This window comes from Nelumbo nucifera, chromosome 5, assembly GCF_055504915.1.
Source record: "Nelumbo nucifera cultivar China Antique chromosome 5, China Antique-T2T, whole genome shotgun sequence".
NCBI lineage: Eukaryota > Viridiplantae > Streptophyta > Magnoliopsida > Proteales > Nelumbonaceae > Nelumbo > Nelumbo nucifera.
The window spans coordinates 64,135,647-64,276,993 of record NC_142653.1 but is presented as its reverse complement, the minus strand read 5'-3'; the positions used below and the strand labels follow the sequence as shown (position 1 = coordinate 64,276,993).

General features: G+C 34.0%; 3 pseudogenes across 1 annotated transcript; 2 read left to right on the top strand and 1 right to left on the bottom strand.

The window, feature by feature from the left end:
* Nucleotides 1-76,166: 76,166 nt before the first annotated feature.
* On the bottom strand, nt 76,167-122,370 carry LOC104587665 (ubiquitin C-terminal hydrolase 12-like; annotated as a pseudogene). Its single transcript, XR_016076209.1, has 16 exons — nt 122,176-122,370; nt 121,839-121,902; nt 121,486-121,636; nt 121,228-121,384; nt 120,442-120,707; nt 120,119-120,337; nt 119,920-120,028; nt 119,709-119,824; nt 118,053-118,151; nt 110,969-111,078; nt 110,719-110,793; nt 93,807-93,885; nt 93,518-93,664; nt 93,343-93,423; nt 93,141-93,260; nt 76,167-81,561 (listed from the first exon to the last, which is right to left on the bottom strand). The product of XR_016076209.1 is annotated as a ubiquitin C-terminal hydrolase 12-like (transcript).
* Nucleotides 95,599-96,866, top strand: LOC148791697 (small ribosomal subunit protein eS19x pseudogene; annotated as a pseudogene).
* Nucleotides 109,590-110,715, top strand: LOC148791696 (small ribosomal subunit protein eS19x pseudogene; annotated as a pseudogene).
* Nucleotides 122,371-141,347: the final 18,977 nt, after the last annotated feature.

The following is a 141,347-nucleotide window of genomic DNA, read 5'->3' as shown; positions in this document are numbered from 1 at the left end:
ATGAATATTTGTCCTCTATTAGTTCTCTATTGGGTAAAAACCAACCTGGTGGAGTCTGTGGATGAGACACTGATCCTGAACATTACAGGAGTTGGTCCATGAGGGTTCCCTATGTTTCATTGATCTCGACTTGTTCAACACTTGATTGTTCTAAACATGTTCACCACATAGTTTGGCTAAGGCAAACAACATCAGGGAAAGAAAGTTGGATGCGAGCGTGAATTCACATCCAGTTAGTCTTCTTGGCTCTATGTTCCCTGCTCTCCCAGGCCATTTGAACGACCATCACCAATCTTGTTGTTCTTTCCCTTGGCCCTTTACTCCCAATCTTTTCTTCTCTCTTTTGCCCTTCCATCTCCCTTTATTCTCCTTTACTTTCTTCTAAAGTTCATCATGGATCTTTCCATGCTACAAAATGGAGAAAATCTCATTTCAATTGAAGCTAAAACCTTTCCCTCCATCATATCTCTGACCCTAGTGACTCAATCTTTCAATGAGGGAGAGTAGTAGAGAAAAGTGTGAAAGAGACGTAATTACATGACATTCAGATTTTCTGCTCACAGGCATCTGATCTAATACATCTCCAAAACTATGGGATAAGTTCCTTGGAATCTTGGACAGAATAAGCATTTTTTATGGTAAAGAAAAATTCATTAAAACAAAATGAAGACACAAAAATAGGTTGTAAGGAATTACCCACAAAGGACAAGATAACCAACAAGCATCCTGAACTCCCCAGAGTGGATTAGCTTGAATCGGTTTTACTGGTTCTGTTTGGCACTTATAAGTCTGAGTGAGTGGATTTAGCATATTTTGAGAGATTTAAGTGGTTCGTCTAAATGTAAATGGAGACTTTAGAGGGATGATGTGATTTATGTCCTGTTTGGTCTCTATGATTTTCTATGTTGTTTAAATGGATTTGTTTGGATTGGTCATTGTTTATTTGCTTTGTTTTGGTTTGTGTAGAAAATGTTTCACTTTTTCAAGGAGTTGAGTTGATTTCCCAACTTCACTAAATATGTTTGTTTTGTTTAACTTATAATTGGGAGATTATGCGTCCTGTGGTATATAAGTTATAGTGGGTTTGTTTAATTAAGAATAGTGTGATTAGAGTTGTAATAGGCTCTATTCTTGTGGGATAAATTGATTAAGTCAAGTATTTCTTTGTTTTATTTTAGATTGTTTAGACGGGACTGTTTGGATTGATCAATGTTTATTTGTTTTATTTTCTTACGAGTGGGTCTAGTTATATTTTCTAGAGGAGTTGACTTGATTTCCTACTTTATTTACATATGCCGGGTTCGTTTCTGTTAGTAAGGGGAGTTTGTTTCGCTAATAATCTTTGTTAGTGGGTATTGATTTGATTGATGTTTGATTGGTTTGCCACAGCTTGGTTAGTTTTGGATAATCTGTTGTTGCTTCTACCTAGGTTTTGTTAGACTCAATTTCTCAGGATTTGGAAGAATGGGTTTGATTAATCTCGGCTATATTCGATCTCTACCAGATGATTTTCTCTATGTTGAGTTTGATTCATTTGCATCGGGGTTGGTTGGTTAGAAAGGGAATAATCTCAAATTGTCCTCATCTTGTTTCGTGGGGATTCACTCTTGTTTAGTTTTTGAATTGATAGATTAGGACGATTTGGATAGTTTTGGATTGTTTGGATTGATTTCAGCTAAGGTCTTCTTTGGTGACATCGTTATGGGAAGCTAATATGTAGCTCTGGTTGGATTTTTAAATAAAGTGGATAATTTCTTCCTATGCTTCTGCTTTTTCGGTTAGAGAATGATGGTTTGGGCCGACATGAAATGGTTGTGTTGATTCCAATTTGGGTTGGCCATGTTAGCTTTTGTTAGTGCTCTGTTGTAACAGACTATATTGGGTGGATTGTTTTAAAATGCTGAGAGTGATCGCTGTTTGTAGTTTGGCACTAATAGTTTAATGTGTTTTTCGTTAGGATTTTTGATGACTTTTCTCATTATGAAATTGCCAGTGCTTTCAAAGATTTCGATATGAAATACGAAAACTTCTTTTTTGATCATTAAAACATTAGGTTAGTTGGTTTGGCACATGCACGTTTACATTGCCGGAAATGGATTAGTTGGAATCAGTTCCTATAGGTTCTGTTTGGCACTTACAAGTCTGAGTGAGTGGATTTAGCTTATTTAGAGAGATTTAAAAGGTTCGTCTAAGTGAAAGTGGTGATTTTAGTAGGGTAATATGCTCGGTATTTGTTGGTTGATGTGATTTATATCAAGTCATGTCTCAATTATTCTATATGTTGTTTAAATGGGATTGTTTGGATTGATTGTTTTTTATTTGCTTTGTTTTGATTTGACTAGGATAGATTTCACTTTTTGATGGAGTTGAGTTGATTTCCCAAATTCTCTAAATATGTTGGTTTTGTTTAATTTAGATTTGGGAGAATATTCGGTCCGTGGTATAAGTTATAGTGGGTTTGTTTAATTAACAATACTGTGATTAGAATTTTAATAAGGTCTATTCTTGTGGGTTAAATTGATTAAGTCAAGTTCTTCTTTTGTTTATTTTAGATTGTGTTGACGGGACGGTTTGGATCGATGAACGTTTATTTGTTTAATTTTCCTACGAGTTGGTCTATTTTATTTTGTTGAGGAGTTGACCTGATTTCCTACTTTATTTAGGTACGCCGGGTTCTTTTCTGTTAGTAAGGGGATTTTGTTTTGCCAATATGCTTTGTTAGTGGGTATTGATTTGATTGATGTTTGAATGGTTTGCCACGGCTTGGTTATTTTTGGAAAATCTGTATTTGCTCCTACCTAGGTTTGGCCCAGGATTAGGAAGAATGGGTTTGATTAAATTTAGCTATATTTGATATCTACCAGATGAATTTCTCTATGTTGAGTTTGATTCATTTGCATCAGGGTTTGTTGGTTAGTAAGGGAATAATCTAAAATTGTCTGCATTTTGTTACGTGTGGGCTGACTCTAGTTTAGTTTTTCAATTGATAGATTAGGACGGTTTGGATAGTCTTGGATTGTTTGGATTGATTTCAGCTATGGTTTTCTTTGATGGCATCATTTTGGGAATTTATCGATTAGCTTTGGTTGGACTTTTTAAATATAGTGAATTATTCCTTCCTATGCTTCTGTGTTATCGATTACGGAATGATAGTTTCAGTCGACATGAAATGGTTGTGTTGGTTCCAATTTTGGATGGCCATGTTGGCTTTTGTTAGTGCTCTGTTCTAACAGAATATATTGGATGGATTGTTTAAAGATGCTGGGAGTGATCGTTGTTTGTAGTTTGGCACTAATAGCTTAACATGTTATTTGCTTGGGTTTTTGAAGACTTTTCTGATTATAAATTTGTAACTGCTTTGAAATATTTTTCTATGAAATACAAAAACATCTTTTTTGATCCTTAAAATTTTAGGTTAGTTGGTTTGGCACATGCACTTTGCATCGCCAAAGTGGATTATCTTGAATCGGTTCCTATTGGTTCTGTTTGGCACTTATAAAAATCTGAGTGAGTGGATTTAGCATATTTTGAGAGATTTAAGTGGTTCGTCTAAATGTAAATGGAGACTTTAGGGGGGTGATGTGATTTATGTCCAGTTTGGTCTCTATGATTTTCCACGTTGTTTAAATGGGTTTGTTTGGATTGGTCGTTGTTTATTTGCTTTGTTTTGATTTGATTAGAAGATGTTTCACTTTTTCATGGAGTTGAGCTGATTTCCCAACTTCACTAAATATGTTTGTTTTGTTTAACAAAGAATTGGGATATTATTTGTCTTGTGGTATAAGTTATAGTGGGTTTGTTTAATTAAGAATAGTGTGATTAGAGTTGTAATAGGCTCTATTCTTGTGGGATAAATTGATTAAGTCAAGTTTCTTCTTTGTTTTGTTTTAGATTGTTTAGACGGGACTGTTTGGATTGATCAATGTTTATTTGTTTTATTTTCTTTGGGTCTAGTTATATTTTCTACAGGAGTTGAATTGATTTTCTACTTTACTTAAGTATGCCGGGTTCGTTTCTATTAGTGAGGGGAGTTTGTTTCGCTAATATGCTTTGTTTGTGGGTATTGATTTGATTGATGTTTGATTAGTTTTGCCACAGCTTGAGTGATCGCTGTTTGTAGTTTGGCACTAATAGTTTAATGTGTTTTTCGTTAGGATTTTTGATGACTTTTCTCATTATGAATTTGCCAGTGCTTTGAAATATTTCGATATGAAATACGGAAACTTCTTTTTTTATCATTAAAAGTTTAGGTTAGTTGGTTTGGCACATGTACGTTTACATCGCCAGAAATGGATTACTTGGAATCGGTTCCTATAGGTTCTATTTGGCACTTACAAGTCTGAGTGAGTGGATTTAGCTTATTTAGAGTGATTTAAAAGGTTCATCTAAGTGAAAGTGGTGATTTTAAGGGGTAATATGCTCGGTATTAGTTGGTTGATGTGATTTATATCAAGTCATGTCTCAATTATTTTTTATGTTGTTTAAATGGGATTGTTTGGATTGGTCATTTTTTATTTGCTTTGTTTTGATTTGAGTAGGAAAGATTTCACTTTTTGATGGAGTTGAGTTGATTTCCCAAATTCTCTAAATATGTTGGTTTTGTTAAACTTAGATTTGGGAGAATATCCGGCCCATGGTATAAGTTATAGTGGGTTTATTTAATTAACAATAGTGTGATTAGAATTTTAATAAGCTCTATTCTTGTGGGTTAAATTGATTAAGTCAAGTTTCTTCTTTTGCTTATTTTAGATTGTGTTGACGGGACGGTTTGGATCAATGAACGTTTATATGTTTTATTTTCCTACGAGTTGGTCTATTTTTTTTAGTTGAGGAGTTGACCTGATTTCCTATTTTATTTAGGTATGCCAGGTTGTTTTCTGTTAGTAAGGGGATTTTGTTTAGCTAATATGCTTTGTTAGTGGGTATTCATTTGATTGATGTTTGAATGGTTTGCCACGGCTTGGTTAGTTTTGGAAAATCTGTATTTGCTCCTACCTAGGATTGGCCCAGGATTAGGAAGAATGGGTTTGATTAAGTTTAGCTATATTTGATATCTACCAGATGATTTTCTCTATGTTGAGTTTGATTCATTTGCATAAGGGTTGGTTGGTTAGTAAGCGAATAATCTAAAATAGTCTGCATCTTGTTACAGTTTGGATAGTCTTGGATTGATTGGATTGATTTCAGCTACTGCTTTCTTTTGATGGCATCATTCTGGGAATCTTTCAATTATCTTTGGTTTGAATTTTTAAATAAGGTGAATTATTCCTTCCTATGCTTCTGTTTTATCGGTTACGGAATGATAGTTTTGGCCAACATGAAATGGTTGTTTTGGTTCCAATTTTGGATGGCCATGTTGGCTTTTGTTAGTGCTCTGTTCTAACAGAATATATTGGGTGTATTGTTTAAAGATGTTCGGAGTGATCGTTGTTTGTAGTTTGGCACTAATAGCTTAACGTGTTATTCGTTTGGGTTTTTGATGACTTTTTTGATTATCGAATTGTTAGTGCTTTGAAATATTTCTCTATGAAATACAAAAACATCTTTTTTGATCCTTAAAATTTTAGGTTAGTTGGTTTGGCACATGCACGTTTGCATCGCCAGATTGTATTAGCTTGAATCGGTTCCTATTGGTTCTGTTTGGCACCTATAAGTCTGAGTGAGTGGATTTAACATATTTTGAGAGATTTAAATGGTTCGTCTAAATGTAAATGGAGACTTTAGCGGGGTGATGTGATTTATGTCCAGTTTGGTCTCTCTGATTTTTTACGTTGTTTAAATAGGTTTGTTTGGATTAGTCATTGTTTATTTGCTTTGTTTTGATTTGAGCAGGAAAGGTTTCTCTTTTTCATTGAGTTGAGTTGATTTCCGAACTTCTCAAAATATGTTTGTTTTGTTTCACTTAGAATTGAGAGATTATCCGTCATGTGGTATAAGTTATAGTGGATTTGCTTAATTAAGAATAGTGTGATTAGAGTTGTAATAGGCTCTATTCTTGTGGGATAAATTGATTAAGTCAAGTTTCTTCTTTGTTTTGTTATAGATTGTTTAGACGGGACTGTTTGGATTGATCAATGTTTATTTGTTTTATTTTCCTACGAGTGGGTCTAGTTATATTTTTTAGAGTTGACTTGATTTTCTACTTTAGGGGGGTGATGTGATTTATGCCCAGTTTGGTCTCTATGATTTTTTAGGTTGTTTAAATAGGTTTGTTTGGATTAGTCATTGTTTATTTGCTTTGTTTTGATTTGAGTAGGAAAGGTTTCTCTTTTTCATGGAGTTGAGTTGATTTCCGAACTTCTCTAAATACGTTTGTTTTGTTTAACTTAGAATTGGGAGATTATCCGTCCTGTGGTATAAGTTATAGTTGGTTTGTTTAATTAAGAATAGTGTGATTAGAGTTGTAATAGGCTCTATTCTTGTGGGATAAATTGATTAAGTCAAGTTTCTTCTTTATTTTGTTTTACATTGTTTAGACGAGACTGTTTAGATTGATCAATGTTTATTTGTTTTATTTTCCTACGAGTGGGTCTAGTTATATTTTCTAAACGAGTTGACTTGATTTCTTATTTTATTTACGTATGTCGGGTTCGTTTCTCTTAGTGAGGTGATTTTGTTTTGCTAATATGCTTTGTTAATGGGTATTGATTTGATTGATGTTTGAATGGTTTGCCACAGTTTGGTTAGTTTTGGAAAATCTGTATTTGCTCCTACCTAGGTTTGGCCTAGGATTAGGAAGAATGGGTTTGATTAAGTTTACCTATATTCGATATCTACCAGATGATTTTCTCTATGTTGAGTTTGATTCATTTGCATCAGGGTTTGTTGGTTAGTAAGGGAATAATCTAAAATTGTCCGCATCTTGTTACGTGTGGGATGACTCTAGTTTAGTTTTTCAATTGATAGATTAGGATGGTTTGATAGTCTTGGATTGTTTGGATTGATTTCAGCTACGTTTTTTTTTAATAGCATCATTTTGGGAATCTACCGATTAGATTTTGTGGGACTTTTTAAATAAAGTGAATTATGTGAATTATTCCTTCCTTTGCTTCTGTTTTATCGGTTACGGAATGATAGTTTCAGCCAACATGAAAAGTTTGTTTTTGTTCCAATTTTGGATGGCCATGTTGGCTTTTGTTACTGCTCCGTTCTAACAGAATATATTGGGTGGATTGTTTAAAGATGCTGGGAGTGATCGTTGTTTGTAGTTTGGCACTAATAATAGCTTAACATGTTATTCGTTTGGGTTTTTGAAGAGTTTTCGGATTATCAAATTGTTAGTGCTTTGAAATATTTCTCTATGAAATACAAAAACATCTTTTTTGATCCCTAAAATTTTAGGTTAGTTGGTTTGGCACATGCACGTTTGCATCGCCAGAGTGTATTAGCTTGAATCGGTTGTTGATTCTACCTAGGTTTTGTTAGACTCAGTTTCTCAGGATTTGGAAGAATGGGTTTGATTAATCTCAGCTATATTCGATCTCTACCAGATCATTTTCTCTATGTTGAGTTTAATTCATTTGCATCAGGGTTGGTTGGTTAGAAATGGAATAATCTCAAATTGTCCTCATCTTGTTTCGTGGGGATTCACTCTTGTTTAGTTTTTGAATTGATAGATTAGGACGATTTGGATTGTTTGGATTGATTTCAGCTAAGGTCTTCTTTGGTGGCATCGTTATGGGAAGCTAGTCTGTAGTTCTGGTTGGATTTTTAAATAAAGTGGATAATTTCTTCCTATACTTCTGTTTTATTGGTTAGGGAATGATGGTTTGGGCCGACATGAAATGGTTGTGTTGATTCCAATTTGGGTTGGCCATGTTGGCTTTTGTTAGTGCTCTGTTGTCACAGACTATATTGGATGGATTGTTTTAAAATGCTGAGAGTGATCGCTGTTTGTAGTTTGGCACTAATAGTTTAATGTGTTTTTCGTTAGGATTTTTGATGACTTTTCTCATTATGAATTTGCAAGTACTTTGAAATATTTCGATATGAAATACGGAAACTTCTTTTTTTATCATTAAAAGTTTAGGTTAGTTGGTTTGGCACATGTACGTTTACATCGCCAGAAATGGATTAGTTGGAATCGGTTCCTATAGGTTCTATTTGTCACTTACAAGTCTGAGTGAGTGCATTTAGCTTATTTAGAGTGATTTAAAAGGTTCGTCTAAGTGAAAGTGGTGATTTTAAGGGGTAATATGCTCAGTATTTGTTGGTTGATGTGATTTATATCAAGTCATGTCTCAATTATTCTGTATGTTGTTTAAAAGGGATTGTTTGGATTGGTCGTTTTTTATTTGCTTTGTTTTGATTTGAGTAGGAAAGATTTCACTTTTTGATGGAGTTGAGTTGATTTCCCAAATTCTCTAAATATGTTGGTTTTGTTAAACTTAGATTTGGGAGAATATCCGGCCCGTGGTATAAGTTATAGTGGGTTTGTTTAATTAACAATAGTGTGATTAGAATTTTAATAAGCTCTATTCTTGTGGGTTAAATTGATTAAGTCAAGTTTATTCTTTTGTTTATTTTAGATTGTGTTGACGGGACTGTTTGGATCGATGAACGTTTATATGTTTTATTTTCCTACGAGTTGGTCTATTTTTTTTTTTTTTTTGTTGAGGAGTTGGCCTGATTTCCTATTTTATTTAGGTATGCCGGGTTCTTTTCTGTTAGTAAGGGGATTTTGTTTAGCTAATATGCTTTGTTAGTGGGTATTCATTTGATTGATGTTTGAATGGTTTGCCACGGCTTGGTTAGTTTTGGAAAATCTGTATTTCCTCCTACCTAGGTTTGGCCCAGGATTAGGAAGAATGGGTTTGATTAAGTTTAGCTATATTCGATATCTACCGGATTATTTTATCTATGTTGAGTTTGAATCATTTGCATAAGGGTTGGTTGGTTGGTTGGTTAGTAAGGGAATAATCTAAAATTGTCTGCATCTTGTTACGTATGGATTGACTCTAGTTTAGTTTTTCAATTGATAGATTATGATGGTTTGGATAGTCTTGCATTGTTTGGATTGATTTCAACTACTGTTTTCTTTGATGGCTTCATTCTGGGAATCTATCGATTACCTTTGGTTCGACTTTTTAAATAAAGTGAATTATTCCTTCCTATGCTTCTGTTTTATCGGTTACGGAATGATGGTTTCGGCCGACATGAAATGGTTATGTTGGTTCCAATTTTGGATGGCCATGTTGGCTTTTGTTAGTGCTCTGTTCTAACAGAATATATTGGGTGGATTGTTTAAAGATGCTAGGAATGATCGTTGCTTGTAGTTTAGCACTCATAGCTTAACATGTTATTCGTTTGGGTTTTTGAAGACTTTTTTTATTATTGATGAAGGATGATTTGACCCAACCTATGAAATGGTGACACGTGGACGCCGACTCAGCGTAAGCGATAGCTCAGCATCGTGTTCCGATACGGTTAAGTGATAGGCCCATAAAGCAGCCCGCTACGTGGTAGCGAGGTAAAGGAGGGGCTCACCACAATGCGATCTCCGAGTTCCCCGAGCTACCTCAAGGGATATTCCGAGGCAAACTTTAACTTACAATCTAAGAAAGTTAGCTCGTTCGAGCTCCCGAACAAGGCAAATCATCCGAGGACCAATTCTACTAAGGGTACTTCTGAAGTATTCAAAGTTTGTTACAGAGCAGCTTGCGAACGGGCCGCACAAGCTTCCCTCAGGAAGCTTCTAGTGAATAAGCCATACCTGTCAGACTGGGCCACGTCCCTAACTAACGGCGCAGTCCCTGTCCTTTCCATAGTCTGCGCCCACGTCTCTCAGTAGGCGGAGGCGTGCCTGTCACTTTGGGGATGTGTCACTCGCCCGAGTAAGGAGTACATCCCAACGGCCACCTGCGCAGCCTTGGCAAGTAACGGCTGTGGCAGGGACCCAGTGGCGGTTATGCCCGATCTCACAAGAGCACTCCTATAAGAGCCCCCTAGGGCAGAAGAGAAGGACTCTCTTGAGACCTCTAACCTCAGGAATATAGTGATAAAACGCGACCTCCACTCTTAGCTTCCGTTTCTCTCTTTACTCCCCATACACAGTACTAACTTAAGCATCGGAGTATTCCCATCGGGCTAATCCCCGAGAATCCTTCCTTTCATCTTCCCAGGTGCCAGTCGTTGCTAGCGAGGAGCCAGTCAGTCGCCAGCTAGGAGTGCCCAGATCGCGCCACATCATTTGGCTCCGTCTGTGGGAAACACTTCAAAAGGCCTTCCCCTTTAAATTCTCAGTTACTTCTTCTTCCTTAAACACAACTCAACACTCATGGCTTCCCCTAGCAACGTTGGACAAAGCATAGAAATGGGTAACTCCAGGGAGCAACCCCTGTCTCCTACTGTCTGTATCGGGCAATTCACCGTCCCCCTCTCAGCGGACGGAATTCCCAGATTGAACGTGCCTCTCACAATGGCACCTGTCATCGCCCCACTCCCCGCTACAGTCAGAACAACGTTCACTGAACCCTTGGTTGTGCCCCCAGCGGCCAGCCTGAACCAGCTGGAGGACCTGATGCAGTGCATGAGGGCCATGCAGGCTCAAATGCAACAGTTCTAGCAACTTCAGCTCTATCAGCAGCACGTGCTGCACCAGGTCTCCCAGTACCAGTACCAGCAGCAGTTCCCCCAGCTGCCCCAACCTCAGCTTCAACAGCCTCAACTCCAGCCTCAGCACCTGGCCCCGCAGCAAGCCAGATCTCGCCGCTAGAGCGAGCACTCCGGCCGAGGAGAAGTCCCCCAAAATCCCCCAAAAAACCAGACCTCCCCCCTTGGCAGACGGGAGAGACCGGCTACCCCAATCTCGCCGCGGGTGGACAGGTCAGGGGGACCCCGGCTAGGCAGGTCAACATCGCCTCGATAGTCGAAGTTTGGAACCCCAATCCTCGAAAATCGGTTCAAGATCCTAGCAGCAGACTCTAAGCAGGCCCCTTCTGTCCGCAGCCATCACCAGCAAACCGGGCAGCTCCCAGCGCAAACCATTCTGGACAGCGCGGAGGTGAACAGCACTAACGCCGAGCCAACCAAGAAGCAGAGACGCCGCCACCGAGCTCGCCGATCTGTCACCCACGATTTGCCCGAGCTCATGGGCAAAGAAGAGGTAGGCTTAGCCGAAACCAAGGCTCCCCTCCTCTCGGTTCCGTCCCCCCTGTCCTCCGAACTCTTCGCAGTCCCAATGCCCAAGGATTTCAAGCTTCCCCCTCTTGACAAGTATGACGGGTCATTCGACCCGAATGATCATGTAGACGCCTTTCAGTCACAGATGCACCTGGCGCGAGCCAGTGAGTCATGCATGTGCGTGGCCTTCTCCACTACCTTCAGGGGAGCGGCACGCACGTGGTACCAGAACTTGGTGCCTAAATCGATAAGAAGCTGGGCGCAGTTCGCACAAGCCTTCACGTCCCACTTTCTCACCAGCAAGCGGTGCCCGCGGACTGAAGAAAGCATCTTCAACGTAGTCCAAAGAGAAGGAGAGTCCATCCGAAGTTATATCAAGCGGTTCAATGACGCTTGTATGCAGATACCACACTTGGACCCCACCGTACACCTAGCAGCGGCCAAGAAAGGCATGAAGCACAAGGAGTTCAAGTGGCACATGGTCGTCAACCAACCCACGACCATAACCGAGTTCCTAAAGCTTGCGGATAAGTTCATAGCCACTGAAGAGGAGATCAACCAGAAGGGCGAGGGCGCACCCAAAAAAAGGAAGAGAGAAGGGGAACCTCCCAGTCAAGAGGACACCCGAAGAGAAAAGGAAATAGTCTGGGGTGCAAAGCCGGGTCAGTTGTTCCGGGCTCCTGCACTAGACCGGGCAGACTACACTCCACTGAACGCGAAGTGGGCCGAAATTCTGATGGCAATCAAGGACGCCCCGTACGTGAAGTGGCCACCCCGTCTGAGGGGGAATCCCAATGAAAGAAATAAGAGTTTGTATTGTAGTTTTCACAAGGACCACGGTCACAGTACCGAGAGTTGTAAAAACCTCTGCGACGAGATAGAGGAGCTCATCCGTCGCAGACATTTGAGAAACTTTGTACAAAATAATAATAATAATAATAATAATAATAATAATAATAATAATAATAATAATAATAATAATAATAATAATAATAATAATAACAGTAATAGAACAGGTCGGCAAGGGGAGCACGGTAAAGACGCCCCCGAGTCCAGTAGTAGGCCAGCCGAACAACCGCAGAGGCAGCCTCTAGAGGAGAGGCCAGTTCGGGGGACCATTCACATGATAGTGGGAGGCTCAATCGTTGCAGGTTGTACTTCGGCGACAGCTCAGATGTCGGTTCGTGAGGTCACTCGGGAGGAGCAGAACCCCCCAAAGCGGCCGAGAACGGAAGAGCCAATTTTCTTCACAGAGGACGATGCGCGAGGAGTCCATTACCCCCACGACGATGCACTCGTAATAAAGGTAAGAATCAACGATTTTGAGGTTAGGCGTATACTCGTCGACTCGGGCAGCTCAGCCGACATACTCTTCAAAGCTGCGTTTGACCAGCTCCAGCTGCAGAGAAGCGACCTGAAGCCCGCAGACACTCCTTTGGTAGGCTTCAGCGGAGAAGAAGTCTGACCCCTTGGGAAAATAACAGTACCTGTAGAGATCGGCACTTGGCCTTGCGTGGTCAGGTTCGAACACAACTTCCTAGTGGTAGCGACCCCCTCTCCCTATAACACCATAGTAGGTCGACCCATCACCCACGTCCTACGGGCGGTGGTCTCCACCTACCACTTGGCTATGAAGTTCCCAACAGACTTCGATGTGGGGGTAGCGCGGGGCGACCAGCTCGAGTCCCGCAAGTGCTACGTTGCCGCCCTAAAGGGGAAGACCAAGGTGGCCGATAATCTTGAACTGGAGTGGCCCACGGAGCAAGGCGAAGAATGAGCTGCGCCCATGGAAGAAACAGTCGTGGTCCCGACCTCAACAGCAGACCCAGCTCGGACGCTCCAGATCAGCGTTTCCGTCCAGGAGCCCCTACAATCCGAACTGGTAAGATTTTTATTTCAATACTTAGATATTTTTGCATGGTCTACGGCAGAAATGCCTGGCATAGACCCCGAACTCATAACTCACAAGTTGAACATTGATCCTGTAGTTAGGCCCATTAGACAGAAGAAACACAACCTAGCCTTGGAACGATGGAAAGCGGTCGACGAGGAAGTCGAGAAGCACCTCACAGCGGACTTCATAAGAGAAGTCCAATACCTGAGCTGGGTAGCCAACCCCGTCCTGGTAAAGAAGGCCAGCGGCAAGTGGCGCATGTGCGTCGACTACACCAACCTGAACCGGGCTTGCCCGAAAGACTTCTTCCCACTCCCCCGAATTGACCATTTGGTGGACGCGACCTCAGGGCATGAGTTGCTAAGTTTCTTGGACGTCTATTCGGGCTATAACCAGATCAAGATGGACCCGACAGACGAAGAAAAGACTGCCGTCATCACGGAGTTCAGCCTATACTGCTACAAGGTTATGCCCTTTGGGTTGAAAAACGCAGGAGCAACCTTTCAGAGGCTTGTAAATAAATTGTTTGCGCCGTTAATCGGCAAAAAAGTAGAATGCTATGTGGACGACATGGTTGTCAAAACTCAATTCTCACATGAACTAATACAAGACTTGCATTCTGTTTTTTAAGTTTTGCGTCAGTATAATATGAGATTGAATCCTAACAAGTGTGTGTTCGGTGTAACCTCAGGTAAGTTCCTAGGATACATCGTTAACCGGCGCGGCATTGAAGCCAACCCGGATAAGGTTAAAGCCATCTTGGAGATGAAACCACCCCGGAAACCGAAGGAGGTTCAGAGGTTGAATGACCGCATAGCCGCCCTATGCCGTTTTATGTCTAAGTCGGCGGGCCGCTGCCTGCCGTTCTTCAAGGTAATAAAGAGCAAAGGGTTCGAGTGGACCCAAGATTGCTAGCTCGCGTTCGACGAGCTCAAGGAATACCTTACTAGCATGCCGACCCTAACCCGACCCGATGAGGGTGATGTTTTAGAACTCTACCTCTCGGCAGGCGACGCGGTGGTCAGTTCGGTACTAATAAAGGAAGTAGATCGGGTCCAATGACCCATCTATTATGTTAGTAAAGTATTGCAGGGAGCAGAAACAAGATACCCGGAGATGGAAAAGCTAGCATACGCATTGATAATTGCAGCTCGGAAGCTCCGCCCGTACTTCCAAGCTCATATTGTTATCGTCCTTACCGACAAACCTCTGAGGCAAATATTGCTTAAGCCCGAGGTCTCCAGTCGGTTAACGAAGTGGGCCATTGAGCTCAGCGAGTACGACCTCCAGTACAAGCCGCGAACTGCCATTAAGGCCCAAGCCTTAGCAGATTTCATAGCCGAATGCACATTCAGCTCCGAGGTTCCCAGGCCGGTTGAGCGCGAGGCTCCCACCTCGGGTGAGCTTGAAGCTCCCGGGTCGGTCGAGTCCGAACCCCGCGAAGTAGTAGCCAGTGTGGCACCTCTCCTAGCTCGGCCAACCACGAGCTGGGATGAGGAGCTCTGGATCCTTCACGTAGATGGCTCCTCGAACCAACAGGGCAGCGGTGTTGGAATAGTTCTGCACGGCCCAAGCGACATGAAACTGGAGTATGCGCTACGCTTCGAGTTCGAGGCGTCTAACAATGAAGCAGAGTACAAGGCGTTGATATCCGGACTAGCCTTAGCCAGAGAAGTAAAAGCCAAGCACATCGTTATTTGCAGTGACTCACAGCTCATGGTCAACCGGGTCACGGGTGAGTATGAAGCTCGTGAGCCGACCATGGTCGCCTACTTAGCTAAAGTCAGAGAGGCCCTGCTCAACTTCCAGTCACACTTTATCAGACAGATCCCTAGGTCGGAGAACGCCGAGGCCGATGCCCTTTCCAAGTTAGCCAGCACTAGCGACATCACCACGAGAACTGTATACATAGAGGACCTGTCTCGGCCTAGCATTCTCGGGGGGGCAGAGGAGGTCGCTCCCATCGTTCAAGCAGAGCCGAGCAGGATTGACCCACTCATGAACTTCTTGTTGCACGGGACCCTCCCTACAGAGCACAATGCAGCCAGAAGGGTGCAACGTCAAGCAGCCAAATATGTCATAATAGACGAGCGGCTATACAGGAGATCCTACACGCTCCCCTACCTGCGTTGCTTGCGACTTACCGAAGCTGAACTCATACTCCACGACATTCATGAAGGTCTGTGCGGTGGACACTTGGGGGGTAGGGCCCTCGCCCAAAAAACGCTTCGACAAGGGTATTACTGGCCAACGATGAAGGCAGATGCCATTGAACTTGTTAGAAAATGTGATAAATGCCAGAGACACGCCAATGTTCACCACCAACCCGCTGCCGACCTTAAATACCTCACCAGTCCGTGGCCTTTTGCACAGTGGGGCATTGATCTACTCGAGCCATTCCCGCCAGCAACGGGTGGAAGAAAGTTCTTAGTGGTAGTAGTGGACTATTTTACTAAATGGGTAGAAGCCGAAACCCTCGTAGCAATAACAGCTCGAAACGTCTAAAACTTCTTTTGGAAGACCATCATACGCCGCTTCAGATTACCTCGGGTATTGATCTCCGACAACGGCAAACAGTTCGAGGACATCAAATTTCAAGACTGCTGCCAAGACATGGGGATTCAACAAAACTTTACTTCAGTCGCGCACCCTTAAGCAAATGGTCAGACAGAAGTCACGAACAGAGCCATCCTCCGTGGACTAAAGGCACGGCTGGATCGAGCTAAAGGATTGTGGGCAGATGAACTACCCAATGTTCTATGGGCCTACCAGACCACGGAGAAAATCGCCACGGGAGAAACACCTTTCAATCTCACCAACGGCACCGAAGCAGTGATCTCCGCAGAGATCGAAGTACCTACGTCTGGAAGCATACAGCGACCAAACAAATGAAGATGAGCTACGCACCAACCTTGACCTACTCAATGAAGTGAGGGACCTCGCGTACATTAGGACCGCAACCTACCAGCAGAGAGTAGCTCGGTACTACAACGCTAGGGTCAAGAAGCGGAACCTCCGCGTTGGCGACCTAGCCCTTCGTAAAGTTATGGTACCTGAACCCGGCACTAGCAAACTCGGGTCCAACTGGGAAGGCCCTTACCGAGTGAAACGAGTGCTCGGGGAAGGAACATACGAGCTCGAGACCCTCGAAGGGAAACAAGTACCTCGAGCATGGAATATCGTCAATCTGAGGCAATATTATCTGTAAGAAGCAAGAGAGGACTACGGGTCCCTCCCTAAGCCTAAGGGCCAAAATACCGAGCTAACATGACCTCGGTACAAGAAAACCCCAATCGCCACTTCGGCATGGGAGAATCCAAGAGCGGACTACGGGTCCCTCCCTAAGCCCAAGGGCCAAAACACCGAGCTAAAAAAGACCTCGACGTGAAGAAAGTTGCCTCAATGGCAAAGGCAAAGTACGAAAAATCAAAGGTGTAAGCAGCTCAGGTTTAAACCTTATGAAGCATAGCTCGTTTCGATACATCGATCGAGCTAAGGAATAACCAATCAGTGCTTAGTTCGGATGTACATAGTAATCACTTTGCGGTATGCCGCGGAAACCCTAAACGTGACAGATGGGGAGAATGCCTACCGAAGAGCCCTACTTTGGGTAGGTAATTTCAAAAAAACCCCAAATGATGAGATCGTTTTAGCAAAAATAAAAAGAGTTCATCATACCCAGAAGAAAGGAGAAATTTTTCATTCTTCAAAAAAAAAAAAAACAGCAAACAAACGCAGTGAAAAGAAAATAACAAATGCAGCAACCGAGCTAAGCAGCTCAGGAAAGGTTCAATCATCACAGGGCACAACTGCCTAATAGGAAAAAACTGGTGAAAGACCGGGTTTACGGCACCCGGAAGCCACAGAAGCCTAGAGAAACGCCACCTCAAGGATCCGCCTCCTCATCCTCCGGAGAGTCAGGCTCTTCATCCGCTTGGTCTGCTGTCTCAGGGGACAGACCCTTCATGGTAATGCCGTCGAGGTTAAGTCCGGAGAACTTCTTCCGAACCAGCCACCGGCAAAGCTTGAACCCTGAGCGGTACGAACCCGAGCCATACTCCGCCTGGAGGTCAGGGAACTCTGGGAGTCTTTAAAATCCCATACTGCTTTCTCTCGCTCAGCCTCCACCATCTGGTCAAAGTTTTGGGTCTGATTTAGAAGAGTAGACTCCAGTTCCCGCACCTGTTGCCTGAGGAGCTCCCTCTCTCCCGCCATCCTCGACGATTCCTCCCTGTAGCGTGCGCTCTCTTCAGTAAGCCGAGCGATTTGAGCCTCCTGGTCATGAACGAGCAGCTCCTGAGACTCGCTCCCCTTGCGGGTGTGGTGGAGCTCGCCCCGGATCCAGTTGAGCTCAACCTGGAGCTTCTGGTTGGCTGCACGCTGGTCGAGGGCATCGACGCGATGGATGCGCATTTGGAGAGCCATGGCATGGATGGCAGAGTTTACCTATCAGCGAAAATGAAAGATCAGAAGACCGCGGAAAAGGGCAGAACAAGAGAGAAAAAAGGGGGAAAAAGGCCACTTACCACCATGCAGTGAGCAAAGGCAAACGCGGAGAGACCCCCGGGCTCCATATTTCCCCACTAAGCAATTTCATTGTTGGTGATTGCCTTCCGACTCCTCCGACGAGCTACCAGATAATCATTTACCCCCTCCCAACTCCCCACAGGGAATCGAGGGTAAGGTCGGGGCTGAAGGGGGTTAAAGGGCACCTCCCCCGGCTGAGGGAGCTCGCTTCCCCCAGGGTTGATCCCACTAGTCCCCTCAGGAGGGGGCGTCGGGACCTCGGGTGGAGAAGGCAGGACCGGCTCGGCAGACCCGAACTCAGTGCTTCCCAAAGGAGGAGTCCGGTCAGGGCGCGTCCTCTTCACCTGGCGTCTCTGGCTGCCCGAGAGTAGGCGGCGTGAATCGGCACTAGACATGATGGCTGCCAAAAGACCACAAGATATTAGTCCAGCAGGAAGCAAAATGCACGTGTACACAAGTCACAAGACACTACGCGACCTAAAAGACCGACCTACCCGGGCTCAAGCCTGCCTGCACGAGCTTCTCCTCGACCAAGTAGTCCGAGCAGAGGAAGCCTACCGACGCCCAGGACAACATCGTTTTCCGAATCTTAGGGTTCAGCTCGGCCCCCGGGTCCTGGATAGCACACCTCCAAGAGGTGGGAAAGGGCCACCCCTCGGGGTTACAGACCACAAAGTAGTCCCGCTTCCAGGCGGGAATCTTATTCGGTAGCTCGTATAAGAGCTTGTAGCCGCGACGGGGGGAGAGGTAAAAAAAGCGCCTCTCCGGAGGAACCCCAGGAGCAGCATTCTTTATACAAAGGATAGAGGCGAAAACATCAAGGTCCAAGGGGAGGCAATACTCGTGACATAGGGATATAGTCCCAACCATGTTTCGAACAGCGTTAGGGTGAAGCTGGTCAATGGTGATGTTGAAGTGGTTCAGCACCTCCACTATCAAGGGGTGCAGGGGAAGACGCACGCCAGCCTCGAGCTGTTCCTAGAAAATCACTATGTCATTGGGACCATGCTCCCAAGGAAAGTTGTCAGTAGGGAGGCTGTAAACCAGGTCCCTGGGAAGGCGAAAAGTAGCGGATTAGAGGCCTGAGTCTCTTCGCTGTCATTAAAGAAGGGCCAAAGGTATCGGGCTCCCTCCCTCTAGAAGTGAACGTCATGTCGCCAGAGGCCTCCAGAGCCTCTGGGATATGCTCCCAGGCTCCCCCCGAGCTCGAGGGAGCATCACCATCTTGGCTATCATCCCTGTGGTAGGTATGGCGTGGGTACCTAGACATGGCTGACGGCGATTGGGACTCACCAGAGTAGACGGAATGAAGCGGATTGAGAAACTTGAGTAGACTAAGCGAAGTATGCGACCTCAGAATCCAAAGAAAGATAGCATGGGCGAAGGTAGGGCCGAAGGGGGGGGGGGGGGGGCTCCCCATTTATAGCCCTCGCCCTCTCAAACCGATGGCCCAGATCAAAGCAGATCCAACGGTTCGCAGGCACCCTGACCGCACGCCTTCTAAAAACCGAAGGCGATTGGTGGCACATCTTCCGCGATTAAGGTAGTCACAGCAGCACGACATTCGGAAGTAAAGGCCACCTCAGCACATTTTCGGAACCCAAAAAGTCAGAAAAGTTAGAAGATCTCTTGATTCCCACAAATACATTTATTGAAGACAGTCAATCAAGTTTTGAATTTCGGTCAAATCAGTCCATCGCGCTTCGTAAGCTCCCCGCGCTAAGGCGCCACTCTTAGCCCGAGAAGTGCGGGGCAATTGATGAAGGATGATTTGACCCGACCTATGAAATGGTGACACGTGGACGCCGACTCAGCGTAAGCGACCGCTCAGCATCGTGTTCCGATACGGTTAAGTGATAGGCCCATAAAGCAGCCCGCTACGTGGTAGCGAGGTAAAGGAGGGGCTCGCCACAATGTGAGCTCCGAGTTCCCCGAGCTACCTCAAGGGATATTCTGAGACAAACTTTAACTTACAATCTAAGAAAGCCAGCTCGCCCAAGCTCCCGAACAAGGCAAATCATCCGAGGACCAATTCTACTAAGGGTACTTCTGAAGTATTCAATGTTCGTTATAGAGCAGCTTGCGAACGGGCCGCACAAGCTTCCCTCAGGAAGCTTCTAGTGAATAAGCCGTACCTGTCAGACTGGGCCACGTCCCTAACTGATGGCGCAGTCCCTGTCCTTTCGACAGTCTGCGCCCACGTCTCTAAGTAGGCGGAGGCGTGCCTGTCACTTTGGGGATGTGTCACTCTCCCGAGTAAGGAGTACGTCCCAACGGCCACCTACGTAGCCCTGGCAAGTAACGGGTGTGGCAGGGACCCAGTGGCGGTTATGCCCGATCTAGAAAGAGCACTCCTATAAGAGCCCCCTATGGCAGAAGAGAAGGACTCTCTTAAGACCTCTAACCTAGGGAATATAGTGATAAACTGCGACCTCCACTCTTAGCTTTCGTTTCTCTCTTTACTCCCCATACACAGTACTAACTTAAGCATCGGAGTATTCCCATTGGGCTAGTCCCCGGGAATCCTTCCTTTCATCTTCTCAGGTGCCGGTCGTTGCCAGCGAGGAGCCAGTCAGTCGCCAGCTAGGAGTGCCCGGATCGCGCCACATCAATTATCAAATTGTTAGTGCTTTGAAATATTTCTCTATGAAATACAAAAACATCTTTTTTGATCCTTAAAGTTTTAGGTTAGTTGGTTTGGCACATGCACGTCTGCATCGCCAGAGTGGATTTGCTTGAATCGGTTCTTATTGGTTCTGTTTGGCACCTATAAGTCTGAGTGAGTGGATTTAGCATATTTTGAGAGATTTAAATGGTTCGTCTAAATGTAAATGGGGACTTTAGGGGGGTGATGTGATTTATGTTCAGTTTGGTCTCTATGATTTTTTACGTTGTTTAAATAGGTTTGTTTGGATTAGTCGTTTATTTGCTTTGTTTTGATTTGAGCAGGAAACGTTTCACTTTTTCATGGAGTTGAGTTGATTTTCGAACTTCTCTAAATATGTTTGTTTTGTTTAACTTAGAATTGGGAGATTATCCGTCCTATGGTATAAGTTATAGTGGGTTTGTTTTATTACGAATAGTGTGAGTAGAGTTGTAATAGGCTCTATTCTTGTGGGATAAATTGATTAAGTCAAGTTTCTTCTTTGTTTTGTTATAGATTGTTTAGACGGGACTGTTTGGATTGATCAATGTTTATTTGTTTTATTTTCCTATGAGTGGGTCTAGTTATATTTTATAGAGGAGTTGACTTGATTTTCTACTTTATTTACGTATGCCGGGTTCGTTTCTGTTAGTGAGGATAGTTTGTTTCGCTAATATGCTTTGTTAGTGGGTATTGATTTGATTGATGTTTGACTGGTTTGCCACAACTTGGTTAGTTATGGATAATCTATTGTTGCTTATACCTAGGTTTGGTTAAACTCAGTTTCTCAGGATTTGGAAGAATGGGTTTGATTAATCTCAGCTATATTCGATCTCTACCAGATGATTTTCCCTATGTTGAGTTTGATTCATTTGCATCGGGGTTGGTTGGTTAGAAAGGGAATAATCTCAAATTGTCCTCATCTTGTTTCGTGTGGATCGACTCTTGTTTAGTTTTTGAATTGATAGATTAGGACGGTTTGGATAGTTTTGGATTGTTTGGATTGATTTCAGCTACGGTCTTTTTTGATGGCATCATTTTGGGAAGCTAATCTGTAGCTCTGGTTGGATTTTTTAAATAAAGTGGATAATTTCTTCCTATGCTTCTGTTTTATCGGTTATGGAATGATGGTTTGGGCCGACATGAAATGGTTGTGTTGATTCCAATTTGGGTTGGCCATGTTGGCTTTTGTTAGTGCTCTGTTGTAACAAACTATTGGGTGGATTATTGTAAGATGCTGAGAGTGATCGCTGTTTGTAGTTTGGCACTAATAGTTTAATGTGTTTTTCGTTAGGATTTTTGATGACTTTTCTCACTATGAAATTGCCAGTGCTTTGAAATATTTTGATAAGAAATACGAAAACTTCTTTTTCCATCATTAAAAGTTTAGGTTAGTTGGTTTGGCACATGCATGTTTACATCGCCAGAAATGGATTAGTTGGAATCGGTTCCTATAGGTTTTGTTTGGCACTTACAAGTCTGAGTGAGTGGATTTATCTTATTTAGAGAGATTTAAAAGGTTCATCTAAGTGAAAGTGGTGATTTTAGTGGGGTAATATACTCGGTATTTGTTGGTTGATATGATTTATATCAAGTCATGTCTCAATTATTCTGTATATTGTTTAAATGGGATTGTTTGGATTGGTCATTTTTTATTTTCTTTGTTTTGATTTGAGTAGGAAAGTTTTCACTTTTTGATAGAGTTGAGTTGATTTCCCAAATTCTCTAAATATGTTGGTTTTGCTAAACTTAGATTTGGGAGAATATCCGGCCCGTGGTATAAGTTATAGTGGGTTTGTTTAATTAACAATAGTGTGATTAGAATTTTAATAAGCTCTATTCTTGTGGGTTAAATTGATTAAGTCAAGTTTCTTCTTTTGTTTATTTTAGATTGTGTTGACGGGATGGTTTGGATCGATGAACGTTTATATGTTTTATTTTCCTATGAGTTGGTCTATTTTTTTTTGTTGAGTTGACATGATTTCCTACTTTATTTAGGTATGCCGGGTTTTTTTGTTAGTAAGGTGATTTTGTTTTGCTAATATGCTTTGTTAGTGGGTATTGATTTGATTGAAGTTTGAATGGTTTGCCACAGTTTGGTTAGTTTGGGAAAATCTATATTTGCTCCACCTAGGTTTGGCCCAGGGTTTGGGAGAATGAGTTTGATTATGTTTAGCTATATTCGATATCTACCAGATGGTTTTCTCTATGTTGAGTTTGATTCATTTGCATCAGGATTTGTTGGTTAGTAAGGGAATAATCTAAAATTGTCCGCATCTTGTTTCGTGTGGGTTGACTCTAGTTTAGTTTTTCAATTGATAGATTAGGACGGTTTGGATAGTCTTGGATTGTTTGGATTGATTTCACCTACGGTTTTCTTTGATGGCATCATTCTGGGAATCTATCGTTTAACTTTGGTTGGACTTTTTAAATAAAATGAATTATTCCTTCCTATGCTTTTGTTTTATCGGTTTCGGAATGATAGTTTCGTCCGACATGAAATGGTTGAGTTGGTTCCTATTTGGGATGGCCATGTTGGCTTTTTGTTAGTGCTCTATTCTAACAAAATATATTGGGTGGATTGTTTAAAAATATATTGGCTTTTGTTAGTGCTCGGTTAAGTTAGTAGAGGGAGTTCAGTGTTCTACTAAGTATTGTCAGTCGGTATAGATTTGGTTGATGATTGGTTGGCTGGCAAGGGCTTGGTTAGTTTTCGATAATGTTTTATTGGTTTACTAGTTTTGGCTGGAATTAGATTTTTGGAATTTCATTGAATGGTTTGACTAACATTATCAATAATCAGTGCTTGCCAGATGGCTTTATCTATGTTGAGTGGGTTTCATTTGTATCAGGATCGGTTAGTTTGAAAGTGAGTCTTCAAAAATTGCTTGCATCTAAATTCAGCTTTGTTGTCTTTTTAATTTGGCTTTGTCTTGATAGGTTACGTTTGTTTTGAAAATCATGGGTTATTTTTATTTGATTTCAGCTACGTTTTGCATAGATGATCTTTTTTAGTTAATGTCTCGAGATGCTTGGCGGGATTTGTTAAATTATGTGTATAACTTCTTATTAGGCTTCCGTTATAAATCTGTGTAAGTGGTTTTATCTTATCTAGATATGTTGGGTTCGTCTGAGGTAGAATACTAACTTTAGAATTGTAATACGCTTGATTATTATCGGTTGAGTTGAATTTGTTAGATTTCTGTTTTGAGTTGTTTAGTTTTTTTAAACTGTGGGAATGTTTGATTTGAAAAGGACCGGTTTCCTTTTCTACAGGAGTTGATTTGATTTCCCATTTTCTCTAATTATGATGGGTTTGTTTAATTTAGAATATCGTGATTAGAGTTGTGATAAGCCCATTTCCTAGTGGTTAAATTGATTCTGTCATGCTTTTCCTTTGAATTCTTATAGACTGCTTAGAAGGTATTATTTGGATTGATCCAGGTTTATTGGTTTGTTTGAGTAGGTGTGGGTTTCCTTTTTAAATGAGTTGAGTTGTTTTCCTACTTTATCTTGGTATGTTGGATTCGGTTAAGTTAGTAAAGGGAGTTTGTGTTCTACTAGTATTGTCAGTCGGTATAGATCTGGTTGACGATTGGTTGGTTGGCGAGGGCTTGGTTTGCTTTCGATAATGTTTAATTGGTTCTAATAGGATAGTTAGTTATGTGGAATTTCATTGAATGGTTTGATTAACCTCAGCAATAATCGATGTTTACCAGATGGGTTTAAGAATGTTGAGTTGGTTTCTTTAGTATCTGGATCGGTTAGTTTGAAAGTGAGTCATCAAAAATTGTATTCATCTAATTTCAACTTTGTGGTCTTTAATTTGGCTTTGTCTTAATAGGTTATGTTTGTTTGGAAAATCTTGGGCTGGTTTAATTTGATTTCAGGTACGTTTTGGATAGATGGCCTTATTTAGTTAATGTCTCGATAGGTTTGGCTGGATTTGTTAAATAATGTAGATAACATCTTATTAGGCCTCAGTTATAAGTCCGAGTAAGTGGATTTATCTTATGTAGATATGATGGGTTCATCGTCTAAATTTGAATATTTACTTTAGAGTTGTAATACGCTTGATTCATATCGGTTGAGTTGACTATGTCAGGTTTTTGCTTTGAGTTGTTTAATTTGTTTAAACGGTGGGATTGTTTGGATTGGTCCTTGTTTTTTGGCTTTCGTTTGTTTTGAGTAGGACTGGTTTCATTTTCTAAAGGAGTTGGTTTCATTTCCTATTTTCTCAAAATATGATGTGTTTGTTTAATTTAGAAAATAGTGATTAAAGTTGTGATAAGCCCGGTTCTTTAGGTCAAATTGATTCTGTCAAGCTTTTCCTTTGAATTCTTATAGACCATTTAGAAAGTAATGTTTGGATTGATCCAGGTTTATTGGTTTGTTTAATTAGGTCTGGGTTTCCTTTTTAAATGAGTTGTGTTGTTTACCTACTTTATCAAGGTATGTTGGATTCGGTTAAGTTAGTAAAGGGAGTTTAGTGTTCTTTATAAGGATTGTTAGTGGGCATAGATATGGTTGATGGTTGGTTGGTTTGCGAGGGCTTGGTTAGTTTTCGATAATGTTTTATTGGTTCTACTAGGTTTGGCCTGACTCAGATTTTTGGGATTTCATTGAATGGTTTGACTAACATTAGCAATAATCGGTGCTTGCAAGATGAGTTTATCTATGTTGAGTCGGTTTCATTTGTATCGGGATCGGTTAGTTTGAAACTGAGTCCTCAAAATTTGTATGCATCTAAATTCAGCTTTTGTTGTCTTTTTTTAATTTGGATTTGTCTTGGTAGGTTACGATTGTTTTGAAAATCATGGGTTGTTTTTAGTTGATTTCAGCTACATTTTGCATAGATGGTCTTCTTTAGTTAATGTCTTGAGATGTTTGGCGGGATTTGTTAAATAATGTGGATAACTTCTTACTAGGCTTCTATTATAAGTCTGAGTAAGTGGCTTTATCTTATCTACAAATGATGGGTTCGTCTAAGTTAGAATATTGACTTTAGAGTTGTAATACGCTTGATTCTTATCGGTTGAGTTGAATTTGTTAGATTCCTGCTTTTAGTTGTTTAGTTTTTTTTAAACTATTGGAATTTTTGTATTGATCCTTTTTTCTTTCACTTTCGTTTGATTTGAGTAGGACCGATTTCATTTTCTAAAGGAGTTTATTTGATTTCCCATTTTCTTTATATATGATGGGTTTGTTTAATTTAGAATATCATGATTAGAGTTGTGATAAGCTCGGATCCTATTGGTTAAATTGATTCTGTCATGCTTTTCTTTTGAATTCTTATAGACCGTTTAGAAGGTATTGTTTGGATTGATCCATGTATATTGGTTTGTTTAAGTAGGTAGGTGTGGGTTTCCTTTCTAAATGAGTTGAATTGTTTTCCTAATTTACCTAGGTATGTTCGATTCGGTTAAGTTAGTAAAGGGAGTTCAGTGTTCTACTAAGTATTGTCAGTCGGTATAAATTTGGTTGATGATTGGTTGGTTGGCGAGGGCTTGGTTAATTTTCGATAATGCTTTATTGGTTCTCCTAGGTTTGGCCTGACTCAGATTTTTGTTGTCTCCTCGGTCGGGCTCAACACCACCGAATGGCATCCGGCCATAGGTAAATCTCTCTCTCTATTCAGTCAATCTCACCATTTGATTTTTGTTCTGTACCAAAAAATATGCTCTCTATGCAAATCTCCCTCTTGCATTCTTTGGAGTCTCTCTTGATCTCAGAGGGCATGTAACGCTATTCACGCATTGGTACTTGGTGATCTCTCTCTATCTCTTTTTGTGTGTGTCGGTGGTTGTTTTTAGTTCGGCATAGGGTTTCTCCTCCTCTCGTTTTTTTAGTTTGGTAATTTTTTTAACCCACATTGATTGTGACAGTAGTTAGTCCCATCCCATATCCTATGGACCAAGTACCTTTTATTTAGAATATTTTTGTTAATACAGAGTAGTCATGCATCTTTCATGTTTTCACTCCCTTAGACTTGACAGTTGAATGGTGCAAGGGAGATTTTGGATTTCAACAAGTTGTGAAAGCCTCCTTGCTCTTGCTACTTTGTGCCTTGTATTGAGCCTAGTCCATCATATTCATGTGAGGCAATTAGGTAGATATATTTTGGGTTGCTTTATAACGTGCAATTTTTAAACACATATTTCTCTTATTAAATGCATATTTTTATCAACTCTTGCAGAGTAGTGTGGTTACCTGCTTATTCATACCAATGGTGGACTCAACCAAATGCGGGTTGGGGTTAGTATGATTCTCTTTGTCTTCTATTAACAGGTTCTTTGTTTGGTAGAATCTATTAAAAGGTTTTGTTTTAATCAAAATTCCCATGAACCTGATCTTGCTTATAATCCATTTCTCATTCAAGGGTATTTGTTAGGAAAGTTCGAATGAAAAAGAAATAACTTAGCATGTCATAGTTGTATAAGTTTATCAAAAAGAAAAATTCATGCATTTCCTTTGCGCTATGCCTTTAAAAGCATGAAATGGATAATGTAATGTTTCAATAGATGAGGACTATTTAAGATGTCTAATATTTTTACTTGGTACCACTCTTGTTTGCTATCCAGTGAAGTTTTTCCCTCATTTGGGCAAGACTAACGCTTGTGTCCTTTTTGATGTCTAAATTTAATTATTCTGAAGAAGAGAGCCATGATGTTAGTTGTTGAGGTGCCTTTCAAGACAATAAAGCAGGATAATTATATATCATTGGACTTATTAATGAGAAATTGGAATCTTTGTTATTGATGTTTTGATTTATTGGAATATTTTGGGCTAAATTGTAAGGCTGGTTTTTGGCGATTGAAGCTTTAGATGTATTTGTTTACTCCTATGGGTGTGGGTAAATTAACCCACAAAATTGTAAGCTCAAGTTTCATATAATGCTTAATAACTTACCTTTGCTGATAAATTATTTATCTATCATTGAATAACTCCATTATTTGCTTCTTCATTTGCTCCAATTGAATTTACACTAGTGAATCCATCTACCATTTTGATTTTGCATTTGGTTGCTATCAAAGACTTTTTTTATGACAATTGTGGTTGCTTTCAAAGATTAAAACTCTTGTGATCAGTTAAATAATACTTAATTTGTTTGGTAACCTGCCAATATTTTAACTCAATCATATGATATTCTGCAATATCTTTAGGTTTGGAGAGAGAACATTTTAAAGCCCCAAGTAAGAGGTGCTGCAACTATCGAAATGAGGTCTACCACAAGCAAATTGACCCAAGAATGTTTCAGTAGATGGCTGAGAAAGTACACCCATGTTTCTGTAGTATCTTTTTTTTTTAATTTTTATATGTTTTTATGACACTACTGTTTTTAGTATATAAACTAAATTTTCACCAACTTCAAGTAAAGAGACCAACTTTACTACTTGGAGTATGTAGGAACTTGTGCAAAATAGTAAAATTATGGAATTGGTATCAAAGTTCAAAATAGTAAAAATATTTAATGGATCCCAAGTAAAAAGAGTAAGAACACAGTTTCGAGTCTTGAGAGTAGTGGCCACTTTGTTGTATAGTCCCTTGTGGGTGCTAATTTGGAAATTTCAAATTTTGTATTGGATTCAGATTTAGAAATTCAATAATCAGATTTGAAAGTTCAACAGTCAGAAGAGAAAACAAAAAAAACTGTACAAACACTAAGAAAACAAACAAGCAAACAAATAACTAACGGAACCACGACAACCATGCATCATTTTACTTCCCCTATCTTCCTGCCTCACTCCCAATTCCCAAACAAATAACCCTCCTATCTCCATTATCTTTGATACAAGGTGGGGGCAACTGGCAAGATCATTTTACTTCTGAACTCAGTATTATGACCAGCTATTATCAATGCCATTACAAACCACCGGTATTCTACAATTAAGTATATCATGTGATATCTTTGAGAAGTGATTATTAAAATCTTGATTTAATTTGTGACATAAATATTTGTAAATGCACAGTACTTGAACAGTTGAAACTATCAATCAAAACATCCCCTTCCATCATTAATTTATAGAATCTATTAGTATTTGAAACTAACATGCATCTCTAATTTCTTATAATAAGGGTCCATTTGGTTCACAGTTAAAATCAAAATCAGAATTTGACATAAGAATTGGAATCAATAGGAATGTAATTTCATTACCAAGGAAGGGGATGGAATGGCCATTCCCTCAAATGTGAAAATGCTATTCGACCATAAATGTGAATGGAATTTCAATTCCGCCCAACCAAACAGTTGGAATCAGAATAGCCCATTCTGATTGTGATTCCAAACCCCTATTCCCACAAACCAAACGAGACCTTAGTATATTGTAAAATACGTATTAATACTTTGAACCAAGTTTGGCATGCAACATGCAACACTATTTGTATATATATATCCTCACTACTTTTATTGGGTTATTTGCACTTGTGCCCTTGTTAGTAAAGAGAAAAATGATAAAAATACTTTTAATAAGGGTTATCATGGGCCGGGGTGGGCTCCTTCTGCGCTTAGCACCTGCGATAAGCGTAATAGCCTAAGCCCAGGCCCGGCTTGACTACACCCTTTCATTTTTGGTATGGTAGGACATGTTCATGCTAATAACGTGCAATCAAATAATATTGTGAGAATCACATGTTGTTGAAGAAGTTGATTCCTCTAATCAATACCTAAAGATTATTGATTCCTGCTGATGAGGAAATGATATAGAAATATTGATTCCTCTAACCAAAAAAGCCATTCAAAAAATAGGAGATAGCTATATTTTTTTAATTGTGAATAATATAATGGCTTTTGGTAAGTTGGTAATTGATACATTTTGTCTACCACATGGGATGAGGACAAAGCGCCAATAAATAAACGGAGGGGTATCAGGGATATTGTCAAAAGTCTCTTTTTACTTTTTACCAGAAAAAAGAAATCTGTTTTTACATTTTAATAACATCATTTGGAGGTTCTGCTATTCAAGTTTTTTAATACACAAATTTTGTCTTTTGCGAAAACCCCATGCCATTAGCAAACAACAATATCATAGGATTGCTTGTAATTATATAAATTAGTACCTGATGATATACAATTTCATGTTAAAAGATCATACTCCAAACCCTCTCCAGCCTCTAGGTGGTAGAATCAGTCCATCCCCTATATTTTCTTTCAAACCAAATATTTAGGGGCGTTAGTTTTTAGGATTTTGAGAGGAAAAAGTTGATTAATGGAATTTACAATCTTGGAACCAGAGCCTGTAATTTTATTTTGGAGGTGGAGTGATATTTAAATCCCAAAAATAATTATTTATTTATTATTTTTTTTGTGGGTATGGAGATTCTATTAAGATGGAGGCTCCAACTAACGGTGACCCATGCGGTGCACGGGTTACTGTTTTAAAATATACTTTTTAAAGAAAAATGACGTAACAGTGATTTAATAAAGTTTTGATAAAATACAAGTTAAGAGTAGATTGCTTGGTGAATGGATAAAATATGGGACTAACTTAGATGACTTGAATATAGAATACTCGTTATAATTTAGTAAGTTCAGTAAATACTTTTTAACTTAAAAGCATAACTATATAAGTAATTAGGTGAGAAAATGAGAGAAACAAAAAATTTCCTCAACATGATTCGGCTCTATATGAACTTCAGGCTCATGCTCAAGATGTAGGCCCGAAGTTCAACCTGGACTAAGACTTGCACATAAATATGTTCTATTGATCCCGTTAATAATTTTAATCCAAACTGAGACCTAACCTACTAATAGCCCTAAATATTAGGCTTAGGGAGAGAGATTCAAATAAATAAATGGTTAAATAAATTATTAATTACTTGAATAAATTAGTAAATTAAAAAATAAAAAACTAAAGATAATATTTTACTTAATTTTGTAAAATAAACAAATCACAATTTAATTTAATAAAATAACTAAATACTCATTTATTGTTGGGTGTCGAGTTGGATCAAATAAATAAAAATTTATACATAATAGTCTATCTAATGTATTTAAATATATAAACGAATAATTTAGTTTAGTAAAATAAATAAATAAAGTTTAATTAATTATTGGGACGAGACAGGTACATGCTATACCACACTAGACCTAACTTATTGATAACCCAAAAAATAAGGATCCAAAGAAAGAGAAAAATAAATTATTAATTAATTTATTAAATTAAATAATAAAATCTATATATAATGACTCAATTCATTTAGTAAAATAATAAATAAGTATCCAATCTTTCTAAAACCAAGCCCGGCCCATTAATAACTCAAAATATTAGACTCGGGGAGGGACAAATATAGTGAAATAATTTTTTGATAAAATTTAATCGTTTAGCAAATTAAATAAATACAAATTTTTAACTTACTAAATTAAATATATAAATAAATTGGTGAGGAAATAAGAGAGTAATAAACAATAACACTTTCCTCGCCGGGCTTAACTCAAGAGATAGGTCTAATGGTTGCGTCAGGCTTAAAGTTGGGCTTCAATATATTCTATTGAATAAAGACAAAGTCCAACCCAAACTTGGCACTACCTGTGAACAAGTTTAATCCCAACCTCGTTAACTTGTTAATAAATTATTAATTAATGAAGTCAATTAATTAATTAAATAAATTGAAATCTATGGATAATAATTTATTAATTTTGTAAAATATATAATTGAATGATTTAATTTAATAAAATAAATAAATATCCAAGCAACCTAGACCAATCCCCACCTATTGACAACCCTTAAATATTGGACATCGAGCAGTAAGATAGAGAGGGATATAATTAAATAATCTATTAAATTAAATCAATAAAATCTTCTAACTTTTTAAAATAAGTATCTAAATAATTAGGAAAGAAAAAGAGAAAGTAGTTAGCTCTTTATTAATGGCATCATTGTAAATAGTTACATGTTAGCAACAAATATGGAAGAGAGACTTGTAGAAAATGAGAAAGAGACAAAGAACAAAAATATCCTTATCGCAATCCGAGCTTTATATGATGGTCGGACATAGGCTCAAAATCTAGGATTGATGGTTTGTCTAGGCTTAGACTTGGGCCTTAATAAGTTCTGTTGATATAAAGGCAAAGCCCAAACCTGACGTGGCCCAACCAATGAAAAGGTTTAACCCCAACCAATACCTATCCAATTTAGAAACCTAAATATTTTGCTCGGGTTGGGGGGGAATCTATGGGTTATTAACTACTTGAATAATTTAAGAAATTAAATAAATAAGAACCTATGGATACCAGTTTAGTTAATTTCGTAAAATAATTAATGGTTAATTTGGTTTAGTAAAATAAATAAATAAAATTACATTTATTATTGGGACGGGACATGTACATCCTATCCCACACCTGACTAAACATATTAATTACCCTAAAAATAGTCTCTGGGAGAGAGAGAGAAAAATAATTTGTTAGGAAAATAATTAATTAAATAGTTAATTAAAGAATTCAATAAATTAAGTAAATAGAAATCTATGGATAATAACTTACTTAATTATATAAAATAGATAAATAAAAAATTAACTTTAAAAAAAATCTATAAATAAATATTCACTTGTGATTGGTGCAAAACTAGTCCAAGCTATCCCCAACCAAACTTGCATCATTGACAACCGTAAATATTGGTCCCAGGTTGAATTAAATAAATAAAACTTTATGGAGAATAATTTATTTAATATATTAAAACAAATAAATGAATAATTTAATTTAGTAAAATAAATAAATAAATTTTCAATTATTATTTGGACAAAGACATGTACAGCCTATTCGACACCAGAACTAATCCGTTGTTCATAAATTAAATCATTAATTAGATGAATAATTTAGTAACATACATAAATAAAACCTATGAATAATAATTTACTAACTTTTGGAAAAATAAATAAATATCCAAACAATCTAGATCTAAACCCAATCCATTGACAACCCTAAATATGTAACTTAGGAGGGAGACAGAGATAATTTGTTTATAAACTAAAATAATTAAATAAGTTCAGTAAATATTTTTTAACTTAATAGCATATATAAGTAATTAGGTAACAAAATGAGAGAAACAAAGAATTTCCTCACCATGATTTGGGCTCTATATGAACTTCAAGCTCATGTTCAAGATGTAGGCTCGAAGTTCAACCTGGACTCAGACTTGTGCATAAATATGTTCAATTGATCCGGTTAATAATTTTAATCCAAGCTACGACCTAACCTACTAATAGCCCTAAATATTAGGCTTAGGGAAAGAGGTTCAAATAACTAAATAGTTAAATAAATTATTAAATACTTGAATAAATTAGTAAATTAAAAAATAGAAATCTATGGATAATATTTTACTTAATTTTGTAAAATAAACAAATCAACAATTTAATTTAATAAAATAACTAAGTATTCATTTATTATTGGGTGTCGAGTTGTATCAAATAAATAAAAATTTATACATAATAGTTTATCTAATGTATTTAAATATATAAACGAATAATTTAGTTTAGTAAACAAAAGAATAAAAAAAAATCATTAATTATTGGCACGGGACAGGTACATGCTATACCACACTAGAACTAACTCGTTGATAACCCAAAAAATAAGGATCTAGAGAAAGAGAAAAATAAATTATTAATTAATTTATTAAACTAAATAATAAAATCTATATATAATGACTCAATTCATTTAGTAAAATAATAAATAAATATCCAATCTATCTAAAACCAAGCCCGGCCCATTGATAACCCAAAATATTAGACTCGGGGAGGGAGAGATATAGTGAAATAATTTTTTGATAAAATTAAATCGTTTAGCAAATTAAATAAATAAAAAAATTTAACTTACTAAATTAAATATATAAATAAATTGGTGAGCAAATAAGAGAGTAAAAAGCAATAACACTTTCCTCGTCGGGCACGACTCAAGAGATAGGTCTAATGGTTAGGTCGAGCTTAAAGTTGGGCTTCAATATATTCTATTGAATAAAGACAAAGTCCAACCCAAACTTGGCACTGCTTATAAACAAGTTTAATCCCAACCTCCTTAACTTGTTAATAAATTATTAATTAATGAAGTCAATTAGTTAATTAAATAAATAGAAATCTATGAATAATAATTTTCTTAATTTTGTAAAATATATAATTGAATGATTTAATTTAATAAAATAAATAAATATCCAAGCTACCTAGACCAATCCCCACCTGTTGACAACCCTTAAATATTGGACATCGAACAGTAAGATAGAGAGGGATATAATTAAATAATCTATTAAATTAAATCAATAAAATCTTCTAACTTTTTAAAATAAGTATATAAATAATTAGGAAAGAAAAAGAGAGAGTAGTTAGCTCTTTATTAATGGCATCACTGTAAATAGTTACATGTTAGCAACAACTATGGAAGAGAGACTTCTAGAAAATGAGAAAGAGACAAAGAACAAAAATTTCATTATCGCAATATGAGCTTTATATGATGGTCGGGCACAGGCTCAAAATCTAGGATTGATGGTTGGCCTAGGCTTAGACTTGGGCCATAATAAGTTCTGTTGATATAAAGGCAAAGCACAAACCAGACGTGGCCAAACCAATGAAAAGGTTTAACCCCAACCGAAACTTATCCAATTTATAAAACTAAAAATTTTGCTCGGGTTGGGGGGGCAATCTATGGATTATTAACTACTTGAATAATTTAATAAATTAAATAAATAGGAACCTATGGATACCAAGTTAGTTAATTTTGTAAAATAATTAATGATTAATTTGGTATAGAAAAATAAATAAATAAAATTACATTTATTATTGGGACGGGATTGGTACATCCTACCCCACACCTCACTAAACATATTAATTACCCTAAAAATAGTCTCCGGGAGAGAGAGAAAAAAATAATTTGATAGGAAAATAATTAATTAATTAGTTAATTAAAGAATTCAATAAATTAAGTAAATAGAAATCTATGGATAATAATTTACTTAATTTTGTAAAAAAGAAAAATAAATAATTAAATTTAATAAAAAAATATAAATAAATATTCACTTGTGATTGGTGCAAGACTAGTCAAAGCTATCCCAACCAAACTTGCATCATTGACAACCGTAAATATTGGTCACAGGTTGAATTAAATAAATAAAACTTTATGGAGAATAATTTATTTAATATATTAAAACAAATAAATGAATAATTTAATTTAGTAAAATAAATAAATAAATTTTTAGTTATTATTGGGACAAGACATGTATAGCCTATTCGACACCGGAACTAATCTGTTGTTCATAAATTAAATCATTAATAAGATAAAGAATTTAGTTACGAAAATAAATAAAACCTATGAATAATAATTTACTATTTATTGGAAAAATAAATAAATATCCAAACTATCTAGATCTAAACCCAATCCATTGACAACCCTAAATATGTAACTCAGGAGGGAGAGAGAGAGAGAGAGAGAGAGAGAGAGAGAGAGAGAGAAATAATTTATTTATAAACTAAAATAATTTAGTAAGTTCAGTAAATATTTTTTTAACTTAAAAGCATAACTATAAAAGTAATTAGGTGAGAAAATGAGAGAAACAAAGAATTCTCCCCATGATTAGGTCTCTATATGAACTTCAGGCTCATGCTCAAGATGTAGGCCCGAAGTTCAACCTGGACTCAGGCTTGCCCATAAATATGTTCTATTGATCCCGTTAATAATTTTAATCCAAGCTGAGACCTAACCTACTAATTGCCCTAAATATTAGGCTTAGGGAGAGAGGTTCAAATAACTAAATAGTTAAATAAATTATTAATTACTTGAAAAAATTAGTAAATTAAAAAATAAAAATCTGTGGATAATATTTTACTTAATTATGTAAAATAAACAAATCAACAATTTAATTTAATAAAATAACTAAATAATCATTTATTATTGGGTGTCGGGTTAAATCAAAAAAATAAAAATTTATACATAATAGTTTATCTAATGTATTTAAATATATAAACGAATAATTTAGTTTAATAAAAAAAAGAATAAAAAAATCATTAATTATTGGGACGGGACAGGTACATGCTATACCACACTAGAACTAACACGTTGATAACCCAAAAAATAAAGATCTAGAGAAAGAGAAAAATAAATTATTAATTTATTTATTAAACTAAATAACAAAATCTATATATAATGACTCAATTCATTTAGTAAAATAATAAATAAATATCCAATCTATCTAAAACCAAGCCCGGCCCATTGATAACCCAAAATATTAGACTCGGGGAGGGAGAGATATAGTGAAATAATTTTTTGCTAAAATTAAATCGTTTAGAAAATTAAATAAATAAAAAATTTTAACTTACTAAATTAAATATATAAATAAATTGGTGAGGAAATAAGAGAGTAATAAACAATAACACTTTCCTCGCCGGGCACGACTCAAGAGATAGGTCTAATGGTTGGGTCGGGCTTAAAGTTGGGCTTCAATATATTTATTGAATAAAGATAAAGTCCAACCCAAACATGGCACTACCTGTGAACAAGTTTAATCCCAACCTCCTTAACTTGTTCATAAATTATTAATTAAGAAGTCAATTAGTTAATTAAATAAATTGAAATCTATGGATAATAATTTATTAATTTTGTAAAATATATAATTGAATGATTTAATTTAATAAAATAAATAAATATCCAAACTACCTAGACCAATCCCCACCTGTTGACAACCCTTAAATATTGGACATCAAGTAGTAAGATAGAGAGGGATGTAATTAAATAATCTATTAAATTAAATCAATAAAATCTTCTAACTTTTTAAAATAAATATATATAAATAATTAGGAAAGAAAAAGAGAGAGTAGTTAGCTCTTTATTAATGGCATCACTGTAAATAGTTACATGTTAGCAACAAATATGGAAGAGAGACTTCTAGAAACTCAGAAAGAGACAAAGAACAAAAATTTCATTATCGCAATCCGAGCTTTATATGATGGTCGGGCACAGGCTCAAAATCTAGGATTGATGGTTGGCCTAGGCTTAGACTTGGGCCTTAATAAGTTCTGCTGATATAAAGGCAAAGCCCAAACCAGACGTTACCCAACCAATGAAAAGGTTTAACCCCAACCGAAACTTATCCAATTTATAAAACTAAAAATTTTGCTCGGGTTGGGGGGAATCTATGGATTATTAACTACTTGAATAATTTAATAAATTAAATAAATAGGAACCTATGGATACCAATTTAGTTAATTTTGTAAAATAATTAATGATTAATTTGGTATAGAAAAATAAATAAATAAAATTACATTTATTATTTGGACGGGACAGGTACATCCGATCCCACACCTCACTAAACATATTAATTACCCTAAAAATAGTCTCCGAGAGAGGGGGAGAAAAATAATTTGTTAGGAAAATAATTAGTTAATTAGTTAATTAAAGAATTCAATAAATTAAGTAAATACAAATCTATGGATAATAATTTACTTAATTTTATAAAAAAGAAACATCAATAACTAACTTTAACAAAAAAATATAAATAAATATTCACTTGTGATTGGTGCAAGACTAGTCCAAGCTATGCCCAACCAAACTTGCATCATTGACAACCGTAAATATTGGTCACAGGTTGAATTAAATAAATAAAACTTTATGGACAATAACTTATTTAATATACTAAAACAAATAAATAAGTAATTTAATTTAGTAAAATAAATAAATAAATTTTCAGTTATTATTGGGACAAGACATGTACAGCTTATTCGACACCAGAACTAATCTGTTGTTCATAAATTAAATCATTAATTAGATGAAGAATTTAGTTACGAAAATAAATAAAACCTATGAATAATAAATTACTATATTTTGGAAAAATAAATAAATATCCAAACTATCTAGATCTAAACCCAATCCATTGACAACCCTAAATATGTAACTCATGAGGGAGAGAGAGAGAGAGAGAGAGAGAGAGAGAGAGAAATAATTTCTTTATAAACTAAAATAATTTAGTAAGTTAAATAAATATTTTTTTTTAACTTAAAAGCATAACTATAAATGTAATTAGGTGAGAAAATGAGAGAAACAAAGAATTTCTCGCCATGATTAGGGATATGAACTTCAGGCTCATGCTCAAGATGTAGGCCTGAAATTCAACCTGGACTCAGATTTACCCATAAATATGTTCTATTGATCCCGTTAATAATTCTAATCCAAGTTGAGACCTAACCTACTAATTGCCCTAAATATTAGGCATAGGGAGAGAGGTTCAAATAACTAAATAGTTAAATAAATTATTAATTACTTGAAAAATTTAGTAAATTAAAAAATAAAAATCTATGGATAATATTTTACTTAATTATGTAAAATAAACAAATCAACAATTTAATTTAATAAAATAACTAAATAATCATTTATTATTGGGTGTCGGGTTGTATCAAATAAATAAAAATTTATACATAATAGTTTATCTAATGTATTTAAATATATAAACGAATAATTTAGTTTTAGTAAAACAAAAGAATAAAAAAAATCATTAATTATTGGGACGAGACAGGTACATGCTATACCACACTAGACCTAAGTCGTTGATAACCCAAAAAATAAGGAACCAGTAAAAGAGAAAAATAAAGTATTAATTAATTTATTAAACTAAATAATAAAATCTATATATAATGACTCAATTCATTTAGTAAAATAATAAATAAATATCCAATCTATCTAAAACCAAGCCCGGCCCATTGATAACCCAAAATATTAGACTCGGGGAGGGAGAGATATAGTGAAATAATTTTTTGATAAAATTAAATCGTTTAGCAAATTAAATAAATAAAATTTTTTACCTTACTAAATTAAATATATAAATAAATTGGTGAGGAAATAAGAGAGTAATAAACAATAACACTTTCCTCGTCGGGCTTGACACATGAGATAGGTCTAATGGTTGGGTCGGGCTTAAAGTTGGGCTTCAATATATTCTATTGAATAAAGACGTCCAACCCAAACTTGGCACTACCTGTGAACAAGTTTAATCCCAACCTCGTTAACTTGTTAATAAATTATTAATTAATGAAGTCAATTAATTAATTAAATAAATTGAAATCTATGGATAATAATTTATTAATTTTGTAAAATATATAATTGAATGATTTAATTTAATAAAATAAATAAATATCCAAGCAACCTAGACCAATCCCCACCTATTGACAACCCTTAAATATTGGACATCGAGCAGTAAGATAGAGAGGGATATAATTAAATAATCTATTAAATTAAATCAATAAAATCTTCTAACTTTTTAAAATAAGTATCTAAATAATTAGGAAAGAAAAAGAGAGAGTAGTTAGCTCTTTATTAATGGCATCACTGTAAATAGTTACATGTTAGCAACAACTATGGAAGAGAGACTTCTAGAAAATGAGAAAGAGACAAAGAACAAAAATTTCCTTATCGCAATCCGAGCTTTATAAGATGGTCGGGTACAGGCACAAAATCTAGGATTGATGGTTGGCCTAGGCATAGACTTGGGCCTTAATAAGTTCTGTTGATATAAAGGCAAAGCCCAAACCAGACGTCGCCCAACCAATGAAAAGGTTTAACCCCAACCTACCTATTCAATTTTCAAACCTAAAAATTTTGCTCGGGTTGGGGGGGAATCTATGGATTATTAACTACTTGAATAATTTAATAAATTAAATAAATAGGAACCTATGGATACCAATTTAGTTAATTTTGTAAAATATTTAATGATTAATTTGGTTTAAAAAAATAAATAAATAAAATTACATTTATTATTTGGACGGGACAGGTACGTCCTATCCCACACCTCACTAAACATATTAATTACCCTAAAAATAGTCTTCAGGAGAGAGAGAGAAAAATAATTTGTTAGGAAAATAATTATTTAATTAAAGAACTCAAAAAATAAGTAAATAGAAATCTATGGATAATAATTTACTTAATTTTATAAAAAAGAAACATCAATAATTAACTTTAACAAAAAAATATAAATAAATATTCACTTGTGATTGGTGCAAGACTAGTCCAAGCTATGCCCAACCAAACTTGCATCATTGACAACCGTAAATATTGGTCACAGGTTGAATTAAATAAATAAAACTTTATGGACAATAACTTATTTAATATACTAAAACAAATAAATGAATAATTTAATTTAGTAAAATAAATAAATAAATTTTCAGTTATTATTGGGACAAGACATGTACAGCCTATTCGACACCAGAACTAATCTGTTGTTCATAAATTAAATCATTAATTAGATGGAGAATTTAGTTACGAAAATAAATAAAACCTATGAACAATAATTTACTATTTTTTTGGAAAAATAAATAAATATCCAAACTATCTAGATCTAAACCCAATCCATTGACAACCCTAAATATGTAACTCATGAAGGAAAGAGAGAGAGAAATAATTTCTTTATAAACTAAAATAATTTAGTAAGTTAAATAAATATTTTTTTAACTTAAAAGCATAACTATAAAAGTAATTAGGGGAGAAAATGAGAGAAACAAAGAATTTCTCGCCATGATTAGGGATATGAACTTCAGGCTCATGCTCAAGATGTAGGCCCAAAATTCAACCTGGACTCAGACTTGCCCATAAATATGTTCTATTGATCCCGTTAATAAATTTAATCCAAGTTGAGACCTAACCTACTAATTGCCCTAAATATTAGGCTTAGGGAGAGAGGTTCAAATAACTAAATAGTTAAATAAATTATTAATTACTTTAAAATTTAGTAAATTAAAAAATAAAAATCTATGGATAATATTTTACTTAATTATGTAAAATAAACAAATCAACAGTTTAATTTAATAAAATAACTAAATAATCATTTATTATTGGGTGTCGGGTTGTATCAAATAAATAAAATTTATACATAATAATTTATCTAATGTATTTAAATATATAAATGAATAATTTAGTTTTATTAAAACAAAAGAATAAAAAAAATCATTAATTATTGAGACGGGACAGGTACATGCTGTACCACACTAGACCTAACTCATTGATAACCCAAAAAATAAGGATCCAGTAAAAGAGAAAAATAAATTATTAATTAATTTATTAAACTAAATAATAAAATCTATATATAATGACTCAATTCATTTAGTAAAATAATAAATAAATATCCAATCTATCTAAAACCAAGCCCGGCCCATTGATAACCCAAAATATTAGACTCGGCGAGGGAGAAACATAGTGAAATAATTTTTTGATAAAAGTAAATCGTTTAGCAAATTAAATAAAATTTTTTTTTAACTTACTAAATTAAATATATAAATAAATTGGTGAGGAAATAAGAGAGTAATAAACAATAACACTTTCCTCGCCGGGCTTGACTCATGAGATAGGTCTAATGGTTGGGTCGGGCTTAAAGTTGGGCTTCAATATATTCTATTGAATAAAGACGTCCAACCCAAACTTGGCACTTCCTGTGAATAAGTTTAATCCCAACCTCCTTAACTTGTTAATAAATTATTAATGAATGAAGTCAATTACTTAATTAAATAAATAGAAATCTATTGATAATAATTTTCTTAATTTTTTAAATATATAAATGATAAATTTAATAAAATAAAATAAATAAATATCCAAGCTATCTAGACCAATCCCCACCTGTTGACAACCCTTAAATATTGGACACCGAGCAGTAAGATAGAGAGGGATATAATTAAATAATCAATTAAATTAAATCAATAAAATCTTTTAACTTTTTAAAATAAGTATATAAATAATTAGGCAAGAAAAAGAGAGAGTAGTTAGCTCTTTATTAATGGCATCATTGTAAATAGTTACATGTTAGCAATAAATATGGAAGAGAAACTTCTAGAAAATGAGAAAGAGACAAAGAACAAAAATTTCCTTATCGCAATCCGAGCTTTATATGATGGTCGAGCACAGGCTCAAAATCTAGGATTGATGGTTGGCCTAGGCATAGACTTGGGCCCTAATAAGTTCTATTGATATAAAGGCAAAGCTCAAACCAGACGTGGCCCAACCAATGAAAAGGTTTAACCCCATCCTACCTATCCAATTTATAAACCTAAAAATTTTGCTCGGGTTGGGGGGGAATCTTGGATTATTAACTACTTGAATAATTTAATAAATTAAATAAATAGGAACCTATGGAAACCAATTTAGTTAATTTTGTAAAATATTTAATGATTAATTTGGTTTAGAAAAATAAATAAATAAAATTACATTTATTATTGGGACGGGACAGGTACATCCTATCCCACACCTCACTAAACATATTAATTACCCTAAAAATAGTCTCTAGGAGAGAGAGAGAGAAAAATAATTAATTAATTACTTAATTAAAGAATTCAAAAAATTAAGTAAATAAAAATCTATGGATAATAGTTTACTTAATTTTATAAAAAAGAAATATCAATAACTAACTTTAACAAAAAAAATATAAATAAATATTCACTTGTGATTGGTGCAAGACTAGTCCAAGCTATGCCCAACCAAACTTGCATCATTGACAACCATAAATATTGGTCACAGGTTGAATTAAATAAATAAAACTTTATGGACAATAACTTATTTAATATACTAAAACAAATAAATGAGTAATTTAATTTAGTAAAATAAATAAATAAATTTTCAGTTATTATTGGGACAAGACATGTACAGCCTATTCGACACCAGAACTAATCTGTTGTTCATAAATTAAATCATTAATTAGATAAAGAATTTAGTTACGAAAATAAATAAAACCTACGAATAATAATTTACTATATTTTGGAAAAATAAATAAATATCCAAACTATCTAGATCTAAACCCAATCCATTGACAACCCTAAATATGTAACTCATGAGGGAGAGAGAGAGAGAGAGAGAGAGAAATAATTTCTTTATAAACTAAAATAATTTAGTAAGTTAAATAAATATTTTTTTAACTTAAAAGCATAACTATAAAAGTAATTAGGTGAGAAAATGAGAGAAACAAAGAATTTCTCCCCATGATTAGGGCTCTATATGAACTTCAGGCTCATGCTCAAGATGTAGGCCCGAAGTTCAACCTGGACTCAAACTTGCCCATAAATATGTTCTATTGATCCCGTTAATAAATTTAATCCAAGCTGAGACCTAACCTACTAATTGCCCTAAATATTAGGCTTAGGGAGAGAGGTTCAAATAACTAAATAGTTAAATAAATTAATAATTACTTGAAAATTTTAGTAAATTAAAAAATAGAAATCTATGGATAATATTTTACTTAATTTTGTAAAATAAACAAATCAACAATTTAATTTAATAAAATAACTAGATACTCATTTATTATTGGGTTTCGGGTTGTATCAAATAAATAAAAATTTATACATAATAGTTTATCTAATGTATTTAAATATATAAACGAATAATTTAGTTTAGTAAAACAAAAGAATGAAAAAAATCATTAATTATTGGGATGGGATAGGTACATGCTATACCACACTAGACCTAACTCGTTAATAACCCAAAAAATAAGGATCCAAAGAAAGATAAAAATAAATTATTAATTAATTTAATAAACTAAATAATAAAATATATATATAATGACTCAATTCATTTAGTAAAATAATAAATAAATATCCAATCTATGTAAAACCAAGCCCGGCCCATTGATAACCCAAAATATTAGACTCGGGGAGGGAGAGATATAGTGAAATAATTTTTTGATAAAATTAAATCGTTTAGCAAATTAAATAAATAAAAAATATTAACTTACTAAATTAAATATATAAATAAATTGGTGAGCAAATAAGAGAGTAATAAACAATAACACTTTCCTCGTCGGGCTCAACTCTAGAGATAGGTCTAATGGTTGAGTTGGGCTTAAAGTTGGGCTTCAATATATTCTATTGAATAAAGACAAAGTCCAACCCAAACTTGGCACTGCCTGTGAACAAGTTTAATCCCAACCTCCTTGACTTGTTAATAAATTATTAATTAATGAAGTCAATTAGTTATTTAAATAAATAGAAATCTATGGATAACAATTTTCTTAATTTTTTAAAATATATAATTGAATAATTTAATTTAATAAAATAAATAAATATCCAGGCTACCTACAACAATCCCCACCTGTTGACAACCCTTAAATATTGGACACCGAGTAATAAGATAGAGGAATATAATTAAACAATCTAGTAAATTAAATCAATAAAATATTTTAACTTTTTTAAATAAGTATATAAATAATTAGGCAAAAAAAGAGAGAGTAGTTAGCTCTTTATTAATGGCATCATTGTAAATAGTTACATGTTAGCAACAAAAGCGAGTGTGAATTCACATCCAGTTAGTCTTCTTGGCTCTATGTTCCCTGCTCTCCCAGGTCATTTGAACGAACATCACCAATCTTGTAGTTCTTTCCATTGGCCCTTTACTCCCAATCTTTTCTTCTCTCCTTTGCCCTTCCATCTCCCTTTATTCTCCTTTACTTTCTTCTAAAGTTCATCATGGATCTTTCCATGCTACAAAATGGAGAAAATCTCATTTCAATTGAAGCTAAAACCTTTCCCTCCATCATATCTCTGACCCTAGTGACTCAATCTTTCAATGAGGGAGAGTAGTAGAGAAAAGTGTGAAAGAGACGTAATTACATGACATTCAGATTTTCTGCTCACAGGCATCTGATCTAATACATCTCCAAAACTATGGGATAAGTTCCTTGGAATCTTGGACAGAATAACATTTTTTATGGTAAAGAAAAATTCATTAAAACAAAATGAAGACACAAAAATAGGTTGTAAGGTATTACCCACAAAGGACAAGAGAACCAACAAGCATCCTAAACTCCCCATCATGACCAATCAAATAAGAACTTACATAGACTAATGGCGGTATGACACACTTTGAAAACTATGACCCAAATATAAGAACCATTACAAACAAGAAAAAACAAGGATTCTCTCATACCTCTATCCAAAAACCATACTCCAGCCATCAGAATCGCCCTCATCAGGTATCAAAAATGTGTCTCCAAATATGGTTACCGGTGTCAACTAAACTCCTACCCCATTCTTCTTTTTTTTTTGATAATTAACTCCCACCCCATTCTTTTCAATTGACCCTCACATAGTGTTCTGTTTCTAAAACTTCCCCCGATTTCTTCTCTCTTATTTCCCCATCTTCCAACTGTTCAGAAAACTCCCCTCCTAAATATAACACTCCCAACACTTCCCTCATTTCAACTTGAGTTTCTTTACCAATGACTTTCTTCAGAATAAGCATTTTTTTAAGTGGTATATAATTATATTGCTGTAAAGCAGGGAAACTCCTACTTCATTTATAATGGAGTATTGAGATATATACTCAGATGAACAAAACAAAGAACAGAATGTACACAAGACAGCTTTCATCAGAGAGAGAGAGAGAGATGGAATCCCAGTTACACTGGATTGCTTAGCTGTAACCCCAAAAATTGCTAAGTCCCTCTTTGCCAGCAGATCGGGTATCACTCAGTCCTATGCATAACAACCTCTATGGTGGAAGCTTTTGAGTCAAAGATCTGGCTGTAGCACTCTTTCAAAATAGCTTAAAAAAGAGCAAATGGTGTTACTTTATTTTAATTTTTGAGAAAGGATAACAAAAATCTGATTAAATAAAGGAGGTAGTACATGAGAAGATGTACATCAGAGAAAAAGACATACACAAGGTGATGAGGACCAAATCGCGTTGAGTCTCTGCTGGCAATGACAGCTCGAACAATGTGAACTAAGGTCATCAAGTCGTATCTACAAGATCAAACACATCAAAGAGCCCGAGAAGATGACCCAGGCAAGGGGACTCTAACAGGCAAGTTAGTACCAAGCTGCCAAAGAGAACCAGAGCTAGTGGGCAGAGAATCAGAGCCGAGAGCTTAGTAAAGTAAGTGTATGTCCAATACGTCCAAAGGTGATAAGCCTTATTCGCCCGTTGCTTACAAAGTACGCCCTCACAGAGTCATGGTGGCCCTTATCTGGTTCCTTGCAAAGCGGAAGGAGCCGAGTTTAACATTGCCAGGTGGGCATCGTGTCCGCAGACTTTCCAGGGGCACTCAATGGTGCGAATGGATGAGGAGAGACATGCCCCATAGGCTGGATCCATCCTTAGGTAGGAGGCTGTTGAACAGAAACCCTGCTAGAAAGGCCAATTTATAACCCTGGCAGGAATTTTTTGGTAAGGGAGGAAAAAGGAATGTGTATATTCCGATAGGTAGAAGGCTGGAACTTAGAAGGGTGGGATGTTTTCTGAAAATCTTGATGAGGTTCCCAACTCTGCTGGGTAAGATAGATAAGGAATACATGCATGGGGGAACAGAAAAAAATAATAATGGGTCTCAAGAAACAAAGAATCCCATTCTCCACCAAACTCTCTCAATGTTTTTAAACAGTGGTATTAAGGGCTAAGGAGAGTTCCTATGGCGTCTAGGAGTCAACATGGATTATCTCTTACACAGAAAGTATTGAAATGGGCTATAGTGGCCACTGCCATTAAGATAGTTGATGCTCACTACAGAGATCATCTAAGACCATTTGAAGCAAACAAAACTTTTTTCTTTCCAAATCCTGGTTTTGGCCTTCTAGAAGGGAAGTGCTAGTCATGGAGCTGAGAAATGCATTCTTTACCAAATAAATGCCTGGAAGTAACACGATTTTAAAGCCTTTCTTTCCAAATGCAATCAAGATGTAAATTGTTTGCTTCCCTTTCGACCAGAGGTTGCTAGAGATTTTCACTTGAATCAGGGAGCTATATAGAGGTATTTTAGGTGTTGGAAAGAGCACATTGATGCTCTGTGACCTCAAGATGGATATGATCAGGGTGTCTGGCAACAAAGCTATATCAATTCCTCAGTCAACTAGCTCAGTTCTGTTAAAAATTGTTATCACAAAATGCAATGCCCAATCATCTCTACTGAGAACCAAAATTTTTTTTTATGACTGCTTAGACATTATCAAATTTAATCATGCCTCAACATATAATATATAAGCAAATGAGTCTAATCTCTTTGGTAAGATTATGCATGTTATAGATGACATAGTAAGACAGAAGGCATTTATACTAATGAGTTCTATTTGCAAATTTCAGGTGCAAATATAATTATTATTTCCATTTTCAGGATTTGACATTGGAGAAAGTAATTTTGCTTTGTTATGGAGAACAAAAAAAGGAACCTCCTTCTAAAACCATTTCCAATAAGTTTCAGATTTATCTTGACACGATGCATTGCAATGTTTTGAGAAATTGGTGCAAAACTGCATCAAATTACTTGCAGAAAATAATGGATTTTTAGCTCCTCTAAAGTGCTACAAGAAATGGTAAAGTGCAAAAGGCATCATCAGGCTGGCATAGAGATACAAAGGTGGACAACCAGAAGCAACACCAAAAAAACTTAAAAATTATTTTCATTTGAGTCATAAATCACAGCCATAAAATCTAATAGACCATTCAGGTATTGAATGGTCTTTATATTTATTTATTTTAAAAGCCAATAGACCATTACTACTAATATAAACAGCAAATAAAAGGTACTTGAGAAGTTGACAAACCATTACAAAGGCATATAACACAAAAGAATCTACCAAACAAAATATAAACAAAGGAAGGCATTTTTAAAATAGGTGCATGCCTTTTGAAGAGGGCAATGCCATGTACCCTATGTTTCAAATCCAGAACAATCATCCAATAAGCCAAATTCTCTGAAAAATGGACTCAACTTGATTCAGTTCAACAGAGACATATACCAATTATACTGGGTCAGCTACATTTATCATATCATAATTCCAGCCCATCCTAGGTCCCTCTGCCAAACCACGAGTCATCAGGTCATTTCTCAGTTTTCACAACCTCAACCCATAACTTTTGGCATTCTCCTAGTACCTAGATGACCATCAGCTCGCATCAAATAACTCCATATTGGTGCTCTAGATGGTTTTCGAGAACATCTCCAAGCCACTTAGTCCACTTCTCATATTTTGTGTAGAAGATGCTTTAGTTCAAGTTATTTTTATTAGCACTTGAATGTACAATGTCCTCATCTGAAATGGAATCATTCATGGTCATTAGGGAAAAGTTCATTGCTTGATATCTTGAAGCGATCACATCCCCATCTTGACTTAGAATCCAAAACAATAAAGAATGCAATGAAATCATTTTATTGCAGATGCCAAGCACACCAAGGTTCAAAGTGGTTTTCAGGGTCACTGATACTTTAAATAATAAGGGTTATGTGATTTTAATTGTTTTAAATATTAATAACTGATTAGACATGTCCACTGTCAAATTGTCAAACCAACAGACTTAAAAAAAAAAAAGAGTATTGATAGAAATAAACTCTCTAGAAATTTTAAGTAGCATGTTGCTGATCAAAACTGAGGAAGGGGTAATTTGGCAGCTAAGGAATGAATTCAGGCACTTCAAACAGCTTTCTAGAGATATGCTCATCCAAATAAGATGGATTAGATCTGCAAACAGCATGGCAGATGGCCTAGCTAAACAAGGAATTCAGAGACAACCCATGTTTTGGGCTCATGTGAAAATTTGGGCTGGCTTTTTGGGTTTGCTGTTTTTTTTTACAACCTCTAGTTGTATCTTTCTATTCTAAATAAATATTTCAATTTTTCTGTTGCTGATCAAAAAAACAAAAAAAACAAAAAAAAAAAAAAAAAATTGTTTATCATGTACTTTGAACAGTGAAAGAAACAGGGCCTTTTACCTCTTCTGACCGCACTATATAGCCCTCCTCCCTCCCCCATAACAGAAATATCCTTCAATTCAGTCTACATCCTAAACATCCTAAAGACCACCACTTTATATTACATTCTATCATTTATGGGCGATAATTGGTGACAGTTGCTGCATTACATACTAATGCGATTATATGCCCATTACTCGCTCTCGGAATCAAAGCATCTACTGGCCAACATAAAATAGAGTTACACATAGTACACCTTTACACATATCATAGAAAGATCATTCGCTATGATCTTTTACAATCTCAACCCAAAACCATAAACTGCATAAAAAAATGAATTCAAATTCAACGTTTACGCATTCAAGCTGCAGATCCTATAATAGTACTCACCCGAAGGAAGACTTCAAAATCCTATACCTCCTCGTCCATGTCCCGATACGATTCGATCAAACACGCAGCCCTCTCTTCCTCAGTCAAAGACTCTCCAACGGTTTTTAGCTCCGACGTCCTGGAAAGAAAGTTTCTGATTGTCACTCGCCCGATCTCCCTCCTCATTGAGAGGAACTGCAGAAACCAGCCGCCAAATCAAGAAAATAGACAAAACATCGAAGTAACCCACAAACAAGAAAGCTACTTGGATTTTAGGGTTTTGAGGATTACTCACATAGGAATTCAAGCTGCGAAGCTCCACCTGAGTGAACTGGCTCTGAAGCCATGGATCGCCATTCGCAGGTAAGTCTGAGGAAATCGAGTGGTTTTGTTCTCTGTTTTCTCTTTTCACCCGAAGGAAGACTTCAAAATCCTATACCTCCTCGTCCATGTCCCGATACGATTCGATCAAACACGCAGTCCTCTCTTCCTCAATCAAAGACTCTCCAACGGTTTTCAGCTCCGACGTCCTGGAAAGCAAGTTTCTGATTGTCACTCGCCCGATCTCCCTCCTCATTGAGAGGAACTGCAGAAACCAGCCGCCAAATCAAGAAAATAGACAAAACATCGAAGTAACCCACAAACAAGAAAGCTACTTGGGTTTTAGGGTTTTGAGGATTACTCACATAGGAATTCAAGCTGCGAAGCTCCACCTGAGTGAACTGGCTCTGGAGCCATGGATCGCCATTCGCAGGTAAGTCTGAGGAAATCGAGTGGTTTTGTTCTCTGTTTTCTCTTTTCTAAGAAGCACGATATCGAACTCTTGTCTGAATGGAAAACACCAACTCTTATATAGAAATTAATCGATGATCTCTTGCTCTCAGGTCGATTGATAAGGATTTAGACCGTTACAAAATCAATTTAAATGACAAGGTAAAGCGTATCAAATTGCAGAATAAATACCACGATTCTTACAACGGTATATTTAAAATTCTAACAGAATTAGTCATCGAGCGGTGGTGGCCTTCAGGAATTACCGTGTCCTTCACCTCCATCCAAAGTAGCCAGACAGAAATACTTATCAAAAAGGGAATAAGCAGCCAGACAGAAGAAAGAGAACGGAGTGGGGAGAGGGAATTTTCAAAAACAGGGCTTCTTTCAAAAGTTTTAAGGTCATTCGAATTCTCCCCTCCCCATCTCTTGTCCTCATCTTCTTCGAGCCCCAACCCGAACATCCCGTTGGTCACTCACCACACACCGGCGCATTGGACTGTGGAACAGAGTGGTGAGAGGGAATTCTGAGAATGTCCGAACATAATAGAGGGACTCTATCATAATACAAGGTATGATTTGAGAATTCAAAATATGAGGAAAGTGTCCCTTACATAACTGTTTAATTTCTATGACAAGTAGGGGTGTACATTCGGTTTGGTTCGGTTCAAACCGATGACCTAACCCATTATTTAGTTTGGTCATATACCTCAATTGAACCGAACGAAACAGGGTTTAAACTGAACCAATCCATACCGTATTTAAAAAATAAAAGGACTGAGTTAGTAGAAAAAGGGAAAAATCAAACAAGAGTTATTAATTAGTAATTACTCTTTGATAGTTTGACTCCTAACCCAACTCGGGCACTCCAATGTGGTTCCAATCCATACCGTATTTAAAAAATAAAAGGACTGAGTTAGTAGAAAAAGGGAAAAATCAAACAAGAGTTAGTAATTAGTAATTACTCTTTGATAGTTTGACTCCTAACCCAACTCGGGCACTCCAATGTGGTTGTCTTTTGTGTTTCCCACTTACTAGTTACTAGTAATTATTAGATACTAATTAGTAAAGTAGTAACTAATTTAAATTAGTGTTCTTATTTAGTATTGATACTAACAAAAATTCCGATTGGGCTCAATGGCTAAAGGGAGATTTAAGAAAAAGAGTAATATATAAAACAATAATTAAATTAAGGGAAAATTCCTAATTAGTACCGTATACTTTGGGCCTAGTGTCACTTTGGTCCCCAAACTTTAAAACATGACAACTCAATATTTGAACTTTCAAAATGTGCCAATCCAATACCTATCGTTAACCAGCCCATTAAACAGTCGTTAAGTGGCATTTAAAAAGACATAAACACCCTTTGAGTGTCATCTAATTGTCTTTAGCAACCATCCAAACGTTGACCAAAAATGAATAGTCTCAAATCATTGTCTCTTCTATTCATGAAAGTTGGGGATCATGTTTTAGTGGGCATTATAGTAACTCCAACTTTCTTGAATAGAAGAGGCAAGGATTTGGCACTGTTCATTATTTTATCAACATTTGGATGGTTGATAAAGAGAATTAGATGACACACGAAGGGCATTTGTGTCTTTTTAAATGCCACTTAACGCATGGTTAATGGTAGGTACTGGATTGGCACGTTTTGAAAGTTTGGGTACCGAATTATCGTGTTTTAATGTTTGGGGAGTAAAATGACACTAGGAATAAAGTACAAGGGAGTAATCGAGAATTTTTCCTTAAATTAGTGAAACATAATACAATTAATATAAATAATTAATTATATAATATACAATTTTATATAGTATAGTAGTTTGGTTTTCTGTTCGATTTTATTAAATTTTTAACACATCAAAAACCGAACCAAACCAATACCTGAATTAGCTTATTCAACTTGGTTCAGTTCGGTTTTTGGTTTTTTATCCAAATTTGAACACCCCGCTTTCCAAGGGAGAGGATTAGAGGTGTAAATCGAACTGTTCTGGGCCATAACAAGATTTTGGACCAGACCTGCACACGGGCTGTACTGGGCACAACACAATCATATGGATCATGCTGGGTCGGGGGTTTCAGGTCCATAGGCCTGCACAACACAACCCAACAAGTAGCACAACCTACAAGCCCGCAATGGATCGAGTGTAGCCCATTCGAGAAACTAGCCGTTGGGGCCCTTGGGGGACCCCCCCCCCCCCAAACATCTAGTTTCAACTTTTTTTCAATGGGCTTTTACAAACATACCACCTCAATCAACAACTATAAGCCTATAAATAGCTAGTTTGGGACAATAATGCCCCTTTAATAACTATATCCTATAATTATATATCAACTAGTTTGAGACATTTGGGGAATTTGGGTAAAGTGATAGATACTTTACAATAACCAAAATACCCCTCTCATCAACTAAAAAACTGCTAGTATTTAGGGTGTTTTAGGCAATTGAATTATTTTCAATTCCTATAAATAACCCTATCCTCCACTATTCTCACCACACCAATTTAGCAATTCTTTTCTCAATTCTCATACTCTCAGTCTCATCTCATACAATCGCATAATGTCATACACTTAGCAATTTAGGAGGCTTCAACCGTTAAAATCAAGTTGAGATTCTAAACTGGTAATCCGATCATGCAAAAATTGCAATTAAATAAATTTTTATTTGTTAGAATTAAAAAAATGGTTGGCTCCTCCTCGTGAAACCAATTTCCCTAACATTAAGTTCACTAGCCTGATTTAGCAAATATTTAAAATAGATGAAGTTGAGGGGAAGAGAAAAAGAGCCATTTGCCAAAAATGTAGGATTGGCTTTAACTTTAGTAGCAAGGGTAGCATTAGGCACTTGGATAGACATTTGCTCTTCTATGAGAAACAAGAAAAAGACATCTACTTCAAAGATTATTTGTTAGATGTTAAGGATAAATTACAAGACAAAGGAGGTCATGACACTACTACACTTGATGGAGCTAATGATTAAAGTCATGGAGATGGAGTAATTTTTTCAATTTTATTTAAATTATTTGTTATTTTTTCAACAATGTAATTTTTTTTCAATTTATAATTTTTATAAATGAAATAAAATTTCTATTTTTTTACAATTTGTTATCCATTTTGTATTTTGGTAATTTTTTTTTCATTTCTTTGTTAGGTTTTTTGTTCTTTCAAAATAAAATGTCAAAATGACAACAACAAAAAATTAGTATGGGCCTTTCTGGCCCGATTCGGCCCAGGCGCAAAGCCCGACCCATATTCCCAAGCGATACGACTTGTAGCTCGCTTGTCCCAAACTTGCACAGGCTCAAGTTGTGGGTCGTGTCTGGCTAACCCCACAAATTATCCCACGGGAGGGAAGAACGGTCCGGCTCGGCCCACAGGCCAACATGACACAATCTGCTCTTTGTGCGATCTACATGTGGGTAGTGCCATGCTGGCCCAACATGACCCGATTTACACCTCTAGTTAGAAATCAGTGTTGACGTGGCACTATCTGACCCGTTGGACCTAGACGCTCGAAACCAGTGACCTATGACCCAAAGGCAAAAACGTTTTAGCCTCCGGGTCGGTTTTTAAAACACTACATTTTTTCCTATTTTGAAACACTGGTAGATTTTTTTTCTCCGGTCCTCAATCATGACGAATCCACATTTGAGGTTGATGGAACAGGAAAATCAAGGTATAGTGTCACACTCTCAACTTAGATGGATTCCGAGATTAAAACCTTTTGCAAACCTTTTCCATAAAATAATATATACTATTTTAAAATAATAAAATTACATTTATTATTGGGACGGGATAGGTACATCCTATCCCACACCTCACTAAACATATTAGTTACCCTAAAAATAATCTCCAATAGAGAGAGAGAGAGAGAGAAATAAATTGTTAGGAAAATAATTAATTAATTAGTTAATTAAAGAATTCAATAAATTAAGTAAATAGAAATCTATGGATAATAATTTACTTAATTTTATAAAATAGATAAATCAATAATTAACTTTAACAAAAAAAAATATAAATTAATATTCACTTGTGATTGGAGCAAGACTAGTCCAAGCTATCCCCAACCAAACTTGCATCATTGACAACCGTAAATATTGGTCACATGTTGAATTAAATAAATAAAACTTTATGGAGAATAATTTATTTAATATATTAAAACAAATAAATGAATAATTTAATTTAGTAAAATAAATAAATAAATTTTCAGTAATTATTGGGACAAGACATGTACAACCTATTCGACACCAGAACTAATCCATTGTTCATAAATTAAATCATCAATTAGATGAACAATTAAGTTACATAAATAAATAAAACCTATGGATAATAATTTACTAACTTTTGGAAAAATAAATAAATATCCAAACTATCTAAATCTAAACCCAATCCATTGACAACCCTAAATATGTAACTCAGGAGGGAGAGAGAGAGAGAGAGAGAGAGAGAGAGAGAGAGAGAGAAATAATTTGTTTATAAACTAAAATAATTTAGTAAGTTCAGTAAATATTTTTTAACTTAATAGCATAACTATATAAGTAATTAAGTGAAAAATGAGAGGAACAATGAATTTCCTCACCATGATTTGGGCTCTATATGAACTTCAGGCTCATACTCAAGATGTAGGCCCGAAGTTCAACCTGGACTCAGACTTGCACATAAATATGTTCTATTGATCCCGTTAATAATTTTAATCCAAGCTGAGAACCTACTAATAGCCCTAAATATTAGGCTTAGGGAGAGAGATTGAAATTACTAAATAGTTAAATAAATTATTAATTACTTAAATAATTTAGTAAATTAAAAAATAGAAATCTATGGATAATATTTTACTTAATTTTGTAAAATAAAAAAATCAACAATTTAATTTAATAAAATAACTAAATACTCATTTATTATTGTGTGCCGGGTTGAATCAAATAAATAAAAATTTATACATAATAATTTATCTAATGTATTTAAATATATAAATGAATAATTTAGTTTAGTAAAATATATAAATAAATAAATAAGTTTTCATTTATTATTGGGACGGGACAAGTACATGCCATCCCACTCTAGACCTAACTTGTTGATAGCTCAAAATAATTTGTTAGTAAACTAAATTATTAATTAATTGAATAATTTATTAAACTAAATGAATAAAATCTGTAGATAGTAATTTAGTTAATTTAGTAAAATAAAAAATAAAGAAATATCCATGGTATCTATGACGTCCATGTAATTGGTTATTACAAATCTATTCATTAGTAAAATCATCTAGTGAGTACAGACAACCATAAGTTGTTGAATCAAATTTTTATAATAAAGATACACCACATTATTGCAATCTGGAAATATGCTTGCAGATCATATGGGTAAAGTATATGAACTGCTTTCAAAATTCACACTTGCAGCAGATTGGGCACCCATATTGACAAGAAAAGCAATATATACCCCTACCTCTGATGTTTCATTATAAAGATGAGTCTTAAACAAAATAAATCCATTTAAAGTAATTAAATAATAACAGCATTAGAAGATATTTACACTTGCAACAACAGATTGAGTGCCCATATTGACAAGAAAAGCAACCCATATTGACAAGAAGATATTCACACAACATTAAACAAGAATAAATCAATTTCAAAGCATGTGGTTAACTTTCAAATGTTTCTTTGCTGGTGTTGGTATGGATTAAAGTTCTAGTACTTCGTCAACACCAGCATGTGGGCACAAATTCATGACAGATTGCATTTTCTTGGTCTTTTACAGGCTAACAACCAAGCTGAGCATATCTCCGATTAATAACTAATTGCATTCAATCTCATCCAAAAACCCAATAGAAAAGATTTCTGTTTCAATTGGTAATTTTTTGAGGAATTAGAGTAATGTGTCCAACATTGATTTGTCAGAAAGATGTGAATAAAGTTTTGGACAGGGTCATTATTGCTAAAAAATCATGATTGTTGGCAAACCGCAAACCTTTTCTTTCTGAACAATTAAATGACCAATGAAAATTAAGAAGCATCGATGAGAAAATTGGACATACTGATTTGTACTCAAAAGGGAGCTAGAAAGTTAAAAATCTGCCTAGGGAGAGGAAGAGAGAGAGATTGCACAAATGAACCAAAATTCAAAAGGAAAAAAAAAAAACACGATATTCAAGCATCTAACAAGTCCCTAAAACTATCTCAAACATCTATTAATTGTTGCAAAAATACAACCAACAACACTTCTTTGTCTAATTAGGAAAAAATGGCTAAAAAATGTATCATAACAGATTTATTAAATTTAGGCAAAGCACATCAATCTGAACCAACTCAGGTTACAAAGAAAGAGAGTACTTAATCTGATTCCATCATCACCAACAAGAATAATAATCTCCTTGGCCAGGCTCGACTCAATATTTTAGGGCCAATGGTTGGGCTGGGCTCGTACTTGGGCTTGAATATGTTCTTTTGCAGGGGTGGAGCTAGAAAATTTTCATGAAGGGGCCAAAACGTAAGGTGAAATTTGAGGGTCTGGGGGGAATAGATATGGATGGTTAAAGGAGGGACACCCCATTGGGGTGGAGAGTGGGGGAGGGGAAATTTTAGGGGTGCAAGTCGGGTTGTCCCGAGTTAATAGTTTACACTGTTTCGGGCTCAGGCTTCAGGTTGGGCCTATTGAAATTTTGACAAAATCCCAACCCTAACCCGGAAAAGTTGCACCCCTAGAAAATTTACATGGAATAGTGGGGATTTTTTGGCCATAGGGGGGCCATGGCTCCCTTGGGCCCCCCTGCCTCCACCCCTATTCTTTTGATATAAAGACAAAGACTAACCTGAACTTGGCCTAAATTAGATAAATAATTTTTTTAACTTAATAAAATAATAGATGTTTATTAATGGCATCATTACAAATAATTAGATATTTAGCAACAATTACATAAGAGGGATTTTTAGCAATTTTTTTAATAAAAATAAATAAATAAAATTATTTCACTTAATAATATAAATATATAAATAATTATGCAATAAAATGAGAAACAAAGAATTAAAATTTCCTAGTCGTGCTTTGGGCTTTATATGAGGGTCGGCCTCAAGCTTAAGGTCTAGGCTTGATGGCTAGCCTAGGCTCAGACTTGGGTTTGAATATGTTTTGCTGATATGAAGGCAAAGACCGACTTGAACTTGGCACAGACCGTGAACCATTTTAATCCCAACCGATACCTAACCTATTGATAGCCCTAAATATTAGGCTCAGAGAGAGAGAGAGAGAGAGAAATAACTTATTTGTTAAATATTGGTCATGGGTTGAATTAAATAAATATTGGTCATGGGTTGAATTAAATAAATAAAAATTTATGGAGAATAATTTATTTCATCTATTAAAACAAATAAATGACTAATTTAATTTAGTAAAGTAAATAAATAAAATTTTAGTTATTATTGGGACAAGACATGTATAGCCTATCCGACAACATAACTAATCCATTGATCGACTTAAAAGGGAGAGAAAAAGAGAAATACTTTGTTCATAAATTAAATCATTAATTAATTGAATAATTTAGTTAAGTAAAAAAATAAAATCTTTGGATAATAATATACTAACTTTTGGTAAAATAAATAAATATCCAAGCTATCTAAATCTAAACCTAATCCGTCGACAACCCTAAATATTTAACTCAGGGAGGGAGAGAGAGGGAAATAACTTGTTTATAGAGTAAACAATTTAGTAAACTTCAATAAATAACTTTTTTGACTTAATAACATAACTATATAAATAATTGGGTAAGAAAATGAGAGAGAAACAAAGAATTTTCTCACCGTTATATGAACATCGGGCTCATGCCCAAGATCTAGGCCCGAAGGCCGACCCAAACTCAGACTTGGGCTTAAATATACTCTATTGATATAAACACAAATCCCAATCCAAACCTGGCCCAACCCATTAATAATTTTAATCCCAAATGAGACCTAACCTACTAATAGCCCTAAATATTAGGCTCGGGGAGAGAGATTGAAATAACTTAATTTTTAAATAAATTATTAACTACTTGAATAATTTAGTAAATTAAAAAATAGAAACCTATGGATAATATTTTACTTAATTTTCTAAAATAAGCAAATCAATGATTTAATTTAATAAAATAACTAAATATTTATTTATTATTGGGTATTGGGTTGAATCAAATAAATAAAAATTTATACATAATAGTTTATCTAATGTATTAAAATATATAAATGAATAAATTGGTTTAGTAAAATAAATAAGTAAAATGTCATTTATTATTGGGGCAGGATAGGTACATATCCCACTCTAGACCTAACTCGTTGATAGCCCAAAAATAAGGATCCAGAGAGAGAGAGAGAGAGAGAGAGAAATAATTTGTTAATAATATAATTTATTCATTAATTATATAATTTATTAAGCTAAATAATAAAATCTGTAGATAAAGATTTAATTCATATAGTAAAAAAATAAATAAATAAATAAGTAAATATCCAAACTATCTAAAACCAACCCAAAATATTGGACTTAGGGAGAGGGAGGGGGAAATAAAGGGAAATAATATATTGATAAAATTAAATAAATAAAATTTTTAACTTACTAAATTAAATATATAAATTAATTGGTGAGGAAATGAGAGAGTACTAAAGAATAACAATTTCCCCGCTGGGCTTGACTCAAGAGATAGACCTGATGGTTGGGTTGGGCTTCAATATATTCTATTGATATAAAGACAAAGCCCTTCCCGAACATGGCGCTACCTGTGAATAGGTTTAATCCCAACTCAGACCCTAAACTCTTCATAAATTATTATTTAATGGAATAAATTAGTAAATTAAATAAATAGAAATCTATGGATAATAATTCACATATATTTGTAAAAATATAAATGAATAATTTAATTTAATAAAATAAATAAAATATCCAAGCTACGTATGTTGTTTAAATGGGATTATTCTGTATGTTGTTTAAATGGGATTTGTTGGTTGATGTGATTTATATCAAGTTATGTCTCAATTATTCTGTATGTTGTTTAAATGGGATTGTTTGGATTGGTCGTTTTTTATTTGCATTGTATTGATTTGAGTAGGGAAGATTTCAATTTTTTATGGAGTTGAGTTGATTTCCCAGATTCTCTAAATATGTTGGTTTTGTTTAACTTAGATTTGGGGGAGTATCCGGCCTGTGGTATAAGTTATAGTGGGTTTGTTTAATTAACAATAGTGTGATTAGAATTTTAATAAGCTCTATTCTTGTGGGTTAAAATGATTAAATCAAATTTCTTCTTTTGTTTATTTTAGATTGTGTTGATGGGACGATTTGGATCGATGAACATTTATTTGTTTTATATTCCTACGAGTTGGTTTATTTTATTTTGTTGAGGAGTTGACCTAATTTCCTAACTTTATTTAGGTATGCCGGGTTCTTTTGTGTTAGTAAGGGGATTTTCTTTTGCTAACATGCTTTGTTAGTATGTATTGATTTGATTGATGTTTGAATGGTTTGCCACGACTTTGTCAGTTTTGAAAAATCTGTATTTGTTCCTACTTAAGTTTGGCCGAGGATTAGGAAGAATGGGTTTGATTAAGTTTATATATATTCGATATCTACCAGATGATTTTCTCTATGTTGAGTTTGATTCATTTCATCAGGATTGGTTGGTTAGTAAGGGAATAATCTAAAATTGCCCGCATCTTGTTTCGTGTGGGTTGACTCTAGTTTAGTTTTGTTTGGATTGATTTCAGCTACGGTTTTCTTTGATGGCATCATTTTGGGAATCTATCGATTAGCTTTGATTGGACATTTTAGATAAAGTGAATTATTCCTTCCTATGCTTCTGTTTTATCGGTTACGGAATTATAGTTTCGGCCGACATGAAATGGTTGCGTTGGTTCCAATTTGGGATGGCCATATTGGCTTTTGTTAGTGCTCTGTTCTAACATAATATATTGGGTGGATTGTTTAAAGATGCTGGGAGTGATCGTTGTTTGTACTTTGGCACTAATAGTTTAACGTGTTATTCGTTTGGGTTTTTGAAGACTTTTCTAATTATCAAATTGTTAGTGCTTTGAAATATTTCTCTATGAAATACAAAAACATCTTTTTTGATCCTCAAGAGTTTAGGTTAGTTGGTTTGGCACATGCACGTTTACATCGTTAGAGTGTATTAGCTTGAATCGGTTCCTATTGGTTCTGTTTGACACTTATAAGTCGAGTGAGTGGATTTAGCATATTTTGAGAGATTTAAGTGGTTCGTCTAAATGTAAATGGAGACTTTAGGGGGGTGATGTGATTTATGTCCAATTTGGTCTCAATGATTTTCTACGTTGTTTAAATGGGTTTGTTTGGATTGTTCGTTGTTTATTTGCTTTGTTTTGATTTGAATAGGAAATGTTTCACTTTTTCATGGAGATTAGTTGATTTCCCAACTTCTCTAAATATGTTTGTTTTCTTTAACTTAAAATTGGGAGATTATTCATCCTGTGGTATAAGTTATAGTGGGTTTGTATAATTAAGAATAGTGTAATTAGAGTTGTAATAGGCTCTATTCTTGTGGGATAAATTGATTAAGTCAAGTTTCTTCTTTGTTTTGTTTTAGATTGTTTAGATGGGACTATTTGGATTGACAACCCTAAATATGTAACTCGCAAAGAGAGAGAGTGTGTGAGAGAGAGAGAGAGAAAGAGAATTTCTTTATAAAGTAAATAATTTAATAAATTCAGTAAATAATTTTTTTAACTTAATAGAATAACAATATAATAATTAGGTGACAAAATGAGACGAAAACAAAGAATTTCCACACCGTGCTTTGGGCTCTATTTGAACGTCGTGCTCATGCTCAAGATTTAGGCCAAAAGTTCGATCTGGACTCAGACTTGGGCATAAACATGTTATATTGATATAAACACAAATCACAATCCAACCCTAGCCCGACCAGTTTATAATTTTAATGCCAAATGAGACCTAACCTATTGAGAACCCTAAATATTTGGCTCAAGGAGAGAGATTGAAATAACTTCATAGTTAAATAAATTATTAATTTCATGAATAATTTGGTAAATTCAAAAAAATAAATATATGGATAATACCTTACTTAATTTTGTAAAATAAACAAATCAATAATTGAATTTAATAAAATAACTAAATATTCATTTATTGGTGTCGGGTTGAATCGAATAAATAAAAGTTTATACATAATAGTGTATCTAATGTATTAAAATATATAAATGAACAATTTGGTTTATTAAAATAAATAAAGAAATAAAATTTCATTAATTATTGGGACAGGACAGATACATGCTATACCACACTACACCTAACTCGTTGATAACCAAAAAAATAATGATCAAGAGAGAAAAATAAATTATTAATTGATTTATTAAGCTAAATAATAAAATGTATTTATAATGACTCAATTCATTTAGTAAAATAATAAGTAAATATCGAATCGATCTAAAACCTAGCCCGACCCAATGAAAACCCAAAATATTAGACTCGGGGAAGGAGAGATATAGAGAAATAATTGGTTGATAAAATTAAATCGTTTAGCAAATTAAATAAATAAAATTTTTAACTTACTAAATTAAATATATAAATTAACTGGTGAGGAAATGAGAGAGTACGCTTACGCCGGGCTCGAACAAGAGATAGACCTGATGGTTAGGCAAAGCTTGAAGTTGGACTTCAATATATTCTATTGATATAAAGACAAGGCCCTTCCCGAACATGCCACTACCTGTGAATAGGTTTAATCCCAACTCAGACCCTAACCTTTTCAAAAATTATTAGTTAATGGAATAAATTAGTAATTAAATAAATAGAAATCTATGGATTATAATTTACATAATTTTGTAAAATAATAAATGAATAATTTAATTTAATAAAATAAATAAAATATCCAAACTACGTAGAACAAACCCCACCCATTGACAACCTTTAAATGTTGGACACGGAGCGGGAATAAAGAGAGGGAAATAATTAAATAATCTAGTAAATTAAATCAACAAAATCTTTCAACTTTTTAAAATAAGTATATAAATAATTAAACAAAATAATAAGAAAGAATAGTTAGCTCTTCATTAAGGTCATCATTGTAAATAGTCACGAGTTAACAATAAATATGGAAGAGAGATTTCTGTGGAATTAAGAGAAATAAAGAATAAAACTTTCCTTATCGCAATCCGAGCTTTATATGATTAGGCACGCTCAAAATCTCAGCTTGATGGTTGACCTAGGCTTAGACTTGGGCTTCAATAAGTTATGTTCATATTCAGGCAGAGCCCAAACTAAACATGGCCCAACCAATCGATACCTATCCTATTGATAACCCTAAATATTAGGCTCACGTTGGTGGGGGGTGGGGGGGGAGAGAGAGAAATAACTTATTAGTTAAAATGAATTTTTAATTACTTGAAAATTTTAATAAATTAAATGCTATGGATAACAATTTACTTAATTTTGTACAAAAATTAATGATTAATTTGTTTTAGTAAAATAAATTAATAAAATTTCATTTATTATTGGGACAGGAAAGGTACAACCTATCACACACCTGACCAAACATATTGATTGCCCTAAAAATAGGCTCCGAGATGAGAGAAAAATAATTTGTTAGGAAAATAATTAATTAATTAAGAATTAAGTAAATAGAAATCTATTGATAATAATTTACATAATTTTGTAAAATAGATAAATTTCACAAAATATAAAGAGAAATACTTTGTTCATAAATTAAATCAATAATTAGTTTAATAATTTAGTTAAGAAAATAAATAAAATCTAGGGATAATAATTTACTAACTTTTGGTAAAATAAATAAATATCCAAGCTATCAAGATATAACCCCAATCCATTGACAACCCTAAATATGTAACTCGCAAAGAAGGAGAGTGAGAGAGAGAGAGAGAGAGAGAGAGAGAGACAGAGACAGAGACAGAGACAAAGACAAAGACAGAGACAAAGAATTTCTTTACAAAGTAAATAATTTATTAAATTCAATAAATAACTTTTTCAACTTAATAGAATAACAATATAAATAATTAGGTGACAAAATGAGAGAGAAACAAAGAATTTCCTCACCGTGCTTTGGGCTCTATTTGAACGTCGGGCTCATGCTCAAGATCTACGCCCGAAGTTCGATCCAGACTCAGACTTGGGCATAAATATGTTATATTGATATAAACACAAATCACAATCCAACCCTAGCCGACCAGTTAATAAGTTTAATGCCTAATGAGACCTAAACTATTGAGAACCCTAAATATTTGGCTCAAGGAGAGAGATTGAAATAACTTCATAGTTAAATAAATTATTAATTACATGAATAATTTGGTAAATTCAATAAATATAAATATATGGATAATACCTTACTTAATTTTGTAAAATAAACAATTCAATAATTGAATTTAATAAAATAACTAAGTTAAATCGAATAAATAAAAGTTTATACATAATAGTGTATCTAATGTATTAAAATATATAAATAAATAATTTGGTTTATTAAAATAAATAACTAAATAAGATTTCATTAATTATTGGGACGGGACAGATACATGCTATACCACACTAGACCTAACTCGTTGATAACCAAAAAAATAACGATCAAGAGAAAGAAAAATAAATTATTAATTAATTTATTAAACTAAATAATAAAATCTATTTATAATGACTCAATTCATTTAGTTAAATAATAAGTAAATATTGAATCGATCAAAAACCTAGCCCAACCCATTACCCAAAATATTAGACTTGGGGAGGGAGAGATATAGTGAAATAATTTGTTGATAAAATTAAATCATTTATCAAATTAAATAAATAAAATTTTTAACTTACCAAATTAAATATATAAATTAACTAGTGAGGAAATGAGAGCGTACTAAAGAATAACAATTTCCTCGCTGGGATCGACTCAAGAGAAAGACCTGATGGTTGGGTTGGGCTTGAAGTTGGGCTTCAATATATTCTATTGATATAAAGACAAAGCCCTTCCCGAACATGACACTACCTATGAATAGATTTAATACCAAATTAGACCCTAACCTGTACATCAATTATTAATTAATGGAATAAATTAGTAAATTAAATAAATAGAAATCTAAGGATAATAATTTACATATTTTTGTAAAATATATAAATGAATAATTGAATTTAATGAAATAAATAAAATATCCAAGCAAATAAATAAATAAAATCTATGGATAATAATTTACTAACTTTTGGTAAAATAAATAAATATCCAAGCTATCTAGATCTAACCCCAATCCATTGACAACCCTAAATATGTAACTCGCAAAGAGAGAGAGCGAGAGAGAGAGAGAGAGAGAATTTCTTTATAAAGTAAATAATTTAATAAATTCAGTAAATAATTTTTTTAACTTAATAGAATAACAATAAAAATAATTAGGTGACAAAATGAGAGGGAAAAAAAAGAATTTCCTCACCGTGCTTTGGGCTCTATTTGAACGTCAAGCTCATGCTCAAGATTTAGGCCCAAAGTTCGATCCAGACTCAGACTTGGGCATAAATATATTATATTGATATAAGCGTAAATCACAATCCAACCCAAGCCCGACCAGTTAATAATTTTAATGCCAGACCTAAACTATTGAGAACCCTAAATAAATTATTAATTACATGAATAATTTGGTAAATTCATTAAATATAACTATATGGATAATACCTTACTTAATTTTGTAAAATAAACAAATCAATAATTGAATTTAAAAAAATAACTAAATATTCTTTTGTTATTGATGTTGGGTTGAATAGAATAAGTAAAAGTTTATACATAAGTGTATCTAACGTATTAAAATATATAAATGAATAATTTGATTTATTAAAATAAATAAATAAACAAAATTTCATTAATTATTGGGACGGGACAGATACATGCTATACCACACTAGACCTAACTCGTTGATAACAAAAAAAAATAACGATCACGAGAGAGAAAAATAAATTATTAATTAATTTATTAAACTAAATAATAAAATTTATTTATAATGACTCAATTCGTTTATTAAAATAATAAGTAAATATCGAATCGATCTAAAACCTAGCCCAGCCCATTGATAACCCAAAATATTAGACTCGGGGAGGGAGAGATATAGTGAAATAATTTGTTGCTAAAATTAAATCATTTAGCAAATTAAATAAATATAATTTTTAACATACTAAATTAAATATATAAATTAACTGGTGAGGAAATGAGAGAGAACGTTGGGCTCGACTCAAGAAATAGACCTGAGGGTTGGGTTGGGCTTCAAGTTGGGCTTCAATATTATTTATTGTATTGATATAAAGACAAAGCCCTTCCCGAACATGCAACTACCAGTGAATAGGTTTAATCCCAACTCAGACCCTAACCTGTTCATAAATTATTAATTAATGAAATAAATTAGTAAATTAAATAAATAGAAATCTATGGATAATAATTTACATAATTTTGTAAAATATAAAAATGAATAATTTAATTTAATAAAATAAATAAAATATCCAAGCTACGTAGAACAACCCCCACCCACTGACAACCTTTAAATGTTGGACACAAAGTGGTCATAAAGAGAGGGAAATAATTAAATAATCTAGTAAATTAAATAAACAAAATATTTTAACTTTTCAAAATAAGTATATAGGCAAGAAAATAAGAAAGAATAATTAGCTCTTCATTAAAGTTATCAATGTAAATAGTTGCAAGTTAACAACAAATATGAAAGAGAGATTTCTAGGAAATGAGAAAAACAAAGAATAAAACTTTCCTTATCGCAATCTGAGCTTGATGGTTGGCCTAGGCTTAGACTTGGGCTTTAATAAGTTATGTTGACATAAAGGCAGATCCCAAACTAAACGTGGCCCAACCAACCGATACATATCCTATTGAGAACGCTAAATATTAGGCTCAGGTTGGAGGGGGGAGAGAGAAAGAGAAAGAGATAAATAACTTATTAGTCAAATGACTTATTAATTACTTGAATAATTAAATAAATTAAATAAATAAGAATCTATGGATAACAATTTACTTAATTTTGTACAAAAATTAATGAGTAATTTGTTTTAGTAAAATAAATTAACAAAATTTCATTTATTATTGGAACGGGACAGGTACAACCTATCACACACCTGACCAAACATATTGATTGCCCTAAAAATAGGCTCCGGGATGAGAGAAAAATAAGTTGTTAGGAAAATAATTCATTAATTAAGAATTTAGTAAATTAAGTAAATAGAAATCTATAGATAATAATTTACTTAAATTTGTAAAATTGATAAATTAATAATTAGCTTTAGCAAAAAATGAATAAATATTAACTTGTGATTGGTGCAAGACTAGTCCAAGCTATCCAAATCCAAACCCGCACCATTGACAACCGTAAATATTGGTCGCAGATTGAATTAAATAAAAAAATTATGGAGAATAATTTATTTAATCTATTAATTAGTTTAATAATTTAGTTAAGTAAATAAATAAAATCTATGGATAATAATTTACTAACTTTTGGTAAAATAAATAAATATCCAAGCGATCTAGATCTAACCCCAATCCATTGACAACCCTAAATATGTAACTCGCAAAGAGAGAGAGCGAGAGAGAATTTATTTATAAAGTAAATAATTTAGTAAATTCATTAAATAATTTTTTAAGTTAATAGAATAACAATATAAATAATTCAGTGACAAAGTTTAAGAGAAACAAAGAATTTCCTCACCATGCTTATGAACGTCGGGCTCATGCTCAAGATCTAGGCCAGAAGTTCGATCCGGACTCAGACTTGGGCATAAATATGTCATATTGACATAAACACAAATCACAATCCAACCCAAGCCCGACCAGTTAATAATTTTAATGCCTAATGAGACCTAAACTATTGAGAACCCTAAATATTTGGCTCAAGGAGAGAGATTGAAATAACTTCATAGTTAAATAAATTATTAATTACATGAATAATTTGGTAAATTCAATAAATATAAAATACTTAATTTTGTAAAATAAACAAATCAATAATTGAATTTAATAAAATAACTAAATATTCATTTATTATTGGTGTCGGGTTGAATCGAATAAATAAAAGTTTATACATAATATCTAATGTATTAAAATATATAAATGAATAATTTGATTTATTTAAATAAATAAAATTTCATTAATTATTGGGACGGGACAGATACATGCTATACCACACTAGACCTAACTCGATAACAAAAAAAAATGATCACGAGAGAAAAATAAATTATTAATTAATTTATTAAACTAAATAATAAAATCTATTTATCTCAATTCATTTAGTAAAATAATAAGTAAATATCGAATCGATCTAAAACCTAGCCCGGCCCATTAATAACCCAAAATATTAGACTCGGGGAAGGAGAGATATAGTTAAATAATTTGTTGATAAAATTAAATCGTTTAGCAAATTAAATAAATAAAATTTTTAACTTACTAACTTAAATATATAAATTAACTGGTGAGGAAATGAGAAAGTACGCTAGGCTCGACTCAAGAGATAGACTTGAGGGTTGGGTTGGGCTTGAAGTTAGGCTTCAATATATTATATTGATATAAAGACAAAACCCTTCCCGAACATGCAACTACCAGTGAATAGGTTTAATCCCAACTCAGACCCTAACCTGTTCATAAATTATTAATTAATAGAATAAATTAGTAAATTAAATAAATAGAAATCTATGGATAATATTTACATAATTTTGTAAAATATATAAATGAATAATTTAATAAAATAAAATAAATAAAATATCCAAACTACGTAGAACAAACCCCACCCATTGGCAACCTTTAAATGTTGGACACAGAGCGGGAATAAAGAGAGGGAAATAATTAAATAATCTAGTAAATTAAATCAACAAAATCTTTCAACTTTTTAAAATAAGTATATAAATAATTAAACAAAATAATAAGAGAGAATAGTTAGCTCTTCGTTAAGGTCATCATTGTAAATAGTCACAAGTTAACAATAAATATGGAAGAGAGATTTCTATGGAATTAAGAGAAATAAAGAATAAAACTTTCCTTATCGCAATCCGAGCTTTATATGATCAGGCACGCTCAAAATCTCAGCTTGATGGTTGACCTAGGCTTAGACTTGGGCTTCAATAAGTTATGTTCAAATTAAGGCATAGCCCAAACTAAACATGGCCCAACCAATCGATACCTATCCTATTGATAACCCTAAATATTAGGCTCACGTTGGTGGGGGGTGGGGGGGGAGAGAGAGAGAGAGACAAAGAGAGAAATAACTTATTAGTTAAATGAATTTTTAATTACTTGAAAATTTTAATAAATTAAATGCTATGGATAACAATTTACTTAATTTTGTACAAAAATTAATGATTAATTTGTTTTAGTAAAATAAATTAATAAAATTTCATTTATTATTGGGACAGGAAAGGTACAACCTATCACACACCTGACCAAACATATTGATTGCCCTAAAAATAGGCTCCGGGATGAGAGAAAAATAATTTGTTAGGAAAATAATTAATTAATTAAGAATTAAGTAAATAGAAATCTATTGATAATAATTTACATAATTTTGTAAAATAGATAAATTTCACAAAATATAAAGAGAAATACTTTGTTCATAAATTAAATAATTAATTAGTTTAATAATTTAGTTAAGTAAATAAATAAAATCTATGGATAATAATTTACTAACTTTTGGTAAAATAAATAAATATCCAAGCTATCTAGATCTAACCCCAATCCATTGACAACCCTAAATATGTAACTCGCAAAGAGAGAGAGAGAGAGAGAGAGAGAGAATTTATTTATAAAGTAAATAATTTAGTAAATTCAATAAATAATTTTTTTAAGTTAATAGAATAACAATATAAATAATTCAGTGACAAAGTGAAAGAGAAACAAAAAATTTCCTTACCGTGCATTGGGCTCTATATGAACGTCGGGCTCATGCTCAAGATCTAGGCCCAAAGTTCGATCCGGACTCAAACTTGGGAATAAATATGTTTTATTGATATAAACGCAAATCACAATCCAACCCTAGCCCGACCAGTTAATAATTTTAATCCCAAAGGAGACCTAAAACCCAATCCATTGACAACCCTAAATACGTAACTCGCAAAGGGAAGGGGAGAGAGAGAGAGAGAATGTGTTTATAAAATAAATAATTTAGTAAATTCAATAAATAAATTTTTTAACTTAATAGAATACCAATATAAATAATTAGGTGACAAAATGAGAGAGAAACAAAGAATTTCCTCACCGTGCTTTGGGCTCTATATGAACGTCGGGCTCATACTCAAGATCTAGGCCCAAAGTTTGATCCGGACGCAGACTTGGGCATAAATATATATAAACGCAAATCCCAAATGAGACCTAACCTATTGAGAGCCCTAAATATTTGGCTCAAGGAGAGAGATTGAAATAACTTCATAGTTAAATAAATTATTAATTACATGAATAATTTGGTAAATTCAATAAATAAAAATATATGGATATTACCTTACTTTATTTTGTAAAATAAACAAATCAATAATTGAATTTAATAAAATAACTAAATATTCATTTATTATTGGTGTCGGGTTGAATCAAATAAATAAAAGTTTAATGTATTAAAATATATAAATCAATAATTTGTTTTAGTAAAATAACTAAATTTTCATTAATTATTGGGACGGGACAGATGCATGCTATACCACACTAGACCTAACTCGTTGATAACCCAAAAAATTAGGATCAAGAGAGAGAAAAACAAATTATTAATTAATTTATTAAACTAAATAATAAAATCTATATATGACTCGATTCATTTAGTAAAATAATAAATAAATATCCAATCTATCTAAAAGCTATCCCAGCCCATTGATAACTCAAAATATTAGACTCGGGGAAGGAGAGAAATAGTGAAATAATTTGTTGTTAAAATTAAATCGTTTAGCAAATTAAATAAATAAAATTTTTAAATTACTAAATTATTAACTGGTGAGGAAATGAGAGAGTAATAAAGAATAACAATTTCCTCGCTAGGCTCGACTCAAGAGATAGACCTGATGGTTGGGTTGGGCTTGAAGTTGGGCTTTAATATAAAGGCAAAGCCCTTCCCGAACATGCCACTACCTGTGAATAGGTTTAATCCCAACTAAGACACTAACTTATTCATAAATTATTAATTAATGGAATAAATTAGTAAATTAAATAAATAGAAATCTATGGATAATAATTTACATAATTTTGTAAAATATATGAATAATTTAATTTAATAAAATAAATAAAATATCCAAGCTACGTAGAACAAACCCCACCCATTGACAATCTTTAAATGTTGGACACACAGCGGTAATAAAGAGAGGGAAATAATTAAATAATCTAGTAAATTAAATCAACAAAATCTTTTAACTTTTCAAAATAAGTATATAAATAAATAGGCAAGAAAATAAGAGAGAAGAGTTAGCTCTTCATTAATGGCATCATTGTAAATAGTTACAAGTTAGCAACAAATATGGAAGAGAGATTTCTAGGAAATGAGAGAAACAAAGAATAAAACTTTCCTTATCGCAATCCGAGCTTTATATGATTAGGCATGCTCAAAATCTCAGCTTGATGGTTGGCCTAGGCTTAGACTTAGGCTTTAATAAGTTATGTTGACATAAAGGCAGAGCCCAAACTAAACGTGGCCCGACCAACCGATACATATCCTATTGATAACGATTAGGCTTAGGTTGGAGGGGAGAGAGAGAGAGAGAGAGAAAGAGATAAATAACTTATTAGTTAAATGAATTATTAATTACTTGAATAGTTTAATAAATTAAATAAATAAGAATATATGGATAACAATTTACTTAATTTTGTACAAATGATTAATTTGTTTTAGTAAAATAAATTAATAAAATTTCATTTATTATTGGGACACGATAGGTACAACCTATCACACACCTGACCAAACATATTGATTGCCGTAAAAATAGGCTCTGGGATAAGAGAAAAATAATTTGTTAGGAAAATAATTCATTAATTAAGAATTTAGTAAATTAAGTATGTAGAAATCTATAGATAAATTAATAATTAACTTTAGCAAAAATAAATAAATATTAACTTGTGATTGGTGTAAGACTGGTCCAAGCTATCCAAATCCAAACCCGTACCAATATATTCTATTGATATAAAGACAAAGCCCTTCCCGAACATGCCACTACCTGTGAATAGGTTTAATCCCAACTCAAACCCTAACCTGTTCATAAATTATTAATTAATGGAATAAATTAGTAAATTAAATAAATAGAAATCTATGGATAATAATTTACATAATTTTGTAAAATATATAAATGAATAATTTAATTTAATAAAATAAATAAAATATCCAAGCTACGTAGAACAAACCCCACCCATTGACAACCTTTAAATGTTGAACACAGAGCGGTAATAAAGAGAGGAAAATAATTAAATAATCTAGTAAATTAAATCAACAAAATCTTTTAACTTTTCAAAATAAGTATATAAATAAATAGACAAGAAAATAAGAGAGAATAGTTAGCTCTTCATTAATGGCATCATTGTAAATAGTTACAAGTTAGCAACAAATATGGAAGAGAGATTTCTACGAAATGAGATAAACAAATAATAAAACTTTCCTTATCGCAATCCGAGCTTTATATGATCAAGCACGCTCAAAATCTCAGTTTGATGGTTGGCCTAGGCTTAGTCTTAGGCTTTAATAAGTTATGTTGATATAAAGGCAGAGCCCAAATTAAACGTGGCCCGACCAACGGATACTTGTACTATTGATAATATTAGGCTCAGGTTGGAGGGGGAGAGAGTGAGAAAGAGAGAAATAACTTATTAGTTAAATGAATTATTAATTACTTGAAAAGTTTAATAAATTAGATAAATAGGAATCTATGGATACAATTTACTTAATTTTGTACAAAAATTAATGATTAATTTGTTTTAGTAAAATAAATTAATAAAATTTCATTTTTTATTGGGACATGACAGGTACATCCTATCACACACCTGACCAAACATATTGATTGCCCTAAAAATAGGCTCCGGGATGAGAGAAAAATAATTTATTAGGAAAATAATTCATTAATTAAGAATTTAGTAAATTAGGTAAATAGAAATCTATGGATAATAATTTACTTAATTTTGTAAAATAGATAAATCAATAAATAACTTTAGCAAAAAATAAATAAATATTCACTTGTGATTGGTGCAAGACTGGTCCAAGCTACCCAAATCCAAACCCGCACCATTGACAACCGTAAATATTGGTCACAGATTGAATTAAATAAAAAAATTTATGGAGAATAATTTATTTAATCTATTAAAACAAAAAAAATGATTAATTTAATTTAGTAAAAAAGTAAATAAATTTTCAGTTATTATTGGGACAAGACATGTATAGCCTATCCGACACAAGAACCAATCCGTAAATGGAAGGAGAGAAACAATAGTCTTTGAAGGCGTCATAGGAAGGGTGATTCACTGGGTAAAAAAACTTGGATATTTTCTTGTCATATTCCCATGATGATATTAGAAGGAATTGGAGGGAGGTGGCTTTATCCATTTCACGGAAGAGTAAAGCACAAAAAGATTAGGATCCACCTAAAGACTATTACATAATATTAAATTTTGATGGAAGTAGCTCAGGCAACCCAGGACCTCCAGGCATGGGAGGTGGTTCCAGGTTAGAAAAAGCACAAGATGGAAAGCTGAGTAATCGTTGAAGGGAACTCTCAAGTGTTGATAGGTGGCTAAAAGATGAGAAAGCAACAGTGTGGAGCTATAGAGATGTATTGAAGCAAATTAGTAACAATAAAGAGAAAAAAGTTAAAATAGCCAATAATTGACATATAAAGAAGAAAAGATGTCTATAGACCAAAACATATAGTAACAAGTTGGAGTTCTATGATATTTGTGCTCCAACTTGAAGGGGAGTGTTGAAGTGTCTATTATTTATTTCTTTTCTATTTATCTTCAACGGGGGTATAGTTGGTACTTTATATATAATTTATCTCTTTTCTTAGTTAAGAGCAAAGGTGTAATTTGTCATTTCATTAGTAAATCAATAAAAGAGGTAGCAGTTAGAGAGACATGACTCTCGATCTCTACTACTTTCGGCCCTAGTTCTTCTCATATCTCTCTCTATTCTTTCTTTTTAGGAATAAAATTTATTAAGAGAAACAAAGAAGATTGCAAGAAAGGTGACTAGAAGTAAGCCAAGAGAAAAGGAAAAAAACAATAAACCTTCGAATCACAACTCCAGACCAAACAAGATAAAAAAGCACCTCATACATCAAACTTTCTGACCAAAGAAAACAGCCACAAGAAACAACCAAACCCAACCAGCCAAGACAAATCCACAACCCTTTTATCTTTCCCATACCTGCAAATCCTTGGCTCCAACAACAATCTGTGACACCCCTAATTGTAAGAATATAATGTATTCCTACTGGCAATAAAAGACGGATTGTCCAAAAGTTGGACACTGCAGTAATCTAAAAGTCGCCCTGTCACCATTTCCAACATCAGTTTCTACCACACAAATAGTTACTCTATGAAACCATAGGTCATATGGATATTCTTAAGTTACAGGCATTATTGACCACTTTCAGGCCCACAAACTCCATTTCACTTTCATAAGGTGGAGCACCCTCCCTCTCCATAAGAGTCATTTCTAATCTCTCAAAACTCTCAGCAATGATGTCTTATCCGCAAAACCTTGCCAAACAACTTACCAACATCATGTCTTAATGACTTAAAAGGTATTGTTTGAATTGATCCAAGTATATTGGTTTGTTTGAGTAGGTATGTGTGGGTTACTTTTCTAAATGAGTTGAATTGTTTTCCCACTTTACCTAGGTTTGTTTGATTTGGTTAAGTTAGTAGAGGGAGTTCAGTGTTCTACTAAGTATTGTCAATTGGTATAGATTTGGTTGATGATTGGTTGGTTGGTGAGGGCTTGGTTTATTTTCGATAATGTTTAATTGGTTCTAATAGGATAGTTAGTTATGTGGAATTTCATTGAATGGTTTGATTAACCTTAGCAATAATCGGTGTTTACCAGATGGGTTTAAGAATGTTGAGTTGGTTTCTTTAGTATCTAGATCGGTTAGTTTGAAAGTGAGTCATCGAAAATTGTATTCATCTAATTTCAACTTTGTGGTCTTTAATTTGGCTTTGTCTTAATAGGTTAAGTTTGTTTGGAAAATCTTGGGCTGGTTTAATTTGATTTCAGGTACGTTTTGCATTGATGGTCTTCTTTAGTTAATGTCTCGATAGGTTTGGCTGGATTTGTTAAATAATGTAGATAACATCTTATTAGGCTTCAGTTATAAGTCTTTGTCCAGCATTCCCAAACAATTTCTTTGAATCATGGGTGATAAAGCCACATATTCTCAAACTGGAAAGGAGATGGACCCCTTCCCCTTAAATCGTCCTAGGACAAAGAGATCGGCTATTATATAATATTAAATTTTGATGGAAGTAGCTCAGGCAACCCAGGACCTCCAGGCATGGGAGGTGGTTCCAGGTTAGAAAAAGCAAAAGATGAGAAAAAGCACAAGATGAGAAAACAGAGTAATCGTTGAAGGGAACTCTCAAGTTAAAAGATGAGAAAGCAGAAGTGTGGAGCTATAGAGATGTATTAAAGCAAATTAGTAACAATAAAGAGAAAAAAAGTTAAAATAGCCAATAATTGACATAGATGGCTATAGACCAAAACATATAGTAACAAGTTGGAGTTCTATGATATTTGTGCTCCAACTTGAAGGGGAGTGTTGAAGTGGCTATTATTTATTTCTTTTCTATTTATCTTCAGCGGGGGTATAGTTGGTATTTTACTTATATTATGTGATATAATTTATCTCTTTTCTTAGTTAAGAGCAAAGGTGTAATTTGTCATTTCATTAGTAAATCAATAAAAGAGGCAACAGTTAGAGAGACAAACTGACTCTCGATCTCTACTGCTTTCGACCCTAGTTCTTCTCATATCTCTCTCTATTCTTTCTTTTTAGGAATAAAATTTATTAAGAGAAAAAGAAGATTGCAAGAAAGGTGACTAGAAATAAGCCAAGAGAAAAGGAAAAAACAATAAACCTTCGAATCACAACTCCAGACCAAACACCATAACTAAACAAGATAAAAAAACACCTCATACATCAAGCTTTCTGACCAAAGAAAACAGCCACAATAAACAACCAAACCCAACCAACCAAGACAAATCCACAACCCTTTTATCTTTCCCATACCTGCAAATCCTTGGCTCCAACAACAATCTGCGACACCCCTAATTGTGAGAATATAATGTATTCCTACTAGCAATAAAAGACGGGTACTATACTACTTATAAGGACTTGAGCGAATTCCCTCACATGGCAGTAATCTAAAAGTCGCCCTGTCACCATTTCCAACATTAGTTTCTACCACACCAGTAATTCAGGAACACAAATAATTACTCTAAGAAACCATTAAGTTACAGGCATTATTGACCACCAACCCATATTTATCTATAATAACTTCCTCCATAAGTTACAGGTCATATGAATATTCCAGGTTAGAAAAAGCAAAAGATGAGAAAAAGCACAAGATGGATAAATGGGATAAAGCAAAAGATGAGAAAGCAAAGTAATCGTTGAAGGGAACTCTCAAGTGTTGATAGGGTGGCTAAAAGATGAGAAAACAGCAGTGTGGAGCTATAGAGATGTACTAAAGCAAATTAGTAACAATAAAGAGAAAAAAGTTAAAATAGCCAATAATTGACATATAAAGAAGAAAAGATGGCTATAGACCAAAACATATAGTAACAAGTTGGAGTTCTATGATATTTGTGCTCCAACTTGAAGGGGAGTGCTGAAGTGTCTATTATTTATTTCTTAAGTTACAGGCATTATTGACTACCAACCCATATTTATCTATAATAACTTCCTCCATAACACCTTCCTACTTTCTTTCAGCTCTATATAGTCAAATGCTAAATGGTGATTTTCAGGCCCACAAACTCCATTTCACTTTCATGAGGTGGAGCACTCTCCCTCTCCATAGCAGTCCTTTCTAATCTCTCAAACCTCTCAGCAATGATGAATATTCAGGAAAAATATTAAATATCCGCAAAAGCTTGCCAAACAACTTACCAACATCAGGTTCACACTTGCAAGAGATTGGGCACCCATATTGACAAGAAAAGCAATGCATACTACGCCTGATGTTTCATTATAAAGATGAGTCTTAAACGAAATAAATCCATTTAAAGTAATCAAATAATAACAGCATTAGAAGATATTTACACTTGCAACAACAGATTGAGTGCCCATATTGACAAGAAGATATTCACAAAACATTAAACAAGAATAAATCCATTTCAAAGCATGTGGTAAACTTTCAAATGTTTCTTTGCTGGTGTTGGTATGGATTAAAATTCTAGTACTTTGTCAAAACCAGCATGTGGGCACAAATTCATGACAGATTGCATTTTCTTGGTCTTTTACAAGCTAACAACCAAGCTGAGCATATCTCCAATTAATAACTAATTTTCAATTGGTAATTTTTTGAGGAGTTAGAGTAATGTGTCCAACATTGATTTGTCAGAGAGATGTGAATAAAGTTTTGGACAGGGCCATTATTGCTAAAAATTCATGATTGTTGGCAAACCGCAAACCTTTTCCTTCTGAACAATTAAATGACCAATGAAAATTAAGAAGCACCGGTGAAAAAATTGGACATAATGATTTGTACTCAAAAGGGAGCTAGAAAGTTAAAAATCTGCCCAGGGAGAGGAAGAGAGAGAGAGATTGAATGAATGAACCAAAATTCAAAGGGAAAATAAAAGAAAAAAACCACAATATTCAAGCATCTAACAAGTCCCTAAAAATCTGCCCAGGGAGAGAGAGAGAGATTGCACGAATGAACCAAAATTCAAAAGGAAAAAAAAAAGAAAAAAAAAACATGATATTCAAGCATCTAACAAGTCCCTAAAACTATCTCAAACATCTATTAATTATTGCAAAATACAACCAACAACAGTTCTTTGTCTAATTAGGAAAAAAAAGCTAAAAAATGTATTATAAAAGATTTATTAAATTTACGCAAAGCACATCAATCTGAACCAACTCGGATTACAAAGAAAGAGAGTACTTGCCTATCAAAATAAAATTGAGAATCAAAAGCATTACCCGATAACCTGATTCCATCATCACCAACAAGAATAATAATCTCCTTGGCCAGGCTCAACTCAATATTTAGGACCAATGGTTGGGCTGGGCTCGTACTTGGGCTTGAATATGTTCTTTTGCAGGGGTGGAATTTGGGGGGCTGGGGGGGAATAAATATGGATGGTTAAAGGAGGGACACCCCATTGGGGTGGAGAGTGGGGGAGGGGAAATTTTAGGGGTGCAAGTCGGGTTGTACCGAGTTAATAGTTTACACTGTTTCGGGCTCAGGCTTCAGGTTGGGCCTATTGAAATTTTGACAAAATCCCAACCCTGACAAAGCCTAGCCTGAACCTGGCCTAAATTAGATAAATATTTTTTTAACTTAATAAAATAATAGATGTTTATTAATGGCATCATTACAAATAATTAGATATTTAGCAACAATTATGGAAGAGGGATTTTTAGCAAATTTTTTAATAAGAATAAATAAATAAAATTATTTAACTTAATAATATAAATATATAAATGATTAGGCAATAAAATAAGAGAAATAAAGAATTAAAATTTCCTAGTCATGCTTTGGGCTTTATATGAGGGTCGGCCTCAAGCTTAAGGTCTAGGCTTGATGGCCAGCCCAGGCTTTTTGCTAATATGAAGACAAAGACCGACTTGAACCTGGCATAGCCCGTGGACCGGTTTAATCCCAACTGAGATAGCCCTAAATATTAGGCTCGGAGAGAGAGAGAGAGAAATAACTTATTAGTTAAATAAATTATTAATTACTTGAATAATTTAATAAATTAAATAAATAGAAATCTAATTTACTTAATTTATTAGCACCAAAACCATGCATAAAACATCAAAATTTATATGTAAATTGTGCACACATCAAATACCCCCACACTTAAGCTTTTGCTTGTCCTCAAGCAAAGACATCAGCGATAAACTGATCATCCCCCCTTATTCTCACCATTTACCGGATGAATTTTTAGGAGGAGAATGCATTGAGTAGTTAGGAAACTTGTGTAAGTATTCTGATCAATTCCTATGAACTACCATTCTTATCACATACATAAGAGCCAAGGAATGGGAGAATATGAGATTCTTCAAGTTCCAACATTCACTTCCATTCAATATGTAAATCAGCTCCTTGACCGTCAAAATTAACCATCACTTTGCTAGGTCTCAAATCTGTCACTGCACCTCATTGAATGTTCAACCAACTTTTGTCCCTTTGAACCTCAGCCGTCACCGAATTTTTTTTCTTTTCTTTCCCCCTTTTTTTTGTGTGAGTGCATTTTATGCTCCATCTCACACGGGGTATTTTCTTCTTTTTCTTTTTCTCTTTTTTTTTCTTTTGGTGTGAGTGCATTTTATGCTCCATCTCACACGGGGCATTTTCTTCTTTCTTCTTTTTCTTTTTCTCTTTTTTTTTCTTTTGGTGTGAGTGCATTTTATGCTCCATCTCACACTGGTCACAGGCTTGAGGCAGATAACAATACTCATATTCCAAATTGCTAGTTTTACTATTCAGCTCGGAATAGCGGAGTTGGGACTAAACTCATATCATAAACCGCTAGTTTTACTATTCAGTTCATGACAGCAGAGTTAATTGGACTTTGTCCTTTTTCTTTTCTTCTTTTCTTTTGCCTTTTTCAATTGTTGAACCTCATGCATTAGCAATTCAGATATGGACTACCTTGAGTGATCATTAATAAATCAATCAAGTGCATCATACACATGAAAGTAGTTAGGGCTGGTCATGATGAAAGTCATATTCAGCTCCCTTAACTTCATGCATTGTGCTCAGTTGGATCATTCACAATAATAAAAACTAACACATACAGTGGTCTCCCTCAACTCATTATATTTCCTCTTTGAATTCACCTAATAAACAGCAATGATCTCGAGGTTATTTTCAATCTATTTGGACTGTCAATGCATGTATATAAGTGTTGGGCTGATTGAAGTGCATAGCCACAGTCTAACTCCCTCATACTTAAGATGAACATTGTCCTCAATGTTCCTAGTGTTAGAGAGCAACAATAAATCGAAACTTATTTGGGCTAGATCTCTTTTGAGTGAGATTAAGGTAAAAGTAGAGGAACCTATGATGTTATACTATGACAATCAGGCTGCAATCAATATTGCCCACAATCCAATTCAACATGATAGGACAAAACACATTGAAGTTGATAGACTTTATAAGAGAAAGGATAACAACCGGAGAAATTTGTTTGCCTTATGTCTCTTCAGAGTTGCAACTGACTGATGTTCTCACTAAAGGGGTGGCAAATAACAAACTTGAACATGATCTACGCAAGTTGGGAATGTGTGACAATTACTCCCAACTTGAGGGGGAGTGTTGAAGATTAATTAGTTTTATGAGTAGATGTTTTATGTTAGTTGTTAGATAGGAGGTGGGGACCATAGTAGTTATGTGAATCCAAATTTTATTATGTTTTTAAGTGTTATATATGTTGTTTTATGTTTTGCCGCCCTATAAGGGCATAGTTGTCTTTGTTTTATTATTTTAGTATAAATAACAAGTGAAAGGGGCGGACAGATTATTGCTCTCTTTTCTTTTCAACTTCTCTTCTTCTCCTTCTCTCTTCCTTCTCTCTTCAAGAAACTACTTTCTTTCATATTATTTTTTAGTTCAGAAGATTCCTACTAAGACAACTCAAGACTCTAGAGTTACAGCAATGAAAAAAGGAAATATAAATGGTTGACCAAGGACATGGAAGTTCAATGCACGTGGATAAAAAGAAGTGTTAATTCTTTTATGGATTATCTAGACAAGGGGTGAATAGGAATTCTATTTTTTGGGGCTCAATTGTAATTGTTGTTGTATTTTGGGTAAGTTGTGGGGAGTTAAGATATTTTAGCTCCCCTTCCATGTACTCCTTTTTTAATCATTTAATGAAATCTCATTGTAACTGTTGTTGTATTTTGGGTGACAGTTGTAGGGAGTTAAGATATTTTAGCTCCCCTTTCATGTACTCCTTTTTAAATCATTTAATGAAATCTCAGTTATTGACCAAAACAAAATATATATGATTGCAAAACAAACAAAATCACCTAGCTGTGAATTGTATCTATTTTCCTATTAAATGACGTCCCTACAAAGTAATCTCGGTATCTATAAAACACTTATCTAAACTAAAATTCCAAATAATAGTCATAAGGAGATTTACATAAAACTCATTCAATTAAAGAAAAAATCAACAGATATATAAATCAATAATAGATATATAATGACTCCCCCTCTGCAAGCATGCAAAACTTACCTGAATCTAAGATTATCAAAGGCTTATACTAAAAGATTGTATCCTTGAGAACTTTTGACATATATAAAATTAATCAAATTGGGGATATAATAAACAGGTAAAAAAATTGATAACAGAATAGTCTACTACACCTGCTTTCCAGGTATGTACAATGTTCAAACCAATTAAAATTAAAAGTATATATAATGAAAGCTAAAACATTGATTAAAAATCATACCATCAATACAGACGGTTTTACTGATCAAAAGCAATGCTAGAAATATGTTTTAGTAAAGGCATTAATGGAAATATGCTGCTGGCTGAAAACTTGTAATCCAACCAAAACTACAAGCTAATAAAGGCTTACCAAGAAAAAGGGGAAAAAAAGTCATCATAAAGAATGTAAATTTCTCCTTACATAGTCTCCTGTGATTGTAGTAGTTGCTTTGCTCAACAATATTAAAAATACAGACCTATAGAAATTATATGAGCAATAAAACATACTTTAAAGCTATTTACCAATATAAGAAAATTGTAACTTTAAATATCACTTTTAGAGTTACAATATTTGCAACCACTTCTACTAATATCCTCAAGATGATGATGGCTAATTCAGAAAAAGCAGCAACCAACAGTTCACACTGAACGGATACGAAGGTCATGGCATTCACTTCTTGTATCTTGATTGTATCTAAACAGATTTGATGCAGTAGCCCTGACTTAGGATTCAATGGTTGTGCCATGGTTGCCTAGAATTGGCAGCCAGTGTTGTCAAAGGGTTGCCCAAAACAGTGGGCCAGGCTATAATGGTTGCAGGGTTCATCTAAATAATCATTCGTTGAAACAATGAGTTAGGATCTGGCCATGGTTACCATGTGCATTGTCACTAGTTCTAAGGTGGTGGAGGAAAGAAAATGCTTCAAGTGCTGTTTAGTGGGCTGCTTTGTGGAAGAAGTGGGACATTGTAATAGGGCTGCAAGTCACATACCTGATTTGAAGAATTTAAAAAATTACTAACCCAAGCCCGTCCAAGTTGCACCCCCTAGATTGCAGGCAGGTGGTAAGTTGGGTGGTCCAAAAAATGGGGAAACACCTCGGTGATGAGGGTCAAACATCTAGTAGGGGTTCTTTTCCTCTTCATCTTTCCCTTGAGCAGGGAAGTAGACACATCCAAGGTCTCCTCTCAATGGTGTAGTTGTGCTACTAAACAAATGGAGCTTGTGTGCTAGAGTGTCCAATAATGACAGTGAAGAGGTGGAAAACAATAGGTTCCTGTGGCTACATATATATGGTCTTTCCCTCTTCTTATGGAACCTAAAAATTATTAGAACGATGGTAGGGGTGCAACTTGGGCAAGCTTGGCTTGGGCTTTTGCAAAACATGAGTTCCAAGAAGGCTTTCAAACCCCCACCAACAATGTTTTTAAAATTGAACCGAAGAATGAACCGATCGGGGGTTCGATTCCCAAGTCAAGGTTCGACCATTCGAACTGAATGGATGGCCCGTTTTGACAAAAAATAAATAAATAATAGACAAACCGTTGGACGGTTCGACCACTTGGGTCAGTGGTTTGCTGACCAAATCAACGTTTTTTGGGGAAATAATGGTTCTGAGGTAAAACAGAACCGGTCACCTGACTAGTTCCTAGTTTTTCCAGTTTGATTGTCCAGTTCGGTCCAGTTTTGAAAACCATGCCCACCAATTTCCCTAGGTCATACCTAGCTCATAGAAGCCCAAGCCCAATACCAAAAATTAAAAATAAAAGACTTATAAAACCTAAATGAAAAGTTAAAATGCAAACTTGGGCATTGACTTTGATTGTACTAGGCCTAGATTTAAGGTTTAGGTCATGGGGTCAGGCCTGAACTTGGATTTGCCTAGATCAGACCAAGCTCACATAAGCTGAAAGTGGTGATAGGATTAGCTTGAACTAAGCTTGGGTTGGTAAACTTGGGCATTGACTTTGATTGTACTAGGCCTAGATTTAAGGTTTAGGTCATGGGGTCAGGCCTAAACTTGGTTCACCCCCCCCCCCAAGTTATAGGTCATAATTGTTTCTGCTTCATAATAACAAATAGAACATAAGAGTAGAATATCATACATAGACAAGAGATAACAGCAGAAAGTACTCACAGATTGTGCTTCTTCTTGATGTGTCAATGGCCGATTGGGGCGATAAGTATGGTTTTGACGCTTTGCCCAAAGCTAAAAACGCTGGAACTGCACTGGGATACCAAACTCTTTTGCAACCTCCTCCTGTTGACAGTTATATTAGGTTGACAACCACCAAATCATCAAGGAAAGACCACAACTCTAACAGAATAAGCTTTTTTTTATCTTCTTTAACAGAATTAGCTTCATATTAACACATTAAATGATAGTCAAAGATGATGATGACAAATAACGTTAACAAGAATGAAAATGATCAGACTAGTGGTACTCATATGAACAGACAAGTAGTGACTAAAAGATATATGGCTCCTCAAATTAATGTTCACAGATCAACTCTTTGCAACAGAAATCTGTGATGCAAAAGCATAACTAACAATACATATAGAAGCATTGCCAGATAATTTTGTTGCTACAATGCCTAAAAGAAGGCCATTACTCAACGTTGGTCCCAGGCACCTGCTATATGGGGTCTTGGGAGAGAGAGACTGGATACGGTCCTAAACTTTGGCATTTCTTTTGCACAAAGTAACTGCCCTCAGATGCTAGAGTGCATAAGTATCAAATATGTTCAGAATAAATAGCATCGTAACGGTTTTTATGTCTTTAAACTCATTTGTAGTCAGGCCACCAAATAAGGGCACTATTGTAATTTGTTCTCAGATTAGAAATATTATGTCTGTGGGTGTGAATAGTAGCCAATACACCACAATCAAACAAATCCTCTTCTTCTTGGTATCAGAGCTCCTAGGTATCAACTTGGTATCTGAGCACCTCTTGGTCATGGGCAGACATTTTTTACTGACTCCGTCTACAAGGGAGACCAGCTGGCGTCAGACCACTGATTTTAGAAACATTTTTGTACGACTCTTGTAGTCATTTGAAGCTTCCATAAGATATTGTGGTTTTCCCAGCAAAAATCGGTTAAAAATCTAGATTCAACGTTGGGCCTTTCTCTATAATATTGAAGGAGTTTTTCAGCAAGAAACCTAGTTCACTTGGCTCATTTTAAGTTTCTAGATTAACAGGAAGATGCCTCATATTTTTCTAAACCCTAGAAAGATTTGGGGAGATTTTTCGCTCCTATTTTGCCACTAGCCAATTTTAATTTTTTGCTTTCAACCGTGTTTTGACCAAGGATGTGTCAAGTACTTCCAATGCACTTCTTGGAAATGTGGAGACCTCTAATAGCATGATAACAATAGTGAAACTCAATGGAACAAACTTTCTGGAGTGGTCTCAATCAACTTAACTTACCATCATAGAAAGAGGTAAGTTGGGATTTATTACAGACAAGGAAGTGAAGTTGAAGCCTGAAGATCCAAAGTTTGCTAAATGGGAGAAAGACAACTTGTTGGTAATGTCATGGTTGGTTTGCTCAATTCAACCTCATATTGCCAGTATCTATATGTTCCTATCCACTACCAAAGATACTTGGGATAGAGTTGTTGCTACCTACTCCCAAACTAAGAATACAACTAGAGTGCATCATATTCAAAGAGAAGTTGTAGTATGCGTCAAGGATCAGTGCCCATGTGTTTTTTCCCTACAATCACTTTGGGAAGAAATAGAACACTTGAAGGTTTTGTAATGTAAAGGCCCTATAGACAATGAGCAGTACCAGAGGTATATTAAGGAGAATAGAGTATTTGACTTTCTGGTTGATTGAATCCTGTGTTTAACTTTACAAGGCAACACATTCTTAGTGCAGATATTGTCGCTCTTTCAGCTACCTACTCCCTGCTGCAGGGGAAGGAGAGTAGAAGAGCTACTAATGATGCAACCTCTGGTGACTGAGCACTCAACCTTTATGTCATCTAAACTCAAGTAAAGCACAAACAAGCACACTGTCAATGAAAAGCCTAAAGATGTGGTGTGTGAGTAATGTAAGAAGCCTAGACATACCAAGGACAGATGTTGGAAATTAAATCCTTATTTGAAACCAATGTTGAAGACAAGGAGGAAAGGCAATGCTCATTTGGCCACTGTTGGCAGTGGCGTTCAGCCCATTTCTGCTTCATCTTCTTCCCTAGACCACTCTGATTTGATGGATAAACTTCGGAGTCTCTTGCTACACCTACAAAAGAGTGGGGGACATCTACATTCACTAGTACTGATTTTTTCTTTCAAAAAGGTAAGGTAAATTTATTAAAATCATAAAAAAAAAGAATACAAAGAGGCCCCACACAAGAGCCAAAGCTAGGCATGGGGCCCAATATACATTACAACTGAAGAAGGCTTCTAGAGCTCAGAAGGGCTCTAAACACCCTGGTTTGGTGACCTTTTACAGATGCAATCCAAGACACCAACTTGCCAAAGGAAATGGAAATATGACAGTCTACATCTTTTGCCTTGTTCTGGAATAATCTGTTGCTTCTTTCCGCCCAGATGGTGCTGATCACAGCTGCAGGAAAAGTTCTCCGTACACTTTTAGCCAACTTGGATAGAACTTTGAGATTCCAACACCATAGCAGATCCAACATTGTACTTGGCATGGCCCAGGATAAACCCACAGAAGTTAAGAAGTATCTCCATAAACAAACAGAAACAGAACAGTGTAAAAACAAATGGTTACTTTCCTCATCCTGTTGACCACATAACACAATGTAACTCTTGAACCTGCATTCCTCTTCTCACCAGGCTCTTCGTGGTTAGGCATCTACTATCCAAGACAGCCGCCCAAACTAAAGCATTTACTTTTGGTGGGGGCTATCAACTTCCAAATAATAGCAGCAGGAAGTTCAGGTCCGTCTCCCTCTAACAAGTTTCTGTAAAGGACCTCACTGAAAATATTCCATCTGCACTCCAGTCCCAGCTCCAGCTGTCTTCTTCAAGCAAGTTTATGGCCTGATTGAATATCAGCTCAAACAGCTCCCTCACTTGATTGATTTCCCAATCCTGAAAATTTCTTCTGAACATGGGACTCCAAATGCTTCCTGATTGTCTGCAAGAAGAAACAATTGGGGGAACATCTCTGCCAATGGCCTTTCAGTACACCACTTGTCCTTCTAAAAGCTTAATCGTTGCCCATTCCCAACTTCAGAGCCAGACCTCTACTCAGCAAGGCATAAATGTCCATGATCTTCTTCCAAAGAGAGAACACTAAGGAAGTGACATTAGAACTGATTACCCAGTCCCCTCTACCAGTGTCATATTTAGCTGCTACCGGTCCCCTCTATCAGACCTCTACTCAGCAAGGGATAATGGAGTCCAGATCCATTTACCTAGGAGGGCTTCATTAAATAATTTCAGCTTTCTAATCCCCCAAACCTCCTTTTTCCTTTGGGAACATACTTGGTCCCAACTGACCAAGTGAATTCTCTTTTCCTCATCCCAACATACCAGTCATTCTAGTGCTAAGACAGGTACTGCACTTGCTTGTTTCTCCTCTAACAACTCTTGGATTGTAGACCCTAGGGCTAAGGAAGAGTAAAATTATGGTAGCTAATGGATCTCAAACTCCAATTTCCGGTCTAGGTGAAGCTACACTTACCACCAACCTCCCTCACCTTGGACTCTATCCTTAATGTACCTCAGTTACATAAAAACCTATTATCTATTTGTTCCTTTACAAAATCCCATAATTGTTCTATTACCTTTCCTACTCATTGTATCTTCTAGGGACCTAAACACAGGGAGGATGATTGGAAGTGGACATGAGGCTGATGGAGTCTATCCTTTTTATCACACATCTGAACAAGGATTGTTGTGCCAGATTGAGTCCCATCCTAATGAAATTTTGGGTCTTTTAGAATTATGGCATTGTCGTCTTGCCCTATGTCTTTTGGTTCCATGAAACTTTTGTTTCCAAAATTGTTTAATTGTGTCAAACTTGAATTTTCAATGTGAAGTCTATAATTTGTCAAGGCAATATACAACCACATATTCCATGAGTAATAGAAGTAACTTTGCATTTTCTTTGATACTACATACTGATGTTTGGGGCCCATATACTATTCCTGCATGGGTGAATATAAGCATTTCTTGATTATCATTATGTGTTTTTCTGGCATATGTGGTTGTATTTGATTAAGAGTTGGGATGAGGTACAATTTTCAGAATTTTCTGAATATGGGGCAGAAACAGTTTGAGAAAAGAGTTTTAAAATCATTAGATCTGGCAATGCTCAAGAGTATTTTGAAAAACATTTATGAGTGTTTCTTGACGAGAAGGGAATTATTCATCAAAGAGCGTGTGCTCAACACAATGGGGTTGCTAAATGGAAGAACAGACATGTGGTTGAGGTGGCACAAGGACTAGTATTCCAGATGCATATTCCCACTCATTTATCGAGAGATGTTGAGACTGCAATGTATCTTATAAATGACTTCCATCAAGAACATCAAATCTTCAGTCTCCTCACTAACTCCTTTTCCCTGATGAATCAATGTTTAACTTACCCCTAAAGGTCTTTGATTGTATTCGTCACTTTGTTCATGATATTAATCCTTCTAGACATAAGTTTGATCTAAGTCCATCAAGTGTATCTTCCTTGGTTATTCTAATGTTCATAAGGGATAAAAGATGTTTCAGTCCACATTCTAGAATGAGAAACCTCATTTTGAAACGAGATATGTATCTAAGGATGTTACCTTCCTTGAGTCCTTGCCTTTCTTCCAATCATCGCATCCTTCTCTTCAAGGGGAGAGCATTAGTGAATACCAGACTCCCTTTTGCTTCCTTGTTCCTGCTCCAATTTCTACCTGTCCATCTACTTCTCCTACTTGGCAGTAGCTTTTTATCAGGCACAGTAAGAAGGCGACCCTTCATGTTGAGTGTCCAACACAATCTAAACGCATCTACTATTGAACCTAATGTCTCAAAATCTGATCTTGTTCTTCCTATGCCATCCAGAAAGGAAAGCGGGAATACAAAACCAATTACCCCATTATTATTTCCTACGATGCTCTCTCACCCTCCTATTATGTCTATATTTCCGTTATTTATTCTATTTCTACTCGTTTTGTTGTGGATGCAATGCATTTACCTTAGTGAAAGGAGGCTATGAACCAGGAGATGGAGGCTCTCATAAACAACCAAGCTTGGGAGATTGTTTACGTTCCCAAGGACAAGATTCCTATTGGGTGCAGATGGGTATACACTGTTAAACACAAGGTTGATAGTTCAATTGATAGATACAATGCTTGTTTGGTGGCGAAGGGGTATACCCAAACTTATGGCATAGACTAACAGGAGACATTTGCTCTTATGGTTAAGACATTCCATCAAGGTGATTACGTCTCTATCTGCCCACTACTCTTGGCCTCTATGTCAGATAGATGTAAAGAATGTCTTCCTCAATGAGGACCTACAAGAAGTAGTTTATATACCTCACTAACAGTGAAGGGAAAGTTTGTCATCTACGGAAGGCTCTATATGGACACAAATAGTCTCCTTGAGTCTGGTTTGATAGATTTAAAAGGGCTATTTTGAAATTTCACAATCTCAAGCTGATCGTACTCTATTCATAGGAAGAGTCAATGCACGTGTCTCTATGTTTATCCTGCATGTTGATGATATTATTTCAATTGGGATTGGAGTTGAAATTAAGGATCAAAAAAACGGATATTAGTGATCCTTGCTTCTGAATTTGAAATTAAGGATCTTGGTGAGATCTTAAATGTTTTCTTGGGAATGAAGTTGCAAGATCAAAGAAAGGAATTTTCATTTCTCAAAGAAACTATAATCTGGATTTACTCCATGAGTTGAGAAACTAAGGTGCAAGCCTACTAAAACCCCAATTGGTCCTAATTACAAGTTGAGTGCCACTATTGGAGATATTCTCCTTGATAGGGGTTTATCAAAGAACTTAATTTCAGTATTGCAGAATTCTTCTAGTAACTATACTGATTTCATTTCCTTTTCAAATATCTCCCAGAGTTTTTCTTTGGGAAAGAAAAAAGGTATAACAGAAATATTTTAATTAATAAACTTCACTTGTAGATATCACAATCAGTCCCATTATTTATTGGGCTGTAAAACTTTTATGTTACCCTATATATAAAGCTTTAACTTACGGGAGACAGCAATCAGCCAAGTTGAATACAAGGGACATATACAGTTGGGTAACTCCTATATATATTTTTCATCTCTCGTAGGGAACTGCGATCCGCCAGATTTAAATAACCTAACCATAGACATTTTATTCAAGAGAAAAGGTGATGAGAAACCAGGAATTTTATGCTTAGGGGAAAATGGAAGATAACAACAGATGTATTAAAAGGAAGGCTTTTATTTTTCTTTTTTCCCTACCTGTGATGCTTAATATCAGTTAATGTCTCTTCTCCTCATAGAAATCTCACAAGATTTTGGGAGTTCCTCTTCTCTTCTTTCTCTCTCAATATTTCACTCACTCTTTGTTTCTCTTTCTGGGGACTCACTTCAACATTCATTTTCCTTGGTAGTATTAGGAAGCATAAGAGACCTTTTATAAATGGGAAGGGGTTGTAATTTAACCATTCCACACACCTCTTACTAGAATAAACATCCCCCACAACTAAATGAGGGATCACAGTTAAGTGCTGATTTAAAGTTGTGCTTCCCATCTAAAGAAGAGAGGGACTTGTGTAGCTCTCTAGTCTGCCCTTTTATTTAATAGGATATACTCAAGTGTACAAGTTGGGACCCGTGCAATGCACGGACCATGCCACGCAAAACAGAAGTAGAAAGAGCTTTATAACATTTCTAATTCAACCAACTCAATCCAACCCAAGTATTGTATTTTTGAGTAATACTTAGTTGTTCCAACCACAATCCAAATTGAAACCCTAGTGAGAGTAGCTAATCTCGTATAGGGATCTCAGTGGGTCCACTTAAATGGTAAATTCAATTTGACTCACCCATAGATGGTCAAGTTAAAGTTTTGATTATTTGACCCAAATTGGATGTAGGTTTGGCTGACCTGACCCATCGAGCAATAATAACCTTACACATAAAGGGTATTCTTGTAATTTGGTTTGACATCAAACCCCTAACCTTAAAGTTTATGATTTCTTTCAATGTTTGTTTTAAAAAAGAGTGAGGTTAGGTTAGGGTTTTGATTAATTAACCCATATCGAGTTCAGATTTGGCTAACCCCCACCCATCGGATCATAATACCCCTACACATATAAAGGGTATTCTTGTAATTCGGTCTGACTTCTACCCCCTAACCTTAAAGTATATGCTTTATTTCACTATTTGCTTTTGAGCTTTTTTGTTCTTCCACTTTTGAGAAGTGTTACCCTACCAACTTCCAACTTAAATTATGACTCTTGAGTTTCCAAAATGTATCACAAAAAATAATTGAAAGACTGTGAGACGGGTTGGGTCGGTATCGAGTTGTACCCTGTAGACCAGGGCAGGTTCAATCCAAAAACCAGCATAGTATTGAGTCAGGTTGGGTTAGGCTTCAGTGGAAGCAGGGGAGGGATGAGTTAAGGTTGAGACAAACCCGTGCCAACCCACCCAACTCTATAGGGTTCAGCCTGATACCAAACCAACCCATATCATAGTCTTTTAATTGTATTTTACCATTATTTTCATTACTGATATTTTACTTAAATAATTCATTAAATATGGTAGTTTACTATTAAATTACTTTTTCAAACAGTTCAGTAACTAATTAAGTATCAAAATTTACACAAATTATGGTAATTTTCAAAAATAATTATCATAATTATTAATTATATTTATACTATTAGTATTAAACTACTTTTTCAAACAGTTCAGAACTAATTAAGTATCAAAATTTACAAAAATTATGGTAATTTTCAATAACAATTATCATAATTATTAATTACATTTATACTTAATTAATAATTTAAGTTAGTTATCAGTAATAATTTAATTATAATTACTATTATTTTAATCGCTGTAAAATTATTTTACAGAAATAAAAATAACAATAGTTATAATTTAAGTAATTCATTAAATATGGTAATTTAAAACTAAAGTACTTTTTCGGAAAGTTTAGTAATTAATTAACTATAATTACTTATATTAAAAGTATTTTTTAACATTAATTAATTAAGTAATAAATTATCAATTCTAATTAATTAATTGACTGTATTTAATTTTGAAATTGAATTTTTTATAATTATGATAAGATTTTTAATTAATTATTAATTGTTTACCTTACTTTTATTATTTGTCTTATTGCATTATATATTTTTCCCTTATTATTATTTTAGATATGTTTTACTCATCTTATTTCAATATTTAAATTTTAACTCAAACTTTCCTTAAACTTTCTTCCAAAAAAGTTTTAACATAAACGTTAATATTTTAATACATTGATGAGAAATTAAGTGCATGTATTTTGCAAGGTGGATAGAGATAGAGATGGAAATAAATAGAAATAAGGTAGGGAGATGGTTTAGGAAAATTTTTAGGAGAGGAGATGATTTAGGTGATTGGAAACATGAGAGTGAGAGATTTTAGGAAAACAGGGGTGCTGTAGTGGCAAGTTGAGAGTGTAAGGAATGGTATTTTAAGGAGCAAGGAGAAGCCTCAATTGGGTAAGGAGATAAGGGAGAGGCCATATTTGTTTTAATATATACTATAATAGATCCTAATAATATCGTCCCAATCCTTGTAAAGGAATCTAATTATTAAAAATGAATCATAAAGACAAATCTCAAGTTTTGATTCTCAATGCTAAACAGTAGTTTCAACACAGGCATAGAAGCACTTACACTTGCTTAACTGCAGTTCATTGGAAGTTTCACCCATACCACAGGCTGTTAGAAGTAAATGCTAATACGGTAACTCTGAGTAGCAGACCCATCTTTGACACCTCCTAGGACCAACTGACAGCTTATACAGAAACGAAGTTTGGTGTCACTGGAAATTTGGATCAGAAACAGAGTACAACTTTGGATTTCTCCTATGGCCAAGGCTGAGATCAAGGGTTCCACATTCCCCCCTCCATTCCTCACTCTCAAATCAATACAATAGCAACAAGTTGGCAAATCCCAGTGTTTTAAAAGCGCAAGGCTCAAAAAAGGCGCAGGGGTCAATTTGCACCTGAGGCACAAGGCACAAGGCGCAAGGCGAGGCGCACGCCTTTTTGAAGCAAGGCGCAAAAATACAAAAAAAAATGCTAAAAATAAAAAAATGTCAGAAAATTCAAAAAAAAAAACATAATATTAATAAAAATATAAACTTAAATTTTAAAATAAATGTTTTAAAAAACCTATTATCTAAAATTAAAATACATAAACATAAGATGTAAAGCATATTCAAATGAGAATTTAAAAATAAAATCAAACATATGAAACATTTTCAAGCATGTAAAACCTCTAATATCTTTTTTCACTCAATTGCATTACTTCAAGTAGCTAATGTAATGTAAAACATATTACTTTCCTGATTCTATGAGCCGCCTTTGTGCCACACCCCTCGAAAACCAAGAGGTTTTTATTTAGAAAAATAGAGAAAAAGAGAGAATTTGGCACAAATCTGCCTCAGTGCAATTATTCTAACTATCCAATAATTGCATTTGACATGTAAACTCAAAAACCATTACCACAAGGGATGGGGTGGAACTCTTGGCAATGAGGTTTATTAATTTTTTTTTATGAATAAAAATAATTTATTAAATCAGAATATAAGGCAATACAGGAAACCCATGAAGAGGCATGAGGTGTTAACTCTTCTAACAAAGTATTACATCAATTAAGAACTGGATAAGCAGAAATAAACAGATATAAAATTACATAGCAACCCAATGACGTTTATTAATGTACTACTAGTATACTTATAAAATCAACTTATGTCAAGCCAAAAACCCAACAGTTAAACAGCTTAACTCTGAACCACCGATCCCATAATTTCAGCCAGATTCTTGTTATACAACAATAATTTAATGTTCATGACATAAGTTCAAGCCCTTCTTGGTGGTTAGGAGGAACTCTTCCAATGCAGTTCCTTGGACATTCCAAGATGTAACAAGGTCTTTGTAAGAAAACATGCAAGTCAGATCATATGACAGAAAGAACATGAAAGGAGTATTATAGCAATATAACAAAAAGTGGTGCAATGCAGTCATTGATGACAGAAGTCCATTAAATGAATAAAGTCTGAAGAAAAAAAAAACCCAAGTGACAGTTGAACATAGAATCTATTCCCCCATGCTAGGAATTTTCAAACCATAACCAGTGTTTTAAAAGCGCAAGGAACAAGGAACAATTTGCACCCAAGGCGCAAGGCGAAAAAAATATTAAAAAAATGCTAAAAATCAAAAAAAATGTCAGAAAATTCAAAAAATTCAAAAGAAATGCAAAAAAATCAAAAATATTAAACAATCGTATTAATAAGAAATATAAACTTAATTTTAAAATTAATGGTTTAAAAAACTTATTATATAAAGTTACTAATACTCATCCCAAGAAGGAACAAGAGCTCTGAAACACAAGCAAATTCATCATCCCTTAAACACAAGCACAATGACCCGATGGCTCCTTCACTTGTGCCTCTCTCTACTCTACCCTCTCCTCTCCAGTCTCCCATCTTTCCTATTAAAGAAATCTGGTCAAGGCCAATTCCTCTAAAAATAGTTGTGTTCTGTTGGGTATGGAAAACTTGCAAAAGCAAAAACCCTATATGTGCTTGTCCCCAAATTGGTGCATTGTGTAAAGTGAGGAGTGAGGAATGTCACCATTTGCTAATATCTTGCTCTTTTGTTGCCAATATTTGGAACTGGGTTTCATTATTATTTGGGTGCAGGTGGAACTTGCCTGTCTTTTGTTCCATCAGCCTTTGGAAAATTGATAGAGAGGGAAGCTAATGTGGAAGTGCATTAGAGCAGCTAGCTTGTGGACTTTATGAGAGGAGGGGAATGCTAGAATTTTTCAAGAAAAGGAAAGAAGCCTTGCTGAAGTAGAGGAGTTTATAATTACAAGGGCAACCTCTTGGCTAAAAACTTCAAACTTGTTTGTGGATTTCTCTTTTGACGATTTAAGGAGAAATTGCATAGTAGTGGCATCCATAACCTCCACAAAGAACAAACTACAAGTAGAATCAGAACGCCCTCTGTAGGGAATGGCAAAATTGAATTTTGACGGAAGCAGTCAAGGAAATCCAGGGCCCTCAGGCATAGGAGGGATTCTAAGAGATAAAGACAGCAAGGTGGTAGTGGGCTGACTGACAAATCCAGAAATAGTTTTGTGGGGTTACAGGGATCTTTTGAAGAATGTTAACTGGCGTACAAGAAATATGGCAGTTAGGCTTCAGTGGATTAGCAGATCTGCAAATGCAACCGCTGATTCTTTGGAAAAACAAGGGGTATCAAGGGTTGACCTGTTTTGGGCTACCTTATAATTGTAATTCAGGCTAGTGTGTGTTTATTTGCTTAATGCTAAGTTCCAGGGGGAGGTAACATCTCGCGCCCCCTCTTAAGCTGATGGTACACAATACACTCTTTCTATGGTTAATAAAATTGCACTCATTTATCAAAAAAAAAAAACTCATCCTTATGGGACCATCCTCAGTTTACAAACCCACTTCATTGCCCACATCCCTCATACAAAAGATATGAAGGATAATTTGATGATTAGTGAACCACTATCAATGGAAACGTTTTTTATCAATAACAGATCAATGGAAACAATTAATTTCTTGATTGACAACATACCTACAAATTAAACTTTCTGAAAACAGATGCAAATGAAACATTAAGCAAGTACCTTGAAAATGTTGAAAGGCATCTGCTTCTGAATACGGAAGCTGCGAACTTTGTCATGATCCACTAGATCAAAATATATATCCCTTCCAATCTGTTCTACAAGATCCTCATTTCGAGCAACCTAGAGGTAATAATCAAATGCTTTAGCATAGAGTGTTCAATGATAGCTAATAACAAAGAAAGACAATCTTGGAAGCCATAACCTTTATAATAGTATAAAGGTGTGCCTCTGCTTTTTCCTTTTTCTTGTGCTCCTTTTCTTCTTGTTCTTTCTTCGACCTTATCTGAAATATGTTATTGAAGACCCTCTATTAAAATCATCACAGAAACAGTCAAGTTACAAATTCAAATCTACGATACATAGAAGAAGTATCTTACCCTAAGGTGTTCAGCAATATCCTTCTCATCCACATTGCAAATTATTGTCTCCTTGTCACTTTCGCGTATATATACAAGCATATATGCATTTGAATACTTCGTGAACTTAAATGGAGTATTGTTGAAGCCAGGATTCGTTTGTGGCAACTGTCGAGCAAAAAGAGAAAAGGCGGCATAAAATAAAACAGTAATCAAGGTTACGATTGAGAAGCGCAAATTTTTCTTATCTAGATAGAGATGCATTTTTATATGCAAAAAGCACTTGTAAGTTTGATTAAAAATGTGTCACCTCTTCCTCACCACCATACTGCTCCTCTAGTGCCCTCTTCATATCTTCTTTTGTTACTTGTTCATCATCAAATTTGAACCTAAAAGCATCAATCACTCAATCGCTATCAGATTTTACAACACTAAAGAGCGCTAACACAGTCACAGTGATACAGGACCAAACATGATAGATAGAGATCCTAAATAGTGAAATTAAGATAAAGATCATTATCGAATAATGATTCAATATATCTCTGATGTTTTGGGAGGGGTGGGCTAGATACAAACATAACTTTTGACCAAGGATTAAAGTATTAGTACGATACGCCCGATACAGAGTGTATCATATGGGTATCAAAAGGCACCGGTACTAGATACGCTATGACTGGAGGAAGTGTATCCTTTCAGCCATGTATATCGGCCCGATACGCCACCGTATCTGTGCGTATCATTTAGTATCATCCAATACGGTCCGATACTCAGCGATACGGAGGTGTATCGAGGGCCTGTAATAAAACGCGCTATAAAAATTAGAGGGTGGCGTGATTCGAACCCAAGACACATACGCCCAATAATTAAACACACCTTTAACCACAAAGCCAACATTCATTTTATGATAATAAGTGAAATACATTAACATTTATTCATTTAATCTCCACAACCAATTCAAATAAATAGCATATATTATATTCAACCACCCTAACTATAAATTAAAAAGAATAATATTTAAGATTAATATTTTATAAACTAATAGAGCATATAATCTATCAAATCCAAATTTATATCAAAAAATGATTTTTAACCTCAAGAAATTTATATAAATAAAATAACTATTTTAGTACTTAAAATTTATAAATTTGCACAAGATATGTATCTTAAAAATTTTAGAAATTATTAATTAAAATTTTAATTTGTATTAAATAACAATGTATTTATTATTTACAAATTATTTGAGAATATAATATAAACGAATCTACATTTATATCAAAAATTTAAAAATTTAAAGAAATTAAAATATTAATAATGGAATAATTATTTTCATAATTAAAAATTATGAATTTACATATGATATGTATGTTCGAAGTTTTAATAGATTTGATATATTTTAAGATTATATATTTTTGTAAATTATTAATTGATATTTTAATTTACATTTTATAATGACATTTTTTGTTTACAAAAATTAAAAAAAAAATATTATTTACCAAAATTTAGAGAATTAAATTTTTAGTTGACCTTTTTTATTAATGTTAAAATTAAAAAAATAAATATAAAATGATTAATATAATAATTCAAATATAATAGTTGCATATGTTTTTTTGCCTTGGACTTTAATAGAAAATAAAATAATAACAGTTGTGTATGTATTAATTTATAAAAAAACTATATAATATATGTCTTGAACTCTTGATTAATGTATGTATTATCAGTAAAGTTGTATGATATTTATGCATCCTAGTATAATAATTGAAATGTATTTTTTCATATATATCATAAAAATATACATTTCCTATGTATTTATACACTATTTGGGATTATTTTGACATTAGATTTAGTGATGTTAACAATACTTGTGGAATTTGTCTGCATTTTCCTAACGTATCCAAGTGTTTCCATATTTTCGTTTGTATCCATGTATTTATACACTATTTGTGATTATTTTGACATTAGATTTAGTGATGTTAATATACTTATGGAATTTGTATGCATTTTCCAAACATATCCAAGTGTTTCCATGTTTTCATCTGTATCGATGTGTTTCCAAAGTGTATCTGTATCCGTATCCAATACTTTAATCCTTGACATTTTTTGCATAAAGTGGCCGCTCTCAAGCACAAAACCATGTTCTCGTGATTGTCAACCTCAAATTTGCCATTACACCATTCAATGGCCCTCAATAACAAAGGTGTATTAAAAGTATGCATAACAATAAATATATGGAAGCAAAATAGCTACTTTAAACATTTAAAACTCCGAGGTGAACAATACAATTGGAAAATAGTAAAGAAAAAGAGACCAAACGATAGAGGGGGATGTTTGGGAAAAAAACCATAAATATAGTACAGATGATCAATCAAAAACAGCTTATAGTTCAATCAGCATCGAAACAATTGCTAGAGATTAGGAATATCAAATTCCTCAATCTAAATGAGGAAAACAGAGTTCTTAAAATCATGTGTATTACTAGAGAGGAAAACCTGCCTCAGACAACCTTCGGTGAGTCTCGAGGGTCTAGCTACAGCCATGGAGACTGCGAGAACGGTGAAGGATGTCTCATGAGTTCGTTAAGGCTTATGCGGCTCATCTGAAGCGATCGGGGAAGATGGAGCTTCCTCACTGGACTGATATTGTGAAGACCGCCACATTCAAGGAGCTTGCACCATATGGCCCAGATTGGTACTACACCAGAGCCGCTTCCATGGCCCGGAAAATCTACTTAAGACAGGGCATTGGTGTTGGGGTTTTAGAAAGATTTATGGTGGCAGTAAGAGGAATGGCAGTCGTCCTCCACACTTCTGCAAGAGCAGTGGTTCTATTGCCCGACACATTCTTCAGCAGTTACAGAAGATGAACATCGTTGATATTGATCCCAAGGGTGGAAGGAGAAACACCTCAAGCGGGCAGAGGGACCTGGACCAAGTTGCTGGAAGAATAGTGGTTGCTCACTGAGTCATTACATATTCTGTTTTCTGAAGGTCCTGTAGGGCTTTCTTTTAATTTTGATGTAGCCAATAGTATTGTTAGGTGTTTTCCTTCTCTGCTGCTTAGTCATTAAAAGATGGAATTTTATTTACTTTAGTTATTAAAAAAAAATCATGTGTATAGTAGGATACTTCCATTGCAGGTGTCTGCACTTAATAGTCCATTTTTATCACCTAAAATAGTGCAGCTACGGAAAAATGCTTTTTTTATTGCTATGGTTGAATGCATTTGATTAACCAGCAATTTTTCCCAAAGTTAACAACAGCCAAACAAAAATATTCAGTGAACAAGCTCTAGCTATACCTACCACTGATCAGAGAGAGTGGGCCTCATAAAAGCATAATAATGTCCACCATGCACCCCACCACTGTGAACCAAAACACTGCAAACAAACAAAAGTAAGAACCTGAACATAACAAAATAAAAAATTGACATAAACACAAATATATATTCCTCTTAGTCAAAGGTATCATACTTCACCAACCCATCCTAACTTAAATTATATAAATTACTCCTCTGAGAACCAGTATTGTAGGGGAAGCATCATGAAGGTACCTGTGGAGCGTGTAAAGGTTGCAAACTCTTCGATCGGCTTCAGGTGACAGGTATTTTCCATTCTCTCTATCGAGGTCTAGTTCCAGAGGGCATAACGGTCATTTATCTAAACCAAACAAAGCAATTCCGGGAATTAAACCTATTCTCAACAGAATCATATACTATACAAAAAGTATAATTGTGAAAGTGCTTTTGCTTAAGGGAAAAATCATCTTACATCCCAAACTACAAAGAAAGGAATGATATAATCAGAGAAAGAAAAATAAAACCTGTCACTAAATACAAGTAGAAATCAAATACAAAACAGAGATAACAAGTAGAAATTGATTAAAAAGACATTTCAAGAGATTGTGTAATTTATCTCACCAGGAAAGATGATGAAAACAGTTGTAGCATTCAAAGCAGAAATACAGAAAACAGAGAGAAAACAAACATCTTTTGGGTAAAAAGATTGCAGAAAATCAAGTTTTGGGCTTTCCTGTTATTTCTATCACAGAGCAGCCACCATTCTATGGACTCATAAGCATCCATGACACTGTAAGATCAAAGTTAAGGTAACTTTCTAAGTCAAGTAAAAGAGGAACTTTGATTCTATTCAAGTTTCTAGCAATGTGATTCCTTTAGGCAGCCAACTCCCCAGAATTTTAACTATATTATATTCTATTAGGAAAAAATCTTTCTTCATCAAAAACAAAAAAAAAAAATTAATTAAATGCAACAACAACAGAAAGATCAAAGGCGGAAGCCATAGTTCTAGGTGTAGACCTCAAAGAGGCAACCTTCTCCTACAAGAAGTTGAATTCTGGCCGCCTTGTAGATGGATCACCTTTACAGTGAAAAAGCACCTAGGTGTTAGCAAGATGCATTTTTTTTTTTTGATAATTATGTTAGCAAGATGCATTGGCTACACTAATTTCAAGGAACTAAGATTAAATCACATCGCCTTTTTATCTTTCAATAAAGTTCTCTTTCAGTTTTCATCACAAGAACTGAGATTAAATCTAAAAAAGAACATCTGATGCACATGTACAGGTTTTTGTATATAAAGCATAGACATGCATGTGCATGCCCATAAGTCAAAACTTCTAGAAAATAGTGAAGAATATTATGGGATAGCAACTACGAAAAGAATTGTTAAAAAATATAATCAGAGATAGCAAAATCTCCTTCAACCAACACTCAGGTGCAGGGCAAGTCAATACTTATTTCAAACCAAAAATAAATCTCTACAAAATCAAGACACAATATGTGTCTTTATTAATCAATTTCATCCATAAGAGAAAAACCTGCAGGTTCAAGATAAACATCCACCTCTTGACAGTCATCAATCTAGAAAATAGATAAGGGAATACCTCCTTCTTGTAAGCAAAACCTTAATACTCTTGGTCATCTCAGACACAAGGAACAAGTATATATCAAATAAGTATGAAAATGAAAGAGAAAGGACAAATTACTTTGAAGTTAGTAGATGTAAAAACAAAACAGGGAAAATCTAGACCAGAAAAAGGAAGAAAGAAAAGAAACACAAAAGGACAAGCCAATATGGACAAATGCAATGGAAAGGCAAATAGGTCAAGAGTGGGTGGAAGGAACTGTATAAATCATACAGCAGAAATGAAAAATAAGAAATAGGTAACACCTATGGTACACCTAATTTAGGCAAACAAATTGGCTACTTAAAAAAAGATTAGAGGGTTAGGCAATGAGAGGAAAAATAAAGGAAAGAAAAGGCTCCTTAAGAGGTAACACCTCTTAAGCCTCCTTAAGAGGAAAAATAAAGGAAAGAAATAGGTAACACCTCTTAAGCCTCCTCTTAAGAGGAAAAATAAAGGAAAATAAAGGAAAGAAATAGGTAACACCTCTTAAGCCTCCTTAAGAGGAGGGGGTGAGGAGGAAGAAGAGGAAGGGGGGATCTCATTTTCTTTATTTTTAATGAAAATGTTTTATATTAAGAAGAATAAAGATGCATAGCTCTAGTTGAAGGGGGGGGGGGGGGGGGGGTTCAAGGGGGGCGGGGCCAAGGGGGCGAAGCCCCCCAGCCAAAGGGGTAGAGGGCGGACCACTTTCTTTCCTCTTATCTTTTCTTCCCTTCCCTTCCCTTTTTCTATTTTTTTCTATAGGAGGGTGTCTATTCAAGAACTGATCTTCTGCTAGGTAGTTATTTATATGAACAACATAGGACGTTTTGTCAGATCCACTGATGATGTGAAGCAATGTCATCGTAGCAGCCTTCAGAAATGCAGTCAAATTCTTTGCTCCGCTACCAATTCTAGCATTAACATGCGATTGTAGTTTCAAATAGACCTGTAACGATATGATTTGCTCACTCTACTTAAAATCCTTAATCCCAGTACCAATTTCTCAACCCAAAACTATAAACTGTATAAAAAAATGAATTCAAATTCAACGTTTACGCATTCAAGCCGCAGATCCTATAATAGTACTCACCCGAAGGAAGACTTCAAAATCCTATACCTCCTCGTCCATGTCCCAATACGATTCGATCAAACACGCAGCCCTCTCTTCCCCAGTCAAAGACTCTCCAACGGTTTTCAGCTCCGACGTCCTGGAAAGCAAGTTTCTGATTGTCACTCGCCCGATCTCCCTCCTCAATGAGAGGAACTGCAGAAACCAGCCGCCATCATTGCAGGTTCAAATGCAAGATCAAGAAAATAGACAAAACATCGAAGTAACCCACAAACAAGAAAGCTACTTGGGTTTTAGGGTTTTGAGGATTACTCATATAGGAATTCAAGCTGCGAAGCTCCACCTGAGTGAACTGGCTCTGAGGCATGGATCGCCATTCGCAGGTAAGTTTGAGGAAATCGAGTGGTTTTGTTCTCTGTTTTCTCTTTTCTAAGAAGCACGATGTCGAGCTCGTCTCTGAATGGAAAACACCAACTCTTATATAGAAATTACTCGATGATCTCTTGCTCTCAGGTCGATTGATAAGGATTTAGACCGTTACAAAATCAATTTAAATGACAAGGTAAAGCGTATCAAAGATTGCAGAATAAATACCACGATTCTTACAACGGTATATTTAAAATTCTAACAGAATTAGTCATCGAGCGATGGTGGCCTTCGGAAATTACCGTGTCCTTCACCTCCATCCAAAGTAGCCAGACAGAAAAAGAGAACGGAGTGGGGAGAGGGAATTTTTAGAACGTCCGAAGCCTGTTCATTGGCCGGGCTCGGGCTTGGGTCCGAGTCCGAGATAGTGTAAAGTTGGGACCGAAGTCCGGACTGTGAGAGTCCACGTTTTATGCACTCGTGGGTTTATTGGATACGTGATCCCACCATTCAGAAGTGACCACATTGGCATTTCGACAAAAACACTAATATTAACGGGTGTTCAACCGTTAGCTGAACAAACCCGGTTTAACCACTCACAAAAGGACAATTCAAAAACAGGGCTTCTTTCAAAAGTTTTAAGGTCATTCGAACTCTCCCCTCCCCATCTCTTGTCCTCATCTTCTTCGAGCCCCAACCCGAGCATCCCATTGACCACTCACCACACACCGGCGCGTTGGACTGTGGAACAGAGTGGTGAGAAGGAATTCTGAGAATGTCCGAACATAAAAAAGGGACTATCATAATACAAGGTATGATTTGAGAATTCAGAATATGACAAAAGTGACCCTTACATAACTGTTTAATTTATATGAGAAGTAGGGGTGTACATTCGGTTTGGTTCGGTTCAAACCGATGACCTAACCCACTATTTAGTTTGGTCATATACCTCAATTGAACCGAACGAAACAGGGTTTAAACTGAACCAGTCCATACCGTATTTAAAAAATAAAAGGACTGAGTTAGTAGAAAAAGGGAAAAATCAAACAAGAGTTAGTAATTAGTAAATGCTAATTAGTAATTACTCTTTGATAGTTTGACTCCTAACCCAACTCGGGCACTCCAATGTGGTTGTCTTTTGGTTATCCCACTTACTAGTTACTAGTAATTACTAAATATTAATTAGTAAAGTAGTAATTAATTTAAATTAGTGTTCTTATTTAGTATTGATACTAACAAAAATTCCGATTGGGCTAAAGGGAGATTTAAGAAAAAGAGTAATATATAAAACAATAATTAAATTAAGGGAAATTTCCTAATTAGTACCGTATACTTTGGGCCTAGTGTCACTTTGGTCCCCAAACATTAAAACGTGACAACTCAACAAGTAGCACAACCTACAAGCCCGCAATGGATCGAGTGTAGCCCATTCGAGAAACTAGCCGTTGGGGCCCTTGGGCCAATAATGCCCCTTCAATAACTATATCCTATAATTATATATCAACTAGTTTGAGAATTTGGGGCATATGGGTAAAGTGATAGATAATTTACAATAACCAAAATACCCCTCTCAACAACTAAAAAATTGCTAGTATTTAGGGTATTTTGGGTAATTGAATTATTTGCAATTCCTATAAATAGCCCTATCCTCCACTATTCTCACCACACCAATTTAGCAATTCTTTTTTCAATTCTCATACTTCCAGTCACATCTCATACAATCCCAAACCAGACGTGGCCCAACCAATGAAAAGGTTTAACCCCAACGATACCTATCCAATTTATAAACCTAAATATTTTGCTTGGGTTGGGGGGAATTTATGGATTATTAACTACTTGAATAATTTAATAAATTAAATAAATAGGAACCTATGGATACCAATTTAGTTAATTTTGTAAAATAATTAATGATTAATTTGGTTTAGCAAAATAAATAAATAAAATTACATTTATTATTGGGATGGGAAAGGTACATCCTATCCCACACCCCACTAAACATATTAGTTACCCTAAAAATAGTCTCCTGGGAGAGAGAGAGAAAAATAATTTGTTAGGAAAATAATTAATTAGTTAGTTAATTAAAGAATTCAATAAATTAAGTAAATAGAAATCCATGGATAATAATTTACTTAATTTTATAAAACAGATAAATCAATAATTAACTTTAGCAAAAAAATATAAATAAATATTCACTTGAGATTGGTGCAAGACTAGTCCAAGCTATCCCCAACCAAACTTGCATCATTGACAACCGTAAATATTGGTCACAGGTTGAATTAAATAAATAAAACTTTATGGAGAATAATTTATTTAATATATTAAAACATATAAATGAATAATTTAATTTAGTAAAATAAATAAATTTTCAGTTATTATTGGGACAAGACATGTACAACCTATTCGACACCAGAACTAATTCGTTGTTCATAAATTAAATCATTAATTAGATGAATAATGTAGTTACGAAAATAAATAAAATCTATGGATAATAATTTACTAACTTTTGGAAAAATAAATAAATATCCAAACTATCTAGATCTAAACTCAATCTATTGACAACCCTAAATATGTAACTCACGAGGGAGAGAGAGGGAGAGAGAGAAATAATTTGTTTATAAACTAAAATAATTTAGTAAGTTCAGTAAATACTTTTTAACTTAATAGCATAACTATATAAGTAATTAGGTGAGAAAATGAGAGAAACAAAGAATTTCCTCACCATGATTCGGTCTCTATATGAACTTCAGGCTCATGCTCAAGATGTAGGCCCGAAGTTCAACCTGGACTCAGACTTGCGGATAAATATGTTCTATTGATCCCGTTAATAATTTTAATCCAACCTGAGACCTAACCTATTAATAGCCCTAAATATTAGGCTTAGGGAGAGAGATTGAAATAACTAAATAGTTAAATAAATTATTAATTACTTGATTAATTTAGTAAATTAAAAAATAGAAATCTATGGATAATATTTTACTTAATTTTGTAAAATAAATAAATCAACAATTTATTTTAATAAAATAACTAAATACTCATTTATTATTGGGTGTCGGGTTGAATCAAATGAATAAAAATTTATACATAATAGTTTATCTAATATATTTAAATATATAAACGGATAATTTAGTTTAGTAAAATAAATAAATAAATAAAATTTCATTAATTATTGGGACGGGACAAGTACATGCTATACCACACTAGACCTAACTCGTTGATAACCCAAAAAATAAGGATCCAGAGAGAGAGAAAAATAAATTATTAAACTAAATAAAAAAATCTATATATAATGACTCAATTCATTTAGTAAAATAATAAATAAATATCCAATCTATCTAAAACCAAGCTTGGTCCATTGATAACCCAAAATATTAGAGACATATAGTGAAATAATTTTTTGATAAAATTAAATCGTTTAGCAAATTAAATAAATAAAAATTTTTAACTTACTAAAATAAATAAATAAATAAATTGGTGAGGAAATAAGAGAGTAATAAACAATAACACTTTCCTCGCCGGGCTCGACTCAAGAGATAGGTCTAATGGTTGGGTCGAGCTTAAAGTTGGGCTTCAATATATTCTATTGAATAAAGACAAAGTCCAACCCAAACTTGGCACTGCTTATAAACAAGTTTAATCCCAACCTCCTTAACTTGTTAATAAATTATTAATTAATAAAGTCAATTAGTTAATTAAATAAATAGAAATCTATGGATAATAATTTTCTTAATTTTGTAAAATATATAATTGAATAATTTAATTTAATAAAATAAATAAATATCCAAGCTACCAAGACCAATCCCCACTTGTTGACAACCCTTAAATATTGGACACTGAGCAGTAAGATAGAGAGGGATATAAATAAATAATCTAGTAAATTAAATCAATAAAATTTTTCAACTTTTTAAAATAAGTATATAAATAACAAGGCAAGAAAAAGAGAGAGTAGTTAGCTCTTTATTAATGGCATCATTGTAAATAGTTACATGTTAGCAACAAATATGGAGAATAATTTATTTAATCTATTAAAACAAATAATGAATAATTTAATTTAGTAAAAATAAATAAATAAAATTTTAGTTATTATTGGGACAAGACATGTATAGCCTATCCGACACCTGAACTAATCCGTTGATAGTCTTAAAAAGGGAGAGAGAAAGAGAAATACTTTGTTCATAAATTAAATCATTAATTAGTTGAATAATTTAGTTAAGTAAATAAATAAAATCTATGGATAATAATTTACTAACTTTTGGTAAAATAAATAAATATCCAAGCTATCTAGATCTAAACCCAATCCATTGACAACCCTAAATATTTAACTCGAGGAGGGAGAGAGAGAGAGAGAGAGAGCTTGTTTATAAAGTAAATAATCTAGTAAACTCAATAAATAATTTTTTTAACTTAATAGAATAACAATATAAATAATTAGGTGACAATGAGAGAGAAATAAAGAATTTCCTCATCGTGTTTTAGGCTCTATATGAACGTTGGCTCATGCTCAAGATCTAGGCCCAAAGGTCTGGACTCAGTCTTGGGCATAAATATGTTATATTGATATAAACGCAAATCCCAACCCAACCCTAGCCCGACTAGTTAATAATTTTAATCCCAAATGAGACATAACCTATTGAGAGCCCTAAATATTTGGCTCAAGGAGAGAGATTGAAATAACTTCATAGTTAAATAAATTATTAATTACATGAATAAATCTGTAAATTCAATAAATATAAATATATGGATAATACCTTAATTTTGTAAAATAAACAAATCAATAATTGAATTTAATATAATAACTAAATATTCATTTATTATCGGTGCCGAGTTGAATCAAATAAATATAAGTTTATACATAATAGGGTATCTAATGTATTAAAATATATAAATGAATAATTTGGTTTAATAAAATAAATAAATAAATAAAATTTCATTAATTATTGGGATGGGACAGGTACATGCTATACCACACTAGACCTAACTCGTTGATAACCCAAAAAATAAGGATCCAGAGAGAGAGAAAAATAAATTATTAAACTAAATAATAAAATCTATATATAATGACTCAATTCATTTAGTAAAATAATAAATAAATATCCAATCTATCTAAAACCAAGCCCGGCCCATTGATAACCCAAATTATTAAACTCGGGGAGGGAGAGATATAGTGAAATAAATTTTTGATAAAATTAAATCATTTAGCAAATTAAATAAATAAAAATTTTTAACTTACTAAATTAAATATATAAATAAATTGGTGAGGAAATAAGAGAGTAATAAACAATAACACTTTCCTCGCCGGGCTCGACTCAAGAGATAGGTCTAATGGTTGGGTCGGGCTTAAAGTTGGTATTCAATATATTCTATTGAATAAAGACAAAGTCCAACCCAAACTTGGCACTGCTTATAAACAAGTTTAATCCCAACCTCCTTAACTTGTTAATAAATTATTAATTAATGAAGTCAATTAGTTAATTAAATAAATAGAAATCTATGAATAATAATTTTCTTAATTTTGTAAAATATATAATTGAATAATTTAATTTAATAAAATAAATAAATATCCAAGCTACCTAGACCAATCCTCACCTGTTGACAACCCTTAAATATTGGACACCGAGCAGTAAGATAGAGAGGGATATAATTAAATAATCTAGTAAATTAAATCAATATAATTTTTTAACTTTTTAAAATAAGTATATAAATAATTAGGCAAGAAAAAGGGAGAGTAGTTAGCTCTTTATTAATGGCATCATTGTAAATAGTTACATGTTAGCAACAAATATGGAAGAGAGATTTTCAGAAAATGATAAAGAGACAAAGAACAAAAAATTCCTTATCGCAATCCGAGCTTTATATGATGGTCGGGCATAGGCTCAAAATCTAGGCTTGATGGTTGGCCTAGGCTTAGACTTGGGCCTTAATAAGTTCTGTTGATATAAAGGCAAAGCCCAAACCAGACGTGGCCCAACCAATGAAAAGGATTAACCCCAACCGATATCTATCCAATTTATAAACCTAAATATTTTGCTCGGGTTGGGGGGGAATCTATGGATTATTAACTACTTGAATAATTTAATAAATTAAATAAATAGGAACCTATGGACACCAATTTAGTTGATTTTGTAAAATAATTAATGATTAATTTGGTTTAGTAAAATAAATAAATAAAATTACATTTATTATTGGGACGGGACAGGTACATCCTATCCCACACCTCACTAAACATATTAGTTACCCTAAAAATAGTCTCTAGGAGAGAGAGAGAGAGAGAAATAATATGTAAGGAAAATAATTAATTAATTAGTTAATCAAAGAATTTAGTAGATTAAGTAAATAGAAATATATTGATAATAATTTACTTAATTTTATAAAATAGATAAATCAATAATTAACATTAACAAAAAATTATAAATAAATATTCACTTGTGATTGGTGCAAGACTAGTCCAAGCTATCCCCAACCAAACTTGCATCATTGACAACCGTAAATATTGGTCACAGGTTGAATTAAATAAATAAAACTTTATGGAGAATAATTTATTTAATATATTAAAACAAATAAATGAATAATTTAATTTAGTAAAATAAATAAATAAATTTTCAGTTTTATTGGGACAAGACATGTACAACCTATTCAACACTAGAACTAATCCGTTGTTCATAAAATAAATCATTAATTACATGAATAATTTAGTTACGAAAATAAATAAAATCTATGGATAATAATTTACTAACTTTTGGAAAAATAAATAAATATCCAAATGAGTTGAGTTATTTTACTACTTTATCTTGGAATGTTGGATTCAGTTAAGTTAGTAAAGGGAGTTTAGTGTTCTAATAAAGATTGTTAGTGGTTATAGATTTGGTTGATGATTGGTTGATTGGCAATGGCTTGGTTAGTTTTCGATAATGTTTAATTCGTTCTACCTAGTTTGGCCAAATTCTGTTTTGTGGTATTTCATTGAATGGTATGATTAGCCTTACCAATATTCGATGTTTACCAGATGGGTTTACCGATGTTGAGTTGGTTTCATATGTATCTAGATCGGTTGGTTTGAAAGTGAGACCTCAAAAATTGTCTATCTACATTCAGCTTTGTTGTCTTTAATTTGGCTTTGTCTTGATATGTTACATTTGTTTGAAAAATCTTGGGTTGTTTCAAGTTGATTTCAACAACGTTTTGCATAGATGGTTTTCTTTTGTTAATGGCTCGATAGCTTTGGCTGGATTTGTTAAATAATATGGATAGCTTCTTACTAGGCATCTGCTATATGTCTAAGAAAGTGGATTTATCTTATCTAGTTATGATGGGTTCGTCTAAGGTAGAATACTGACTTTAGAGTTGTAATACTCTTGATTCTTATCAGTTGAATTGACTATGTCTGGTTTCTGCTTTGAATAGTTTAGTTTGTTTAATCGATGGGAATGTTTGGATTGATCCTTGTTTTTTGGCATTCGTTTGATTTGAGTAGGACCGGTTTCATTTTTTAAAGGAGTTGATTTGATTTCCCATTTTCTCTAAATACGACGGGTTTGTTTAATTTTGAATATGGTGACTAGAATTGTGATATGCCCAGTTCCTATAGTTTAAATTGATACTATCAGGCTTTTCCCTTGAATTCTTTTAGACCATTTAGAAGGTATTGTGTGGATTGATCCAGTCTTATTGATTTGTTTGAGTAGTTCTGAGTTTCCTTTTTAAATGAGTTGAGTTATTTTTTTATTTTATCTTGGAATGTTGGATTCGGTTAAATTAGTAAAAGGAGTTTACTATTCTAATAAGGATTGTTAGTGGGTATAGATTTGGTTGATGATTGGTTGGTTGGCGAGGGCTTGGTTAGTTTTCGATATTGTTTAATTGGTTCAACTAGGTTTGGCCAGACTCAGTTTTGTGGGATTTCATTGAATGGTTTGATTAACCTTAACAATAATCGAACTTTAACCACATGGGTTTATCTATGTTGAGTTGGTTTCATTTGTATCTGGATCGGTTAATTTGAAAGTGTGTCATCAAAAATTGTCTGCATCTAATTTCAGCTTTGTTGTCTTTAATTTGCTTTGTCTTTATAAGTTACGTTTGTTTGGAAAATCTTGGGTTGTTTTAAGTTGATTTCAGCTACGTTTATCATAGATTGTCTTCATTAGTTAATGTCTCGATAGGTTTGGCTGGATTTGTTAAATAATGTGGAAAACATCTTATAGGCTTCCGTTATAAGTCTGAGTAAATGGATTAATCTTATCTAGATATGGTGGGTTCGTCTAAGGTAGAATACTGACTTTAGAGTTGTAATACGCTTGATTCTTATCGGTTGAGTTGGCTATCCCAGGTTTTTGCTTTGAGTTGTTTAGTTTGTTTAAACAGTGGGATTGTTTGGATTGATCATTGTTTTTTGGATTTCGTTTGATTTGATTTGGACCGGTTTCATTTTGTAAAGGAGTTGATTCGATTTCTCATTTTCTCTAAATATGATGGGTTTGTTTAATTTATATTATCGTGATTAGTGTTGTGATAAGCCCTGTTTCTATAGGTTAAATTGATTCTGTCAAGATTTCCCTTGGAATTCTTATAGACCGTTTAGAAAGTATTGTATAGACTGATCCAGGTTAACTGGTTTGTTTGAGTAGGTCTGGTTTTCCTTTTTTAAGCGGATTGAGTTTTCTTCCTAATTTATCAAGGTATGTTGGATTCGGATAAGTTGGTAAAGAGAGTTTAGTGTTCTAATAAGGATTGTTAGTGGGTATAGATTAGTTTGACGATTGGTGGTTGGCGAGGGCTTGGTTAGTTTTCGATAATGTTTAATTGGATATACTTAGGTTTGGCCATACTTAGTTTTGGGGGGATTTCGTTGAATGGTTTGATTAACCTTGGCATTCTTTAGTTAATGTTTCGATAGCTTTGGTTGGATTTGTTAAATAATTTTGATAGCTTCTTACTAGGCATCTGCTATATGTCTGAGAAAATGCATTTATCTTATCTAGATATGATGGATTCGTCTATGGTAGAGTATTGACTTTAGAGTTGTAATACGCTTCTTATTGTCGGTTGAGTTGACTATGTCGGGTTTCTGCTTTAAGATTATATATTTTTGTAAATTATTAATTGATATTTTAATTTACATTTTATAATGACATTTTTTGTTTACAAAAATAAAAAAAGAAAATATTATTTACCAAAAATTTGAGAATTAAATTTTTAATTGAACTTTTTTATTAATGTTAAAATTAAAAAAAATAAATATAAAATGATTAATATAATAGTTGCATATGTTTTTTTGCCTTGGACTTTAATAGAAAATAAAATAATAAGAGTTGTGTATGTATTAATTTGTAAAAAAACTATATAATATATGTCTTGGACTCTTGATTAATGTATGTATTATCAGTAAAGTTGTATGATATTTATACATCCTAGTATAATAATTGTAATGTATTTTTTCATATATACCATAAAAACATACATTTCCTATGTATTTATACAATATTTGGGATTGACATTAGATTTACTGATGTTAATAATACTTACGGAATTTGTATGCATTTTCCTAACGTATCCAAATGTTTCCATATTTTCATTTGTATACATGTATTTATACACTATTTGTGATTATTTTGACATTAGATTTAGTGATGTTAATATACTTATGGAATTTGTATGCATTTTTCGAATATATCCAAGACATTTTTTGCATAAAATGACCGCTCTCAAGCACAAAACCATGTTCTCGTGATTGTCAACCTCAAATTTACCATTACACCATTCAATGGTCCTCAATAACAAAGGTGTATTAAAAGTATGCATAACAATAAATATATGGAAGCAAAATAGCTACTTTAAACATTTAAAACTCCGAGGTGAACAATACAATTGGAAAATAGTAAAGAAAGAGACCAAACGATAGAGGGGGATGTTTGGGAAAAAAACCATAAATATAGTACAGATGATCAATCAAAAACAGCTTATAGTTCAATCAGCATCGAAACAATTGCTAGAGATGAGGAATATCAAATTCCTCAATCTAAACGAGGAAAACAGAGTTCTTAAAATCATGTGTATTACTAGAGAGGAAAACCTGCCTCAGACAACCTTCGGTGAGGCTCGAGGGTCTAGCTACAGCCATGGGGACTGCTAGAACGGTGAAGGATGTTTCCCCTTATGGGTTCGTTAAGGCTCATGCGGCTCATCTGAAGCGATCGGGGAAGATGGAGCTTCCTCACTGGACTGATATTGTGAAGACCGCCACATTCAAGGAGCTTGCACCATATGGCCCAGATTGGTACTACACCAGAGCCGCTTCCATGGCCCGGAAAATCTACTTAAGACAGGGCATTGGTGTTGGGGTTTTAGAAAGATTTATGGTGGCAGTAAGAGGAATGGCAGTCGTCCTCCACACTTCTGCAAGAGCAGTGGTTCTATTGCCCGACACATTCTTCAGCAGTTACAGAAGATTAACATCGTTGATATTGATCCCAAGGGTGGAAGGAGAATCACCTCAAGCGGGCAGAGGGACCTGGACCAAGTTGCTGGAAGAATAGTGGTTGCTCACTGAGTCATTACATATTCTGTTTTCTGAAGGTCCTGTAGGGCTTTCTTTTAATTTTGATGTAGCCAATAGTATTGTTAGGTGTTTTCCTTCTCTGATGCTTAGTCATTAAAAGATGGAATTTGATTTACTTTAGTTATTAAAAAAAAATCATGTGTATAGTAGGATACTTCCATTGCAGGTGTCTGCACTTAATAGTCCATTTTTACCACCTAAAACAGTGCAGCTACGGAAAAATGCTTTTTTTATTGCTATGGTTGAATGCATTTGATTAACCAGCAATTTTTCCCAAAGTTAACAACAGCCAAACAAAAATATTCAGTGAACAAGCTCTAGCTATACCTACCACTGATCAGAGAGAGTGGGCCTCATAAAAGCATAATAATGTCCACCATGCACCCCACCACTGTGAACCAAAACACTGCAAACAAACAAAAGTAAGAACCTGAACATAACAAAATAAAAAATTGACATAAACACAAATATATATTCCTCTCTTAGTCAAAGGTATCATACTTCACCAACCCATCCCAACTTAAATTATATAAATTACTCCTCTGAGAACCAGTATTGTAGGGGAAGCATCATGAAGGTACCTGTGGAGCGTGTAAAGGTTGCAAACTCTTCGATTGGCTTCAGGTGACAGGTATTTTCCATTCTCTCTATCGAGGTCTAGTTCCAGAGGGAACTCATAACGGTCATTTATCTAAACCAAACAAAGCAATTCCGGGAATTAAACCTATTCTCAACAGAATCATATACTACTACAAAAAGTATAATTGTGAAAGTGCTTTTGCTTAAGGGAAAAATCATCTTACATCCCAAACTACAAAGAAAGGAATGATATAATCAGAGAAAACGAAAGAAAAATAAAACCTGTCACTAAATACAAGTAGAAATCAAATACAAAACAGAGATAACAAGTAGAAATTGATTAAAAAGACATTTCAAGAGATTGTGTAATTTATCTCACCAGGAAAGATGATGAAAACAGTTGTAGCATTCAAAGCAGAAATACAGAAAACAGAGAGAAAACAAACATCTTTTGGGTAAAAAGATTGCAGAAAATCAAGTTTTGGGCTTTCCTGTTATTTCTATCACAGAGCAGCCACCATTCTATGGACTCATAAGCATCCATGACACTGTAAGATCAAAGTTAAGGTAACTTTCTAAGTCAAGTAAAAGAGGAACTTAGATTCTATTCAAGTTTCTAGCAATGTGATTCCTTTAGGCAGCCAACTCCCCAGAATTTTAACTATATTATATTCTATTAGGAAAAAATCTTTCTTCATCAAAAACAAAAAAAAAAAAATTAATTAAATGCAACAACAACAGAAAGATCAAAGGCGGAAGCCATAGTTCTAGGTGTAGACCTCAAAGAGGCAACCTTCTCCTACAAGAAGTTGAATTCTGGCCGCCTTGTAGATGGATCACCTTTACAGTGAAAAAGCACCTAGGTGTTAGCAAGATGCATTTTTTTTTTTTTGATAATTATGTTAGCAAGATGCATTGGCTACACTAATTTCAAGGAACTAAGATTAAATCACATCGCCTTTTTATCTTTCAATAAAGTTCTCTTTCAGTTTTCATCACAAGAACTGAGATTAAATCTAAAAAAGAACATCTGATGCACATGTACACGTTTTTGTATATAAAGCATAGACATGCATGTGCACGCCCATAAGTCCAAACTTCTAGAAAATAGTGAAGAATATTATGGGATAGCAACTACGAAAAGAATTGTTAAAAAATATAATCAGAGATAGCAAAATCTCCTTCAACCAACACTCAGGTGCAGGGCAAGTCAATACTTATTTCAAACCAAAAATAAATCTCTACAAAATCAAGACACAATATGTGTATTAATCAATTTCATCCATAAGAGAAAAACCTGCAGGTTCAAGATAAACATCCACCTCTTGACAGTCATCAATCTAGAAAATAGATAAGGGAATACCTCCTTCTTGTAAGCAAAACCTTAATACTCTTGGTCATCTCGGACACAAGGAACCAGTATATATCAAATAAGCGTGAAAATGAAAGAGAAAGGAGAAATTACTTTGAAGTTAGTAGATGTAAAAACAAAACAGGGAAAATCTAGACCAGAAAAAGGAAGAAAGAAAAGAAACACAAAAGGACAAGCCAATATGGACAAATGCAATGGAAAGGCAAATAGGTCAAGAGTGGGTGGAAGGAACTGTATAAATCATACAGCAGAAATGAAAAATAAGAAATAGGTAACACCTATGGTACACCTAATTTAGGCAAACAAATTGGCTACTTAAAAAAAGATTAGAGGGTTAGGCAATGAGAGGAAAAATAAAGGAAAGAAAAGGCTCCTTAAGAGGTAACACCTCTTAAGCCTCCTTAAGAGGAAAAATAAAGGAAAATAAAAGAAAATAAAGGAAAGAAATAGGTAACACCTCTTAAGCCTCCTTAAGAGGGGGTGAGGAGGAAGAAGAGGAAGGGGGGATCTCATTTTCTTTATTTTTAATGAAAATGTTTTATATTAAGAAGAATAAAGATGCATAGCACTAGTTGAAGGGGGGGTTCTTGTCGAAATTGGGCTGCATTGAAAAGGGGGGCGGGGCCTAGGGGGCGAAGCCCCCCCCAGCCAAAGGGGTCGAGGGCGGACCACTTTCTTTCCTCTTATCTTTTCTTCCCTTCCCTTCACTTTTTCTATTTTTTTCTTCTCTTTCTTTCTTTTTCTTTCCCTTCCCTTCCCTTTCACACCCCAACCAAAGGGGCCGAGGGCGAACCACTTTCTTTCCTCTTTTCTTTTCTTCCCTTCCCTTTCCTTTTCTCCTTCTTTCTTTTCTTTTCCTTTTCCTTTTCCTTTCCCTTTTTTTTCTTTTTTCCTTTTTTTTCTTTCTTTTTATATGAGGTGTGCATGAGGCATATGGCTCAGAGGTGTCAGCACCTCTGGCATACACCTCAGGGCGTTTTGGGAGCGCCTCGCCTAGAGGCGCACCCCATGCCTTTTAAAACACCGGTTTAAATTATAAGCATAATAACTAAATACAGAAATTACCTACTGAAACATCAAACCTAAGGTTAACTCATCAGAACATAACAATAAGCCAAATAACGCACATTTAGGTTCAGCTGAGCTTCATCTGTGGACCTAGGCAACCCTTTTTTTTATCAGCAACACAAATTGATTCATTAATTTTATAATAAAGAAATACAACAACAAATTGTGGGCAGAGACAACAAGCCCAAGAAGAACTCTCCCAATATTTACAAACAGCCCAAAACACAGATTGTCTCTGAATTCCTTGTTTAGCTAAACCATCAGCCATACTGTTTGCAGATCTCCTAATCCACTTATTTGGATCATCATGTCTTTAGATATCTATTTGACGTGCCTGAACTCATTCCTTAGCTGCCATATTACTCCTTCCCCTTTTTCAGCCAACCCACAACTATTTTCCAATCACCTTCAATAATCAGCCTATCAATCCCCATTTCTTTAGCTTTCTCTACTCCATACACTGTTGCCATCAGTTCTGATCTTACCACATCTCCATGTTGAATAGGACCTGAATACATGGCTAGAATGTTTCCATCTTCTTCCCCGATTACCCCACCAATACCTAATTGTCCAGGATTACCCATGCAGCTACCATCAAAGTTCAATTTCTTCCATCCAGCAAATGGAGGTGACCAGGCCTCATGTACTTTTTGTCTTCGAGAAGAAGAGTAAACTATTAGTCCCCACGAGCTGAAGAAATCTTCAACCTTAAAGTCAGCAAAGAGAATTAAAGTTTTCATCCAATGTGCCACCGCCTAGTGCATCTCCCCATTATCCTGCCTCTTCTTTTAGAGCAACTAAAAATATGAGAGCTAAACAATCTTTCCAAACTATCAGGGGAAAGCCATCTGCAAACCAAAAAGAGATGAAAACCACTCCCAAATAAAGATAGCAAAAGGATAGGATATTAATAGATGAAAAGCAGACCATACAACTTACATAAGAAGCACCAACTTGGGGACCAACAGTAATTTGGTCTTTTCCTCTAAAACAAATCATATGTGTTAGTGGAGCCATGATACACTGCCCAACAGAAAGCATCGACTCCTGGAGGAATAGGCTGAGACCAAATCTCCTTAACAGGGAAAGGAGAAAGAGAGGTGGCTACAAGAGAGTTCAGAAAAGACTTGCAAGAAAATGCCCATGTTTGATTAAGGGCCCACACTCTAGAATCTGAACCACCATCCCCCAAGACCACTGAATTCAACAGGCTAAGCAAAGCAAAAACTCTAGATATTTAAGATTATCTAAGGTTTCTAGTAAAAAACGGATTCCAATTCAAGCCTGATTAGGATGAGGATGAGCTGATAAAATCACACACAAGTTTTCCTTTAAATCTAGAGAGATCAAAGAGAGAATGAAAGACGGAAACCCCCGACCCAGATATCCTCCCAAAACCTAATTCTCTGACCCAAAGACAAGTCATACCTTATGTGAGTGAGGAACACAGGAAGAATGTTGTGGATAGCCTTCCAAGGAGCAGCCAAAGTAGCCCGCATCCCACCCATTGTTAAACCTAATTCTCTGACCCAAAGACAAGTAACACCTTATGTGAGTGAGGAACACAGAAAGAATGTTGTGGATAGCCTTCCAAGGAGCAGCCAAAGTAGCTCTATGCAAGCAACCTGCATCCCACCCATTGTTTGGCAGCCCATGGACTTCTCATTTTCTTTAGGGAAACTCCTGAGCCATTTATTCAACAAAGCCATATATTTCAACTTCACATTTCCAATGCCCAGTCCCCCTTCCTCCTTCAACTACACCACCTTGTCCCATCTAACCAAGTGATCTTTCTTCCCTTCCCCATGTTCCCAAATGAAATCTCTCATAATCTTTTCAGTCCTTACCACTGCTTGGGGCATCCTAAAAACTGACCTGTAGTACACAAGAGATTTGCTAGGGTGGAGTTGATCAATGTAATTCCCCCTCCCAACGAAATATAATTCCCTTTGCAGTTTGCTAGCCTTCTCTCAAACCTTTCCACTACTAGGCATAGTTTTCAAGGCATCTAGGCAATTCTAGGCGACACTGGGGCGCCTAGTTGCCTAGGCGATAAAAATTTTATAATATAAAAAACTGACTTTTGGCTAGTTTCCTAGTTGTAAATACCATTCAGCATGTATGTTAATTGAAAAAATAGCAATTGTCTTTATTAAGAATATTTAAATTTCAAAAATTACAGTGGCATTATTAAAAATTAAATTTACGATATAAAATAAATATTTTAGACTAAAAAATATGGAAATTTCCCACTTTCTCGTATTAAAAAAATTATATTTAAAATATAAAATAATATATATATATATATATCTATGGTCAAGTCGTTCGATTTTGGTCAGTTTACAAATGGCCAAAGCAAAATTGATCCAACCTCGTCGGGTTGGGAGATTATTGAACTAAAATCGACCAGAAATACTATAAAACTGACCAGCTCGGGTCAAGTTGATTGGGTTGGTCGGTTTCATTAGTTCGAGGAACAACCCTAGCTAAAATTAATTATTATTACTTTTTGTATTGTAAAAAATTCATTAAAAGTACTATATAAAATATAAATAATTATTAACTATTTAAAAAGTTAAAAATATAAAATAGTTCTATACTTTTATGTGCTTCTATTGTTTAGCTTTCGCTTAACAAATCATGTGCGTCGCACGGGTCCTAGCTAGTAGAATAATAAACGAACAAACTCTGTGTAGGGCACGAAGGGAAACAAATGGATGTTTGAAATGCCACCAATAAATAATCTAAACAAATTAAAATTCAATGGTTGCAGCTTTGGCAACCAGGGAGCTTCATGAATGGAAGGAGTTTTCAGAAACAATGGTGTCACCATCTTGACCATGTATTCTTGTACAATCAGGAATAGTCACTCACATAGTTGTCAAGGCATGGCCTAGGCGACTAGGCACCCTTGGCTGGGCGCCTCGCCCAAATGCCTTGACTTTTAGCAATTAGGTGCCCTTCTAGGCAACTAGGCGCCCGCGTAGGCGACTAAGCGCCCGCCTAGGCAACAAAAATGACAAGACGGACGCCTTTTATAATATCATTTATATTGCTGTATCTTATTAATGTATGTGTTAATACATTTCATTATATGCTATATACATCAATTATACTTTGTTTTAATGTTTTACTATTGAAATTTAAAAGATCAAAGGGTTTTGAGAAGAGAAAAAGAAAAGAAGGAAAAAGAAAGAAAGAGGAAAGAAAAAATAGAATAATAAAGTTATTTTTTCTATTCTCTCTCTAATTAAATAAAACAGAAACTCCATCCTTGTTTTTTTTCTATTTTACTTTCCATCTTGAATATTTATCATATAAAGTTGATAACCATCTTTAGCTGCTAATTAATATGAATTTTCTCTATTAAATACTTATTATAGTAGTATTATTTTTCAAAATAATGAAATTAATATATGTAAAAGATTTTTATCTTTTAGATGTGATGATTTACCCCATTTTTAGAGGAAATTTAATGTTCTTAATAATGAGAATTGCTATTTTTTCAATTAACATACATGCTGAATGGTATATAAAACTAGGAAACTAGCCAAAAGTCGGATTTTTATATTATAAAATTTTTATTGCCTAGGCGACTAGGCGCCCCAGTGTCGCCCAGAATCGCCTAGACGCCTTGGAAACTATGGTCACTCAAAAAGAGTGGAGCTGTTGGCAGTCCTACATGCACTAAGGTTAAGTAAAAGATTTAATGATAGAGATGTGGTGGAACCGTGGAAGGCAACAGTCGACTTATATTGGAATTGCTCACAAATTAAACAAGTTGTGTACGTGGAAATACAGGCATTAGGCATATAATGAGAGAACCACATGCTTTAGCTTTGAAAACAAGAACAACTTTCTCTTGCATTAAAAAGGTCTGCTAACAGTTGTCAAATGTATTGGCCAGGCAAGGGCCAATAGGAAGTGGATTGTTTAGGGGAGTCATCGCTTAAACAGCAATTGGCATATGTAAACAAAATGAAGAGAGGAAGAAGCAAGAGATAGCCAAATGTAAAAGGGTGCCATTGCACATTGCAATTTGTACTACATTCTTTTTGAACATTAATAAACCCCATTTCAGTTACTGATTTAAAAAATAGAAGGAATTTTGAAGGATGTTCCAATCACTCCCAAAAAATTTGCAGAGACATATTGATTCACTTGGCAATGAGATTGTTGGACAAGATGCAGATGAACATCAAAAGCAACCAGGATGAGATCATTAGACACTAAGATTGACAACTTTCTACATATTAGTTTCCCTTACATGCATATGATAAGGAAACACCTTGTAGTGTAATAGTAAAAAAGGGCATCCCAGAAAACGAGGCTCCCGCCAATGCAGGATCTAGGGAGGGACAGATGTATGTAGCCCTACTCCTGTACATACAGAGCCATTTCCAAGATTTGAACCCTGGTCACCCAGGTCACAATGGAGCAACTAACCGTTGCACCAAGGCCCACCCTCACATCTAGTATAATAGTAAAGCTGTTATATCATTGTATGTTCATGAAACCTATTATTTCCTATTAAAACCAAAACAAATAAAAAATCAAAACTAATATATTCACCAAAAGTGGAAAAATAGTTAGAATACACAAAAAAAAAAAATTAAACAAATAATGGTTCAAGTAATATCACTAACCTTGACCATAGTATCTCGCATGAAATCATATTCAAATTGTTTCAGCTGAAGTTGAAGGACAGGAGGAAAATCAATGAAAAGGACCCCCTTTCTAGGATCCTGAAAGAATCAAATAGTAGTAGTCCCTTTAATAAACATCTTCAAGCAGCATACTTAATCCAATCCAAATGAAAAGAAAAGATAAATAAAAAGATGCTAAATGTCATAATTTTTTGTTCAATTACCAGAATTAAGCATTAAACTAAATCAGTTCACATGGCTAAAAGCTAAAAAATTTTATTATTATTTTTAATAAATAACAAGTTATTCAAACAAATCACTGCATCGAAAAATGTGCATCATTAAAAAACACTAAACACTCCCCAACATGTCCATCATTAAAAAACTCAGACAGAAAAAAAAAGTTTCAACTATTTGAATCACTTTATGTGAAAAAAAAAATGTGCATCATGCATGTCAGTATTTTAAACCATGGTCATTGGAGAAGAATGAAACAAGAGATATAGTTTTAAAATCTGTAACAGCTAATAATATGACAATACTAAAGACATTTTAAAAAGAATGAACATTTAACAACATTTTTTTGATAAATGAACATTTAATAACATTTTTTAATAATAAGAAGAATAAAATAAGGCTTTCATTAAATATAAAAAAGGTTACAATTTCACATGAATGAACACTAAATAGCATTTAAAAGTGGGTCAAACTCAAGTCAAATAGATTTTTCCTTACTACAAGACTAAAATAAATCAGGTGTAAAGACTTGTTATTCCAAAAGGAAAGATACCAAATGGAAGAAAAATAGAAAAGAAAATAGATGCCCAAGAAATGTTTTAAGGACTCACAATTTAAGGGCCCATAATTTGAAAAGGCTAGAAGAACATGGATTGTAGTAGTAACTAGTAAGAAATGATTTAAGGGCTCATAATTTAACAACATGTATGAAACTGAAGAAAATGGAATAATGAAACAGGATTCATGTAGCCAACCCCATATGGTTGAAACTTGAAACAAGGCTTAGATAATGATGACTACAACAACTATAACAATGTTCTCCCTTTATCCTCTTGTTCAATTTCTGCAACAAAGGAAAACTATTTCATTTGAAACTATTTCTATCTTTCAAATCAGAGTAATCCACTCAAAGAAGGCAAAGCACAAGGGAGGAATACCATGATCTAATGAGAATGGAAAGAGCTTATTAATAAACTGTATAGTTGGTGCAATGGCAAAACAAGGGGCAAATGGGATTCAATTATTTTGCAGTCAATTGTCTGAATGTTGAATGTAATGAGAAAAGGAAAGGACTAGGTGGCAAATACTAGTCTAAAGCTAAGGAATATATGGCATGTATTATATGTGACATTTTTTGTTTCATGTTTAATAAAATTTAACAGTTACCCATCAAATGAATAAGATAAATTAATATGCTATCAATGGTATGTTAGCATTTAACGTACCATTTGCTTGGGGAAAAAATAAAATGCTGCATTTTGGAAGGGATGGGAAAAAGGTCATCAAAAATAAAAAACAACTAATTGCCTTAAGATTTATCAAAAAAACAACTAATTGCCTTAAGCCACTTTTTATTCAAGTATTTAGACACAGAAGTTCTATAAGCTTTTCACATAAATTGTTATCCAGCCTTTATACCTGTAGCCCATGTTGCTCAGCATGATACTTGTTATCACCTTCAAGACGTTCAACTTCTACATACTTATCAAAAGAAGCATAAACATCTTTACAGCCTTTGACATCAAGCTGAAGATCTGTCATTTATACATGGGCACTTCAGCACCACAGGAGATTGACAAGGGCAATAAAATCCATTCTACAATTCAGATTGAAATTAAAACAAAAATACCATAAAATGACTCCTTCCTTGTAGACTTGTAATCTACATTGATGCATTCAATGTAGTTCATATGGTGCCCTTCAAATAATTGCTGTATTGTACCCTCTACAACAGTCCCCTGAACACCCAAACAAAAAATCAAAATCAACATAGTCCTGGCAATGAGATGAAACTTTCTAAAAAAAAGATTATGTTCACCAAAAAACACCTTCATTTTGTCTTCAAGCTTTTCACACAAAACCCTATTAAGTTCCTGCACATCATGCTGCATGAAAGAATCATATGTGTCCCATCCAAAAGACTTGGTAAGCTCTTCTGTTGCAACACTGTTGTCACTGTACTGGAGCTTGTAGAATAAGCTCTGCAGAGCCAGAGGGATGCTTCCCGATGGCATATCATTCTCAGTTGTTGGCATGTGGTATACAGCCTGATATATAAATTCCAGACAAAAAAAAAAGGTTTTCTTCTTCATAAGATGAGAAGTTACCCTGAACATAAAGAGAATTTCTGCATGTATACTAAGTTTCTAACCTTTCTGAAGTAAGGAATATGGTACAGAGTCTGGAGCAGAGAATTCATGTAACGGGTTGCTCCTTGGTTCTTAAGTCCAACATAACCCGTTTCCTTTTTTGAATCATATGTCCAATAATCCACAACCCTACGGACTGCAACCTCAGCTTCAACTATACATGTATCATTCACAAGATACCCTCTACTTGGGTCATATAGCTCACTGAGAGGCATGAATAATGTGAAACCTCAATCACTCTCACGTGCATTGAACTGGTGTTGTGTGTCTGCACAATGCAAGTTAATTGAATTATACTCAAGCCCCACGTGTTTCTTATTATTGAAAATAATGGAATTTGAGCCAATAACAATTTACATAGTTCCAAGTAGAAGGAGCTGTGGTTTCCTTTCCAAGGGAAGTTGACAGAAGAGTTGTAACCATAAAAAACACCTCCAATATAAAAAGGAAAACCCTTTTCAAGAGGATTATATACCAAAGCCATGACATAATGGTATAACACATATTTTATCAGTAATGCAATAAATGAAAGAAAACAGCTGGTATTTATTATGATAGTACCAACTGAAATCCACATTAGATTATATGCAATCAACATTACCAATTTAAATAATAATAATAATAATAATAATAACAACAACAACAACGAATGCTCACAAAATTCACGTATAAAAATCAAGTAGTGACCACAACTATGCTCATGTATGTAACTAAGGAAAAAAAATAAGGATTTTAACATAGAAATCTATCCAACAGCATGCAAATATCAAGATGGGAAAAAATCGTACCTTTTCTAACAGTATACTTGTTGTTATTTGATTTATCACGGCCAAGCTGAACTGGGCATATCTACTCCACCCATAAGGCAAGCTTGCAGAATCCGCAACATCTAGGTACATAGATAAATGGTCCACGTTGTTTCCCTTCGGAAAAATAAGCACCCGCCTGCCCAAAGCAATGCAAGGGCTCAAACTTGATCAACACTAACAGGATCAACTACCCTCAAGTATCGAAAGAAATCTGATAGAGATGGGAGACCCGCTTACCATTTATAACCGCCAACAATGAAAATTTCGGAATAGTGTTTCTTGGTGTTCAGCCTAGAAAAATTTTCGATTGTCCACGTAAATCTCGATGAGGGAGGATCCTCCACTGGCTGACTCTCCACCGTACTAGCAGTTTCTGCTTGTGCTACTACTAATAGGTAGAAGAGAAATTCAAAAATCAAAACCCTAATATCATTTCCCATCATTTACATGATACCAAACACTGCAACTCGTGTGCAATAAAGACCTAAGTTTGGATTACCTCCACCAAATCGAACTGACCGCGCACCAGAGATTCAAAACTCGAACAACAAAATTGGCAAAACAGATTGATTTATAGACAGAAACATTACCTTCCATTGGCTGCGGAACATCTGCAAAATCCGAATGGGGAACCAACATCTCGTCGTCCTCTTGCTGCAAAAAAGAAGCACGAATCAAAGCTCGGATCCAGTAAAACCCACCCTCGATTGAATCAAAACCCTAGAAATCGAACAACATCGCAATGGAATTCCGAAATTGCGGTCAATTCAGACCCTACAAATCGAACCCAAACCCTAGACCACCAAAACCGATAGAAATAGCATAAACCAAACTAGCCCCCTGGAGAAAACAGCGAAGCACCGAAAATAATCAATTTTCCGATAAATAGATAGACAGCTAGAGAGAGAGAGAGATTTCGTGTTATACATATATCGGTGGGGGAGTCATCAAAGTCATGGATGAAGATAGGAGAGTCGTCCAATCGACGAATCTGCGAACAGCAGAGAACAATGAACTGCAACCGAACGAACAATAGGGAGAAAGGAGAACGGGGCTTTCTGCAACGAGACACCACCGAAAAACTGGTCTAGGAAAAAGGCTATGGGTTTTATTTCGAGGAGGGGTAGTTTGGGCATTTCTTGACAATTAAACTCAGAGAAGGTCTATTGCACATGCTAATACTTCACTACTTCCCATTCATACCAGGAGCAGATCTCATAGACTACCCAACAGACGGTCTACCGTCTTCGGAACTATCCACGTTAAGGTGGGGACTGAGGAAGCCCACACTACTCGATCGAAGGTCTTCACTCTTCAAAGATACCGGTTCGGTTCGATTTGATCGGCCCAGTATAACCCGATTAAACAAAAGAACTGAAAGTGTCAGATGGACCAGTCTGGTCTTGCCCACTGGTCAAGCAAGTACAGTGTTGGCGCTTTCAACACCCACGAGGAGGCTCAGCTTAGCAGATTGACGATCTGGTCCAGCCGGGTTTTCGGAAAAGAATGATTTTGTGTTTCGGTGTAATTAAGGTGCACGGTTTTATCAGTATCCGATTATCTGTCCAAAAAATCCGGATTATCCAACGGTAACGTAATCATGCAATAATATGGGGAGCTCTTCTTTTCTTTGGAACGATGAGAAATTAGAAAAAAAAAAACGGACATGATGGACGTGTATGGACGTCATGTGGGTCTCAAATTTGGGTCTACACGAGATTCCTTGTACATTATGCTTCATGACTTTCGTTTTTTTTCTGCATAAATGCTTCATGACTTAATTCATCAATGCTTGCGCCATCGGAATGAACCGGTAATTGTGCATAATTTCATTAATAGTTAAAAAAATGATAATTTCAGTATTTTTATCTAAACTCATTATAAAAGTATAAATAACCAAAGTATTGTGTGTTTGTAGATTTAAATTTTATATTTTCATTTTCATTGTTAATACATGTCTATTAGTGTTTAATATAATAAATGTATGACATCATTTGTTAACCATTTGATTTGAAAGAAAATTACGTATGTCGGGTTCGTTTCTTCTGTTAGTGAGGGAGTTTGTTTCGCTAATATGCTTTGTTAGTGGGTATTGATTTGATTGATATTTGATTGGTTTGCCACAATTTGGTTAGTTTTGGATAATCTGTTGTTGCTTCTACCTAGGTTTGGTTAGACTCTGTTTCTCAGGATTTGGAAGAATGGGTTTGATTAATCTCAGCTATATTCGATCTCTACCAAATGACTTTCTCTATGTTGAGTTTGATTCATTTGAATCGGGGTTGGTTGGTAAAAAGGGAATAATCTCAAATTGTCCTCATCTTGGTTCATGTGGATTGACTCTTGTTTTGTTTTTGAATTGATAGATTAGGACGGTTTGGATAGTTTTGGATTGTTTGGATTGATTTCAGCTATAGTCTTCTTTGATGTCATCGTTATGGGAAGCTAATCTATAGCTCTATTTGGATTTTTTAAATAAAGTGGATAATTTTTCCTATGCTTCTGTTTTATTGGTTACGGAATGATGGTTTCGGCCGACATGAAATGGTTGTGTTGATTCCAATTTGGGTTGGCTATGTTGGCTTTTGTTAATGCTCTGTTGTAACAGACTATATTTGGTGGATTGTTTTTAGATGCTGAGAGTGATCGCTGTTTGTATTTTGGCACTAATAGTTTAATGTGTTTTTCGTTAGGATTTTTGATGACTTTTCTCATTATGAAATTGCCAGTGCTTTGAAATATTTCGATATGAAATATGGAAACTTCTTTTTTGATCATTAAAAGGTTAGGTAGTTGGTTTGGCACAAGCACGTTTACATCGCCGAAAATGGATTAGTTGGAATCGGTTCCTATAGATTCTGTTTGGCACTTACAAGTCTGAGTGAGTGGATTTAGATTATTTAGAGAGATTTAAAAGGTTCGATTAAGTGAAAGTGGTGATTTTAGTGGGGTAATATGCTCTGTATTTGTTGGTTGGTGTGATTTATATCAAGTTATGTCTCAATTATTCTGTATGTGTTTTAAATGGGATTGTTTGGATTGGTCATTTTTTATTTGCTTTGTTTTGATTTGAGTAGGAAAGGTTTCACTTTTTGATGGAGTTGAGTTGATTTCCCAAATTCCCTAAGTATGTTGGTTTTGTTTAACTTAGAATTGGGAGAATATTCGGCTAGTGGTATAAGTTATAGGTTTGTTTAATTAACAATAGTGTGATTAGAATTTTAATAAGCTCTATATTTGTTGGTTAAATTGATTAACTTAGGATTGGATCGATGAACGTTTATTTGTTTTACTTTCCTACGAGTTGGTCTATTTATTTTGTTGAGGAGTTGGCCTGATTCCCTACTTTATTTAGGTATGTCCGGTTCTTTTCTGTTAGTAAGGGGATTTTGTTTTGCTAATATGCTTTGTTAGTGGGTATTGATTTGATTGATGTTTGAATGGTTTGCCACGGCTTGGTTAGTATTGGAAAATCTGTATTTGCTCCTACCTAGGTTTGGTCCAGGATTAGGAAGAATGGGTTTGATTAAGTTTAACGATATTTGATATCTACCAGATGGTTTTCTCTATGTTGAGTTTGATTCATTTGCATCAGGGTTGGTTGGTTAGTAAGGGAATAATCCAAAATTGTCTGCATCTTGTTTCGTGTGGGTTGACTCTAGTTTAGTTTCTCAATTGATAGTTTAGGACGGTTTTGATAGTCTTGGATTGTTTGGATTGATTTCAGCTACGGTTTTCTTTGAAGGCTTCATTCTGGGAATCTATCGATTAGCTTTGGTTGGACTTTTTAAATAAAGTGAATTATTCCTTCCTATGCTTCTGTTTTATCGGTTGCGGAATGATAGTTTCGGCCGACATGAAATTGTTGTGTTGGTTCCAATTTGGGATGGTCGTGTTGGATTTTTTTAGTGCTCTGTTCTAACAGAATATATTGGGCGGATTGTTTAAATATGCTGGGAGTGGTTGTTGTTTGTAGTTTGGCAATAATAGCTTAACGTGTTATTCGTTTGGGATTTTGAAGATTTTTCTGGTTATTAAATTGTTAGTGTTTTGAAATATATCTCTATGAAATACAAAAACATGTTTTTTGATCCTTAAAATTTTAGGTTAGTTGGTTTGGCACATGCACGTTTGCATCGCCAGAGTGAATTAGCTTGAATCGGTTCCGATTGGCTCTGTTTGACACTTATAAGTCTGAGTGAGTGGATTTAGCATATTTTGAGAGATTTAAGTGGTTCGTCTAAATGTAAATGGAAATTTTAGGGGGGTGATGTGATTTATGTCCAGTTTGGTCTCTATGATTTTCTACGTTGTTTAAATGGGTTTGTTTGGATTGGTCGTTGTTTATTTGTTTTATTTTGATTTGACTAGGAAAGGTTCCACTTTTTCATGGAGTTGAGTTGATTTCCCAGTTTCTCTAAATATGTTTGTTTTGTTTAACTTAGAATTGGGAGATTATCCGTTCTGTGGCTTTTGTTAATGTTCGCTTTTGTTAGTGCTCTGTTGTAACAGACTATATTGGGTGGATTGTTTTAAGATGCTGAGAGTGATCGCTGTTTGTAGTTTGGCACTAATAGTTTAATGTGTTTTTTGTTAGGATTTTTGATGATTTTTCTCATTATGAAATTGCCAGTGCTTTGAAATATTTCGATATGAAATACGGAAATTTCTTTTTTGATCATTAAAAGTTTAGGTTAGTTGGTTTGGCACATGCACGTTTATATCGCCGGAAATGGATTAGTTGGAATTGGTTCCTATAAGTTCTGTTTGGCACTTACAAGTTTGAGTGAGTGGATTTATTTTATTTGAGGACAATTCGAGATTATTCCATTTCTAACCTACCAATCCTGATGCAAATGAATCAGACTTAACATAGAGAAAACAATCTGGTAGATATCGAATATAGCTAAACTTAATTAAACCCATTCTTCCTAATCTTGGGCCAAACTTATGTAGGAGGAAATACAGATTTTCCAAAACTAACCAAGCCGTGGCAAACCATTCAAACATCAATCAAATCAATACCCACTAATAAAGCATATTAGCAAAACAAAATCCCCATACTAACAGAAAAGAACCCGGCAAACCTAAATAAAGTAGTAATCAGGCCAACTCCTCAACAAAATAAAATAGACCAACTCGAAAGAAAATAAAATAATTAAACGTTCATCGATCCATACCGTCCCATCAACACAATCTAAAATAAACAAAAGAAGAAATTTTACTTAATCAAATTAACCCACAAGAATAGAGCTTATTAAAATTCTAATCACACTTTTGTTAATTAAACAAACCCACTATAACTTATACCACGGGCCGGATATTCTCCCAAATTTAAGTTAAACAAAACCAACATATTTAGAGAATTTGGGAAATCAACTCAACTCCATAAAAAAGTAAAACCTTTCCTACTCAAATCAAAACAAAGCAAAAAAAAAAAATGACCAATCCAAACAATCCCATTTAAACAACGTACAAAATAATTGAGACATGACCAATCCAAACAATCCCAACAAATTCTGAGCATATTACCCCACTAAAATCACCACTTTCACTTAGACGAACATTTTAAATCTCTCTAAATAAATTAAATCCACTCACTCAGACTTGTAAGTGCCAAACAGAACTTATAGGAACCGATTCCAACTAATCCATTTACGGCGATGTAAACGTGCATGTGCCAAACCAACTGACCTAAACTTTTAATGATTAAAAAAGAAATTTCCGTATTTCATATCAAAATATTTCAAAGCACTGACAATTTCATAATGAGAAAAATCATCAAAAATCCTAACAAAAAACGCATTAAACTATTAGTGCCAAACTACAAACAGCGATCACTCTCAGCATAATAAAACAATCCACCCAATATAGTCTGTTACAACAGAGCACTAATTAAAGCGAACATGGCCAACCCAAATTGGAATCAACACAACCATTTCATGCCGGCCCATACCATCATTCCGTAACCGATAAAACAGAAGCATAGGAAAAAATTATCCACTTTATTTAAAAAACCCAACCCGGGCTATAGATTAGCTTCGCATAACAATGCAATCAAAGAAGACCGTACCCGAAATCAATCCAAACAATCCAAAACTATCCAAACCGTCCTAATCTATCAATTCAAAAACTAAACAAGAGTCAATCCACACGAAACAAGATGAGGACAATTTGAGATTATTCCCTTTCTAACCAACCAACTTTGATGCAAATGAATCAAACTCAACATAGAGAAAACCATCTGGTAGATATCGAATATCGATAAACTTAATCAAACCCATTCTTACTAATCCTAGGCCACACCTAGGTTGGAGCAAAAAAAGAATTTCCAAAACTAACCAAGTCGTGGCAAACCATTCAAACATCAATCAAATCAACACCCACTAACAAAGCATATTAGCAAAACAAAATCTTCTTACTAATAGAAAAAAACCCGTTATACCTAAATAAAGTAGTAAATCAGGTCAACTCTTCAACAAAATAAAATAGACCAACTGGTAGGAAAACAAAACAAAAAAGCGTTCATCGATCCATACCGTCCCGTCAACACAAGCTAAAATAAACAAAAGAAGAAATTTTACTTAATCAATTTAACCCACAAGAATAGAGCTTATTAAAATTCTAATCACACTATTATTAATAAAACAAACCCACTATAACTTGTACCACGGGGCGGATATTCTCCCAAATCTAATTTAAACAAAACCAACATATTTAGAGAATTTGGGAAATCAATACAACTCCATCAAAAAGTGAAAACTTTCATACTCAAATCAAAACAAAACAAATAAAAAACGACCAATCCAGACAATCCCATTTAAACAACTTACAGAATAATTGAGACATAACTTGATATAAATCACATCAACCAATAAATACTGAGCATATTACCCCACTAAAATCACCACTTTCACTTAGACAAACTTTTTAAATCTCCCTAAATAAGCTAAATCCACTCACTCAGACTTGTAAGTGCCAAACAGAACCTATAGGAACCGATTCCAACTAATGCATTTCCGGCGATGTAAACGTGCATGTGCCAAAGCAACTAACCTAAACATTTAATGATCAAAAAAGAAGTTTTTGTATTTCATATCAAAATATTTCAAAGCACTGGCAATTTCATAATGAGAAAAGTCATCAAAATCTTAACGAAAAACATATTAAACTATTAGTGCCAAACTACAAACAACAATCACTCTCAGCATCTTAAAACAATCCACCCAATATAGTCTGTTACAACAGAGCATTAACAAAAGCGAACATGGCCAACCCAATTTGGAATCAACACAACCATTTCATGCCGCCCAAACAATCAATCCGTAACCGATAAAACAAAAGCATAGGAAAAAATTATCCACTTTATTTAAAAAATCCAACCAGGGCTATAGATTATCTTCCCATAACGATGTCATTAAAGAAGACCATAGCTGAAATCAATCCAAACAATCTAAAACTATCCAAACCGTCCTAATCTATCAATTCAAAAACTAAACAAGAGTCAATCCACACGATGAGGACAATTTGAGATTATTCCATTTCTAACCTACCAATCCTGATGCAAATGAATCAAACTTAACATAGAGAAAACCATCTGGTAGGAAACTTAATCAAACCCATTCTTCCTAATCTTGGGCCAAACTTATGTAGGAGGAAATACAGATTTTCCAAAACTAACCAAACCGTGGCAAACCATTCAAACATCAATCAAATCAATACCAACTAACAAAGCATATTAGCAAAACAAAATCCCCTTACTAACAGGAAAGAACCTGGCATACCTAAATAAAGTAGCAATCAGGTCAACTCCTCAACAAAATAAAATAAACCAACTCAAAGGAAAATAAAACAAATAAACGTTCATCGATCCAAACCGTCCCGTCAACACAATCTAAAATAAACAAAAGAAGAAATTTTACTTAATCAAATTAACCCACAGGAATAGAGCTTATTAAAATTGTAATCACACTTTTGTTAATTAAACAAACCCACTATAACTTATACCACGGGCCGGATATTCTACCAAATCTAAGTTAAACAAAACCAACATATTTAGAAAATTTGGAAAATCAACTCAACTCCATGAAAAAGTAAAACATTTCCTACTCAAATCAAAACAAAGCAAATAAAAAACGACCAATCCAAAGAATCCCATTTAAACAACATACAAAATAATTGAGACATGACTTGATATAAATCATATCAACCAACAAATACTGAGCATATTACCCCACTAAAATAACTACTTTCACTTAGATGAACCTTTTAAATCTCCCTAAATAAATTAAATCCACTCACTCAGACTTGTAAGTGCCAAACAGAACTTATAGGAACCGATTCCAACTAATCCATTTCCGGCGATCTAAACGTGCATGTGCCAAACCAACTAACCTAAACTTTTAATGATCAAAAAAGAAATTTCCGTATTTCATATCAAAATATTTCAAAGCACTGACAATTTCATAATGAGAAAAATCATCAAAAATCCTAACAAAAAACGCATTAAACTATTAGTGCCAAACTACAAACAGCGATCACTCTCAGCATCTTAAAACAATCCACCCAATATAGTCTGTTACAACAGAGCACTAACAAAAGCGAACATGGCCAACCCAAATTGGAATCAACACAACCATTCCATGCCGGCCCATACCATCATTCCGTAATCGATCAAACAGAAGCATAGGAAAAAATTATCCACTTTATTTAAAAAACCCAACCCGAGCTATAGATTAGCTTCCCATAACAATGCCATCAAAGAAGACCGTACCTGAAATCAATCCAAACAATCCAAAACTATCTAAACCATCTTAATCTATCAATTCAAAAACTAAACAAGAGTCAATCCACACGAAACAAGATGTGGACAATTTGAAATTATTCCCTTTTTAACCAACCAACCCTGATGCAAATGATCAAACTCAACATAGAGAAAACCATCTGGTAGATATCGAATATAGATAAACTTAATCAAACCCATTATTCCTAATCCTAGGCCAAACCTAGGTAGGAGCAAATAAAGAATTTCCAAAACTAATCAAGCCGTGGCAAACCATTCAAACATCAATCAAATCAACACCCACTAACAAAGCATATTAGCAAAACAAAATCTCCTTACTAATAGAAAAAAAAAACCCGTCATACCTAAATAAAGTAGTAAATCAGGTCAACTCCTCAACAAAATAAAATAGACCAACTCGTAGGAAAACAAAACAAATAAACGTTCATTGATCCAAACCGTCCCGTCAACACAATCTAAAATAAACAAAAGAAGAAATTTTACTTAATCAATTCAACCCACAAGAATAGAGCTTATTAAAATTCTAATCACACTATTGTTAATAAAACAAACCCACTATAACTACCACGGTCCAGATATTCCCCCAAATCTAAATTAAACAAAACCAACATATTTAGAGAATTTGGGAAATCAATACAACTCCATCAAAAAGTGAAAATTTTACTGTTCAAATCAAAACAAAGCAAATAAAAAACGACCAATCCAGACAATCCCATTTAAACAACCTACAGAATAATTGAGACAAAACTTGATATAAATCACATCAACCAACAAATACTGAGCATAGTACCCCACTAAAATCACCACTTTCACTTAGACGAACTTTTTAAATCTCCCTAAATAAGCTAAATCCATTCACTCAGACTTGTAAGTGCCAAACAGAACCTATAGGAACCAATTCCAAATAATGCATTTCCGGCGATGTAAACGTGCATGTGCCAAACCAACTAACCTAAACATTTAATGATCAAAAAAGAAGTTCCGTATTTCATATCGAAATATTTCAAATCACATCACCCCTCTAAATGGAGACTTTAGAGGGGTGATGTGATTTATGTCCTGTTTGGTCTCTATGATTTTCTATGTTGTTTAAATGGATTTGTTTGGATTGGTCATTGTTTATTTGTTTTGTTTTGGTTTGTGTAAAAAATGTTTCACTTTTTCAGGGAGTTGAGTTGATTTCCCAACTTCACTAAATATGTTTGTTTTGTTTAACTTATAATTGGGAGATTATGCGTCCTGTGGTATATAAGTTATAGTGGGTTTGTTTAATTAAGAATAGTGTGATTAGAGTTGTAATAGGCTCTATTCTTGTGGGATAAATTGATTAAGTCAAGTTTTTCTTTGTTTTGTTTTAGATTGTTTAGACGGGACTGTTTGGATTGATCAATGTTTATTTGTTTTATTTTCTTACAAGTGGGTCTAGTTATATTTTCTAGAGGAGTTGACTTGATTTCCTACTTTATTTACATATGTCGGGTTCGTTTCTGTTAGTAAGGGGAGTTTGTTTCGCTAATATTCTTTGTTAGTGGGTATTGATTTGATTGATGTTTGATTGGTTTGCCACAGCTTGGTTAGTTTTGGATAATCTGTTGTTGCTTTTACCTAGGTTTTGCTAGACTCAGTTTCTCAGGATTCGGAAGAATGGGTTTAATTAATCTCGGCTATATTCGATCTCTACTAGATGATTTTCTCTATGTTGAGTTTGATTCATTTGCATCGGGGTTGGTTGGTTAGAAAGGGAATAATCTCAAATTGTCCTCATCTTGTTTCGTGGGGATAGACTCTTGTTTAGTTTTTGAATTGATAGATTAGGACGATTTGGATAGTTTTGGATTGTTTGGATTGATTTCAGCTACGGTATTCTTTGGTGGCATCGTTATGGGAAACTAATTTGTAGCTCTGGTTGGATTTTTAAATACAGTGGATAATTTCTTCCTATGCTTCTGTTTTTTCGGTTACAGAATGATGGTTTGGGCCGACATGAAATGGTTGTGTTGATTCCAATTTGGGTTGGCCATGTTGGCTTTTGTTAATGCTCTGTTGTAACAGACTATATTGGGTAGATTGTTTTAAAATGCTGAGAGTGATCGCTGTTTGTAGTTTGGCACTAATAGTTTAATGTCTTTTTCGTTAGGATTTTTGATGACTTTTCTCATTATGAAATTGCCAATGCTTTGAAAGATTTCAATATGAAATACGAAAACTTCCTTTTTGATCATTAAAACTTTAGGTTAGTTGGTTTGGCACATGCCCGTTTACATCGTCGGAAATGGATTAGTTGGAATCGGTTCCTATAGGTTCTGTTTGGCATATACAAGTTTGAGTGAGTGGATTTAGCTTATTTAGAGAGATTTAAAAGTTTCGTCTAAGTGAAAGTGGTGATTTTAGTGGGGTAATATGCTCGGTATTTGTTGGTTGATGTGATTTATATCAAGTCAGGTCTCAATTATTCTGTATGTTGTTTAAATGGGATTGTTTGGATTGATTCTTTTTTATTTGCTTTGTTTTGATTTGACTCGAGTTGATTTCCCAAATTCTGTAAGTATGTTGGTTTTGTTTAATTTAGATTTGGGAGAATATCCGGTCTGTGGTATAAGTTATAGTGGGTTTGTTTAATTAACAATAGTGTGATTAGAATTTTAATAAGGTCTATTCTTGTGGGTTAAATTGATTAAGTCAAGTTTCTTCTTTTGTTTATTTTAGATTGTGTTGACGGGACGGTTTGGATCGATGAATGTTTATTTGTTTTATTTTCCTACGAGTTGGTCTATTTTATTTTGTTGAGGAGTTGACCTGATTTCCTACTTTATTTAGGTATGCCGGGTTCTTTTCTGTTAGTAAGGGGATTTTGTTTTGACAATATGCTTTGTTAGTGGGTATTGATTTGATTGACGTTTGAATGGAAATGTGTTTTTTGTTAGGATTTTTGATGACTTTTTTCATTATGAAATTGCCAATGCTTTGAAATATTTCGATAAGAAATACGGAAACTTCTTTTCTCATCATTAAAAGTTTAGGTTAGTTGGTTTGGCACATACACGTTTACATCGCCGGAAATGGATTAGTTGGAATCGGTTCCTATAGGTTCTGTTTGGCACTTACAAGTCTGAGTTAGTGGATTTATCTTATTTAGAGAGATTTAAAAGGTTCGTCTAAGTGAAAGTGGTGATTTTAGTGGGGTAATATACTCGGTATTTGTTGGTTGATGTGATTTATATCAAGTCATGTCTCAATTATTCTTTATATTGTTTAAATGGGATTGTTTGGATTGGTCGTTTTTTATTTGCTTTGTTTTGATTTGAGTAGGAAAGTTTTCACTTTTTGATAGAGTTGAGTTCATTTCCCAAATTCTCAAAATATGTTGGTTTTGTTAAACTTAGCTATGGGAGAATATCCGGCCCGTGGTATAAGTTAAGGGAGAGAGGTTCAAATAACTAAATAGTTAAATAAATTATTAATTACTTGAATAATTTAGTAAATTAAAAAATAGAAATATATGGATAATATTTTACTTAATTATGTAAAATAAACAAATCAACAATTTAAATTAATACAATAACTAAATACTCATAAATGAATAATTAGTAAAACAAAAGAATAAAATAAAATTCATTAATTATTGGGACGGGACAGGTACATGCTATACCACAATAGACCTAACTCGTAGATAACCCAAAAAATAAGGATCCAGTAAATGAGAAAAATAAATTAATAATTAATTTATTAAACTAAATAATAAAATCTATATATAATGACTCAATTCATTTAGTAAAATAATAAATAAATATCCAATCTATCTAAAACCAAGCTCGGCCCATTGATAACCAAAAATATTAGACTCAGGGAGGGAGAGATATAGTGAAATAATTTTTTGATAAAATTAAATCATTTAGCAAATTAAATAAATAATTTTTTTAACTTACTATATTAAATATATAAATAAATTGGTGTGGAAATAAGAGAGTAATAAACAATAACACTTTCCTAGCTGGGCTCGACTCAAGAGAAAGGTCTAATGGTTGGGTCGGGCTTAAAGTTGGCTTCAAAATATTCTATTGAATAAAGACAAAGTACAACCCAAACTTGGCACTACCTGTGAACAAGTTTAATCCCAACCTCCTTAACTTGTTAATAAATTATTAATTAATGAAGTCAATTAGTTAATTAAATAAATAAAAATCTATGGATAATAATTTTCTTAATTTTGTAAAATATATAATTGAATAATTTAATTTAATAAAATAAATAAATATCCAAACTACCTAGACCAATCCCCACCTGTTGACAACCCTTAAATATTGTACACCGAGCAGTAAGATAGAGAGGGATATAATTAAATAATCTAGTAAATTAAATCAATAAAATCTATTAACTTTTTAAAATAAGTATATAAATAATTAGGCATGAAAAAGAGAGTAGTTAGCTCTTTCTTAATGGCATCATTGTAAATAGTTACATGTTAGCAACAAATATGGAAGAGAGATTTCTAGAAAATGAGAAAGAGACAAAGAACAAAAATTTCCTTATCGCAATCCGAGCTTTATATGATGGTCGGGCACAGTCTCAAAATCTAGGATTGATGGTTGGCCTAGGCTTCGACTTGGGCCTTAATAAGTTCTGTTGATATAAAGGCAAAGCCCAAACCAAACATGGCCCAACCAATGAAAAGGTTTTTTAACACCCAACCGATACCTATCCAATTTATAAACCTAAAATTTAGTTCGGGTTGGGGGGGAATCTATGGATTATTAACTACTTGATTAATTTAATAAATTAAATAAATAGGAGCCTACGGATACCAATTTAGTTAAATAATTAATGATTAATTTGGTTTAGTAAAATAGTAAAATAAAATTACATTTATTATTGGGACGGGACAGGTACATCCTATCCCCCACCTCACTAAACATATTAATTACCCTAAAAATAGTCTCTGGGATAGAGAGAGAAAAACAATTTGTTAGGAAAATAATTAATTAATTAGTTAATTAAAAAATTCAATAAATTAAGTAAATAAAAATCTATGGATAATAATTTACTTAATTTTATAAAATATAAAGAAATACACTTGTGATTGGTGCAAGACTAGTCCAAGTTGACCCCAACCAAACTTGCATCATTGACAATCGTAAATATTGGTCACAGGTTGAATTAAATAAATAAAACTTTATGGAGAATAATTTATTTAATATATTAAAATAAATAAATGAATAATTTAATTTAGTAAAATAAATAAATAATTTTTCAATTATTATTGGGACAAGACATGTACAGCCTATTCGACACCAGAACTAATCCGTTGTTCATAAATCAAATCATTAATTAGATGAATAATTTAGTTACGTAAATAAATAAAACATATGAATAATAAATTACTAACTTTTGGAAAAATAAATAAATATCCAAACTATCTAGATCTAAACCCAATCCATTGACAACCCTAAATATGTAACTCAGGAGGGAGAGAGAGAGAGAGAGAGAAATAATTTGTTTATAAACTAAAATAATTTAGTAAGTTCAGTAAATATTTTTTTAACTTAAAAGCATAACTATATAAGTAATTAGGTGAGAAAATGAGAGAAAACAAAGAATTTCCTCACCATGACTAGGCTCTATATGAAATTCAGGCTCATGCTCAAGATGTAGGCCCGAAGTTCAACCTGGACTCAGACCTGCACATAAATATGTTCTATTGATCTTGTTAATAATTTTAATCCAAGCTGAGACCTAACCTACTAATAGCCCTAAATATTAGGCTTAGGGAGAGAGGTTCAAATAACTAAATAGTTAAATAAATTATTAATTACTTGAATAATTTAGTAAATTAAAAAATAGAAATCTATGGATAATATTTTACTTAATTTTGTAAAATAAACAAATCAACAATTTAATTTAATAAAATAACTAAATACTCATTTATTTTTGGGTGTCGGGTTGATAAATAAAAATTTATTCATAATTGTTTATCTAATGTATTTAAATATATAAACGAATAATTTAGTTTAGTAAAACAAAAGTAAAAAAAAAATTCAATAATTATTAGGATGGGATATGAGCATGCTATACCACACTAGACCTAACTCGTTGATAACCCAAAAAATAAGGATCCAGAGAAAGAGAAAAATAAACTATTAATTAATTTATTAAACTAAATAATAAAATCTATATATAATGACTCAATTCATTTAGTAAAATAATAAATAAATATCCAACCTATCTAAAACCAAGCCCAGCCCATTGATAACCCAAAATATTAGACTTGGGGAGGGAAGGATATAGTGAAATAATTTTTTGATAAAATTAAATCGTTTAGAAAATTAAATAAATAAAATTTTTTAACTTACTAAATTAAATAAATAAATAAATTGGTGAGGAAATAAGAGAGCAATAAACAATAACACTTTCCTCGTCGGGCTCGACTCAAGAGATAGGTCTAATGGTTGGGTCGGGCTTAAAGTTGGGCTTCAATATATTCTATTGAATAAAGACAAAGTCCAACCCAAACTTGGCACTGCCTGTGAACAAGTTTAATCCCAACCTCCTTAACTTGTTAATAAATTATTAATTAATGAAGTGAATTAGTTAATTAAATAAATAGAAATCTATGGATAATAATTTTCTTAATTTTGTAAAATATATAATTTAATAATTTAATTTAATAAAATAAATAAATATCCAAGCTACCTAGACCAATCCCCACCTGTTGACAACCCTTAAATATTGGACACCGAGCAGTAAGATAGAGAGAGATATAATTAAATAATCTAGTAAATTAAATCAATAAATCTTTTAACTTTTTCAAATAATTATATAAATAATTACGCAAGAAAAAGAGAGAGTAGTTAGCTCTTTATTAATGGCATCATTATAAATAGTTGCATGTTAGCAACAAATACGGAAGAGAGATTTCTAGAAAATGAAAAAGAGACAAAGAACAAAAATTTCCTTATCGCAATCCGAGCTTTATATGATGGTCGGGCACAGCCTAAACCAGACGTGGCCCAACCAATGAAAAGGTTTAACCCCAACCGATACCTATCCAATTTATAAACCTAAACATTTTGCTCGGGTTGGGGAGGGGAATCTATGGATTATTAACTACTTGAATAATTTAATAAATTAAATAAATAGGAACCTATGGATACCAATTTAGTTAATTTTGTAAAATAATTAATGATTAATTTGGTTTAGTAAAATAAATAAATAAAATTACATTTATTTAAACATATTAATTTGTTAGGAAAATAATTAATTAATTAGCTAATTAAAGAATTCAATAAATTAAGTAAATAGAAATCTATGGATAATAATTTACTTAATTTTATAAAATAGATAAATCAATAATTAACTTTAACAAAAAAATATAGATAAATATTCACTTGTGATTGGTGCAAGACTAGTCCAAGCCATCCCCAACCAAACTTGCATCATTGACAACCATAAATTTTGGTCACATGTTTAATTAAATAAATAAAACTTTATGGACAATAATTTTTTTAATATATTTAAAGAAATAAATGAATAATTTAATTTAGTAAAATAAATAATAAATTTTCAGTTATTATTGGGACAAGACATGTATAGCCTATTCGACACCAGAACTAATCCGTTGTTCATAAATTAAATCATTAATTAGATGAATAATTTAGTTACGTAAATAAATAAAATCTATGAATAATAATTTACCATCTTTCGGAAAAATAAATAAATATCCAAACTATCTAGATCTAAACCCAATCCATTGACAACCCTAAATATGTAACTCAGGAGGGGGAGAGAGAGAGAAATAATTTGTTTATAAACAAAAACAATTTAGTAAGTTCAGTAATTACTTTTTAACTTAAAAGCATAACTATATAAGTAATTAGGTGAGCAAATGAGTGAAACAAAGACTTTCCTCACCATGATTAGGGCTCTAATATGAACTTCAGGCTCATGCTCAAGATGTAGGCCCGAAGTTCAACCTGGACTCACACTTGCGCATAAATTAAATATATAAAGATTATTAATTTCTTGGCTGGGCTCATTTACAAAATCTAGGCTTGGTGGTTGAGTTGGGCTGAACCTGGAGAGCCTGCAAATAGGATTAATCCCAACCTTGACCTTAACCTATTAATAAATAATTGATTAATTGAATAAATTAGTAAATTTTGTTAACAAAACATAAGGAATAAATATATAAATAATTTGGCAAGAAAATGACAGAGAAATGAGGAATAAAAATTTCCTAATTGCAATCTAGGCTTTATATGATGTTCAGACAATATCAAGATCTAGGCCTGATGGTCGGCCTAGGCTTTGGATTGGGCTTGAATTAGTTCTGTTGATGATCTGAACATGGTCCAACCTGTAAAAAGGTTTAATCCCAACCAAGACCTATTCTATAGATAGTCCTAAATATTAGGCGAGAAAGAGAGAGAGAGAGAGAGAGAGAGAGAGAGAGAGAGAAATAACTTATTAGTTAAATAAATTATTAATTACTTGAATAATTTAGTAAATAAATAAATAATAAATAATAAATAAATCAACAACATATTTTAATAAAAGAATTAAACATTAATTTATTATTGGGTGTGGGTTGAATTAAATAAATAAATTTTATGGATAATAAATTATTTAATTTTTTAAAATAAATAAGTCATTAATTTGGTTTAGTAAATAAGTACTCAGCGCTTTCTTACTTTGTCCCTCCCATTATAAAACACCCCAGGTTGGCTCGAACTCAAACTTGGGCTTAATATATGTTCTATTGATGTAAAGGCAAATCCCAATCCAAACCTAGCCCAACCCGTTAATAGTTTTAATCCCAACTGAGACCTAACCTACTGATAGCCCTAAATATTGGCTCAGGGAGAGTGATTGAAATAACTCAATTGTTAAATAAATTATTAATTACTTGAATAATTTAATAATATAACTAAATATTTATTTATTATTGGGTGTCAGGTTGAATCAAATAAATAAATATTTAGTTATTTTATTAAATTATTCAAGTAATTAATAATTTATTTAACAATTGAGTTATTTCAATCACTCTCCCTGAGCCAATATTTAGGGCTATCAGTAGGTTAGGTCTCAGTTAGGAGGTTGAATCAAATAAATAAAAATTTATACATAATATTTTATATAATGTATTAAAATATATAAATGAATAATTTACTTTGGAAAATAAATAAATAAATTTTCATTTATTATTGGGATGGGATAGGTACATGCTATCCCACACTAGACCTATTGATAGCCCAAAAATAAGGATCTAAAGAGAAAAATAATTTGTTACTAAAATAAATTATTAATTAATTGAATAATTTATTAAACTAAATAATAAAATCAATCCCAACTCGTTGACAACCCAAAATATTGGACTTGGGGAGTGAGAGATAGAGGGAAATAATTTGTTAATAAAAGTAAATAGCATTGTAAATTAAATATATAAATAAATTGGTGAGAAAATGAAAAAGTAATATAGAATGATAATTTCCTTGACAAGCTTGACTCAAGAGATAAGCCTAATGGTTGGGTCAAGATATAAAGACAGCCCAACCCAAACTTGGCGGTTTAATCCCAACCTAGACCTTAACTTGCAATAAATTAATAATTAATTGAATAAACCAGTAAATAAAATAAATAGAAGTTTATGGATAAAAAATTACTTAATTTTGAAAAAGATATAAATGAATAATTTAATTTAACAAGATAAACAAATATCCAAGATTCCTAGAACCAAACTCAACCCATTGACAACCATAAATATTGGACTCGGGACTATAAGGGAGAGAGGGAAATAATTTGTAAATAAAAATAAATAATTTAGTAAATTAGATAAATATAATCTTTTAACTTAATAAAACAAATATATAAATAATTAAGCAAGGAAATGAGAGAGAAGCAACAAATAAAAATTTCTTGATCGCGCTTTGGGCTTTATATGAGGGTCGGGTTCAGGCCCAATATCATGGCCTAATGTTCAGTCGAGGCCTGGACTTGTGCTTGAATATGCTCTATTGATGTAAAGGTAAAGCCCGACCCGAACTTGGCTCGGCCCGTGAACAGGGTTAACCCCAACTAAGGCCTAACCTATTGATAGCCATTAATATTAGCATGGGGGAGAGGAGAGAAAGAGAAATAACTTATTAGTTACATAAATTATTAATTACTTGAATAATTTAGTAAATTAAATAAATAGAAATCTATAGATAATAACTTACTTAAGTTTGTAAAATAAATAAATCAACAAGTTAATTAAATAAAAATAAATACTCATTTATTATTGGGTGCGGGTTGAATCAAATAAATATATAATTGCTTAATTTATTAAAATAAATAAATGAATAATTTGGTTTAATAAAATAAATAAATAAAATTTTAGTTGTTATTGGGACGGGCAGTTACAGCTATCCCTCACCTGACCTAACCCGTTCATAGCCCTAAAACTTGGGCTCCGGAAAAATCTCCAATTAATAAGTAATTGCAATTTCTTTTTTTTTCGTGGGGTGAATAGAAATGAAATTGAAATAGAGAAGGCTCATGTAAGAAAAAGAGTTAGGATATAGGTCATTATTCTTTCATCTGATTTAGAAAATCAGAACCGGAAGAAATATGAGCTTTCTGTATCCATCAGATCGACCGAACAATTGTCACTGGAAGTAGTTGTAGATATTTTTCTATTTTAAGGGATATACAGGTCTATATAACATAGAAAAGTAGGATGTCCATGACGTGTACGTGTGGGATGAACCAAATCCTCATTGAATTTTATTTTTCCATTAGAAGGGGCTCGTACTGGTTCTGCAATACCTCCTATGAATACTCCGCCGGTATGAAAAGTTCTTAATGTTAGTTAAGTCCCTGGTTCTCCAATAGATTGACCCGCAATAATACCTACGGCTTCCCCCAATTCGACCAAGTCGCCACAAACCTTTTCCTTCTAAACAATTAAATGTTTGGTTACCACCAATCAACATCAAGAAGCACCGATGAGAAAATTCAACATACTGATTTGAACTCAAAAGGGAGCTAGAATGCTAAAAAGATGCCCAGAGAGAGAGAGAGAGAGAAATCCAAGATTAAATCCAAGCATCTAACAAATCTCAAACCTCTATAATTATGTGACAAGCTATCACACAACACAAGACCTACTTGTCCTATTTAACTTATTAAAATAAATAAATGAATCATTTAATTTAGTAAAATAAATTTCTTAAGATGCAAAAAGTAAAAGCATGTGGTTTACTTTCAAATTTTAAATAACTCATTGCTAGTGTTAGTATGATTAAAATTCTAGTACTTCGAC